Source organism: Rhinolophus hipposideros (genome assembly GCF_964194185.1).
Source record: "Rhinolophus hipposideros genome assembly, chromosome: 4".
Classification (NCBI taxonomy): Eukaryota; Metazoa; Chordata; class Mammalia; order Chiroptera; family Rhinolophidae; genus Rhinolophus; species Rhinolophus hipposideros.
In genome coordinates, this window is record NC_138050.1 from 102,480,187 (window position 1) to 102,599,788 (window position 119,602).

General features: G+C 47.5%; 2 protein-coding genes across 2 annotated transcripts; one reads left to right on the top strand and one right to left on the bottom strand.

Annotated features, from left to right (window-relative positions):
* Window positions 1-225: 225 nt before the first annotated feature.
* Window positions 226-11,636, top strand: CBY2 (chibby family member 2; the record flags this gene model as incomplete). Its single annotated transcript, XM_081046027.1, has 3 exons — window positions 226-300; window positions 603-683; window positions 10,446-11,636. 3 exons carry the CDS (start codon window positions 226-228, stop codon window positions 11,634-11,636), a joined length of 1,347 nt encoding a protein of 448 aa, XP_080902153.1.
* A 37,299-nt stretch (window positions 11,637-48,935) lies between these two features.
* SIAH3 (siah E3 ubiquitin protein ligase family member 3) lies at window positions 48,936-108,083 on the bottom strand. The gene is made up of 2 exons (XM_081045859.1): window positions 107,851-108,083; window positions 48,936-55,035 (listed from the first exon to the last, which is right to left on the bottom strand). Exons 1-2 carry the CDS (start codon window positions 107,983-107,985, stop codon window positions 54,391-54,393), a joined length of 780 nt encoding a protein of 259 aa, XP_080901985.1. The 5' UTR covers window positions 107,986-108,083; the 3' UTR covers window positions 48,936-54,390.
* Window positions 108,084-119,602: the final 11,519 nt, after the last annotated feature.

Below are 119,602 nucleotides of genomic sequence, written 5' to 3' on the forward strand. Positions count from 1 at the left end.
GAAGATAGGGATCTCAGCCCAGCCTGGCAGAGGAGATGTGAATAGCAGCCAAGATGACCAAACAGAAAGCTAGTGTTAGGGCTATTGTGTGTCACACTGACCTGGACCAGCCATGTCACACCGAGGTAAGCTCTTCCTGACCATCAGAGGCCTCATTCCCACCTGAGATGCGGGAGGATCTCAGAGGGAGACGATGAGCCCTGAACACCACCACATTGTTTTGTGATGTCACCTCTGGAATGTTCTGAGTGTTTTGGTGACCAACTTCTGCATAGGACCTATACCTGGCACCTAACATTGGTATGATTTTTTGCTTGAGACAGAAATAAGAATCTTAGAAAAGGTAATAGGTGTAAGTATGTCTGTTCCAAAGGCTTTCGGAAGGCTCTGAAATCTGTTTTAATACCTGTCTTAACTTATGTTCAGACATTGCTACAGCCTCTTGTCAGATACGATCTTCCCATTCTTTGAGACTCAGATTTTCATAATGTACATAACTGAAGAGGGGATAAGTGAGTAGGAAGTCCTCTGTGTTTTAGATGAGCAGTTGCGGCCCAGAGGATGGGCTGGGAAGCAGACATCTTATTTTCTTTTTTCCACAGCTCTCAAGGCCACATTGTAGAAGAAAAAGAGATACCAGATCTGAAAGCCTAGAAATTCCAATCAATGTGGTTCTACCTCAGGTAGGGATAATCACAGAAGAATATAACCTACTCGTTTAAGCCACAATAACCCTCTTCTTTCAAAACGCGAGCAAGATGTTGTTGAACGAGCAGAGTCCTCAGGACCTGCTGCCAACCCGCTCTGTGCCTAGCAGAGGACACTTATAGCCACTCTGGGTCTTGGGTCCCTCATCCCTTGAATGAGAGTGAGTTAGGTGGTCTGGTAAGACCATCCAGCCCTAACACATGAAATTTCTATGACACTCAGAAATAAGCCAATCATCTCGAAATTAGATCTTCTGGTAGTGGTGCAATCACCCTGGATTTCTAGAGGATTTCCAACTGGCCTTGGAATCAAATGCATATGACTGAATCCATGAGGACAAAACCTAATACAGACCAAGGAGTAGAGGGCCATTTGGAGGTGTCAGAGAATTAAGGCCAGCTGTATACCAAATATACAGAGCATAAGGGGGTGGGCACGAGGGATTCAGGATGGAGGCCAATGAGTGGATGCAGTCTTGACAGGTGGAGATTCTCAAGTCTCCTCCACTGAGCAGCCGTTGACTTGGTGGGGTTCTCCTGATTGCATTGTTTCTACTGCTGCTATGTCACAAAAGGGTCAGCCTTGCTTCTCCAGAGTCACCTAAGTCCCAGTTGGAAGATCATGGCGCTGCAACCAAAGAGAGTGAAATGTAGAGTGGAGGAGTCCAGTGCAGAGGTAACTATGTGAAAGCTCTGCCTGGGGACGTGTAGGGACAGGATTGATCACCTAAAGTTCCCTCTTTCTTAAGGATTTTCAGAAGAACACGATTAGAAAGAAAACCTTCAGCATTCTTTTTATAGGTGGAGGTAATTGTAACAATCTAGGCAAATGTGTTCAGCAGGAGGAAAAAATATAGGACAAAAGAGCATTCTGGCTATTTGTTTTCACATATCCTTATGACTCTGCAATGAACAGCCACTTCTCTGTTTCAGCTCCTATAGCTTAGAACATAAGCTCACTTTCTCCTGACCCTTAGGATGGCTTGCCCGCGGGGTTTCTGCAGCTGTAGGAGCCCTGGTTGAGGTCCAATTCTTTCCACATGAAACACGTCTGTAGTTCCATGGTCCACCACTCTCCTGATGGTTGGGTGGTTCTCAGCCCAGAGAAGTCAATCTTTGCTTTGCTAAGAGACAGGGAGAGGGTGTCAACCTGAGGATGGGTGGGGGTTGAGGATGGGGATGGGAAGAGGGTATGAAACAATGGTCATGTGATGGAGGGATCTGAAAGTCTTCCATCTACACCTAGCGCAACTCTCCCTGCCTTCTCCCAGAAGGCCCATGGAGGAAGAGAGAAAGGAGCAGAACTGGGGAGTGGTTTAAGAAGCTTCGAGCTTGTTCTGGTGCCTGTACTGCAGGTCCTGGTGCAGCTGCTGGGGTCTAGGAGGGCATGGGATGAGAGGATACCTGCTGCCTAGGCATGTGTGCCCCACATGGGCAGATGTGGCCTCACGGGTACATCTGCCACGGGGACACAAGTCATGCAGCAGGTTTCAGACACCAGCCAGGATGCTTTGGGCAGGGGCGCTGGGGGAGAGGTGTGGGTGTCTATAAGTTTAGCTTATGTGAACAGCGTCACTACCAGGCCTTGGGGAAAAGGACTGATGTGGTTAATGAGGGAAGAAGGACTATTGGCTGAACACTGATTTCATCATGTGTCGGGCCATGCAAGTGTGAGGTAGACACTGTGTAAGTACGGGAACTAGGAACCCCAGGAACCCCACTTGTAATGGCAGAGCTGGAGTTGGGGGCTTGAACCCAGGTCAACACCCACTCTCTCTGTTATGTCAGAAGCTGGGCATACGCCACCTGGCTGGGCCAGGTCGTGTTTTAGTCTTCTGCTTCTCTTGCTTTTAGGAGACAGGGCTTCCTCTCCCTGCATCTTAACTGCGTGCCCCTGAGCTCCCTGCATGTGTCTGCCACATACTGCTTTATTCTGGGACAAGTCCCTCCATTTCTGAAGGGAATTGCATCAGCAGCTCTGTGACTTCAGAAAGTGCCGCTGGCCTCCTAGCTCCCAATCAGGCCAGGCATTGGGACTTCTCAATTACATCGCGAATGCCTGTGATTCACTGTTCGTTATCGCCCTTAGGTCTTTCCAGGTCTTATTGATTTCCAGTTTTTCTTCCTCACATTAAATATTTGTGTCTTCTGATCTATTTCCCTCCAGCGCATTAACTTGCAAGCCATTGATATTATTTCCTGTCCCAGCTAGCTGCCCTCTTGGTTCCTTTTGTACATAATGATTGAGTTCTCACAGGTATTTGCATTTCCCTGGTGAGCGCTATGTGTGAATTGCAGGTGTTGTTTTACGGCTAGATCACTAATAAAGAATCACACCAGATCAGAATGAGCTCTGGAGGCCCCCTCCAGGCTCCCCCATGCCCCCAGTTGCCTTTCCTCAATCCCCTTTGTTTGGGCTTATTCTTCAGAAGCTATGGAACCCGCTGACAACACCCGTATCTGCAAATTTGAATGAACTGTTAGGAGGAAGATTTCATGAAATTCTGTGTTCAACAATTAGCTGAAACTACCACACGTGATGGCATCTTTATAATTCTATTAAAATCAGTCACATTGACTTGTGAATTATTTATGAAACCAGCACTGACTTTATCATGGTACTAGGGAGCCGAGTTGATTTGAAACTATGAAAATGAGCCTCAGCCTTGTCACGCTGTCTGGATATTAGTAACACATCGACCTCTTGTCACGCTGTCTGGATATTAGTAACACATCGACCTCTCCTTCCAGCATGCTGGGCCTCTCAGCTGGCTGAATGTTCTCTGATTGTAACCCTCAGTACTGTTGGCAAAGTAGGTGTTTAAAAGACTTGGTCGGCAGGCTCGGAGTCTACCGTGCATTGGACTACTTTTCTGGTCTGTGGTGGCCACACTTCTCCAGGAGTGGAGAGACCGTCAGAGCATCAGCTAAGCCTGGCTAGTCCTGTTCAGTCCTGTTCCAAGACACATTAGATGGGAGGCCACCAGCCCTTCCTAACAAGGCCTGATGGGAAAGCATGATGACTCCCATAGCCAATTGTATTTCCCTCCTTCACCCATCTTCATATCCCATTCTTCCATGAAGAAGCCAACCTTTTCCTCTCCCACCTGCTGGGTCTGTGTCCATATGTGAGGGCATTTCTCACAGATCAGGGAGGAGACAGTGCTTTTTTCAAGGGCGATTGGACCGTGCTGCCGTCAGCTCTGCCTCCCAGGCTTAGGAGAACTTTCAGGGGTGTTCCAGGGCCTTTTCTTGGCCTATGTCTCTTGTCAGGGCTCAAGGACATCAAGGGAAGATTAGTTTAGCTCATGAAACCAACCCTGTGCTATCACTGGTTGAGGTGACCTACTGAGAAGGAGCTGGCCTCAAACACAAGCTACGGAGACCTGGGATTTTGCACCTCACCTGTCTGCTTAGCTCAGATGCTCGCTTTTTGGAAAGCCCTTTTACAAAGAAATATAGTCAGCATTTGCTATCATACTTTAGGCCAGGAATGTGTTAGCCTCACCAGTAGGACTGGCCATCTGTTTGGTCTTTGTGACAGCTCGCCTACCACCTTCTGGGCCTTTCGCAACAACCACAGGAATTAGGTAGCACAGCTACAATTGGTTCATTTTAGAGGTGACATTCAGAGAAGCTAGATTATGCAAAGATGGGTCTTCTGAGCCCAAAGTTACTGGTAATGTGGGGGACCTCTACCCTCATTCGATTATAGGTTCAAGATTGTGACATGGACAGCCGGCATGCACGGGTCATTTGTATGCGGGGGCAGCTGCCTGTAAGGCTACACAGGTGAACATACAGTTTTGTGGAATTGACATGGGGAACACCCCACTGGTATAGCATTGATATTGTTCAGTCACAGCTCTGCTGTTTAAAAACATGGATTGCAATGAGGACATAGCTTCATCAGACAGACTAAGCTTATTAAGACAAATGAAATCACCACTTTTGTAGGCCCCAAATGGTACCATGTTAACACTTTCACATATGTCAGCCTGGTATCTCCTTACCTGTCAGTGCATTTTTGCTTGTTTGTTCATTGGCAAGGACTCGTTATGCCTCTGCTGAATATGAAATGTGCTGTAGTCGCTTTCAGGATGAGGGATGTTAAAAAGATAAAGGACAGGTCACTGTCCTTAGAGAATTGCAGTTTATTCATCTGGGGAGTGATGGGACAGAACAGGAGAGAACCACTGCAATATAATGATATCAACAGATGCAAAATAAAACATCTAGGCATTGTGAAGAGCTAGAATAAGCATGCAGTTTGGAGTCCGATATCTCGGTTTTAAACCCTGGCTCTGCCCCCTAGCTGGCTTGTGTTCTGAGGTAGAAACATAGTAGATCTTTTTGGTGGGGTATTACCTATGAATATGGAAATCATTTAGCATATTGTCACATAATAGTCATTCAGTAAGTGTTATTTCCTTTTCCTTGTTCTATAAATCTTCCTCTAAGGAAATACTAAGCAACTTCTTTTCCAAACCCACAGTATATCCATGTGTATGTGTATCTCTCTATAAACAAAGAAAATTTCTTCTTCTGTTTTTTGAACTCTACAACAAACTGTCTGAAATGGGATAGATGTTAATAAGCCTTCTGTGGATAGTTGTACAGGTTGTGCACTGCAACAGCAGTTGTAAATGGCACCTGCTAAAGTTCGTCATTGTATAACCTGCATAAACATGTGGGGTGGCTCTGAATCATGTGAACACCCACATATTCTCTATGTGGAAACGTAGGCACAGAAATGAAGCGATCTGAAAAGGTCACTCACTCATATAGTATAGACCCAGGACTTCCTCCAGATTTTATGATGTCTGGTCCCCAGGTCCGTACTTCATTGCCTGCAGTAATGCTTGTGGCACGTTGACCTCTCTCATTTGCACCAAGAAATAACTGGTGCTATTCACTGATATTTCAAGTTGACTGGATGTTCCCTGAGGGCAGGGTCTGAGACCAGGTGCTAAATTAATGCTAGTAGATTCATGAACATAAGCGTGGAGGGAGAATGTTTGCAAGAACATTCAGAGTGGGAATAAATTAGGGTGAGGTGGTTCCACACAGCCAAGAAAGAGCTTTCTTTTGAGGACCAAGTCCAGTTGGTCTGACCGGCACTGGGGAAATACAATGGGAAAGAAAGAATTTGTCTTGGCATCATGTTTCACTGATATTTCAAGTTGACTGGATGTTCCCTGAGGGCAGGGTCTGAGACCAGATGTTCAATCAGGATCCTTGGCATATCTGAGATGCTGGTATATTTAGTAGTTCTCCTCAAATCTTCGCACTTTCAGAAATAGAAAAGGTGCTGCTTTACTTTCACCTCATCTTGGATAATATCAAGGTGTCTTTGTGTTCTGGATAAGAAACTAGGGCATGAGGTGACACTGGACTTCACCTTCTCGGTCCTGCCTGGGGGTAGGAGGAAAGCTAAAGTCATAAGAGGAGGACCTGGCTTCCTGGCTAAGGAAGTAAAACCTATTGGTCCATTAACATTTTCGGGACCAGGTGCTCCTGGCATGGAACAGAGAAGACAACAGAGTCTGCCTGGGCAGTGCTGGCCATTTAGCCTAGATGTCAACTAGGCTGGGAAAAGAGGGCTGCTGGGGCATATGGGTGCCCATTTACAAACCTGGATCCACTGGACCAGAGAAAGTTAGACTAAGAGAGCATTTAGACATAATGCCACTGACCCTTCATTATACAGAAGGGGAAACCAAGGTCAGAAGGTGAGAAGATGTGACCAAGGTCACCTGATGGCATGCATAAGGACAGGGCCCAGAGACACGGATGGTCCATAGCGAGGGACCCACCACTACACGGTAGGGTTTAGTTAGTGCATTTCTGTTGAAGGGACAGTCGAAAGTTCATTGGGTACCCAGTCAGAATGTGGATACAGAATGACGACAGCAGACGAAGGTGATTTCAAGGCCATCACGGGTACAATGAACAGGTATAAAGCACGAGTGGTTTTTCTGTGGATGTTCCGGTGGATCAAGAAGAGTCTCTCTCTGCTTGAAATCAAACAGTCCGAAAAAAAGGAGTGAGACAGTCAGGGAAATTTGAACACTGACTCGGTATTTGCTGATACTAAGAGATCATTGTTAAATTTTAAAAGAATGATAATGGGATTGTGGTTTTGTTTGAAAGATACACATCAATGTATGTGTGAATACAATGATCCGATGTCTACACTTTGCTTTAAAATAACCCAGTGGAAAAATAAATAAAATAAAATAACCTTGTAGTGCCAAGGGGCTGGTACTGGAATTGGGTGATGGTATATATGAAAGAAGTGTGGTCTCGATTTGATAACTGCTGGAACTAGGTGATGGGTATATGGAATAATATACCCATCTAACAATTACTAGACTATTCTCTCTCTCTTTTATATTTGTTTGAAATTTTCCATAATAAAAAGTTAACAAAAAAGTGTCTTGACCCCCAAAGTACTGAGGATCCTTTGATAAATTCATGGCGATACCCCATATGTGTTCTTCACACTTATAAGCTCAGGGAGTCAGAACTGGCTTTGTGACTCAGTATGTGAACTGAGGCTAGTTATTTAACTTCTCTGAGGTTCACTTTCTCAGTCTGTAAAATGGGAATAATAATAGAACCTTATTAAGTCAGTGTTGTGAGGAGTAAATGAATTCGGTAGGTAGATTGCTCAGCTCAGGGCCTAGCACAAAACTGAGGCTCAGTATTTGTTTCCTTCTTTCCTTTCCTTCTCAATGTTGGAACCCGTGCCATTGACTCAAACCGCATTTTCCATAGTAATGTCATCTACAGCAAGATGCTGCTGAGGGGGAACCCTCCTTGTTTCCAGTTTAAGGATGGAGAGGGTCTCTCCAGTTTTACTCCTTTTTAACCTTGGCTAATTGTCCCAGAAATCTGGATCAAGGGACCTTAAATTTACAAGGACACGGTGAGGGCTACCCGCACTGAGGTTCATTCTGATCACAGGTTCAGCCATAAGAGCCAGCGTGCTTTCCTAGTTGAGAAATACAAAAACCGTGGAGGCTGGATTTAAAATAAATAAGGTTCTGGATGCAGAATGCCCTCACACCCTCGCTATCCAGAAGATTAGCATATTCTTACAAGGTTAATGACATATGCTTATTGCAAAGTTAATGGCATAGAACGACGCCTTCTATTTATGTAGCTCTTTGGGTCTTAAAGTATTCTAACCAACTTTACACACTGTGCAAATTATATTCTCTCTCTATATGCATATACGTGATCTATGTATTAGATAGATAGCTAGATAGGTAGGTAGATATAGAGATACATGGCAGATAACCTGACTTGTTTTCTAGCTTCTCTATCTGTAAAATTGTGAAAAATAACCTAAGAAATAAGGAACTGATATTTGGAGAGTCTTATCATGTACTTGGACGATGTGCTTTTGGTGTATTGAGAAGTAGTTATCGTGATCTTATTTTTATTAACATTATTGCTGCAGCTGTTGCCTCTTCTCCAGGATGCATTCCACCTGCTCACCACTTTTTGAATACATCCCAGAATTCTTCCGTTAGTGAAACCTACTTTTCCTGATAACAATACCTTACATTTCTATGGCACTTGGCAGTTTTGAAAACACTTGTACATTCATTATCTGATTCAGTCTTCACAGCGGTGTTGCAAACCAAGCAGGGCACATATGATTTCCACTTGACAGGCACATTTCATTAACTTTCAATGTCGGAAGGTACCGTTCAGATCATGGAGTCTGACTCCCTGATCTGGGTCTTGGAGAGGGTGAGAGAGCTCTTCAGTTTCACACTGCCCATCAGTGACAGAACCAGGATGAGAATCCTTGTGACCCCAGCCTTGACATCTTAGCCTTTAGACCTGGTGTAATTCCCACCTGCATATTCGACCTGGCTTAGTGCTGTCCCAACTACCTGCAGCCAGAATCACCTGAGAGAGCTGGTGAGAAATGCAGATTCTTGGACCAAAGCCCGGACTGAGTGAATCAGTCTTACAAGTAGGAAGCTCCGAAACCTGCACTTAAAACACACTCATATGATTCTTCTGTCCTGGGAAGTGTGCGAGCTACTGGTTTGTTGGATTTAAGCCTTGGAGGCCGATCCCCTTTCCATGCGGTGGTCTTGAGGCGCATGGCTGCCCTGGTGAATTCGTTTATGAACTGCCGGGCATCCTCTGCTGTCTTACTTACCACAAGCTGAACTCTCATTGCACAGTGTATGTCTGTGATGGTGCATTGCCTTTCCAAAGTTATCAGCAGGGGTCTATGAGCCTGTTTAAAAACTTAGGTTCAGGTGTACAAAACAGCATAGTGATTAGACATTTACATACCTTACAAAGTGATCAGCCCAACAAGTCTGTTACCCATCTGACCCATATGTAGTTATTGCAATGTTAGTGACTATATTCCCTGTGCTGTACTTTACATCCCTGTGACTATTTTTTAAGTTATAGCTGACATTTAGTATTATTTTATATTAGTTTCTGCTTTGAGCCCACACTGTTGGTAGGTGTTAAAGGGGCCGCTGGCAGGACAGACTCAGGGGTGATTAAGAGTGGATAATCAGCCCGACTGGGGCAAGAGAGAAGGCAAGGCTGAACAACAGCACTGCCATTTTGGATGTGGCAATTTGGGGCGCTGTGGGGTGATTCATGCTGCTGATCTGCAAAGGCCATTGGCAGCTGGGCTAGCTGGAGAACAGTGTCTGCTCCTGTTCTCTGGTGACAGAAGTGTGCCTGAGCCCACGCGTGGTGCTTTTTTGGATATTACCTCTTTTCATATTAAAACGATCTCAGTGGCAAAGGGTAGCAGATACAATTATCCCAATTTGAAAATGTGAAAACTAAAGCTCTCATAATTTTCCCATCTTCCTGAAACTAATAAAATAGTGGGGCCAGGACTCGAAATATTTGGTTGACTCCAAAATCAGTGCCTCCACAATTTAACCTCCACAATATAGAGTTAATTCTCATTATGAATGGATTCCGTATTTGTGAGTTTGCCTGAATTTTATTTCCGTGAAACTTGTTTGTAACCCCAAAACCAATACTCAGGGCATTTTTGTGGTCACTCATGGACACGCACAGAGTGGTGACACATTTGAGTTACGTGCTTCACGTTTTCAGGTGAGGAGCCTTCTTGTTTCAGCTCTCACACTGTAAAACACTGTCCCGGTCACAGTTTATTTAGTACCCTGTTTTTGTGCTTTTTGTTGGTGATTTTATTGTGTAAAAGGCCTTGCAGGGCAGGGCTGAATGCTGTGTCGTCTTCTATGCAGGGGAGGTTGTGGTGTGCCTTACAGAGAAAACAGGTGTGTTAGGTAAACCTTGTTCAGGCGTGAGTCATAGTGCTTTTGGCAGCGAGTTCCACGTTAACGAACCAACAGTATACATTACACAAGGTGTCTTTCAACAGAAACAGACATCCAAAGGTTATTTGTCGAATGGCTGATGGAAATGTGGCCGGAGGCTGGCAGGACCCTAACCTCACATTTCTCCTAGCAGCAATGGTTCTGCGTTCAGTAATTCAGACTTGCTGGCGATTTTCCAGAAGCAGGATCACAGGGGATAACGAGCACCGCGTGTGTCTCCTTGCGAGGACCCCAAGAGGGCCTCCTGTGGCCAGGCCGGGCCGGGCCAGACCATCAGCCCGGGTTTGCCGCGCGGTCGCCGGGCCTGCCCCCGTCAGCCGCCCCGGGCGTGCGGGCCCTGCACTAACTGCGGCTTCCCTGTTCTCTCCCGCAGAGGGGCGCAGCCGAGCCCTTCCTGAGGCTCCACAGCCTGTACGCCAGCCCGCGCTGCGCCAGGCGGGCCGCGCTGCCCAGGCCGAGCCGCGGCGTGCTCAGCCAGCACTCCTACCCGCTGAACCGCTTCTCCTCGGTGCCCCTGGACCCCATGGAGCGCCCCACCTCCCAGGCGGACCTGGAGCTGGACTACAACCCTCCCCGCGTGCAGCTCAGCGACGAGATGTTCGTCTTCCAGGACGGGCGGTGGGTGAACGAGAGCTGCCGCCTGCAGTCGCCGCACTGCTCTCCGCCCGCCTCCTTCCACCACAAGCTGCACCCCAGGCGGCCGTCCAAGGAGCACGTGCTGCAGGAGGAGAACAAGGCCCTGCGCGACGAGAACAAGGCCCTGCGCAGGGAGAACAAGCTGCTGCAGGTGCTGTGGGAGGAGCGCACGGCGCCGCGCGGCGGCCGGGAGGACGGCAGGCCCGCGGGCCCGGGCCCGGACCCCGCGCACAAGGACGCCGCCCCGCCAGCGCGCCGCGGCGGCCAGGGCAGCTCCCTGCAGCTCCTCCGGGAGGAGAACCGCGCGCTGCAGCAGCTGCTGGAGCACAGGAAGGCCTGCCGGGCGCAGACGGACGCCAAGCCGGGCCCCGCGGAGGGGAGCAGGCCGGCGCCCTCGCCCCACGACGAGCCCCACGGCCCCGGGCTGCTCTCCGACCAGGGCGCGGGGCTCTCCGCGCCCTTCGATGAGCTCAAGGCGCCCACGAGCCCGCAGGAGGACCGCCCGACGCTGCGCGCGCTGCGCGAGATGGTCAGCAGCCTGGCCGCGCCGTCCGGGGCGGAGGAGGACGAGGAGGAGAGGAAGGCGGGCCCGGGCCTGGCGGACGGCGGCCAGACCCTGGAGCTGCTGCGGGAGATGAACCAGGCGCTGCGGGCGCTGCGGGCCGAGAACCAGAGCCTGCAGGTCCTCCGCGACGAGAACCGGCTCCTGCACGAGGAGAACAGGGCGCTGCACGTGCTGCGCGTGGAGCACAGGCTGTTCCAGGAGGAGAACAAGGCGCTGTGGGAGAACAACAAGCTGAAACTGCAGCAGAAGCTGGTCATCGACACGGTGACCGAGGTCACCGCCCGCATGGAGATGCTCATCGAGGAGCTGTACGCCTTCATGCCGGGCAAGAACAAGGACCTGAAGAAGCCCAGCAGGGTGTGAGCCGCAGGGCGCCGGCCGCTCCCAGCCTGGGCCCCACGGCGGCCTTCCTCGCCCCACCCACCGGCTCTTGCCCTGGAAGAGCAGAGTTAGCGGCCTTCCTAAACTCAGAGAAGGAATAAAGCCCTGACGAGCTGGGGCCAGTGACCCAGGGTGCTGCTCTGCTTTCTCCGTTCTTTTTGATTTTTCAGAGCAGTTTTAGGTTCACTGCAAAATGAGCAGAAGGTACAAAGGTTTCCCATACACCCCCTGCCCACCTCCCCATCGGCACAGCCCCCCATTATCCATTTCCCCACCGGAGAGCCATCTGTTACAGCTGATGAACCTACACGGAGAGGGCATCATCACCGAGTCCACAGTTTGCCTTAGAGTTCACTCTGGGTGTTGTGCTTTCCATGGGCTTGCACACATGGATAAATGACATGCTTTCACTTATTGTAGCATAGAGTAGTTTCACTGCCCTCCAGTCCTCCGAGCTCTGCCTACTACTCATCCCTCCCTCTACTCCACCCCCACTCCCCAGCCCCTGGCAACCGCTGAGCTTTACATTGTCTTCATAGCTTTGCCTTTTCTAGACCACCATTAACTTGTATGTGGTCTTTTCAGATGGGCTTCCTTCGCTTAGTCATGTGCATTGAAGGTTCCTCCATGTCGTTTCCTGGCTGATAGCTCATTTCTCTTTAGAGCTGAATGGTACTATTCCCTTGTCTGGATGGACCACAGTTTATGTATCCACTCACTTATTGACATCTAGATGGCTTCTCTGTTCTGGCAATTATGACTCTGGCTTCTTTTTCCTCTCTGTTTCCCCCAGTCTGTTCCTTCATTATATTCTGTTTTTCTTTCATTTCCTCCTTTTTGCTTTCCTCCCCTCCTCTCTCTCTTGCTTTCTCATCATCTTCAATTTTTGAGGCCATGGCATGGGGATGGCCTATGGCAGAAGAGGTCACGCAACACCAGGGCTTTTCAACTACGCTTGTGGACATTTGGGCTGGATAACTCTTTGTTGTGGGGCTCTCCTGTGTGTTGTAGGGTGTTCATCAGCGTCTTTTTCCTTTACCCATTAGACGCCAATAATAGCCACCCAACCTTGGGCTCTGACAACAAAATATGTCTCCAGGAATTGCCAAATGTCCTCCAGCAGACAAATCCCTGTCCCCTACCCCCCAACATTTCTCTAGGCTTCTTAAAGTATATTCCTTAAAGCACTAGTCCTTGAAATGCTCTGAGAAAATGAAGGTTTCTAAGGAGGGAAGTGCTGCTACAATCCTGTCTGACAGATTTATAATCATACTCCAACCTAAAGGGTCTGAAGAAACCTGCTTAGCTTTGGTGGATCCGGAACAGCCCAATTTTATTTGATCTTGAAATCTCTTTGTAGCTCAGCCTGCCTGGGTTATCCAGTGTGGGAAGCGGTGCTCTGTGCTCTCCCTGACCCTAGGCTCACCTCCCTGCCCCTGGGTGCCCTCTGCTTACTCATGGTTCACATTTCCCAGTTGGATGTAAGATGTGGGGTACATGGCTGCCAGGATCACTGGAGGGAGGAGCAGAGGTTCAAGATTTGGTGTCCTAGGCTTCAATCCCCATTTCAAAGTTAGACATACTTTAGAACCAAGAAGTTGAAAGAACCCTCAGGTGCCTACAGAAGGGAGTTGGACAGGTTCCCAAACTTTGCTGTATGGTAGAATCACCTCAGGGTCTTTGAAAAATACTGATGTCTGGGCTCCACCCCCAGACATTCTGACTTAATTGGTATTGGGTACAACTGGACATTGGGAGGGTTAAAAGTTCTCCAGGTGAGTGAAACGTGCAGCGAAACGTGCAGCAAGTTGAGGAATCACTGTGGTGGGGTGAGTTAAGCCACCTGATTCTCAACATAATGCTCCATTCACTAGAAATGGGTATAAGTGAGTAGTCATCTGTGAGGGAAAGGGGTATACCCCTTTGGCTGATGGAAAAACTGATCACTGTGACAGCATGAGTTTGAGACTGGCATGTACTCACTCCTAATCCATTGTTCATGCTAGCTAGAATGCTGAACCAAGGAAAGCTCCAGAAGCAGGGCCAAAGGCAACAGCCCACACCTGTGGAGCTCTTTGCCAGTGGCTTTCCCACTTGATGTGACCCCCGAACTCCAGTACCTGTGAGGTGGGCATTATCGTTGTTTCTACAGCTCTGAAAACTGGAGCGCCAAGGCTTTACCAGAAATTGTTTATAAGCCAGCTAGGAAGAGCCAAAATGGGACTTCAACTCAGACTTACTGACGACAGATAGCAAATTCTTTCTATTAGATCACATTGCCAAGTAAACCTGGTCTCTAAAAATTGAGTTTAAAAATAGTTTTGATGCCTGTTTTCCAGATTTAGGAAGTTGTTGAGTCTTGTCCAAAATAGCATCATAAATTCCAAATGAGGGAGATCAATGATAGGGGTATTTACTCTCTCCAGCAGGCGACTACACATCTAATCCATACACAAGGGCGGAAGGAGCCTGATGTGCCCCAGAGGCTGAGTAATTTATCCCCCTGTTGCCACCCAAAGCTGATTAATAGGAAGTTGTTGCTAATGGGTCTTTGGCCCTTGGCAGCTTTATTCTCCTGAATTTGGTAAATGCATCACGCAGGGCATCATGAAATATCATACTTTAAGTCAATGTAATAACCCCAGAGTGCAGGGTTTTTTTTTTCATTTTTGTTTTTTGATGAAATCAAATTGGTTTCTGTGAGTCTAGACAACTGGAAGACAAAAGGCACACTCTTCCCCACGTTTATGTTACAAATGTTTAACTTGGATTAATCTACGTAATAGCAGTGCCTTACTTGCAAGCTGCAGGAGCTCAGAGGATTTAATACTATTTAACAATGTCAGCTTTCTCTGTCAGACTCTAATTGGGTGAAAAATTAGCAAAACGAGCCATAAAATGTCATTTTTATGGAGAAGGGGAGATTTACTTCAAAACAATGTTTCATTGTACAATGCAATCCATCATAGATCAGGTAACACTCAGTGGGCGCAAACCCACTAAATGAAATGAATGAAACGTCATTCTTTAAGCATATCTGCTCCTTTTTCAACTCTTGCAGTGTGTTTCCTGGGCCAATCTGAAGTTCCAGGCTGTTTTCTCTTTGTGGGGCAGGTTTTCTCTCCAAGCCTTTAAGATTTGCCTTTAGAGAGCTAAGCCCTCTGCCTTTCTTAGTCTCTCCCGGTGGCCCTGGGCTTGGCGGGCTGGCATTCTCGGTTGCTGGAATCAACTAGGACCCTCCTAGCAAACTGCCTGAATCCTATCTCTATGTCTGTTTACTGCCCATAAGCTGAGGGTCAGGTTGAATAGAGAAGAACACTCACAACCTAAATCAACTGGCTAGTTAACGGGAACCAAAGCTCCCTGAAACTAGTTCAGGGAAGGGATTCCAAGAGGAAAACCATCTATGTGAGGACAGTCGTCCTGAGTTTAGTGGAGTGCCAACAACAGGAACCAGAAACAAAACAATCCTGAAGGAAATCTTGTATGCTTTCATATGCCAGATTCTATTCTTGAACTTTCCCGTTTTCTAAGGACTTTTCATAAGACTGAGTGACCTCCATCTGCACGGATGCTTGCTGGAATCCAGTGTTCAGTTGGGCAGCAGGGCCAGCAGCTGGGAGCAAGGTACCTTGGGACAATGTGTCTGATGGAGGAAGTCAGGGACCCCTCAGCCCTCAATAACCACCAGTTTGTTGTCCCCGGAGGTGAATTTCTGATGCATTAGATGGGAAATGTCTTTTACTGAGAAGCTAGGTCATCTTCAGAATATTCTGGATATACCAAGAACAGCTGCTGAGAACCGTATTCTTTCCATTATAATTTTGAACCCCTGAGTATTTGCAGCAGACAGTGCTTGGTTGCCCCTCCCTCTCTCTTTCACATGCAAGTTTTCTCCAGCCACAGCTCTTACCAGTTTCTCTGGATAAACAGTTCTTTCCAGATTCCTTACTCTCTTTGTTCACGCAAACAATGGCCTTTGTAACCAAGAACAAAGTTAGGAGCTGGTGACAGATGATTTTTCATGCTGTCAAGACAAGTGGCTGTTTAATGTATGACATTTTCTCTCTCTAAGCCTGCCTTTATTCTTTGGGTGATTCAGAGACCTCCATCAGAAATGGCTCCTTGGGTACAGTAAGTCCAAACCTTTTCAGAAACGGGTCGGTTGTTACTCAGAGCACTGTGTGGGATGGAACAGAATTTCTTGGCTGTCAGTTACTTTTTTGGGAACCTGTGGTTGGGCCGTCCTCCCGGCTTCCCACTCCTTCACTCGTTCAATCAATCACTGGGTCCTGTCAATTCTATCTCCTGAATAGCTCACGAACCCCCTGGCTTCTCTTTCTTCCCGTGAGTGTAAATCCAGTCCTGACCACTGCCGTCTTCCTCGTGGACGCCCCAACTCTGAATTGATCTCCTTATCTCCAAGGTTCCTTCTAGCCCATTCTCCATGTTGCAGCCAGACAGATTTTTCTTAAATGTGTATGGCATCATGTTATTTCCTTTTTTAAAATGTATCACTAACTTTCCATTGTCTTTAGGAGAAAATAAAACTCTCTTATGGGTCTCTGGCTTAAATGTGCATGCTCCTTTATGTTCTTCTGGCCTTCTGAATTTAGTTGACACAGTGCTGCTTCTCAGGGTCCCCACTGGGCTCCTTTAGAATTCAGCATAATTTAACCAAATGCCCGCCTTATCCCTTGGAGGTCACATCCAGAGAGGAGAGATTCCACTGCCTGGGAAGGGCAGGCAGAGCTCTAGGGAAGATATCCCTAGACAGGGACATCTATGTGGCCAGGGGGTTTTAATGAATCTTCCCTGGTCATGATTGTTGTGGGTGACGAAGCCCAATCACCTCCCACTCGCTTTGTCCCGAGTGACCATCATCTCTGCATAGCCGTACACCAGCTGTGCAGACTTCAATCAGACTGGGTATGTATCTCGGCTCCCTACTTACTGTGCGACTTTGGGGATGCCACTTAACCTTTCTCTGTCATGGTTTCTTCTAGAAGAAACAATGGCACCTGCTTCTGTCAGTTGGCTATTGTTGAATAATAACCCCATCCCAAAATGTACTACAACCATTTACTATTTAGGCTCAACTGAGCAGTTCTGGTCTCAGCTGGGCTTGCCGATGTACCTGTGGTCACCTGGCAGGTGGCTAGGTGGCTTTCCTTCCGGTGGTGGGCTGACTTATCATTTAGGGCCCTTTGGATCTTCTCCATGTGTTGTCTCATCCTCCGGCAAGTTACCCCAAACTTAGTCTCATGGCAGAGGCTAAGATCCAAGAGAAAGAAAGCAATGTGCAAGGCCTCTTGGAATCTAGGCTGGGAACTGGTCTGTCCTCACCTCAACTGACCATGTTTTGTAGACAAAAACCAGGCATATATACGAATGGGCTTGCATTTATTCACTTGCTGAATGATGTACCAAATATTTTCTAAACACCTAACTATGTTCCAGGCTGTTATAGGTACTGGGGGTTCACTGAGGAGTAGGGCAGATATGGAATTTACATTCTATTGTTTGAGGAGACAAACAATAAACAAGTAATCATATAAGCAGGATGATCTTAGCTAGTGCTAACTGCTATGAAGAAAAATAGAAAATGAGCTGCTAGACTAGAGGAGTGCATGGTGGTTTTAGATAGGATTGTCAGGAGAGGCCTCTTGGAGACTTCGTAAATGAAGGGTGAGATGTGCAGTGCCTTAGTTTTATCCCCCTGTACAGAATCCCTATTGACGTGATGGAAGTGTGGGGGAGGGGGTCCTTCTATAGTCCTATGGTATCAGCCTGTGGGCGATCCTGGGCTGTGCGTGACCTCACAAGTGTTGCTCAGTTTTCCCTCTCTTTAGGTGGGACAGGAGGGCTAGATGGGGTTGGAGTTGGGTATTTCCCTTCTCCAAGGTAGGTTAGGCTCTGACCAAAGCCCAGCTGGTAAAATCATTTCCCTTGAGGGCAAGCTTTGTTAAAGAGAATAGATGTTCTGGTGTCTTTCAGAATGGCGACTTCCCCTCCCCCTGCTAGAAGCATGAGTGGGTTTTCCTCTCATCTCCACCGTGAGAAACTCCACTGTGAAGAGTGTGAGGGTCCCCCTGACTGGGTCCCTCTCAGAGGTGCCCACGCTGGGCCTCCAGCAATTCATCAATTGCAGTTCAGATGTTCCTGCCCCAGCTCTGCTTCTCGTGGAAGCTTCTGCTCTAGTCAGTTGTTCTTCTCTGTATCCTCCTTTCTGTTTCTCCAATTTGGGGGCGGTGGCTATTCCTGTGACTTCAGTTCTCTGCTGGATCTAAGAATCTAAGAAGGATCTAAGGATCTAAGAAGAGTTGTGGATTTTCATTTGTAAAGATTTTTTCTTGTGAGAAGAGATGGGAATGAAACTTCCGAGGATTTACATCCTGGACTGGAAACCAGACATCAGAAAGCCTTTCTGAGATATCTGAGCTTTGATCTGAATGAAGAGAGGGCTCTGCCTGTGAGGAATCAGGGAGACTTCTCCAGGCGGGGACTGACACGTTCAAAGGCCCCGAGGCAGGACCAGCCTGGCGTGGAGGCCAGTGCGGCTGAGCTGAGTGCTGACGGCTTCAAGGGGGAGGCAGGGGCCGGGTCATGGAGGACCTGAGAGGCCGTGGTGGGAAGGCTGGAGGTCTTCCATGTTAGAGGCAAACATGGATCTTGGAGACATAAAGAAAAAAGATTAAATGGCATGCTCCTGACTACTTCTGCACATCCATAGAGATAGAAAATTGACAGTAGGAATTCTCTATGTCATTTCCTTTTTATATATGTCTCCTAGTAGACTAACATGGGATCCAAACAAGCAGAATGGAATGGGACCCTTACTTGCTGATGGGGATCCCTCATCCCAGGAAAGGAGCTTGTGCCAAACCTGGGTAAAATCTGATTTGCGACCCTGGCTAGGCCTTATCTGTGAGGGTGACTGGAACTGAGTCCTGGGAGGACAGAGGGCACCCCATGGAATATTCTTCCTCCTCCAGATGGCCTCAGGAAGTTGGTTAGGTGGCCTCCCCAGGAATGGGCTCATTCAAGTAACCACATCGTGGCCCTCAGAGTAGGTGTGGGTGAGAGGAAGCTTCAGCTCGGAATAGTGGCCCTGGGCCCGCCCACAGACTCCACCTGCACTCCACCTGCTGGATTCCCTAGAGACCTCAGGTCTCCAGAAGTCAGCCATTGTAGGCTGCTGAGATGGTCTCGATGGTAATGTGATTGTCCTGCTGGCAGAGGGTGTTTTCCTCATCTTGACCAGGTGCTTCTAGGAAAATTGAATGCATTTAAAAATCTGGGTTAGACAAGCAATTCCCAGGTAAATTCGATCTACACAAAGATCGAATGCAGGTTCTGCAGGTGAGAGAATTGTTTTACTCCCAAAGAGCAGTTTTCTTTTTCTTTCTGAATGATTTAAATAATGTCCCCTTTCTGGGGCATGGCAGTGTTTCATCTCATTTTTCCTATCTGTATCCTGTACACTGATTTAGCTTTAAGTGTTTTGAATGACAAGTCTTCCATCATTTACTTATAGAAATCATTTTGCAGACTCATTTTAGTTCTTGCAGTTGCTTATTCATTCATCTAAGTATTTCTTTTCTCATTTTAATTCCATTATTTCTTCATTCCATCGCTCCCCTTTGTTATGTTAAACCTTTCTCCAATATTCAAGGAAATTCTGACATTCTCTCTTAAGCACGTCTTGGCACTGTAGGTTTTATTCCTTTGAATTCTCTGCACGTCCCACCTTCCCAATCTCTGCTCTCAAGAATGTTGGGGTTTGCTCCCCACCTTCTTCCCAGTGTGGGTGTGTGAGGCTGGGGGGAGGTATGCCGCTGCAACTGGGGGACACAGTCTGCTCTCCAAGAGTACAACCAAACTCTCAGGGGAAGACTCCTTCCTGCCTCTTCTAGCTTCTGGGGGCTCCAGGCGTTTCTTGGTTTGTAGCCACATGACTCCAATCTCTGCCTCCATCTGGAGGAGGAGGAGACTGGAGTTCTTGGGTCTATGTCTCCTCTTCTGTTTCTTATAAGGACTTGTCATTAGATTTAGGGCATGAGTAATCCAGGATCCTATCTTAATTATTTTCATAAAGACCCTTTTTCCAAATGAGATCACCTTTATAGATTCTGGGGGTTAGAATGTAGACATATTTGGAGGGGCAACATTGAACCCACTGGAGTGGTCATTTCTCTCTCCACTTGCTGTCTTGGGCTGAAATTGCCACTATTTAGAGACACAACTGAAATTTAAGCACTATACCTCTAGAGGGCTCCTATTAAAAGGGAAAATATCCCTGAGAAAGGTCCCCCGAATATTTAGTGCCTATTAATAGAGGGTAGAGAGCAGGATCCTGGGGAAGGGACAGATGACGCCAATTTTAGTAAAGCAACAAGAGACAGGAATGGTCTGGTAGATGGGCATACGGGGTTCAGGACTGCATTGTGTGTAGGGGAGGACCTTGGGCCCCCAGAAGACTGGATCTCCAAAAGGGCACTCTGCAATTAGGGCAGGGGTGTCCAAACTTTTTTCAACGTTTTTCACCAAGGGCCATATACGGTAAAATACACAAACAGCCGGGCCACTCACTCGAGGTGAAGTACGTGTTGCCTCACTTGGTTTATTTAAGTAAACTAAATATATTTTTGGAATTTTCTGCGGGCCAATTAACAATGGATTGCGGACCGCAGTTGGCCTGTGGCCACAGTTTTGACACCCCTGAGTTAGGGAGTCGAATGTAGAGTCTGACGTTCCTATTTTCATATTTTCGTATTTTGTATTCCTATTTTCGTATTTATGCTGGGCTCCTCTTCCGGGACTGCACAGGGAAACTGACCACCTTTTTGCTCTGATCTGTTTATTCCTGGATCACCCCATAGCAAGTGTGGAGTCTGCAGTGGAATTGAGTCGGGCTTTTACGCATGAACAGGATGTCGCTAGCCATTTGCCGCATCATGAAACATGAATCCACAAGCCAAAGGTCACATGCCTAATAAGTGGAAAGGTCTACAGACCTCTGACTCCCAGGTAAATATTTCCCCTGCTACATTTAGTTGTCTCTGAAGATTTCAGTGGAGTTTAGGAATATGTTTCACGTATACAGATCTTTCTGTTAGAATTGGAGTTTATTTAGACAACCAGCTGACATCACAAAATCCAAAATCTGTAGCGATCCCAGTGGTGTACAGTGCTTGCTCCCCAGGGGCTATGGCTTTGACTTCCCTATTATATCTTAACTATCACTTACATGAATGAATGGATGGATAAGTAATTTAAATCAACCTTCCCTTTAAGGATTTTACGTCTTTGCTCAATGGAAGAACCAAGGTTAGAAATACAGCCTGAAGGAGTGAAAGTCTCATTTTAAGCTGCTTGTTTTTACGGATAAATGGGAACCTCAGGTCTAACAGGACTGTCCATGCAGTTTGCTCCACTTCGTATCCTGGAGCCAGACAGAATGAGTTCAAATTTGGATTATTCCATTAAATTCGCTGGGGGTTAGAGGCTAATTACTTACCTCTGGATGACTCAGTTTTCTCCGCTGCCAAAGGTGGTGGGGGCAATAATCGTTGCCATCTCTTAAGGTTGTCAGTAGGACTAAAGAAAGCAAACTTAAAGGGCTTGAGCTTTCAGGAGGAGTTCATTGTCATGACTTCTTTCAGGAGCGATGCTAGTCACTGGGGAGTTAGGTGGTCAAGATCAGATGGGTTGGAAGGACAGGGAGTGTCACGTGGGGTGTCATGCGGGGTCTCAGCTCCCGCTCCCCTCACAAGAACACAGGATATGGTGAGGCCAAAAAGGAACACCCGCGGAGCCATAGATAGGGGGTTCATACCACTATATTCTCGCTGGCAGCTGGGTTGGAGACATAGGAAGCAGGAGCCACACTATCTGCAGCCTGCCATCTGCTTCTCTGCCAACCAACCAACCCCTTGCTAACTGCAACCTGTGCTTGCTAGCTTAGCCATGGCTGTTATGTCAGTGGCTAATGGCTAACTGGTAACAGCTGATGGCCATCTGATTGCAGCTGACGGCCATCTACTACCCGAGCCAGCACCTTTCCACGTGAGGCCGAGAGCCTGGAAACTGCTCTCTGGGACTCTGTCCCCACAGGGAGTATTTGGTTAATACACTGCTCTCCGGGCTGGGGTTGGGATAAGGAGGTAACAGTTCTTTATTAAGGCTCAGTTTGCCAACCTGGCTCTCCTTGAGCATCTTCTCCCTTCCCGTCCTCCTCCAGGCTCTGCACCTGTCTCACCCACCATATGCTCTCCCTGGAGACCAGCTTCACGTGCACAGTTATTACAATGAAATCTATCATTAGAAAGATTCCCTCCAGGCTCCCCAAGCTCATGGTGGGGCACATTGGTAATTTCTGTGTGTTGTGTGGAGTGTGAGGCATTATACAAATAAAAATGGCGTAAATTTTATAGGAGTGAGGGTAAGCATGGCGATTACCCCTGACTGTAATGGCTTCCAAATGCAAATTGAACATCTTTCTTTTGATCCTGAACTATGGCCACAAGCTAACATGGATCTTTGATCCTTTTCCAGCATCTAGAGAAAGGATGAGGTCTCCAGGATGGGATAACAGGTCCTCATCAAGACTTCTAGCTTTAGGAAATTGTTTAATCTCCCTTCTCAGTGGCTGCAGCTTTGAGGCAGCTGTGACTGAAAGGTCCCAAGTGCTATTGAAAACAGCTCATCAGTTCAGAACAAAGCCGATTATGTAAATCGTGCATTAAGATGCAGCTCCAATTTAATTTTACTCTGTAAATAAATATCCCATTAACATCCATCTGTTGAAAGTCAGGTAAGACTATAAGGCTAGGGCCCCGGTGAACACCACATAAATGCCGACGGGGGAGGGATTAGGGCATCCAAGTTCACTACAGAGAACTTTGTTTTTTCTTTAAATGGCAAATCAGCTATGAAATAATTTTAGAGCAAGAAGAAGCCCAGATTGACCGAGAAAGACACTGCCTCTATTTCTGGTCCTGCTCTTTTGAGGGCACAGGAAAGCTTTCTCCGATCGCTATCACAGAGATCAATGATAATTATGGCTCGCTGATTTCCTCCCCAAATAAAAACATTTCAGCTGATGAAAAGTGAACACTAAATTAGCACCAGCTCTCTTTGCTGCAGGGCAATTTACCCAGCCAGTAATGCCACATGTGAGAACTGCCTTCCCCGAATGGGTGCATCTCAGAGTCGGCTGGGTGGAAAAATCCCACCTTGCCTCCAGAACCGGGACCGGAACCGGCAGCAGGATTGCAGGGATCGAGACAGGCCACCTCCAGAGAGCTGCCTTCTCTCAGTTTCAGCTCCATAACTACCCATAGGCCTTGAGCTCTAGGAAGCGCTTCTGATACTTCCATGGTAGCCTATTAATATCAGGTGCTCCTAGGGGCGTGATGCTCAGCTGTTATCTGCTACCATTTAAGGGGGAATGAATTGTCAGTTAGCTGCCCTGAGGATAGGTAAGAAGCTGTTGTATTTCTGGATGGTGGTGTACTTCTGTGCTGCTGCTGGTGGTGATAGCACGGGAAAGAGAGGAGGACGGCTTAGCATAGGGCTGGGAGGACCCATAGTGGGCTACACACACTCACCCCCAAAGCCCTGTTTTCTAAACTGTTGGTCACTTTTCCTGTAAAAGTGACCATAGAGCTGGCTGGGGGCATCCCTGGAGGGTGTGAGGCAGAGACCCTTCAACCAAGACTACTAGGCCCAAGGTCCCCAATATAAAAGGTGCTTTTGTGCATATTGCAAAAAGAAAACCCCTCTGAATTGAAGATAAAGATTAAAGGTACCCCTTCTTCCCTGCTGATGAAGCCCTGAGTCTAGGCCCATGGATTCAGGAGAAGCAGGTACGTCTCTCCCATACTTCTCTCTCTAAAGTATGCCCCTTCCTCAGGTGTGAGGCCTGGACCTCTGCCCCACCCGTTGTACCACAGGGAATGGGACTGAAGCTAATTCTTCCTCTTTTCTTCTTCCTGTCTTGAAGGTGGACACGATGTTGGAGCTAAAGCGGCCAGTTTATCTTTTCTTTGTTTATTTGTTTTTATATTTAAGGAGGGTGTCGTGCGGGGCGGCCAGCGGGGTCTCTGCTCCCGCTCCCCACATAAGAACACAGGACATGGTGAGGCCAAAAAGGAACACCCACGGAACCATAGGTAGGGAAGTCATACCACTATCGTCTCACTGGAGGCTGGGTTTACACGACGTGCAACCTGCTGTCCGCTTTGCTGCCAACAGACCTACTCTCCTTGACTCTCCTTGACTCTCCTTACTCTCCTTCACTCTCCTCGGCTCCCCTCCGTAGCCACAGCAGTTATATCAGTGGCCAATGGCTCAACGGTTACAGCTGACGGCCAACCAGCCACAGCTGACAGCCATTTACTACCCTAGCCAGCACCTCTCCACATGAGGCCGAGAGCCTGGAAACTGCTCTCTGGGGCTCTGTCCCCATAGAGGGCGTAATTCATAGTGGCCCAGGCAGGGATCGAACCAGCAACCTTAAAAGCAGCCATTTTAGAACCATGAGGCAACATGCCAACTTGCTTAGGAAGGCAGAAGCTAAGATGGGTGGAGTCTGGGTCCTTAGCGACATTGTTGAACTGCTCCACTAGCCCTGGACTGACTAACCCTGAACTCCTTGTTATATGAGAAAGGGAAATCTCTATTTTAAACCACAGCTAGTTAAATATTCCGTTATAGCCAAAACAGCAGTAATGGAAGCAGGGAATGAGGGAGGTGGTAGATAGGTGAATGGTAGAAGAGTCTGGATTTCTGATTCTTGGCAGGCTCATCTGCAGAAACAGCACTCATACCTCTTTTCAACAGGATGTTATGACTCCCGTCAATGTTCACTGAACACCAAATGGCTAAGTCTATCCTTATCTTATACCCTTTTACAGAATTCCCTTCAGGTGTTCATGCCAGGATTGTTTTTTTCTGCACTGTCCCTATGGGTCCTGAATGAATCAAGTATGCAGGTTGAACGAGGCATTATGGTAACTGTCAGCCCTGGACGTAAAATATCAGAAGGGGTTCAATGGGCAGGAATGAGGTAAAAACATCTCAGCATGTGTGGCTGTTACACAGCCAAACGAAAACCCCAGCACCAGCTGTGCCTGGAAGCCAAGTGCTTTATAAGACCTGTTCAGCCTCATTTTTGACCCCGGTGTCTGAAGTGTCATTGGGCAAAAAGAGCATTTCATGTCCTGCCTTCTCTCCCATAGGAGGTAAATAGGTGTGTATTTGCAGGAATGATTACAAGCAAGATCAGGACATAAGGAGTATCTCTTCCTCTGTCTCCCTTTCCTACTGCGTATCTTGCCATACCTCTACCCACACTGGCTTCTACTGTCTTCATCCTTCTTGTGTCAATTAGAATAGACCGAGTCATCCTGTGGTAATGAACAAACCCAATCTCAGTCACTTAGACTAATAAAAGGTTTATTTCTCGCTTATGCTGCTGTCCTTTGAGGATAGCAGGAGGGTTCTCTCCACATTATTGTCATTCCCACTCCAGGATCCTGGCCACCAGAAGTAATCTTATCTGGCACATTCCTAATCTTTATAGCAGAGGGAAGTAAAGCTCTAGGGCAGCACTGTCCAATAGACACCCATAATATAAGCTACATATGCAAGTTCATGTTTTCTAGTAGCTAGATTAAGAAGGCAACATGAAAGTAAGGTGGAATTAATTTTAATAATGTATTATATGTAACCCAATATAATTTTCACATATAATCAATATAAAACACATTTGGACATTCTTACATATACTTTTCTTGGGACACTTACTCTTTGTAATCCAGTGTGCATATTTTATACTTATGGTACATCAAGGTTTGGACCATATGTGGCTGTTGGCTGCCATGTTGGTTGGCACAGCTCTGGAGTCTCCCTTCAACAATTGTGTGCTTGGTTTAGATGTGACTGACATGTATCTTTTCTGCTTACAACTCATTGGATAAAACTTGTCACAGGGAACCAGCAAGGACATCCTTCCTTGTGCCTTAACACAGAGAGGTGGACATTTAATAAACAGCAGTTATGTCCAGCAAGCCCTGCTCGGCCAGTATTGCCCTTCCCAGGGACGTCTTCCTGGGCGGTGCCTCCTCTGGTATAGAAGCCTTTTGGGCCAGCAATCTGTTTTAGCTTGACACTATTCCTTGTGTGGCCAAGGAGTGGGAGGCAGATATGCCAAATCTTGTAGGCTATGACCCAGAAGACAGCCACATTCTTTTTGGGAGAAAAAAAAAAAGAAATCTTGGAAGTGTAAGGTAAATACTAACATACTGAAGCAAATGCTGGGGGTTCAGGAAACAAGGGAAGGTAGTCATGGAGCGGAAGGATTTTGTTTATCCTTTACCTTTGCTAATACTTTTAGCTTCCTTTCTGGCTGCCTTGTTGCTGGCCTCCCTGAATTCCCCGCCATTCATAACACAAGGGCTAGGAGGCTGAGACTAGTGACTGTCCTCTCCACTCTACAGGATATAAGGTGATACGAGGTCTGATAATTACATTTGTGAACTTGTTGCAACGATGTTGCTAACTTTTGTTTGATATCAGAGGGATTATTCATTATGAATTTGTACCAACTGGACAATCGTTTAACTTTTACTATTTGGAAGTGCTGAAAAGGCTACATGAAAAAGTTAGACGACCTGAACTTATCACCAACAATTCATGGCTCTTGCATCACGACAATGCACCAGCTCACACAGCACTGTCTGTGAGGGAGTTTTTGGCCAGTAAACAAATAACTGTATTGGAACACCCTCCCTACTCAACTTGGTCTGGCCCCCAGTGACTTACTTCTTTACCCGAAGATAAAGGAAATATCAAAAGGAAGACATTTTGATGACATTCAAGACATCAAGGTTAATACAATGACAGCTCTGATGGCCGTTCCAGAAAAAGAGTTCCAAAACTGCTTTGAAGGGTAGACTAGGTGCTGGCATCAGGGCATAGTTTCCCAGGGGGAGGACTTCGAAGGTGACCATAGTGATATTCAGCAACGAGGTGTGTAGCACTTTTTCTAGGGTGAGTTCTTGAACTTAATTGTCAGATCTCTTTTATGGGTACTATTTTTTTATACTAGGAGTTCTTGGAAGTCTGGACTACAAGTTACTCTTTCTTGAATCTCTGATACATAATAGATGCTGAATAAGTATGTGAATTAATGAATTTTATGTTAACTGTCACAAACCATTTCCTACCCAAGCTGTTTGTGTTTTTAATGGCACTGTGACTGAGAGTGTGAATTGGCCCATGTGACAGCATCTGGCATCGAAGAGCATGCTTCTTGCGGAGAGCTCTTCAAGTAAACAGTTGGACATGTACTTTGTCCTACATGTGGATGTATGTTTTAACATGTAGATTTTATTATGGTGAAGCCAACAGATCAGGCGCTGATTACCATTGAAAAGACAGCGTATCACTAACAGTTCCCAAGAGAAAAGGGGCATGCCACATCATGCGGGGCCACACAGGACAGCACCAGGGTGGTCAGGAGCAGAGGGAATGGGGGAGAAATGCAGACAAGAGCCTTTATTGTGGTTTCTGCAGGAAATGCAAGACAAGGCAGGGGAAGCAGGTTTAGGATGAGCTCGTCTCAATAATTTCAGAGGGTTCTGGGGTACAGGTGCTGTCCCTAATTGTCTGATACCTGGCCCTGGGGGATTAGGCTCTGTGTAAAAGCCTGATAAAGGAAGTGGTGGGGGTGTGGCCGTCGGATTGGTTAGTTTTGTGAAAATTAATAAACAGAGACTTCATTTAAAATGGATTTGGGAGGCTGAAAGAGAACTCTCACCCGTGTGTCACTTAACACACACTACTGACCCCAACAGGAAGAAACACACTCTGCCTCTTGGACTTTACTACCTCAGCAGGAGGTGAAAAAGGTCCCTCCTCGTTAGTAACAGCTCAGCCGATGGGAGATGGCCATAACTCAGCCAATGAAAAGTCACTACACTTCAAACTTTCAGTTTCCTCCAATGGACTCTTCCTTTACAATAGCTTCTCCCGAGTCGGTAAAAGGGGGGTTCTTTCCTTTGTTTCTTGGACATGCGAGTGGTTCACCATCAGACTGTGTGTCCCAAGTTGCAATTCTTTGTTTTTCCTGAATTAAACCCATTTTGATGGAGGAATATCTGGCTTTCTGTTTAAGGTCAACAGTTTGCATATAAAAGGCATATTTACAGGCAGGTCATTTACCTCTAGGGACTGGCTAGCTCTGCAGCAGGGGCAGTCTCTTCAGGGTTAGTAAGGTCCCAGATGGCAAAGTACGGGTATCAAATACAGAAAATAAAAAGGCATTATTAATACATATATAAATGACTCTGCTGAGTTGAAAGATGCCATTTCAGTTTCTCAGGGCTTCATAGAAACCTGAAGCTTATATACCCTTTGCTTGTGAATAGTCAAAAGTGGTTTTTATCACTTGGAGATGAAGGGCAAGAATGGAAGCACAGAAGTCTGAGGACCGAGCTGTATTTGTGTATCTGAGCTATTGAAGTGAATTCCAGGAGGACCCCTGGAGAAGTTTCTGAACTTGTGTATATCTAAAATGGGTACATGTTATTGCATATAAGTTTTACCTCAAGCAATCTGACTTAAAAAAATAAATCAATAAGTAAACAGAGCTGTCCTAAACATCCCAGGGGTGAAATAAGGGTTCATGCATTTTCTTTCTTTTTCACCGTATCCCATAGAGCAGACCCACATTTGCATGATAGACCAAAACTAGAGGAGTTGAGTGGGATCGAGGACGCAGAGATGACTATCTGCCGAAACTTCCTGGCATGGATGGGGCCGCCAGTGCTCCCCATTCTGAGAGCCTAGCACCTTGCAGACAGCTGGAGGGCTAGCACGCTGACAGCTCTGGGAGTTCCTCCAAAGTGTATTAGATATTTTAGTGACAGATACGCAGAAAGTCAAGGGGAGCTGAATAGTACCTGAAAAATGTCGATGCACCATTTGGTTGTCCCTTAAGCTTCTCTACAACTCAAATACATGGTCGTTCAACCACATGGAGCACTTTCAACCAGAAGTTAAAAATTAAGTCTCCATCTCAAAAGATCTGAACATTTCAATATGTCCTGTAGAATTGGGAACCTGTGAATACCAAGCTGCAAGGAGAACTCTTACAATGATGGCGTCTAGAGCCAAGGATAATAGCTATTTATCTCCGATAGCGAACATTGGCTTTGAGAGTGATGGAGTGCCTGGGCCGACGCTTGTGTACCTGCGGTGGCAGTGCGGTGCTTTACTGTGAGTTCTGGCAAGGCAGTGTCATCTGAACGGTCAGCAGAATGGCTGGCAAATTCTTTGGGACTGAAAAATACATATTGAAAATCTGTATTTTCACTTAAAAAATATATTTTTTTACAGCCACACACACAAAAAACCCTTTATATGTTTATTCAGCTTTACCTGTCTAATTAAAAAAAGATATTCACTGATGGCTGGAAAAAAATGGACTAATGATAATATTAACAATACACTGATAATATTAATAACTGGTACTTATAGTACTTACTATGTTCCAGGCATTGTTCCGAGCCCTTTACTTATACTGATTTGTTAATTTCTTACAACAACCCTATAAGGTAGGTGAAAACAACTGAGATTACGCAATTTGCCCAGTGGTCATGCAGCTAGTAAATGATGGAGTCGGGATTTGAACCCAAGCAGTCTAGCCCAACACTATGTTAAGTGGGAAGGACAGATGGAAAGGCAGAACTGCCTTTGCTTCAGCTGGTTACTTCCTTTCCAGTCTGTATTGATGTCTGTTGAGTATCCTTTAGGGGTCACGGCATACTTGTGTATCAAGTACCTAAAGTCATATCTCTAGAATCATGAGATGGTCCATAAACCCAAACAGGCCTCCAAAAGGTTTGGGATTTTCATACTGCTGCTTTCCAGAAATAGAGCTCCCCTTAGAACCAAAAATCTTAGGGATCCATAATTTTCACAATTCTGGCAAAGGCTTCCTGTGATCTCAAGGCTCCCAGTTTTCTTACTTGTTCCTGGTTCAAAAGCTTGGATATATTGTAGTAACAAAAACTTGCAAATCCCAGTGGCTTAAAATAAAGGTTTATTTTTCATGCATGACACATGCCCATAAGTCATGGGTATGTGGACAGATACTTGCATGTTAGAGGCCTATCCCAGGTTGCTGAGAGGTCTCTGTTCATAGTAATCACTCAAGGAAGGACCCAGGATATCAGAATAGCCACCATGTTGAAGTTGGTACCTGCTATCCAGAGGAAAAGAATGCCCTGGTAGTTCTTGTGCCTACAATTAAAGGTTCTTCTGGGAAATAACAAGTAATACATAGGCCAGAACTGGTCTCATGGCCCCACCCAACTGGAGGAGACCAGGAAGTGCCACCCCCACATGTGCCCAAAGTGGGGGAGAACAAGCAATATTGGCAAACAGCATTAGTGACCTCCACTGGGCTCGGTGTGAATGACTATGAGGAAGAGGATTTCAGAAAGAGCCCCACGTACCCGTCAGAGTCTGCTGAGATCCCCGTAGCACAGTGAACTGGGATCAGTGCCAAACTCTACTGAGTCTGACGTAAATGTGTTACATTAGAATGCACTTACTTCGGCTGGTGGTTTTCCAGATTTCAGTGGCTGTGCCACCCATTTTCCTCTGCTTTCCTCCTTCCTTCATCCCCCATTTACCTGCCAGGTGCCAAGATTGTAATAGTGATGTTGTGTAGTTGGCACAAGGCAAGGTTCCAGGGCCGCTTTCATTCCTAGTCATTTAGGGGATTGAATGGAACCACAAAGGGGGAAGAATGAGAATAGATTTGTAAACATGTTCTGTACCATCCATTGATTATATGTTCACCAGAGGGGGCTCTGTGGGACTCCTTCCTACCCCTCATTCAATAGAATCATTTAATTTTGTCTGTGCTGTTTTTGGTGTGTGTAGGACGCCGCTCGTCACCCCCACATTGACCTAGAGCAGAGGAGGTAAGAGACCTGTCACTATGTCCCAGTTTGACTGATTGTGGGAAAAGGCTGAACTGCAAACGTGATTATCTCGGTGTGTTCTTCTCAAGGGAAAAGACAGAAAGGGAATTGATTTTGGAGACGTGGGTTCAAATTTTAGCGACATCTCCTCTGGCCTGTGTATTGGGCAGGTTTGTTTCTTCACCCTTCATAAATGAAAAACACTGTCAACAGCTGCTCAAAAAGTTTGTGTTTTTAAGCAGACATAAAATACGGAAAGCACTAGGCTGCTGTGAACTTATCTTTGATTCCGACGTGCTAGGAGCTGTGGTAGGAGTATGATGCAATGGACCCGCAAGGGTTGTCGTTAGGGTCAATACACGGGGCGCAGTAGCCACACATTTGCATGTCCTTGTCACTCCCATGTCTTCAAAGAGCCATAATTAAAATATTTCGACGTGTGGTTCATATTTAGGAGGGCCAATAAATAAACAGAGATCACTAGTAAAAAGACTTTCAAGGAGAGAGATGTCAAAATAGCCCGGGGTGGGGTGGGGGCTGATATTGAGTGTAAACAGCCTGATTTTCAGAATAAGACACCCAAATGCATCCAAAGCAGGGAGGGAAGAGAGTCTAATCAAAGTGGTTACTTTTAGTCCTTCATTATTGAAGAGAAACATATAGCAGTACTGGGTGAGTATACTCCATTGCATTTTCCAGAAACTCATTTATTTAAATAAAATTAAACCATATTTCTTGTTTTCTTTTTCATTAGAGTGGAAAGTATGGCAGTGATAGGGGGTCAAAAGAGAGCCTGGAGAGTTCTGACTAAATCAGTAAATCACCAAAGCAAAGGCCCCTGAAATCCTGTTGACTGCCCCCTCCCCAAATCTAATCCTGGGGGACCTGGCAGCTTTCCTGCTCGTTCCCGCTGTGGCTGCACTGGTGGGTTATTAAAATCAGGACCACTTGCCTGCAAAGCACGTAATCAGAACCCCGGAGAAGTGATGTCGGACTGTGCATCTTACACGTCCCCCAAACACTGATGCTTGAAAACCAGGGACTTAGTGTCCCTGTAGGAGATTCCTAAACTCCATCATCAGCACAGACGAGCCTCACACCCCGAAGCCTTACAAAAACCAGAGGTGGAACGTTTTAGAGCCTGCCTGTGGGCAGAGAGCCTCCGGAAACCGAAGCAGTTACCCCTTCCCCCAATTGAATTCTCAAACTCCCAATAAGCATCCTGAAGAAGAGGTGATTTGCTTGTGGCAACACTCCTTCTTGGAGCCCTGACCCACCATGTGGAGTCTGACTATGCTGAGACTTCTGCATGCGGGGGAAACCACCAGGAGGAGCTTCGAATGGCAGTCCCAGTTGAAGCCTTCCTCAGCCAGGCACAGACCTGTGAGTGAAGGAGCCCCTGGAAGTGGGTCCTCTGGGCACGGTGGAGCCCTTTCCGAGTTCCTGACGTACAGAGCCCTTCAGCATAACCACATGGGTGCTGTTTCGTGCCACTAGGTTTTGGGGTGGTTTGGCAGCAACACATAACTGAACAGTGACACATGGGAAAAGAGCAGCTTTGGAGTCAGTTATAGGTCAGTTCACATGCCAGCTCCCACTTGGCTGGTCCTGTGACCTTGGACAGGGTCTGATACAGCTTTAAAGTGGGGAACGTATCACCTCTATGTCAGCTTGATGTGAGGGTTAAATGAGGTGATATATGTACAAGGCTTATCATGCGTTAGGCATTTGCAAAACGCCTTCCTTCCCCATTCCTTTCCTTGTCTTCCACCTTAGGAAGAAGAAAGCAATCGCCTAGCTATGTCTGTGTTGGAAACGTGAGTATAGTTGATGCAAATTGTGACCCCGGGATGCGTCACTCTGCATCAGAGCTGTCAGGTCACTTGTCCCAGTGCGCTGCCTGCCTCCCCCAGTTCCTTAAGGTGGGGCCTGCGCTCTACAAACTTAGAGCTTAGCCCGGGGCCTGGCTCAAAATAGTTGCTCAGTAAATGTTGTCAAGTAAACGTGTGGAAGAAATGTCCACAAGCAGAAACCTGAACCTATATGTCTGACTTCATAGTGGTTTAGGGGGTACAAGCATTATATCTCTAAGAATTAAGCTTGCTTTTTAAATGTCAGCTATTAAAGAGACCCAGGCTTTGACACTCGACTGCCAGGGGTCAAATTCTGGCTCTATTCTCCATTGGCTGTGTGACCTTAGGCAAGTTAAATAACCTCCCTGTGCCGACATTTCTCCATCTCCACCAGAAGGGAGAACACCAATGCTACTTACCTGAGAGGTTAGTCGTGATGAGTAAACACTGTGCGTAAAACACCTGTAACAGTGCCTGGCTCACGGTAACCTGTGGCCTGTAAAGTTGCTCCTCAAAGTATGGTCCATGGGACCAGGAGTCTCTACGTCACCCATGAACTTGGTAGAAATGAAGGAATCTCAGCCGGTGGCCAGACCCCAGACCCAGATAATTAGAACTTGAGAAAATTTGTTCTAATAAGCCTTAGCTATTATTATGATGAGGAAGAGAAGTAGCATATATTTGGGAAAAACGGCTTCCTAAAAATTTTGTACAGCCCCAACCTGCAGGGTTTTACAAAGTGGGATGACTTGTGTCTAGGTCAAATGAAGGACAGTGCCAGGGACTGCCTTCCACTGGTCCAGCGGCATCTTCTCCTTCCCCTCCCACCATACTCAGTCGTTCAGCCTTTCCTCTCGTGTCGCTTGCAGACCCATGCAAGCCTTGCCAGGGGACTCCTGTTCATTCCTGGGCCTGATCGCTCTCTGCAGTTCAAGTGAAGTTTACTGGCCGGTGCTTACGCCGGGTAAAGGGAAGTATTTCAGTACCATCTGCAGGATCTCGTCCACAGAGAGTTGCTTTCCTTTGTCGGAGACAACCTTCTTTGTTGCACCTGTAAGTGTACTTGTAATCTTATGTAAAACTAGGAACCCATAAACATGTATTCCTTCGTGTAAAACCTCAGACAGCTCCACAGTTAACACCTCTGGCACTCATGCAAAACTAACCATCTGGTCTACGTGTGGAGTGGTTCTTTCAGTCACATATACCCTCTGATGGTGGGTATCATTGGGGAGAGTTATTCAGATGGTTTGGGACTGAAGATAATCAGTACTTCTAAAGTTACTGCAAGCTGAATTCTCATTTACATTTTGTTAACGCTATTCCTGGTGTGTTAATCAGATACTTTTCAAAGCATTTTACTCTATTACGTTTCCATTAGTATCGTCCACTATTTTAGTAGTGCCAGATTGTTTGGATAGCTTGGTATTTCATTCGTTTGTGTTTTGTATTAATACCTTTGTGCAAGAAAAGCAGTGTAGAATGACTGACCAGAGTAAACATCCTGATGCGGACTTTTGCACACCCGGCTGTTCCCACACGTCACTAACACCCCAGAGCTCAGCAATAAAAGCAGGAGGGCCTTGGCGACAATTCTGGGAAAGTACCAATTAGGAAATCAGCAGATTCTCCATTCGGGGTCCTGGGGCCCCTGTGTTGTCACTTGACTGATAAGGGCCACCCGGGGCTGGCAGAGCTGTTTCTTCCCCGGCCTGGTGTTGGTGGCTGGGGCTTCCCGAGAAGGGACAGGCAGGCTGTGCCCACCGCTCGCATGGCTTTTTGGACCCAGCGATCAGGTGGGGAGCCTGGGGGGCTTGTCCATCGCTGCGTGGAGGTGCTCCAACCTCTCCCTGCCCACGGAACCCCGTGCACCTCCTCTGCCTCGCACAGCCCTGGGCTCCTGAGATGCTAGGACACCAGATGTGAGATGGTTTGGAACAGCAAGGGAGGAAGGAGTGCCGCCTGACCAGAGACACCTGTGTTTGTGCTGCCTCCCCCTCCCACTGTGGTTTTCTTGATTCCGTTGTGGCAAAGAAAGCTGCATGCCTTTATGTCCCCAAAGGGAGTCCTTTAAATTTGCAAAGCCTCCCTCCCAGCCCGCAGGCGTCTGAAGGTTTTCTGGACCAAGTGACCGTCCCAGTACAGATGTGATTGTTACAGATGCAGGGCTCACAGTCGCCCCCATCGTTCAGCCTTTCACGCGGGGCAAGTTTATTTAGTAAACAAATAGAGTGATCAGGGAGCACAGGGCAGCCTGCTCCATTATTCAGGTTATTATGGAATCAGAACTGGCAATATTTACTTTCTTATTATAGTTTTCCAATTAGGGGGAGGGGTCTCCAGGGAGATGCCTGAAATTTTATATGCAGCTTGAAGGGATAGTAGGAGTTCACCAGGGCGGCGACTTGTGTGAAACTTCCCTTGTCACTAAGGGATTAGGGGAAGCATTGTGGATTTGCAGTCTTAATCAGAGGAGCTGCTGGAACTTTCATCATGACTCCTTCCTTCTCTGATGGAGCAGGTCACCGGATCCTTTGTGCACAGGATCTAGGATCTCAGGGCTTCCCAGTGGCTGGGAATGGGCAGCCCAGTGGCCAGCTGTTTCCCGTGCTGAGACCAACGAAACTTGCCTGTCCTCGGCCACCAGTGTGGTTGAGGACAGTGTACTTAGCAGGGCACCTCCTGTGCTCCAGCCAGCCTGGCTGCACCCTCTCCCCGACCTGTGCTCACTGCCACCCCTGGAATGTTCTCCTTTCCTCCCTCTTTGGCCACCATACTTGGCTGTCTCTTCTACCTCTAAGGACACTATCCAACATGCTCTCAAGGCTTATAAGTCTGTAAACAAGCCCTTTCTTTAAAAAAAAAACAACAAAAAACAAAAACAAAACAAAAAACAATGCCAAGATCTAATCATAAGAACAATTAATTTGCTCAAATGTTGATAATACAGAATGTAACATAACCCCACTGCCCCCGAAGGTATTTGTTTTTTGCTCTTTAGGAATAGTTTTCATAATATATACTCAGCTCCTTTGGCCACTTGGCAGGGCTGTGAGCTTTTTCTCATGCCGTTACCAATCTTTCTACAGAATCATTTTTAATGGCAGAATAGTATGTTATTATCTGGGTATCTTTTATTGTTTGGAAACCAATTCCTTATTTTGGACCATTTAAGTGGTTTTTCAGATTCACATAAACTGCTCAGTAATGAATGTGATCGTACACATCTGTTATGGTCGCCTTAAGATACATTCCTAGACATGGATTTGCTGAGTTCAAGTCTCCGCCGATGCTGAAGAGTTTGGACCAACACTGGCATTTTATGTTCCGTAAATATTGCTCCAGCTGCCTTTGCCCAGCAGGCAATTGGGTTGCACCTGCAGTTCCTGACAGGCAGGCAGCAACACGCCTCCTCTTCGTGTCCTTACACCAAGTATCGGGACTGGGTCTCTTGTTTGTGCCCGGCCCACCCAGGCCGGGCCAGGTGAGGGACTCACTCTCAGGGTCAGATCTGGTCTGTTTACAATTCTGACATTTTTTTCATCATGGATTTTTTTTTGGCATCAGTTTTGATTCTTTGAAAATATTGCACTAAACTATTATTTATCTTGATTACTGACATTCTGGCATCCTCTTAGATTTCACCTGAAGGGAATGCCTCACCCTCCTTCCTCTTTTCCTGGCCCTGTGCCAGCTTGCAAGGCCTTCTCTAATCCACTGTCACGTGCCACGCAGGGCCTTGTTGCGTTGTCCTGCATGAGGTGGGCAGCGGCCGAGCCGTCAGTGTGTCTGGCCGGTCCTGTCTCTGCTGTAGTGAGTGTGTCTCATCTCTTGTAGGTGCATGTGATGACAATGACAGCTCTGAGGTTGACACCAGCTTTGGCCCCACTTGCCACTTGTCTGCGGGGTGTCTGATGCTTCAGGAGGGTGCAATGAATGGTTCAGGACAAGAGAACGGGGGCCATGCTTCTTGGCTCAGGGCTTTCCAGGAGCAGAGGTTTCATTCTGGCCAGGAGGTTCAGGGGCACCCCAGGGGTCCTCCCTTCCTCCTCCCGCTTTCTAAATCCCTGGGGTATCCACCTCATTGTCTCCATAATTTATTGCTAATACTTATGATGATAATAATAGACACTGTTCTCAAGCTCTTGCCATATGCTCCGGAGAATACAGCCAGGAGGAGATGGAGTCCTTATTTAAACTCCTGGCCATGGCCAAGTCATTACAAACCACAGCTCTGGGTTTAGCCCTACTGCGTTCAAAATCTAATTGGGCCACTTTCAAGATGGGTGATGTGGGGCAAATTACTTAAGCCTCCCTAAGTGAGCCTTAGTTTCCTCAGCTATAAAATGGGAGTAATAAGTGTGTTCGTTTTATAGGTGGTGCTTTGCCAATAAAGTACCAAGCCCAGTGCTTCACACACAGTGGGTGATGATTCAGTGTCAGTGTGTCAGAGGCCGCAGTGATCCTCCCAAAGTGGTTGTCTCCTTCTTATATAGTTCTAGAACCTTCCTTTGTTCTGGCATATGGTTGTACTGAATAGCAACTCCTCTTCCCAGCACCCACAAGCCAGTGTGGTCACCCTAATTCCAGCCCCTCCGAGACTCCTAGGTTTAATTACAGTGCAGAAGGGGCCTTAGAAATCATCTCGCTCTTCATTACAGAATGTGTGGTCTGAAGCCCAGCAGCACAGCTGTCACCAGGGACTTGCCAGAAATGCAGAATCTGAGACGCGACCCAGCCCTGTGGACTCCGAACCTGCAGTTTTACAAGATCCCCAGGTGATTCTTGGGGACCCTAAAGTCTGCGGAGCACTAATCCCGTCTAATTCTCAACTCTGTCTCTCCTTCCCAGGCCACCACCTCTCTTGCCTCTACTACCCCCTTGGGGTTCACAGCCGGCACTCTCTTCCTCTCCTTTCTCTCTGATGCCCTGTTCGCCCGTGGGACAGAGGAAGAGGACAATTTGATGCGTATCCTTGAAAAGTCGCAGCCTCTAATCTAGGCTCTCAAGATGCTCCTGACTTGCCTCACATTCCACACGTCCCCAGGTGGCCAGGCGTGGCTCTGACGTATATAAGAATGGTGACAGCTTGTGTGGCACCATGGTCACTAGCTTCTGCAGTGACTGCAGTGTTCCCAAACCTGTGTGAGTGGGGCACGTGTTCCTGGTGGGCCTCAGAGGAGATTATCATCAACATAGGTGATGGGTCTGGGCTTAGGCATGGAGAGGGAGCACAGTTGAACAAAGAGCTAGGATAGTTGAATAATAACAGAATTGCACCAATGTCACATGTCCTCAAATCTGCCAACAGAGACCCAAGGTACTGTTAGAAAGGCTAAGCAAGAGGTGAATCATGTGGAATGACCTTTTCAGGGTTTGCAGAAGTCAAGTTGCTATTTGCCCTGTTTCTTTGTACTCAACCTTTGGCACACTAGCCTTCAAATGCAGCTTGATCAACAGTAGCAGGGGTTAACTGAGCTCCCACTATGTGCTGGGCGATGTGCAGGGTTGAAGAAGTGATGGTCCTTGTCTTTCTGTTCACAAACAGAGATGGGGGCATCTGGGAATAACTGGGATCAAAGATGACCTGAGGTGGAGCTGTGATATGGACACGGAAATGACAGGAGAGACGAGTCCAGCACAGGGGAAGGTGGCACACACCCTGGCTGTGGACCCAAAGGCAGTTGGTTTTGCTTCTTCCCGGCTACTATCACCCTAATTTTGTTCACGTAGTGGGTGACCATGGGCTTCAAGGGAATTGAATCCTACCTATGTAACTTTAACAACCTAAATAGGATGATGAAGAAAAAGAAGGATTGTACCTTTTCAAAACCATCACTTTTGGAAGTAATAATATTTCTTTTTAATCTGTTTGTGTCTTTTTAAAATCTCCTTCCATCGTAGCACAACACACGGACAACAGAGCTTCCGCCCGCCTTGTTCAGGCCTGTTCCCTAACAGTTTGGGGACGATGTCTGGCATGTGGTCAATATTCACAGGAAACATGCGGACCCCCTCAGTTGGGCAGCTCATTTCAATTCCACAAATAGTGATTGATTTTCTGTGCTGTGCCAGACCCTGTGTTAGGCCCCAGGGACAGACACGGATGCAGGAAGACAGACACCAAACTCAGTACTACAAGTGTGAGGAGTGTTACTGAGCATCAGGAGGCAAGGAGCTCAGAGCAGCGGGAGCCGTGTGTTACATGGCAGGAGGCAGGAAGGTAGCAGGAGGAGTGGGAGGTATCCAGAGAAATGAGGTGGGTGGGCAGGAGGGAGAGCATCCCCGACAGAGCACCAGCATGAAGACCCTGAAGAGAGAGGGCTCTGCACAGTCCCCAGGAACTGAACGTTGCAGAACAGAGAGTGAGGGGAAGATGGGTGAAATAAGGATGATGGAGAGAGCAGGATCATAGAGGGCCAGGGGGACAGAGGTGACAGAGGCGGAAGGGAGAGCAGGAGGCGTCGCACTGGGAGGCGGTTAGACCAGGGTCAGGAGACTCTGGAACCCCATACAGGGGTGAATGGCAGTGCTGCGTGCTGGGTACTGAGAGGCTCGTGTGTCATCGTTGCTCAGAGCTAACCAACTGCAGGGAGCGTCCCCCATGGGGACCCCCGGCCCAAAGCCCGCCACTGAATGAGTAGTGGGGATTTTACTCTTAGCCAGAAGACGATTGGCAGTAGAGTCAACCCCAGCTGCCACAGTCCCATTGGGAAGGACCTCCGGGGCAGAAATGGTGATGGTGGTGGGCTTGCTCTGGAGCAGAGTTCCGGAAGTCAAGCTGACTTTACGCTATGGTCTTTTAAGGAGATGGGGCATTTATTCCTCATTGTTTTATTGAGGTGTGCTTTTTCTTTTCTATTGGGGAAGGGGAACAGGACTTTATTGGGGAACAGTGTCTACTTCTGGGACTTTTCCAAGTAAAGTTGTTGTCCTTTCAATCTTAGTTGTGGAGGGCGCAGCTCAGCTCCAGGTCCAGTTGCCGTTGTTAGTTGCAGGGGGCGCAGCCCACCATCCCTTGCGAGAGATGAGTAATTGAACTAGCAACCTTATGGTTGAGAGCCCGTGCTCCAACCAACTGAGCCATCCGGCCACTCGGGAGCTGAGTGGCAGCTCATTTACTTCATTCTAGTTGCTGAGGGCACAGCTCGCTGGCCCATGTGGGAATCGAACCAGCAGCCCTGTTGCCCAGAGCTTGCGCTGTAAGCAACTGAGCCACCCGTCCGCCGAGGAGTGCTTTTAATCTCAATTAAAATAACGCAATGGAAATATCAGAGGCCTTTCCTAGGGGAACCCTAAGCTCTTAATTTAGTTTCATTAATAGGACTATGGGAACTTCCCTTCCCTCAGCCTCACCCAGCTGGTCTTTCTCCAGAAATATTTTGAGTTCTACCAGGGTTTCCTATTTCAACTCAACTCAATAAGCATTTCTTTTCTTTCTTTCTTTCTTTCTTTCTTTCTTTCTTTCTTTCTTTCTTTCTTTCTTTCTTTCTTTCTTTCTTTCTTTCTTTCTCTCTCTCTCTCTCTCTCTCTCTCTCTCTCTCTCTCTCTCTCTCTCTCTCTCTCTCCCTCCCTCCCTCCCTCCCTCCCTCCCTCCCTCCCTCCCTCCCTCCCTTCCTTCCTTTCCTTTCTCTCTCTCTCTCTCTCTCTCTCTCTCTCTCTCTCTCTCTCTCTCTCTCTTTTCTTTCTTTTTTAAATTACAGTTGACATACAATATTATATTAGTTTCAGGTGTACAACTAGTGGGGAGACATTTATATAACTTACGAAGTGATCCCCCTAGTAAGTCTAGTTCCCATATGACACTATCAGCAAGCATTTCTTGAGCACACGCTCTGTCAAAGTGGCAGGTACTGAGGGGGATGCAAAGATGGGGCACTCCTGCCTCGGGGGACACACACACTGGGGGAGAGGCATGTAAACAACTACACTATGGCTCACGGAGGGGTGAACTGGCCACCCTGATGGGGCTTATTCAGGAAGAGTGGGGGACCTGGGAGCAGGGAAGGCTGAAGTTTGGGGGGCTGGTAGGAGGGAAAGGGGATTCAGGTGAAGGGAGCAGCATAAGCAAGTGTCTAGAGGAGTAAACACCCCAGTTACTGAAGCGTGTGATGTGTGGGGAACTCGGAAGGACACGGCCTGAAGGGGACTTCATCGCAATGGCTTTACCTGGCACACTCCAGAGGAGGAATTGTCTCTCAAGACAGTGGGGAGAGGAGGCTGACGTGGTCTGGAGTATGCTGTCTAATGGTTCTCTTCCTGGCAGTGCGAAGGGGGAACTGGAGAGATAAGAAGGTGGAGATACAGGGACCGGGGGATGGGGTGGATGCTAAGTTTAGGATCTAGGAAAGAATTTAAAAGGAAGCAGTGGGCCTGGAAAGGAAAGCTCCGAGAGAGAGCAGCATTAATCAACCCCATCTGAAATGAAGTTCCTAAATAATATAAGTAACTTACTCGCATAACTTCAGAAATTATAATGCGCTAAGTGTAATATAAAGGGGAAACGTTGAGAAAGTCATTTACAATCAAGTAACATTCATTTCATTATGAAGCACTCAGATATTTTTACCCAGATCTGTTACTAGGATCATTGTGAAGGTGGCAACTGAAATGGGACATAATATCACAGGGAGCATTTTATACGGTAATTTGAATACCTTGAGTGATACTCCCAGTTGTGATGGGATTTTCTGAAATCTGGGACAAGTCTTAGACGGCCAGTGGCTTAGAGGAACAATCAAGAGGGTGCCAGGTGGACTGGGAAAGCTAGTGAGGAAAAGGGAAGGGCTTAAGATGCCTCTGGGATTTCCGTTTCCGGATGACGGAGAGGAGGCAGGGAACTCCAGAAGAATGGATGGTTTGGTGGGGACGTCCCCATACAGGTAGAGAATGCAGGCCAATGATGACTTTGGGTAAACTGAGTTTGAGGGGCCCAGTGGACCTCTCTATAGAGTGCTCAGGAATTTCCCAGAAATCCATGAGCATCCATAGCATCAAATGTGGCAGAATTTGAGTAAAACGAAGATGATAAGAAGCCACTGAATTTGGTGATATGTGACTTGAGAGAGCCGAGGCAGCCAAGCTGTGCCGGATGATGTGGAACACAGAAAGGGAAGACACTGGAAGTTTCTGAAGTAGAAGGAGCAGGCTGTAAGAGTCTGGATTGTTGCAAGGAGTGGGGAGTGGGGAGCGAGTGTGGATACAGAATGTGTGTGTGTGCACGTGCACGTATCCCGTGCATAGAGGTAGATGGGGAAATACAGGTAGGATAGGGAATTACAATTCATTTGGCATGAGGTTCCATTTAGAACTTAGAGAATTATGCTCTAGCCAACATTTTACAGAATTTGTTGAATTAACAAAAACAATATGAAGATTTGTGTTTCTCTTCAGGAATTTAAAAGGCACCTGGCCCAGTGTTCCTGGTATAATCATTGCCACTTTGTTGTCAGTTGGCTCTAGGCATTGATGGGCCTTCCAGGAAAACAAAGGTCACTTGTTAAAAGATGCTTTGGCAATTTGTTGTTTTCCAATGAGGAGGCCAAAGGGCCCCCTGGAGTCAGCAGAGGCTTCCGTAGGGCTAGGCCTCCTTGAGGAGGCAGAGGGCAGATCGCACACAGATTATCACCTCTCCATTTGGACATGGACAAAGAAAAATGTGTTTTGTTTTGTTTTTTTAAAAAAGGTCACCCGCATGGCACCAGGGCACATGGCACCAGGACGGAACCCCATGTAGGCTTGAGTGGTGAGATTAAAATACTTAGGGTTAGTCCTTAGAACTCATTCCAAGGCACTGCAGACCCTGGGCCCTTCCCTCTGAGCCTGTTGCTGAAAAATTCATTTGATTCCAGTTTCCGTCTCTGACCTGCTGGGCTTATTACCTTCCTTTTCTGCCATTCACCCAATTGTTTAGTACAACTGAATCAAGCTGGCGTTTTGATAATCAACTCCAGGATAGGGCGAGTTTTCAAATTTGGTGTCTTTTTCCCTAATCTGGTTTTCATTGATTCTGAGAGTTGTTGGAACAGCGGTGGCTCGTTTACAATTCCCGGCAGGGACTGAGAACACTCTCTCTTTGTACAAAGATGGCTTAGATTTCTTCACAGCTTCCTCTCCTGCAACAGCTCAGGAGGCATAAATGGGCTGGGGGATGGGCAATGTGTCGAATGGAAACGTTTTGTAATTTCAAAGCAACCACACAAAATAGATCCTTTAGAATGGTTTTCTTTTCTGTGGCGATGTGGTCCGGGCATACACTCTCCTCTTCCTTACCCTGCATCTGTAGCCTTTCGCATTACTTCATCACTAGCAGAAAATAGGATTTCTCACCTGCAGATGGTGAAGAGAGAAGAGGCTAGCGTGACCATTAGGTAGAAATTACTTGTCAAGTTTGATCAATTCAGAGAAAATCCAAGCCCTTTTTGCAAAGGCACAGTTGATATTTGAAAATTTGTGGGGATTCCTTATAGAGCTATTGTTTGGCTAAATTGTCTGCATATGCAGCGTGTGTGCTAAATGAACGATACATTTGCATCTAAATGGCCCATAAATAATTGGATTCTGCTCCAGACAGGGTAATAAACAAGCCCCCTCCCTTTGGTTGGACTAGTGAGATGCCTGCGAGTGTGGACTCCTCTCTGATTGCTTTGACTGTGCCATTATTTGACAAGGCACTGGGGGAAAAGTGTGTGAATCTATTAACGAGAACCAATCTCCACTATGAGCTGAGATTGGAAGGAGCTGGAAGAGAGAGCTTTCACAATGTGCGGCTTTTGGCCTCTGGCTCTCCGGGCAAACATTTAAAACAAGAAGTCAGAAGTCAGAGTTGCTGTCACCTTAGCAAGTCTGCTTCAGATGTGGGGACAGTGTGAGGCGTTAATGACCATCCGCGTGCTGCGCTGTATGAGACCATTAAGTACCTAGCCTCGTGTCCAGCGCCTTGGCGAGGATTTATAGGGTACGCGTGGCCGCGGGCCCGTGACCTGCATTGGCGCTGGTCCTCAGAGCACGGCCGCGATTAAGCAGACACGTGCCTCCGAGGGCCACGCACATCGTTCCCACCGCGTCCGAGCAGAGGAGTTCCAGCTCTTACTTTGGAAGGCAGGGAGTTCAATGATGGCAGTGACGGCTGCCAGTTTTACATTTGCAGTCATGTCATGCCTGTTATGTCAACACTGTGACTTTTTATGGCCTCCTTTCATAAAATTTGTGATGTTCCGCTCTTTTAAAGGCTCCAAGGAGACGGTATACCTGGATTCGTGAAAGCTCAATGTATTAAATCCAGCTTCATGTGAAAGACATATAGAAGGGCGATTATTCACTTTGCCCAGGGATTCGCGCTGGGGTGCTTAAAGTAATAAATACTGTATGGGGCACTTAGCATGTGATTTAGTTCCGTTTTTCAGGAATAAGGTCTATTGGCAAAATGCAGTCTACTTAAAGCATTTTGGTGCTTTTTCAGATTACTCATCCCTTGTTTCGTAGCTCACACCAACACAGGGACAATCCAGAGCTCAGATGACAATCCCAGTGGCACCTGGTTCTAATCCTCAGTTTTGGTCTCGAAACTCTAAACCTCTCGTTCTTTACTCTGTCAGGTAATGTGACTTGGCTTGCTTCGCTCACACTCCAATTCCCTTTCACTTTTCCTTCCTGAGCAAAGAGCCCCAAAGCTAAGACCTAGATTTCGGTTCCCTGGCATTGAGGACTGTTCACGTGACTTAGGGATTTGATCTTTGGCAAGCACAGTGACAGGGGAGGAAAAATACTGTTGCTTCTACCCTTCTGAGTTCTTAGCTGAGACTCCCGCAATAAAAGACAGACTAACAAGAGAAAAACAAACAGAAGCTTATTAACGTGTACCATATGCATACATGGGAGAGGCCCAGGAAAAATGAGTAACTCCCGGGGTGGCTTAGAACTCAGCATTCAGTACCCTCTTAATAGGGAAAAGGGAGGGGGACAGAAGTCTCTTGGGGGAGTGGAAATGATTTTAAGGGAAGACTGACAGGCCTGTTCCTTAGGAGAATAGATGAGAGGTAGGACTGTTTGTGACAAAGTTTGTCTGAGTGTGGAGTCCACTTGTAGTCTCTCCCGTGACTTCTCTGGTTGATGAAATTGTTAGGGAGGGGACCTATGACAGCCGAGTTCCTTCTGGAGGATCTGTCTATAGGCAGATAAGGACAGTTCAGAAACAGCCTCTCCCTGCATTTGTTGATTTTTAAGTGCCTACAGCTCAGCACAATCAAAATAGCAAAGGGGCATATTTTGGGGTAGCATGTCCTGAACTTCCACAGTGATGTTTTGGGTGGCATGTGCTGCTACCCTTCCCTCTTCTGGGGAAGCTGGGGCTGAGTTTCTGCCCCTAGTGTCTGGTTGCTACCATCAAGGTGTTGCGAGCAGAGGGCGACAGCAGTGTGCTTCTGCTCAGAGAGTTCTGTGCTGTAGCCGGGCGTTCTTGCCTCTCTGTCCCTCCTGTGAACTTCCTAATTGATTTTCTGCTTACACTAGACTAGATGTCCTTGTCTGCAACTAAAAACCTTGACTGTAGGGGGCGGCCGGATGGCTCAGTTGGTTAGAGTGTGAGCGCTGAACAACAGGGTTGATGGTTTGATTCCCACATGTGCCACTGTGAGCTGCGCCCTCCACAACTAGATTGAAGGAGCGGATGGGCCCTGGAGAAACACACTGTTCCCCAATATTCCCCAATTAAAAAACAAACAAAAACCTTGACTGTCCATGTCCACTTCGCTGTGTGTCCTGGGTGGTTCCCACTCAGAGCTCCTGGGTACAGCTGTGCAGATTGTGCACTGCACAACTACACAGGGCACCGTGCACAGGGCTGAGGCTGAACAACGTTTCCTTACGAATTGCTGTCGTCTCGAAAGGCTGTTTTCTGTCTCCCAGCCCCACTTTAAGCCCACATGACCTTCTCCAAGACATTCAACCGCGTTCAGGCTGTAATTTCTTCTGTCTAGACACTTAGAGAACAACTTCCAGGAGCTAGGTCTTTTCATCATGTGTTCCGTTTTCTATATTTTCTGATGCCTTGACATCTTGGGGCCTTGAGGAACCAGGAGGGGACTGGCCCTTCCAAAGTCAGCTGGCTAATTCCTAGAGATAGCAAAGGACTTGCTGTGAGTGTGTCTATGACATGTAAACCAGCCAGTCCTGAATCCACACCCCAGGGCTCCTCCTTTTATCAGGCTCCCTCCTGAAGTCCAGAACACTTCTGCCCCTGCCCTAAATCACCCCAAGGCCAAGTAGGGGACAAACTGGAGAGCATCCTGTAACCTGGAACCCACTGAAATGACTCAAATAGCCAACCCAAACCTCTCAGCGCCTTACTCTGCCTCACCCATTCCTTCCCATGAGAAAACTACGGTACAAGCTTTTGCCACTGGTGCTTTCCTGCCTCCTGGTCAAGGCTGCTTCCTTGTGTGAGGCCCAGCGTGGCATGGTGTACCCTTCCTCCTCTTGGGGATTGTAAGTCATAACCTTTTCTTTCAAAGGTCGTCACCTCTGTGCCAGTCATCTTACCACACCTGATTCAATCAAATCTGGGTACATCTGAAAACACTGGGAAAGAAGATATTTGAACACTATTACATCAGGTCTGTCATCGGCCAAAGTCTTCTCTTATGATGAACTGGATTTCCCAAGACAGACTCTTGTATTCTGACTGTCTTCTGCCTCAAGGATGTTACTTGTAGAATTATCCATCAGTGCACTGCCCCCGGCCTGCATTGTTATAATGAAGCTATAATCCTGATTTTATAGAAAGGTCAAAGTCCCTTTCATCATTTAGAGAGCATAGGAGCTCTCACGAGTAAGGCTCACTGTGGCCTTCTAGAATATCTAGTTCTTCTAGAATCTTGGAGGTGAATACATAAATGAAGATTCTAATGGGACTGTAACTTCATTCTTATATTAGGGAGAAAGCTCAAAATACCTGTATAGTTTGTAGTTACTCTATCAAGTCCCTAAACAATTATGAAAATTCAAAGTGCTAAAGTACGTGCGGAATTCTGTAGTATAGATGTTTCCTCTTTCACTTTTTTCATCATTTGCTGCTGTTTCATCCAACTCTCTTCCCCTTGAAAGAATCCCTTCCAGCATTGCCAACATTTGATCATCCCATTGCATCTGTGTGAATGCGAATTGTTGCACAGGAGTTGATAAACTAGCCTGCAGGACCAGTTGGCTGCCTGCTTTTGTAAATAATTTCAATAAAACTTTACTTGCATTCCACACTCATTCATTTAGGTGTTGTCTATGGCTGCTTTCACACCACAATGGCAGAATTGAATAGTTGCAATAGCAGGCATATGGTCTGCAAAACCTAAAATATTTATTATCTGGTCCTTTATGGAAAGAGTTTGGCAATCCCTATTTTAGCAGATAAAATGTGCTGTTAGTCTCGAATATTACAAGTTCTCCAGGGACAATCTCACGTTATTCCTCTTTATGTCAGCTTCCATCAAGCTCTTGGGTTCCAAGTTGAATTGGAACCCAAGAAGCGGCAGAAAGATTGGAAAATTCGATGAGCTCCTAGAGGGGTGGTAATCCAGGCCCCAGCTTTGATCCTTAGCAGGTGCTTGACCCCCCACCCCCGCCCCTTTGGAGAAGGTGTGCAGAGCATATCTTGTTTACCCCCAGGCTGCTCAGAAACTAGTCCAGTGATTTCCTTTGCTCTCACCCCAGAGGCAAGGCTTCTGTGGGGTTTAGCTCTGAGCTGCTGGGGAAAGTGGCCTGATAATTCACATTCCCCACTGATGGCGCTGAAATGGTGACCCCTGCTCAGGCATTCCAGAGAGATTTGCAGAAAAAATAAAATGCATCGCTGGTGATTTGGTCGGTAAGTCCCTGTCAGGGCCAGGGGCAGAGATTTACATATGAATTATCATCCTGACCTGGTGGGGATTTACAGGATGAGCCCCTTCTGTGCTCCCAGGGAAGATTTACACAGTCCGAAGTCTGTTCATTGTCACCAGGCTGCAGGGATTGTCACTGTGTGACATGTAGCACGGGGACGTTCCACACTGGCATCCATCAGCCTGCCCCAGTCCTGGGTCATGGCTGATGTTCTCTGGCATCCTGCCTGCACAGCCACTTCTCTGGCTCCTGTCCCCACCGCCCTCCACCTCCATCCCCCAAATGACAGAAGAATAGAGCTCTCTCTCCCCCTTGGTCATAGGGAACCTCCGCTCAGCTGCCCTCTACTCCCCTCCATTTCCTGTTTCTCCATCACAGTGTAACCATGGCCACTTCCCTCACCTTCTCCCCTGCCTTCCTCCCTCTTGCAGGGCCACCCGCTCTCTTCAGGTGACTTTATCTGCTCCTTTGTTTTCTGTGGCCCCTTTTCTCATCAGTGTGCTCAGCTCTGGATTTGAGAATCTAATGGTCAGCCAAACACTTCTAGCAGAATCCCGTGGGGAGAGTGTTAAGAATCAGAACCCCGGTTCCCTCGTGGACCTCCTGAATCAGAATCTCTGGTTCCGGGGCCCAGAAATCAAGTTTTCTGGATAATTCTTAAGTACACTGAAGTTTGGGCACTAAAACTGTAGGTCTCAGAGTGGAGCCTGGACTGGGCCTCCCTCCCCTGCTGAATTTCAGGCAGTCAGTTTCTCTCTTCTTTCAGCAGAGTCTCTCTCTAGTATGTCTTTGAGGACATGTGGGGGGGGGGGGGTCAAATATCTGGGACCCCATAGGTACAGAACTGTCCCAAGAGGGAGGAAAGGGCCTGAGAACACACGTGGCTCATGAATATTCATGCTGGCCCTGTGGTCAGGGTTGATCACTCAGATCAGTTCAAGGCATTCTCTATAAGCCTCTGTGAGAGCAGGAAACAGGTTCTGGGAATAAGAAGGTAGGGAAGAAGATAGAGGTTAAAATGAATTGACAGGCAATAGGATTAGAACTCGTGCTCAATCCTGATCTTGCGAGTAAGTAACAGTAGCCTGAGATTAAAGAATTAAACCATGAAGCTCTCCCTTGACAACTGATCTGATAAGCCCAGAAGTAAATTTCAGGATCACTGTCATCTGGGAGAGGCAGGGAAGAACTGAGATAAGGGGCACTGGGAGGGAGGGGTGCTGGGGGTTGATGGCCTGTTTCTTTCTCTGCAATCCAGTGCGGAAGGCTTGGTCCCTCTTCTTGGGGCAGCACTATGTTGGGGGCAAACTAGTTGCTTTGCTTCAACTCCACTGGCACTTTCTTCCTTACATCCAATTATAACTTTAAAATGGCAGCAAAAATGAAAAGGGGAGAAAGATAATGAAACATAAGTCAAAAGTGGCAGCTGGCGAATTTCTGATAATTGTGTTTTCCCTTGTAGCGTTTCATTTCTGTTCCCTCATGTTGCACAGTAGCCCGTGGGAAGAAAGAACACCCAACAACAACAAAAACAACTCCAAAGAGTTCAAGGAAACAATATCAAATGCAATTTAATGACAGTTTTCATGGAAGAAAGGGTAGAGATCGAGTAGCATTCTCAGTCTGCTTCCTCTTGTTCTCTTTAACACCATCACAAAGCCTAGAAAATTGTACATACATCAATTTACGTTAAGTAAAATGATTCTCAATTACCTTTCTCTTTCTTATCTCTATACCTCTAAAAAAAGGTTTAAAAAATGGAGGAAAGTCTTTACAGTATAGCACTCAAGGTAAAATATTTTCATACATTATTGGAAAAGACAGTCGCTAACTCATGGGGGTAACCCATGTGATAACCTGATTTGGAGGGAAAAAAATCAATGCTTATCTACAGCAGTCCTCTTGCATCTCTATTCAGTGACGTTTTTCTTGGCTGGCCCTTCTCCAGGTTAACATAACGGACAACTTACCAGTTCTTGGAGGAAATTTTCTGAACAAATCATCTCAAGGTCTAACCATCTACTAGAAGACTCTGCTCTTCCTCTTGATGCTATTTGTAGCTGAACTTTAATCAGAGCGTAATTCTTGGATGTCCAGGCCACAGTCCTTTCCCCTCCCACCAGAAATTGGACCCAAGTAGAAGCTGCAGCAAGCCTCACCTCTTCCATGCCTTCCATTGAAACAATTGGGATGAGCGTAACTGATTCACTGTTGACCTGGGAGTTTCTGCCTGCTTCAAGGCACTCACCCTGCAGTTTCCTATGTCTTTTATCCTAGTGGGAACCATAGCCTTGATTTAGAAAGAGTATTGCTCTGGGCAGGCTATGGAGAAAGAACAGGGTCCTTGCTGGGTTGCAATGAACTAACTGTAATAGCCAGAGTAGGAAGGTAAGGCATTGAGCTCCATTTTTTATGTGACTCATCTCTTGACTCATTCCCTTTCCTGTCCCTCAGCTTTGAGCTATGGAAGAATCACACTTTTGGGGTCACACATTTTATGTGATGTTTGAAACCACTGCTCACTGTGCCCTTCTCAGATGTTGCATATTTCCAATCTCTAATTTCAAAGTAAAATACTTCTTTAGGCTGGGTTTTGGTCTACACGTAGAGATAAGAAAGATGGCCTGTAAGAATAAGTAGCAGGAGATTCTAGTTTGGGAGAGCTTGGTTTTATTTTTTGGATTGGGATGACCAATAGTCTGGTTTTGTGGAGCCGTGCTTTTTCTATGAACGTCATCAGCTAGCGTTTCTCACACTAACAACCATAGAGAAGGGGCTGGAGTAGGGCAGGGAATGCTCTTGAAGCAGCTTCGAAGCCTCAGAGTTTCTTCTCTAGAACAGTTTGTATTTTCCCAACAACTTGCTGTGTCACTGGCTTGGCGGTCATCTGTACCCCATCAGTACCCTCACCAGGGTCTTGTTTCTCCTTCTAAAGTTTCCACCCCGCTGTGTGCCCCTGAGATGTCTAGGTAGTGGTGTGCTGGGAACCCTTTAACAACTAGCTCTCTGAGGAGAAAACCCCTAGTTTACAGCACTTGCCAATTTCCATGGTGTAAATACTACCATCCTGGTCAATTTCAAGCTATATCACTACACGTGGACTTGGGAGATGGGCTGTACACACCATCATATAGTATGTTCACCATGCAGTTATGGTAGATGGAAACAACCGCTAGAGCACAGAAATAATTAGGAAGTGATGGGTTTTGAGTATTACCTTTGCTTTTTAATATAAATAATTGTAAATTTATATAATTTAATTCTTAATAAGGGCTGTGCTTAACAACTGGCTCGCAAAATTCCTAAAAAAAATGTAACAACTGATATGCAAGCCACCTTAGCACAGCCTTTGTCTTGGGGTAGGAAAAGAGGGAGAAAAAGGAGAAATGAAGGGCACATTTAGTTCTAAAGTACTAACAGGCCTCTGTGCCATACAGCCTTTATGACTGGCCCTTCTAAGCCTCGGGTCCAGGAATTCATTGAAATAACACAGTTGATGTTGGCCAGAGCCTGGACTTTGGAGCTAGACATGCTGGGTTTGAGGCCCAGCTCTCCCATGTGCTAGCTGTGTGGCCTGAAACGTGTCTAACGTCTCCTAGGTTAAGAGTCTCATGGGTACAATGATGCAGTTGCTTTGCCAGTTTGCTATGGGAATTAAAGGAGATACTGGACACGAAGTCGTCAGCGCACTGGGTCACATAGTGAACCCTCCGTGAATGGTAGCTGTGAGTACTACTGTCATTATGAACCTGATCTATGTCTAAAATGTCTGCGGAAACCGCAGGCAGTGATGGGCTCTATCTCAGATGTAAAATCATGCCGCGTCAGATAGTTGGAGACAAACTTCTTTGTATGGTCTGATCTTTCCTTCCGCGTTGCCCATGTTTGTAGAGTCAGCCTGAGGGGCAGAAATGTCCTCTCCACACCTCCTGAAAAAAATCGTTTTTACAGATGCCTGAAGTTCAAATACTGGTTACTCACTTATTGCTATTAAGTGCTGCTGTCTCCCTAGGCCTGCTTTTTAAATGCAGATACTTAGAGAGTGTCATTGAGCCAGCACCCGGGTGGGAACGAGGCAACCAGGTCCCGGGCTCTGCACCGGATGACTCCTGAGAATGCAAGCCCGAGCCTGGAGTGGGAGATGACCCAGAAAAGGGCCTGAGGGCTCCACATGCCCCCTGCTGCAGGGTTGACCATTTCGTCAAGCTGAGATGCCTCTCAAAGCAGGTCTCTCCCCCTGTTCCCCCAAGTATCCTGGGACAAAGACCCAGCTGACCCTCAGGCCCACAGTCCACTAATGAGGTGGGGACCTTGCTGAGGATTTGGGGTCGGTCTTCCTATTGCAAGAACACCAAGTTTGCAGTCAGTTTACTGGGTTCTAGTTGTGGTCCCAACCGCTTGCTGTGTGACTTCGAGAAGGTCATTTCATGTCTTGGAACCTCTATTTTTATTTTATTTTATTTTTTATTTTTTTTTAGGAAATTGAGGATTCTGATGAAGATTAACCTGAGACTCAAATGAAGGGGCCCTTTGTGATTATGAAGGTCATGTGACTATAAAGGATGGCGCCAACATGCTTTGTTGGTACCATTCTCTATCCTTATTCATTGCTTTCAGTTGGCTCCTTTTTCTTTAGTTCTTCACATGTGAATGTGGAGAGAAAGGCCTTCTTGGTAGCACCGTAGATGGACAAAAATAACGCATTTCTACCCTTTGTTCTAAATTTGCTTTCTAGGAACCAAACATAGATCCTATGTGGGCTCACATATTCATACTACAATGTGCAATAACAACCTTAGTTATTCCCGGTTTGGCTCAGGGCACTTGGCACAACAAGAAGGCCAGGTGATGTTTGCCGGAGCCCTAAGGCCCTGTGAACACTAATTATATTCCTGCTGAGGTTTGGTTTGTTACCCTGGGGCACCTGTGAGGCTACACAAATGTTAGCACGTGGCTGAGTACCAGAGACCAGGGGAGGAACTGTGGTTCGCAGAGGTGACAGACTCGCAGCCAAGAAGGTCTTAGGTGCCAGGGAAGGGCCTGGGGACAAAGGAAGGAGCCAAGGGAGCCAACCTGCCTCAGCTCGTTCCTCACCGTGCATGTGGTTTGGGGGGGCAGCTGGTGCCTGGTAGGATGTTCTGACAGTGCTCAGGGAAAGGAGCTGACAACCTTTTCCTTGGGACTGCGGACCTGACTTTTGCCTCCTTCAGTGACACAATATTCATTGGCCCCCTTAGAACTCTAACAGAAGGAAACCTCAGCCCCAGGGTCCCAGCCATTACTGTGTGACCAGAGGGAGCTTTGTTATTCAATCTCCTATGAGCGGCACCACCCTTCTGGTGGTTGGGGTGTGGGTTGGCAGCACGGGTGGCTAGAGGATTACCTGGCCATTAAGGGAAGGCTGTTATGTTTTAGGATCGATTATTTTTGGTGGGGGAAAGATTGCTGATGGGCAGCCAGGCCAAACTGCCTGAAACTAAGTACTCAGTTGGAGGCCTGCCAGTATCCAGCAGAGGTGGACGAGGTGAAGAAACAAGGCAGAGGGAAACATTAGGTTGGCGAAGGGCCCACTCGGTTCTAATGCGCGTCGCGTGGGATTTGGGCGCCTTGCGTCTGCAGCGACTGGAGATTAGCCAAGGAGGAAAACAAAAATGACAAGGAGGGAGAAGAGGGCCTGCTGGGAAGGCTTACAGGTGTTCGACCTTGGACAGAGGAGACGAAGTTGACTAAACATGCCTGTGTTCTTTAAATACACGGTAGGCTCCCACAAATTGTTCTAAAAAGCAAAGACAAAGCCATCTGCACAGAGGCAATGTGGGTTTTCATTCACCCTCCGACAGGGTGCCGAATACATATTTGACCAGCAAGAATGTCTGTGTGCTGAATGGGGCCCTCAGAGCATTTTAGAAAGTACGGAAAGGAAAGGGGACCCTCCCAGGTGTACGAGGGATTGGGCCAGCTCGCCAGGTCCCTTGTGTTTGATGCTGAGCTGTGGTTCTGGTTTAATGAGGTATCAAGAGCACAGTGGGTTCTTTGCATGACACAAAAGTGCTCAACACTAGTGAAAGGACTGATGGATGTATAACATGATAATGAGCCTCTCTGAGGTGAGAATGCCCTCCCAGAGGTGGGCAATTCATTGCATCCTTTGTTTTTTCAGCTGCTTCTCTTTCCCCACCTCTTGCCCATCCTTTTTTACTCCCTGCTCAAGGGAGGGCCAAGACATTTATAAGAAAGCACCAAAAACTTGAGGACTTTGATTGCAGAGCTGGAAAAGATAGCACAGGCTGAGAACAAGCCCACGGCAGGCCGCCAAAAGAGGAGTCAACACCTGCCCACTCCTGAGCCCTGGGGTCGACCCACAGGACTCAACACAGTGGTGCCTCCAGCCCGGTGCCCGGGCCTTCAGAAGAGGCGCCATCTCCTCACATCCGGCAGCTCAGCTCTGACCCTGAGGTTCCTGGAAAGGTGCCAGAGCTGTGTGTGTTTGGTCTGAAATCTACCTCTGAGCCGGCCAGGTTCCCCTTCCCAACCTGCCTCCTCACATCCTTCGGCGTTAGCGTGCCCTGAAATAGGCTGAGAAGAGAAGGGAGAAATGGTGTGGATACTAAATCTCCTCTCAACCCCAACAGTCTGCTTCGTGGTCTCAGTGACTTTTGCTCATTTTGGAAGCCGTGGAGAAGGGAATTGGGGGTGGCGGGAAATAACCATTCTGATTGAATCGGATCCAAACATTTCTGTAAAACTATACCACTAATTAGAACAAAGAACACACCAAGGTCTTGAGTCACAGGACGCTTACATAATATAATGCCCACGGCAGACAAACACTAAATACCTCTAAGTACCTGAGACGAAAAAAGAAAGGAAGGAAGGAGGAGGGAGGGAGGGAAGGAGGAAGAAGAATAAAGAGGAGTCTGGAGTCCCGGCAGCTGGAGGTTCGAGGGGCCCAGGCAGAGTGTCTGGGTGGACGGGTGGCTGTGTGTGAGGCTCCGGTGACCTCTTGCTTCACATCTCAGCCTCTGTGGAGCACACCTCTGTCGCTGTGATAGCGATTCCGATGGCAAGGCTGCCATTGTCGGAGAAGAGCTGGGCCAGCGAGGTGTTGAGGACGAGGCAGTCCCCGTCGGTGATCACCGAGTCCACACACTCCAGGACGGACCGGGGCGTGGCCTCCCATTTGAGACGCCGGTGGTTTCTGTTAAGCTCCAGGCGATAGGTGAAGCAGTCGGCCTGGGTGGGGGTCCCAACCAGCATCATGGTGGCAAAGAACTGGGGGTGCCCTTCATGCCTTTCCTGTTTCCTAAGCACCAGCAGAAAATGGTGGCCAAGGCAGGAGTGCATGATGATCCAGTCAGCCGGGGCGGGGAGGTGCATGTCTGTGGCCAGGAAGACTATCTCGGCCCCCTGGAGGATGTCCACCCTGTGCATCTGGCGCAGGTGAGGCACCACCACCTCCAGGTGGCCTTCCCACGGGCAGGAGAACAAGGGGCACAGGCAGGTGGTCACCTGGGCAGTGTGCAGCTCCGCCTCGTGCTGGTGCAGGTGGTGCTGGGGGCGGTGTTGTTGACGGTGGTGGTGGCCGAGGTGGTGATGGGGGCGGCTGCCTTGCTCTGGTGCACTCTGAGTGACGGCCCGGCGGCTGGCCACGCACTGCAGGAGACAGAGAAGAATGTTAGGGGGCACGAGGCCAGTCTCTCCGCCCGGCTGAGACTCCCCTGGTGCTCAAAGGAGACTCTCCAGCACAGGTGGAGAAAACTTTATTTCTTAAAAAATGAGGAGAACCGCCATACTGTTTTCCAAAGTGGCAGCACCGTTTGACTTTCCTGTTAGCCATGTAAAGGGGTTCCAATTTCTCCGCATCCTCGCCAACAATGGTTAGTACCTGTTTTGACAGACATTTTGTAGACAAAATTGTTTCAGATGTTTTGCCAAATTTATATGCTGAAAAGCTGTAAGTCTTCTCTACATCAATTCATTTTGGTATAGGACCTAAATTTACGCAATTAAAAACAAAAGCCCCTTCAAAGATTCCTCCTGCAAGAATAATAGATTTTCCAAATCTAATGGAACTTTTTTTTTTTTAATCCAAAAGAAAAATGAAGGACATGGTGGATGCCTTGGGTGGTTGAAATTCTGAAATCTCAGTGCAAGACAATGCAATATTTATGCCTTTCTGATTCCTTAATAAGATAAACAAAGAAGCAATTTCCCTCTCAAATAACATACATTACAGTGGTCATTAGTATTAAGAACAAAAAAAAATTATTTTTGCCTTTTTGATACTGTCGATATTTATGTGCTGGCACTGAATGCCAATGGGTTATTCCCCCCAACTTTATCATTGCTTTTATTTTTAAAACAAAATTTCAGTAAATGCCCGTTTGTCCTCCAGTGTTATCAGGACTGTGCTGTGTTGGGTGCCCCTCTCTTGGGTCCTAAGGCAACTGGTGGGACACAGGGCTGGTTATGTGCAGTTGGGCTATGGTTCCCAGGGAGGGAGCCTCAGCTGTGAGGCCTGGGACTTTGTCTCCAGGCACACTTCTGCCCTTCCAGGCTCACTGTTCCCAGGCAGCCTCCACCCCAAGACTCTCCTGACCTTTTGTTCCTCGTGGCAGTGTGCCCACAACGCCCTCCAAAACACCAGGAGCTGTGATGGCACCTATTGAGCAGGTATCAGTAAACATTTATTGACCACTTGCTATGGCCAGACCCTACAGGAGCTAGGGGTACAGCCTTGTGCAAAGTAAACACCACGTTTCTTGGTGTGGATGGCAGACATTAGTATGCACATCATTAATTGTGGTTTTCACAAGGTTCCTCCCTGTGACATGAGAACTGTGATTCATATTTTTCAGATGAAGAAACAGGCTTCCTGTAGTAATGTACCTGAGGTTACGAAACTCTTGTTAAGTTCGTAATGAAAGTTTGGGATTCGTTTTCATACCTCCTGACTCTGCGCACAGCAGCATTTCCTCCTCCCCCAGTTATCCCCGCCTCTGGTATGCCCCGCTCCCCCCACACACCATTCCTTGAGCTCCTGTTTTCTGCAGGATTAGGCTGTTCTGTGGAGGTGGCAGCTCTATGGGTGCTCCTGGCGTGAGGCCCTCACATGGCAGCCTTCTCTGGTCTGCCCTCAGGTAGAGACTGTCTCTTCTGCCCTAGCTCTACAAGCCCTTTGGGCGCTTGCCTCCACACCTGGCTTCGGCATACAGAGTACAAGGACATAGGTCTGTCTTTACACTCACCACCACTGCTGCCAGACTTTCTACCTCCCCAGACTCAGTGTGTGGCCAGCGGCTGAGGCCTGGCTAGTCTCTTTCTTTAGGGCACACGGCGGTCACACACACACACACACACATGCTGAGATTATCACCCTGGTGGTGGAGGTGACCTGCAGGCAAGTGTGGTCCAGACTAGCTCTATTCTTGAGTTCACCCCAGCTCCCAGTTTCTGCATCTCCCCGCAAGCTCGGGAATGCCACAGTTTGAGCTACAGGGGCCCTTCCGGTAGTTCCTGCCCTGTTCCTGGATGGCAGCTCCTGGGCAGTCTGCTGTCACCCACCCATACTGCACACCCACAAGGCCCATGAAGGGCCCGGCGGGGTTCCGGAATGCTGCTAGCAGTGCATCTGACTTACCTTGTGGTATTAAATTCAGGGAAGGGAACTACTGTGTAGAGTCACCTAAGTGTTTGGCATTGTGGAAAGTAGGTGTTTTTTGCATAATTGTTTAATTTTTCACAGAAAAGATCATATATTTTAACAAAAAATAAAATCTGGCTTAATTCCCACTTGCCTGCTGGTGCCACGTACCATTTAGTCAGTGGGTGAGGGCGGGCGTGGCGTCTCTTCCCATCCATTGGGCTTGTACAAGCCCAGGGCTCACACACTCCAACAGCCAGCTGTGAGGGCCCCTCCCGGGGCCTTCTGTCAGTCTCATGCGCTGCAGAAGGTCAGCCTCTTCTGCTGAACTCAAGCCCATCTGGTCTTGGCTTCTCATGGAAAGCCCCAAACACTGTCCCCTCTCCCAGCCTTTGAGAAGCCCCCACTTCTCTCTCACTTAGCTTTTACAACAATTATGAGGGAAACATATTATGTTGTATAGATGAAGAAACTGACACACAGAGAGGTTGAGTCACTCACCCAAGGTCACACAGCTCCTAAGGGGTACAGCTGGGAATGGAACCCAGATCAGTTAAAGGTGACATAGATTATAGACTGGGAAGATCACAGGTTGGATCCAGCAGACTCTGGTCTGATTCAAGGTTTACTCATCCAGAAGTGTTAGTTTCCCCATCAGCAAATATTTATCTCAAAGGGTTGTTAGGGGATCAAATGAAATAATGCCTGACAAACAGCTTTAAAAACACATTAAGTATTACATCAAGATGGCATTTCCAGGGGCTGGCCCGGCGCTCAGGCGGTTGGAGCTCCTGCTCCTAATGCTGAAGGCTGCGGGTTCGATTCCCACATGGGCCAGTGGGCTCTCAATCACAAGGTTGCCGGTTCGACTCCTCGAGTCCTGCAAGGGATGGTGGGCTCCACCCCCAGTAACTAAGATTGAACACAGCACCTTGAGCTGAGCTGCCGCTGAGCTCCCGGATGGCTCAGTTGTTTGGAGCATGTCCTTTCAACCACAAGGTTGCCGGTTCGACTCCTGCAAGGGATGGTGGGCTGTGCCCCCTGCAACGAACAATGGCAACTGGACCTGGAGCTGAACTGTGCCCTCCACAACTAAGACTGAAAGGACAACAACTTGACTTGGAAAAAATCCTGGAAGTACACTGTAGGGACAGAGCCCCAGAGAGCAGTTTCCAAGCTCTCGGCCTCACGTGGAAAGGTGCTGGCTCAGGTAGTAAATGGCCATCAACTGTGATTGGATGGCCATGAGCTGTGGCTAGTTGGCCGTCAGCTGTAACCAGTGAGCCATTGGCCACAAATATAACTGCTGTGGCTACGCTAGCAGGAGGAATGGGGGCTAGCAAGTGGATGGTGGCTGAGATAGCAAGAGCGGATTGCAGTTAGCACTGCGGATTGCAGCTAGCGAGGAGAGTCGAGGGAAGTCAGAGAGTGGGTCGGTTGGCAGAAAAGCGGACAGCAGGTCACACGTTGTGTGAATAACAGTGTGGCTCCTGCTTCCTGTTTCTCCAACCCAGCTGCCAGATTGTAGTATAACTCCCCTACCTATGGCTCCGTGGGTGTTCCTTTTTAGACTCACCATGTCCTGGGTTCTTATGTGGGGAGCGGGACCAGAGACCCTGCAGGCCACCCCGTCTGATGACTCCCCGCATGACATACACACTGTTCCCCAATAAAGTCATGTTCCCCTTTCCCTTTAAAGACAAAAAATCTTTAACAACAACAAAAAAAGATGGCGTTTCTATTTGGATGTGCTTTGGTTTGGATGTGCTTTGGGGTAAAGACTCGGCGGCCTCCTGCCCCAGTCCCTGCCTACCTATGCCTACCCTGGTCAGCTGGCCTTTGTGCCTGGGCAGCACTCCGGGCTGAGTACAGGCCACCATGAGCCCAATATCACACTTGCCCTGGGGCCTCCTGTCTCTGTGCTGACCCGTGACGACAAACATCCCGAAATTCCCATCTCAGAAGCAGTCTCTCGGCTAGTTATTTTCCACATGCCTTTCTCCAGATCAATTTTCCATCTTCTCCATTGTCAGGCACGAACTCTGCTCCCCCCCGCCCCCCCCCCCCCCCCCCGCACAAAAACGCAGGACATGGTGAGGCCCCAAAAAAACAACAATGGAGCCATGGATAGGGGAGTCATACCACTATATTCTCGCTGGCGGCTGGGTTGGAGACACGGGAAGCAAATATCCACCAGTACCCCAACAAGGGGTCTTCCTGCACCCCCGTCTCGCTGGCAGCCAGGCGAGACACAGGAAGTTGGAGCGACTCGATGCTCAATCCGCCAGCCGGTTCTCTGCCTGCCAACCAACCAAGCAACCAACCACACAGCCACGGCAGTTACATCAGAGGCCAACTGGCTAACTGGTTACAGCTGATGGCCATCTACTACCAAGCCAGCACCTTTCCACATGAGGCCGAGAGCCTGGAAACTGCTCTCTGGGGCTCTGTCCCCACATCCATCCTATTCTGTGCAGCGAACATTGCAGATATGAAATCAAAGCAGAGAGGGGGTTGGAAGAAATGCCTTGATCTCCCTTTCTTCCCTTCCTCCACACCCTGCCAGGGCCTCCCACTGGTTAAATTCAGAAGGAAGCCCAGAGATGCACTCAGCAAGGGTCTGCTCCCTTTGGAGATGGTGCTGGGTGAGAGGACAGGTGAAGAAGGAATGCCCACCTGTATGCAAATGTCTCCATTTCCTCCTCTGTGATGTTCCCTGATCCGACCAGGCTGGGCCTCCTGGGCTGAGATTTGATGAGGCTGAACGAGGTGTTGGGGGGTAGGCCTATGCCAACAATTAATTAAGCCATTCCACAAAAATGCACACACCACCCACCGTGTGCAAGGGGCTGCAAATACTGAGCAGAGGAAGACCCTCCTTCCTGCCCCAGTAGCTCACTATGATTATGAATAATATTATACTAGAAAGCACAAAGGCAGGATGCCGTGGGGGCCCTGTCGGTACCAGCGGAGGAGGTAGCCGTTCTGGTCAGTGTGAAGTGACATTTAACGAGACGGGTGAAGGCTCTAACAAAATAGGCAAAAGATGTGCTCACAGGGTGAAGGGCAGGTGTGACGGAGCCGGGGACAAAAGAACACGGGATGGTTAAGACATGCCAAGTTCCAAGTGGCTGGTAGGCGGAGGACCTGGTGGACACGACGAGCCCGTCTTGGAAGCTGAGCTGAGGTACCAACGTGGCACCCAGTTCCGCAATGGGATTCCGTAGGGGGTCCAAGAGACACAGCGTCGTGCTTTAGGGAGCCTGCGGGAGCACCAGCAAAGCCTGTTCTAAGGGCGCGCCAGGAGGAGCCAGCTGTCAAGAGGCCGTGCAGTAGTAGTCCAGTTATCGGACCCTCACAGTGGCCACTGCATCTAGACTCTCCCATTGCTACCTTTGGGCCTCATCCTCCACTAGCCTCTTCATGTTTTAAATTGCTGCAGGGTAACAAAGCAGCTGCAGGTCTAATCCATCCGGATGGAAGTGAATGACTATGCTGACAGAAAGAGACATGTAAACTCATGGAGAACCGGGAGTTTGCTGGGCCCCAAGAAAGCACGACGAATACTCACGGCCTTAATTCTTTCCCTTCTGCTCCATCTTTTGACGCAAAATATGTTTCGTTTAAATGATCTTGGAGTGAGCAAGGTCACAGGGCTGCCGGCAGGGAGAAGGAATTCTTTTAATTGGCAAAACGCTAATCGTTTTGGAAAATGAATTCTAATCTTTCCATCCAATACAGTGGATGTGTGAGTAATTACTTTCCTTCACTAAACTGTTAGTGCAACATTAGTGATTATGCTAATTAAAACTGATGAACTCTTACAGACTGATAAACCCCAGCCAATCCAGATGCCTTCTTTCAATTGGCTGTATTTAACTTCCCATTTGGAAGAGAGGTCTTGAATTAACCTTTAGAATATTGTCCAGAATTGAGTTTTAAAATGTAGGGCTTTATGGACTGGGTATAATTCTTTCTCGAAGCATTAGTGAGACCATTTCCACTGAGGGTGTAATTGAATTTAAAAACACTTCCTTAATCTGATCAGCCACACTCCCATGGTTGGTAATGGCGATACCTCCAAATCCTGGCGTCCAAAGGGGAAACCTGCCCCTGGAAAAATCACGTGACCTTTCCTCCAGTGTCTGTTTCCTTTACTTAGAGGATGGCTTTGCTTTTGCAGTTGTTTCCAGGAACATGGCTATGCTAATGCGTTTCAGCTGAAGGAGAATTTTGCACCCCATTTCAGATGAAGGGAGTTTGCTCAAGCCATAGTATTTGTGAGAGTTAATTACCTAGGGTTTTCAGTGCTGGGTGAAGGGGGAAAGCAGTGATGCTATGGACGCATTTCTGAGAGGCAGAGCTGGTGTGTGGGGTGACATTTCAGGGCAGGTATCAGAGTAGTGGGGTAAAGTGAAGGCCTGAACCAAGCTGGGAATCAGGTCGGCTAAGGAGAGAGAACTGTGACTACTTTTTCACTCCACATGAAAACTTGTTGCTGTTTCCAGGGAGGACAGTCAAGACTGAATGCTTAGTGCTGCCCACTCCATTTTCCTGGGGTGCCCTGGCTCCCCACTTCTCCTCCTCAAAATCTAGCATGATTGTACACGAGCCCACAAAATCCAGGAGGACTCTGGGACGCTTCCAAACAGTTAAGAAATAAATTAAATGGAGACAAAACAACAACGGGGCTTTTATCAACGAGAATAGAACATCTTAATTAGAAAGCATGTCTTACGCTCCTTTCCCCCAGTCATAGTTGGTACACAGATGGATGAGGTCTTCTGTAGACAGCATGATAATATCTATAATTTTCTTTAAAAGGCTTCAGTGGAGAGAATGTGATATAAATGTGTACATGTTTAGCCTACACTCTAGGGGCTGTCAATTCCCTAATCAGGAATTCACACTTTGAGGTGATCACCTAACATTTTACTGGAAAGGCCACATCCAGAGATAACAGTTACAATTGCCTCAATTAGCATCCATATTTCTGATCCCCACCAGATGCTGCTAATTAACATTTCCGCAGAGGTTTTCATTGGTGAAGTCAGTAGTTTGTTAGACAGCATAATAGAAGCGAGAAAAGTACTCTGATGAAATTCGTAGTTTTCAAGCTATGAACATAGGTTAAAACATTTCAGAGAAATACATTACTATCGGGGTGGATCCGGAAGCTTATTCCCTAAGTATTCCTACATCCAGTGTGGGGACAGAGCCCCAGAGAGCAGTTTCCAGGCTCTCGGCCTCATGTGGGAAGGTGCTGGCTCGGGTAGTAGATGGCCATCAGCTGTGACTAGTTGGCCGTCAGCTGTAAATAGTTAGCCATTAGCCACTGATATAACTGCCATGACTGAGCTAGCAAGCGCGGATTGCAGTTAGTAAGTGAGGTTGGTTGGTTGGTTGGTTGGTTGGTTGGTTGGTTGGTTGGTTGGTTGGCAGAGAAGCGGCGGCAGATTGCGAATCGTGTGGCTCCTGCTTCCCGTGTCTCCAACCCAGCCACCAGCGAGACTATAGTGGTGTGACTCCCCTACCTATGGCTCTGTGGGTGTTCCTTTTTGGCCTCACCATATCCTGTGTTTTTGTGCGGGGAGCAGGAGCTGAGACCCTGCATTACATCCGGCCACTGAATCAAGGACTTATGGTGGTCTGATGTCTGATATGTGACTACATACACAATTTCTTTACTGGTGATCGAAATTATGTAAATGGAGCAGGGAGACATTGGTGAGCAAACACACGGAAGCCTTGAGTCTTGGGCTATAAATGCATTAACTAATTAGAAAAGAGAGAAATGAGTATTATTGGTAAAAGAGGAAAATGAAAATTGTGGTGGACAAAACTTTTAAAAACCAAGGTCCATGGCTGAAAAACTGTAAAAAGGAGTCAATACAGACGTGTAGACTGGTCCTATCATCTCAAAAGCCTGCCGACCAAGCTGGTCATCTTATAAATACAGTCCCTGGCTATGATGGGGGCAGGGAAGGAATTTGTGGGTGACATTGTGAAAACAAAAACTATGACTCAGTCTTCGAGCTCCCAAGCCCTCCTCTAGTTCCTAGCTGCCCAGAGTTGGTTGACTTCCACATGCGTACTTTCCTACTTGTTGAGTGCCTGTAGAATGGGGACTCCTTGTTTCCATGTCCTCACTGCTAGCACAGGGCCCCGCACACCATAGATGCTTGACACATATGTGTAGTGCTCATCAATGCATTAGTGGCAGCTTCATACATGAGGACACGTTGGTCCTATTCAGGTCCGGCAGTCATGGTCCCAGCTGACGTCTGTTTGAGACCATTGGCCCCTATAAGACAGGGACGCTGCCTGCCTCCCTCCCTGCCCTGTGGGTCAGGCACCAGTTAAAATCTGTCCATATAAGTCACTACTTATTTCAACTCAGACTGAAAATCACTTGTTCATGGCCTTCTCTTCTCAACTAGAATGGAAGTCATTGAGAGCAGGGGCTGTGTTTCGTCTGCCCAGTGCCTACTCTAGTGACGGGCAAATTTAGCACTTTAGCAGTGTCCGGCGTCTAGGGGACTCTTGGTAAGTATTTGTTGTTTGAATGAATGAGTGATTTATCGATGGAACCCTGTTCTGGATCTGGACCATATCTATGATGGCAGGCTGTTTGTCTTCAGCTGGAGGCTCTGTTGTCTACCTTTCCTTCTTGGTTGTCACAGAAATGTGTGAGTGTGTGTGTGTGTGTGTGTGTGTCCATCTGTGTGAGTCCACAGCTGTGGGCTCAGCAGGAAGGTGTCCTGGCAGCTCCTTACCCCGAACCCAACAGTGATGAGACACAGAATATGCTTTGGGCTTTGACCAGGAGAAGGGCGTAGATGCATGCTCAGCTGCCATCACAGGAAGTCAAATAAAAGCTTTGAAGAAGAAATTTCTCATGTCAGAGAGGTACTTTCTTTGCTTTTACTTTTTAGAGAGATTACTCTAAGCCTCAGGTGTTCCCTTTCTCAATAGCACTGTTTTTTATAAGTTGTTTGGGAAACTCAGTCTTCTGGGTTACCCCAGAGAATCTGTCCACCTCCTAGAGTGACCTCGGACCACTTTTCCTTCCCACCCCTGGCAGGACCATTGACCTAACTAAAGCTGGGTGCACCCTTACTTCCTTATTCATTGTTAACAGCCACCAGGAAGTAAGTTCAATCCAACCAAAGATTACTGCCCTCTTCCAGCTATACCCCTCCCCATGAGATGAGGTGCCGATGGGCCATGCCCACCCACAGCCACGAACTGGCCCGTTTAGACCACACTCCAGATATCTGGGATCCTGGGATTCTCTACACAAGGCCTCCGAGTCAGTTTCCTGCAGCCTGTGAATTTCTGGTATCCAGTTTACAGAAAGTGGACAATTAGACATGAGGTGTGGCCAATGGGTGATTATTTGGGGGTGGCTATGAGCAGAGCTTGGATGTGTGACCTGCTGTGTCCGCTTGCCTTTGCGTGAGATTCATCACAGTGTAGGATTATGTCTCACTTGGAAGAAAGGAAGACGTGTCATGGGCTGAGGGCTGTAGCCATCCAGATCGCTGTGAAGGGACAATCACTAAGGTAGGAGGGAGAACATATTTGAAGAGCCTCTTGCCTTGATTTTCACTTTTAAGCTTTTAGACATCCAGTATCTAGGCCTCCATTTGCACCTTGGTTGTGAGCCCTGCAAACGACAGCCTGGGCCCGCTGTCAAACCACACAGTCAGAGGAATGCTGCTCCATCTTATTTACTCTTTGGCTCTGCCTTTCATCTGCCATGAGTTTTATCAATCTTGCTAAATCTATGCTAATGAGTTTTATCAATCTTGTAGATGAAAGACTTTTTCTTCAAAGCAAATTTTTGTGTAGTCAGATTTTCATATCTGCAATTGGCAAGTGAAACCCGGTGACTGCATGAGCAGTTGAAAGGCTCTAAATTAATTAATGAAGCCCCATTAACGGTGACATCTCCAGAAGATGACTTCAGGACCGCAGGGGTGACTGAGGGAGGTGTGCCTAGCACGCTGGGAGCACTATTGCCACGGACACACACACACACACACACACACACACACACACACAGGGTGTGGGCAGTAGTGTTGCTCATGTAACGGGTCACTATTCTAGGAGTGAGTGCTGTAACCTTAGAGAAGATGTGGGTTGCTAAACATGGCTACATATGCAAACGCAAATTTCAGAAGCAGATGTGTTAGCAGACGATGTGCGGGCAGAGATGGTCTGAGACCTTCTGCCCTAGGCCCCACGCCATCTTTGTTTGTCTGGTTCCTTAAAGACCTCATGACCAGGAACTCCATAAATTCAGCTCTCTCTGCCAGAACCCTCCACCCTCCGCATCCCATACCCACAGAGCACCCTAACCCTAACTGTCCTTTAAATGGATACGTTATGGTATCTTCTTACAATGAAGTGCTACACAGCCATGGCAGAGAATGAACTACTGTGCACTGCCACACGGGTACATTTCAAAACCATGCTGAATAAAGAAAAGGGGGACACAGGAAAGCAAGTACTTAATAATTCTATTCGCATGCAGTTCTAAAACATGCAAAACTTAATCTATGGTGACAGAGGCGCAACCAGTGGTTATCTTTGGGTGGGGGCATACAGACTGGGAACGGACAAGAGACAGCTTCTGGGGAGCCAGAAATATGTTAACTTTGATCTAGGTGGTTGTTATATGGGTATACTTATAGATAGATAGATAGATAGATGATAGATAGATAGATAGATAGATAGATATGTTATAGATAGATAGATGATGGATAATATAGATGATAGACAGATATAGATATATGTACATATACAATATTTATATATGTATATCCACTGAGAAATACACTAAAGATTTGCATACTTTCCTGAATGCTATACTTTAAGAAAACAAAACAAAAACAAAAACCAGGAGGCGTGGGTCTGTGTGGCTATTGTCTCCGGGTCACTATTAAATGGGCATATTGTCCGGGGCTTAAGGAAGAACCCTAGAAAGCCTTTTCTTTCATTTTTCGCATGTGCTCATTTGACCACGTATTGTTCTGGCTGCTGAGACGCTAACCATTAGGGAGACTGGAGGTCTCGGAGGGGAGTCACTGCCAGGACAGACAGCTCCTGGGTGTCCAGAGAGAGGAAGAGTCACATGAGCTTGGAAGGGGGGGTCGTGGCTGCCACTTCCGGGGAGACTCAGGGCCTGGAAGCCGGAAGAACGGCAGTGAGGGCGTTCCCAGCCATGCCTGGAGTGATGCCGGCCTAGCCCTTAGGTTCTAGGGGCAGAAAGCTTCTCCCTGAGACTCGATTAGGGGCAAAGGACCAAAACCAGTACCACAGCACACCAAGCGGGGAGAGGAGGGTACCCCTGACATGGCACATGGCTGGCTGCTTTCTCTCCGGCACCGCCATGAGTGAAAGCTGCTGACAGCTCCGAGGAAAGCCCCATGAGTGAGGCGGGGGCAGGTGTTTTATTGGCTCGAAAGCTTTCCCAGTCACTGGGTATATATTTAATGAAAAAATCTTAGGCTTTGGGGGAAGACATGGGAAAGCCGCAGCCGGAATTGCTGCTTCTGGGCTTGGGAGGTCAGTGGTCCAGCCAGTCCCTAATGACTCATCCCTCCAATATTCATCTTTGAGTTATTACGGTCACTGTGTGTCTCTAAGGAACGCATTTATTAGTGTCTGCGAAGATAATTAGCCCGATGTACTTCAAGGCAATTGAAATTGTGTCCATATATGTATTTCCTTCCAGAATTCACCCTGGCTACTCAACATTTGTCCGGTTTTGTTCACATTTCCCCCACTGGAGGATGCTCACTTCCTACAAGTGTCTAAACTCTTCCCCTGGCGCAGGGGAAGGAGCGCTTACTCCCCAGGCTCAGCCAGCTGCAGGCGAGGATGGGTGCTGCAGGCGAGGATGGGTGCTGCAGGCAAGGATGGGTGCAGCCCCCACCACACCTGCGGCTTAGGCCACCTCTGGGATGACGCCAGGGGCTGGCTTTGCTTCCTCTCTCTGCTGCTCCCCATGCTCTAGGCGGGCATTGTAGAAGGGAAGGCACATGCAAAGCTTCGACTGATGTAAAGCACCTGATTTCATGCCTGGCATGTGTATCAATCAATCTCCCAGCGGCCCTTGGAATTCCAGCAGCAAAACTCTCCTTTCACCTCCCCACTGAGAGTGGGCTAGACCTGCTAGCCTCCAACGATGCAGTATGCACGAATTACCCGGGCATCTTGTGAAAATGCAGACCGATTCAACAGGTCTGGGCTGGGGTTGCGATTCTGTGCTCCTAACCAGCTCCCCAGACAGACGGACGCCCAAGCTGCTGGGTCATAGACTGCACTTTGAGAGGCTCGCCCACCGACCTTCGCGGTCCTCGCATATCCTGCTGGATTCCCTTGTGGGATCAGAGATACAGTTCTGGTGACCTCGGGCATTCCTCTTACCTCTCCAATTCTTTTACAACCTCCTACCCTTACAGGTTCCCAAGTACCTTCCTAAGGAAGGGCTGCTCGTTCTGCAAGGTATTGACTTGACTTGTCAGTCAGATGGAGTCCCCATGCCCAGGCAGAGCTTGGAATACCGACTGGCTTCCCAGAAGGCGCAAGGGGGAAGCATAGCTGTGAGGGAATTTTTAAGTACAGAATGGGAAGTTGGTTTATCTTCTTTCTTTTCACAGTATCTAAATTCGTTTCTTAAGAGCAAGCTCGGCTTTAATTTATAAATTCCCCGTTTTTTAAATGGCTGTTGGTAATTCCTACTATTTAGTTTAATTGGGTTTTCATGCTCAGAATTTAGAAGCAGCTTCGTCCTCTTATTTTTAAGCAGTAGTAATACATAAAATATCAATCTCTTCAGCAGCATCCATTGATTTCCATACCATTCTGCTGTTCCAGAGTAGATTCATTCATTCATTCCCTCACTCATTTATTTGACAAATATATATTGAGCAGTTACTATGTGCCATGGGAGGTGCTGGGGATTAAATGGTGAGCAAGGCAAACATCGTCCCTATGGCAACAGAGCGTGCTTTCTGGGGTCAGGAGGGGGTTTGTAGGAGAATGATCACGGTGGTTTCCTGTCCAGGGACTTGCAGAGGTCTGAGTGCAAACTGCCCAGTCCTTCCTTTCCTTTCTTGATGTCAAACCCAACAGGAGGGGGGAGGGAGGACAGCGTGCCTCGGTGGGAGGTGAGGAAGAGCTGGAATCCACTTAAGAGGCTAACTTCTGTATGAATTACCTGTAAAGGAAGGAGTTTGGAAGCACTTTATCCTCTGCCTCATCCCTTCCCCCATTCCACAGCTGCCAAACATTCTTACATGAATCTAACTGCAGAGACTATTTTGGAAGGAAGAGAAGTTGCAAATGGCACTAAAGCCTTCCTCCATAAAACACAGAAATGACAGGTCCTCGGTCCCAGTGCTGCTAATGTACCAGCCTCGTGACAAGGACTCAGAATGAACGGTGTTTCTTCAATTTCTCCCCACTACTACAACTTGGCATTTTCACAGCATTTGAACTCGGCCGAGCACTTAACAGTAACTGCCTGGCTAATCTCCACAAGTCTGTATAGATGGGCCTCGGGTTGAAACTTACATTTCCTTGTGTTGGCGGGGGAAGGGGACTAAGGCACAGATCGTCAACTCAGCCGGGTGGGAGGGGAGGGAGCAGGGCACAGGGGCAACTGAGAGGGGGCCACAGCCCTGCCACACCTTGCAAGACCAGGAGCAACTCTTCACTTTTCCAGGCCTTAGTTTCCACGACTGTACAATGAGAAGGATGGTACCTGCCCCACTCCTAGGGGATATGAGGAAGAGGTTTCAAATCATTTGGAAGGAAGTATTATGTGAATACAAATCATGGAAGGCCATGCGCCAAACAGAAGTGTCCTGTCTGACACCTGCTGAGGGCCTATGCTAAGCCTGTGACTGCCGGTGTCATGGCATTTAGTTCTCCTGGGGCCCCGGCAGGGGGAGGTCATTGTCACTAGCAGCTTGCATACAGGGAAATGAAGGTGCAGAAAGGATGAGGGTCTTTTCTGAGACCTCAGGGTTAGCAGTCATGGAGCTGGATTTTGATCCTTGGGAGTCTGGCTGTAGAGTGGGGGACCTGTGCCCCCCAGAGCTTCCTGCCCCTCTGCGTGTGCAGCCAGAGCTCAGTTACCCGCCTGTGGGTTATCTGCAGCTCACATTTCATTTCACTCCAAGCTGATTTTTTCCTGCCATCCAATTCAGCTCATTATTGGCAAGGGAGCTCAGGGACTTAGAACTAATCCTAATATTAAGTAAAGAGCAAAGCATAATTAGGAAGATAAATCTTCTGGGGAAGAAATGTATGGAACATATTCCAAAGTCAAGCACGGGTGATTTTTCCCATCTTCTAGATGATCTACGCTGCTGTTCTCTTTTTCTAGCACAGAGAACTACAGGCTGATGGGGGATATTTTAAAAAAAATTTTTTTTTCCTCTGATTAGAAGGAAATATATTCTCATCACAAAATTTTTAGAAAATTCTGCATAGCACAAAGAAGAGAATGAAAAACTCCGAATGCCACTATCCTGACAGTACTACTGTTAACATTTCAGTGTGTACTTTTCCCAATGCCTTTTGCACATAAATACCTTAGTACTACTATATGCAGTCTTTTCTTCCCTACTTAATAGCTTATGGGAAAACTACACGTCAAAAAAGCACAGATTGACACCATTGGTTTTACTGGTTCCATTGGCCTTGGTGAACTCATGGAGACCTCACATGGGTGTGACATAATTGGTTTCCTTCACATCTGGCTAAGAGAGACACAATTGCTGTATGCATCCAATCATTTACCAGCTAATTTATTCAGTAAACCTGACAGATAGTGGGACTAAAAAGAAAAATAACATTCAGTTAAGATCCTCAAAGAGTTCACTGTCTTGTCTAAGGTCTCTGCCTCACTTTCTTTTGTGGCCCAATCTCGTGCGTTATCCTCTGTTGCCCCCTCTTTGGACGGTGTTGCCACACCTTCTGAGAAGCAGCTTTGTCCCTGGAAGCAGTCAGACCTTATTCGCAGACCTCCCCCACTTCCAATCCCTTTCCCCACCCCCACCTTTTTTTTTTTTTTTTTTTGCCTCTGGGTTTAACAGTAGCATAAAACTAATTTATAGCTCTTGCCAGGAAGAGGACAAATTTTCATCTCAGCCCGTCATGCGTAAAGCACTAGCACAAATGAATAATTGTTGACCCATGCTACCTATTAGAGATTGTGCTGGGATCACCTCGTTTGTTGTTTTAACACCAGAAATTAAGGGCCCTGGCAGGGGTTTGCACAGTGACTGAACTGGTCATGAGAGAACATCGTCTTTGTGGGTGAGCTCTCCTCGCACCCTGTTCATAGCGGGGAGGGGGATGGGACCTCACTTTCATGACTATCCCATGAGAAGGGCAGGTTCTGCCTGTGTTCACTTTGGATGGTAGGCTCAGGGCCATTTCCTCTCAGGGTCCTTATCAATCAGTATATGCCTGGAGGGGAACCAGAATGTGCTGGACACTGTGTGACCTGTTGAAGGAACATGGCCATCAACATGGCTGTTTTGTCCACCAGGGAGCTCACCAGCCCCTGCCGAATGTGGAGCTATATGTTTCTGCAATATGAATGCATGGCGTGAAACAGGCTGCCTTCCGTTCAATGTCAAATGGCTAGAGTAGTATTAACAGAAAAAGACCTGTGCAGGGGGTGACCCTTGCAATGGGCCAGAAACAATGGAGAGAGCTGGGGAGTGGAGGGATGAGAGGAGGGCCCCCCTTAGGATGGGGCCCAGCCTGGCTGGCAAGCTCATGGACTGCTGAGGCCTCAGCAGAGTCACGAGAAATAAGGCTGGGTAGGAGCGGTGTCACCAGGTTACCAAGGGCTGGGAAAGCAAGACCGGGGTCCGGGGCGGGAAGGGATTTCACACCACTTTTGATTGGTTCTGTATCCTGGATATATGACCATGATACATAAGCTCCATTGAAGATGACGTGCTTTCCAACAGGAATGACTAAAAATTGCCATGGAAATGTGTGTACATAGAACCTTTCACACAGGGGCTCAACAGGCATTTAATACCACGTTACACTATTCATTCTTATGCTATCTCTCCAGTCAAGAGCTATTACCCTGAACCATCACTAGCATTTCAGGAAGTGTGTTCATACCTAGTGTCTCATGTAATTTTAAACATAGGTAAGGTCACGTGCCCGTGTCTCCCAGTCGATAGCATTTGCTGACTGACACTCCCCACTTCCAGACATTGGTCTAGGCCACTGGACGAAGATGCTAAGGGGCAGTCAGGGTGAGTTTTGATGGAGACGCTGCCAGCCTGTCCATGCTGACTCTGGAAGATGCAGGTACCAGGAGGGAAAACTGCTTTTCAAAGAGACTGAGATGTTATGCAAGAGAACCAACCAGGAAATTAGTACAAAGAGTAAAAAAAAAATCAATAAAGTGGCAGGGTAACAAGAGTCCAGTTTTTTCCAGCCACAGAACCCTGATCTGACAATGGTCAGATTATAGAGTGAGGAAGGGTGTGGCAGAGAAGGAACTACTGAGTGAATCCTTCTTTTGGCTCTTGGACTATGGTCCCCGGACAGAAAGGAGAGTGGGAACACCTTCTGGATTATTAGGCTCATTCTCGGCAAAGGTGCCCAAACACTCGATAGGGGAGCCACATTTGCTGTTGCAAGGAGCCACAGTTAACATCATGTGACAGGCAGTGGGCATGCTCTGGGATAATGCAGTGCTTTGAAACATGAGGCCTTGGGGAGCCTCACGAAAGCACCCAGCTAGCTCCAGTTTTGTATTCAGCATGTTGTCATCCTAAATTCATAGGCATTAGGCAAGCAAAGAAGGTGGAACTAGAGTTCCGGGTCGAAGCAGCCACGGAGCCTAGTGCTGCTAAGCAGGGTGTGGGCAGGAGTGATTTAATCTCCTAAGGAGTTTGAAAGTGAGGGCTGCACTTTATACACCTCTCTAGCTCAGGTCACTGGTGGGTATGGAGGAGGTGATCAGGTCGTGTCTGTTGATATGCCTAAAGCTGGAGTGTGTGGATTTAGTTTCATTCTTTCATTCATTCACCAAATTTTATCAACCATTTTCCATGTGCCAGAAATTGTTTTGTTCTGATGATAAAATAATAAATAAGACCTAGGGTTTGCCATTCCATTCCTAGTGTTTGACATTCCATAAATTTAATAGGATCATGATAAACACGCCAATAGTTTTTTTTAAAAAAACAAACAAACAATTAAACAAGTTAATTAAAAAATTATCTGAAAAAATAAAAATACAAGTATAGTGAGGATGTTATAGAAAAATGAGTAGTAGTGAAAAAGACTGGCTGACCACATGGCAAAACACAGACGAAAGTTACAGTATTTAAAACAGTGTGATTCTGGTGCACAAAACAACAAGCAGACCTGTGAATTACCACAGAGTCCAAATATGATTTATTGGCCTAGATCTCGTAGAGTAGAAAGTTAGCATTGCATATCACTAGAGAAAAGAATCTCTCAGCCCTTCTAATGAATTTTAAAACCCGCGCCCCATTCATTCAGAAGCACAGAGGTGAGCTGAGGGAAAGATCGAGGACCGTAAGAAGATATCCTGTGTGAAGTCCGGGCACAGTCGTTACCTGCTCGGACCAATGAGCAGAGACCCCATGGCAGCAAGAACTGCAGTGGGTGTCGGGAAGGATCAATGACAATCGCTAGAAAGAATGCCCACCAAATCCAACCGCCGACAGCACAGGCTCAGCGCATATCAGCTCACAAAAGCTACTTGGTAATGTTTCAGGAGTTTTGTGAGCTGACTGTTAAACACGGACATTATTAAAATTAAATTATGTAAACTGACAATTAGATAATTTATATTAAAAACAAGGTAATAAATACTCCAAACTCATCACTTCCTGTTTTACGTGTTATATGTGTTCTTGAGGTTATTTACATATCCATAAATCTGTATTTGTGTCTTTATGTATGGTGGAAATACTAGATAATGATAATGTCATGCAGGGCGTCCGGCGGGGTCTCTGCTCCCGCTCCCCATATAAGAACGCAGGACATGGTGAGGCTAAAAAGGAACACCCACGGAGCCATAGATGAGGGAGTCATACTACTATATTCTCGATGGCAACCCGCCGTCCTAACTGCAATCCACGCTTGCCAGCCACCATCTTCTTGCTAGCCCCCATTTTTCTGCTAGCGTAGCCACAGCAGTTATATTAGTGGCCAATGGCTCACGGGTTACAGCTGACGGCCAACTAGCCACAGCTGATGGCCATCCAATCACAATTGATGGCCATTTATTACCTGAGCCAGCACCCTTCCACGTGAGGCCGAGAGCCTAGAAACTGCTCTCTGGGGCTCTGTCCCCACAGATAAGCATCTCTTTGCCAACTTCATGTACAATGTCACATTGGTAGCTTGACATTAGCCATGGTGAAAGTATTTACACCATGGACATTAGTAAATGCTGGAAATCAGGGATTAATTTCCTGTTTTTTTTTTTTTATTGTCTAAAGTAGACTGAAGAAAGTGATGGAGAAATGTTAAGAAGGCAAATTAAACTTAAAAGTGTGTCATGTATGTAGCCGTTACTTTGTGTTAAATAGCATTAACAATTGAGGAGGCATTATTTTAGTATTCTAAAATTATCTGAGTCAGCCAAGAAGTCAGTCATTCAGGTCATTGATGAGTGATATTCAGACATTTACCTGTACTGTTTCACTTTTATCTTGTTAACACAAAAGGAAATATCAACCAACATTCATATGGAAATCACACACATTCATCAATGATGCAGTAATTTCTCATTGTAATCTATTTTGTCAAATGATGGTTGAATTGCAATGTAGGTTGACTATGGGTACAAGAGTTCAGCAAAACCAATGAAGGCATTCTGTGTGGCTATAGGAAATTTAAAATTAAGAATATTGTATATATTTATTATTCTTTAAAAGTTGTGTCACACATCCTTTATATTAGTAAAATTTATAATAAATTATGTACATATGTACATGCATATTTCCCCAGCCCCCCACCCCACTCCCACAGAGCTGATTGTTAAATATCTACTAGAACATCACTTTATAGATCCCTGGAAACTCGGACACAACTCTGGACAAAGGTGGGGACTCTTCAACATGGCTAAGATTAAATTTCCACTCTTGATGGAACAGGAACCCAAAATATATATTAAATTCAGTTATGGAGAAAAGAATGTTGCATTTACTACACACCTCAAATTATGAATATGTTTAGGATTTGTACCCATTTCTCATCTGAAATTGCTTAGCTGAGCAAGGAGCCTCTGAAGCCAGAGTGCCCTCTGTTTGTGGCATGGCCCACCGGTGAATGAGTGGGCTTCCAACCCTGTTGTAACAATATTGATGGCCCCTTCCTGGTCCTGACTCATAAAAGAAGTCGATGAGGGTCAATGAGTCCTGAAGTGGACATAAATTCCAAGGCTTCTCTGCACAACCTCTGACCTCTTAGTGGCTGATAACTTAAGGTAATTGGCTGAACTGGGAGTTAGGGTAGGGGGGATAGGGGTGTTGGGGGCTCCATAGACCTGAGACCTTCAAATGGACTCCATAATTTCCATTATACACTGGAAATTTATAGACTGCGGTTTGGAAATCATTACAAGTTCTAGACACGTTTTTTTGTGCCTGCAGATCTGAGAAATGAGAAGCTCTGGACATTGTAACAAATGCCCGCTGAAGATTGAGAGCTGTGCCTCGTGGAGAAATTGCCAGACATGATTCCGGCTCATTGGCAGAACCAGCTGCTTCGTGACTGCAAGGAGAGTTTCAGGCAAGAGTATCAGTAATTGGGACCATCTCCCTCTGGTCTGGCCAGGACGTAAATCAGGGGATACAGAGCTGAAAAGTGCCCCGAGTGCTTCCCCAAGAAGGTCCTATCTTCATACTGACCTAGAAAAATGCTTGTAATATAGTGATTTTTTTTTTAAAGCACGGTAAAACTGTATATGCATGATGCCATTTAATGCTCTTCTTATAAAGAATACAATCAAACATTGCATTAAAAATTTACTGGAAGCACAAGCAGCAGAATATTAATTGTGATGATCTTTGGGTGGGAGTATAGGCAATTGTTTTCCTAGTGGTTTCCTGTATTTTATAAGCGTCCTTATAAAATAAAGAAAATGTATTGATTTTGTAATTTTAAAAAATGTTATTTTAAAAATTGTGTGTGTGTGTGTGTGTTTTAGAGAGAGAGAGAGAGAGAAAGAGAGAGAGAGAGAGAGAGAGAGAGAGAAAGAGAGAGAGAGAGACAGAGAGAGAGAGAGAGAGAGAGAGAGAGAAAGAGAGAGAGAGAGAGAGAGAGAGAGAGAGAGAGAGAGAGAGAGAAAGAGAGAGACCAAAAACAACAAAAACCATTTCCGTTTAGAACTTGCCCTACCAGCAGCCCAAGCCCAGGGTTGTCACTCGGCCATGGGCTCCTCATTTGTGCTAATCCTGACCCACAGCACCCAAGGTTCCTAAACCATTGCAGACAAGCTGAATGCACAGTTCAGCAAGGGTTGCTGTGAAGCTTTCCGCTTGGATCATCGTGGCCCACAGCCAACATCTGGATCCTCCCAGGAAACAGAGCTTGGCATCCTCCCCCAGGACAGGCCAGCGTCCTCTGGTTGCTGAGCCCCTCCTCCATCTTCCATGGCAGTGAGGCCAGCAGGCCTGTGCTGCACACGTGGAGATGCTCCATAATTGCTAGTTGGCTGAATGGATGGGCGAACTTCTGCTTCGCCTGGGAGTCAGCCCGGGTGAGGAATGGGTTGCACCAAGAGCTCACATATATCTCGACTCTGGCGTGTGATGTTGGGCTGATGTCATGCTGCCACAAACCACTCTGGATATTTAAAATCCACAAGGAATTTTTCAAACCCTGCTACCCAGCTGGTGTTTGGTGGCTTAGACATGGGGTATTGATGTGTCCTGGATTTGGAGCAAATCGCCCCCTGGAAATAAAAAAATGCTGCAACAGGGACCAATGTATCATGGAATTTTAGCCCAGCATTTGCCTAGAGCTCACTGATTTCTCTACTTCTAGGCTAGGAGTCGAGGCAAACCCTTAGAGAAACAACGTGCTGCTATATTCGGGCAACTGATGAGAGTCCAGAATTGGTTGAGTGACTACTTTGAACAAATTCTATTGCTAAAATCTGGCTGTGCATTGTCACTACCAATTCAATTACAACCAGTTCTGGAGAGATGAGGCAACACCGCCTCCCCCCAGCCCTCTGCTTCGTCACCTCCATGGACCCTTAGAGCAAGGGTCTGCACATACAGTACCTAAAAGGGCCTGGGACAGAATTTCCAGAAGTCAGTCACAGAGTCAGAAAGAAAAAGAATGCACAGCTTGCATGCCCAGATCCTTCTGGTTGGCTTCCATGGGAATACGGTTGAGGAAGTATTCTGTTACACCCAAGAGCGGTAAAATAGGGAAGAAGTTAAGAGCATGAATTTTGGAGATTTGGTGTTGAGTTCCAGTGCAGCTGCTCATTCGCTGTGCAACCTGGGAATCATTACTCCATCTCACTGAGCTTCATCTGCAAAATTAGGTTGATAATAAAACTTCTGTCATAGGGTAATTTCAAAAATTAAAAGATTCATGTACCTTAGCACATGGCCTGGGACAGAGTAGTTATGATCAGTGTTGGTGGTTGTTAATGATGGTGATGATGATGATGATGGTGATTCTGTGAACCTAAAGAGGCAGGACTAGTCGGAGGGGATGAAGGGTAGTAGTAGTGAGTACATTTTGTAAGAGAAATGAATGCTTTTAGCCTCACTGGATTTAGAAAATTCCATAATTAGCCTTTGTGGATAGAACAAATGGAAGATCAGGCAAAGCGCTTTTAATACCCTCTGAATGAAACCGTACGGATGACATTTTCTGTGCATCTCAGGAAACCAGACTCTCAGGCTACGAGGTTATGGTGTGACAGTAAGTAACTGCTTTCGCTGTCACACAAGGACCCCAGGCCCATCCTCTCCTGGAGTTTGCTGCTCTTGGGTTTAAATTTCCACTCCTCATGTAGAGCAACGTCCGTTGACTTAGGGCTCAGAGGCCACTTTGGAGAAAGAGTTTCTAAAAGGAAGGTGATTCTGTCTCTAGGGGGCCAGAGAACTGTTGACCTGATTGTGACAAGGGTTCAGGGCCCGAGTGTGACTGCACTGGACTTCTACGGGAAGGCTCCACCCAAACTTCCAGAGATTTCTCAGCTACTGATGGGGAGGGGTGTGTCATCTGGGCCTGGGTGCTGGGGTACATTCAGAGAACAGGAACCAGACTCTCCCCTGTATTCCTTTTAGCCCAAAGCCACTCATCCGACAGACACCGCCAGAACCGGTAGAGATGGAAAAGAAACAAGTCGGTCATGTCCAAGCAGATGTGGGACGAGCTGAGGAAGAGCTGCCAGTGGATCCCCGAGCAGCTTGAAGCAGAAACTTGGCCGCAGAATTGATAATGCAGGGCCAGGCTTGGGACGTAGCCCTGAGGCATTCACAGGCATTCTGGCCTAAGGCCTCACAGCTAGGACATGGCAGGGCGGTGGCCAGGATGTAGTCCCATTCCTGGTTTATGCTTCTCTAAAAGAAATTCACCTGAAAGTGGTTAAAAACTGGCTGCTGAAGAGCTTTCCCCAAGGGCTCATGGGACCCTGTGAAACCTCACAGTTAGTCTGGAGCAGCAGAGGCTCATGTTATAATGGTTAGGACGATCAGTATGACAGAGACTCACTAGGAGCCTGGGGACCGCTTCCTCACGCTGTGCCTTTTTGTGACACGTGTGGGTGTGTGCATTTACGCCCCCACGCCAAAGAGCAGCCAGGGGAGGCAGCTTTCTCTGAATGCTGAGGACAAGGCCTGAGGCCCCAGCACGAGTACGCAGGGCTCGCCTAGGATTTTCTGACACTCTAGTGGCACAAAAGCCTTGGCAAAGGACACGCAGAGGGAGTTAACACTGAGAAAATTTGGGGAGTCTTCACAAGCTCAAGTACAGGCAGCAAATAAAGGTACTGAGCCCCTCCCGGGCTGGAAACGTGAGGCCACAGTCAGTCCTAGGGAGCGGAAGGCAGCTAGCCAACTGACGCCCACCCAGGCCTCCTGGGCTCCCGTGGGGCTGCTGGGAAGTGGAGGGTACCTGGCTCTGGCTGTCAGCACTGCCCACACTCAGAAGCAAATTGGCCAGATCCGGCGGGGGTGTGGTGAGCCTGCCCCAGGACTGGGGCCTGGTATAACCGGCCTCCCGTCTTTACTGGGACACTCTCATGCCACTGAGAAGGGGAGAAGCCAAGGGCGGGAAGGAGGCCGTGTGGCTTCCACAGTGTAGGGAGCGAGAGGAAAAGCCCTGGATACATGGTCTGAATGGTTGTGTCCCCCAAATTCACAGGTTGAAATCGTAATGCCCAGTGCAATGGTATTACTACTAGGTGTGGCCTTTGAGAGGTGCTAGAATCATTAGGATGGACCCGTCCTGCTGCGGACAGCTGCCTTGCCCCTCTGCCGTGTGGAGATACACGACCCAGAAAACGGCCCTCATGCCGACACTCTGATTCTGGGCTTCCAGCTTCTAACACTGTGAGCAATAAACTACTGTTTGTAAGACGCTCCGTCTGTGGTACTTTGTTTTAGCAGCTGAACAGACTAAGGCGCTGGAGAACACCTCCTGGGGTATGTCGTCCGAGGCCCCTTTGGCCAGCTTTGTGACGACAGCCCTCTCCCTTCCCTTAGAGGTCTTCATTCTTTCATTCACTCATCTGTTTTAGTTCAGGCTGTTACAGCAGAATACCACAGAGCAGAGGCTTAAACAACAATTTAGTTCTCACAGTTCTCACAGAGTGGGAAGTCCAAGATCACGGTGCCAGCACAGGTGGCATCTAGTGAGAGCCCTCTTCCTGGTTTGCAGATGGCCATCATCTTGTGCCCGCACATGGCTGCGAGAACTCCAGTCTCTCTCTTCTTCTCAAGACACTGATCCCATCATGGGGGCTCTACCCTCATATTCTAAGGAAGCTCCACCTCCTAATGTCATCCCACTGGAGGATAGGGTTTCAATATATGAATTTTGGGAGGACACACACCAGCAGTCCATAATACTCATCCATCCACTCAAGAAGTGTAGTCCCCGAGATGCTGAGCATCCAGTGGGAGAAACAGACAAGTTATTAAACAATTACATTACATGGGGGAAGTGCCATGGCATGACGGGGGGTGGGGTTGCTGAGTGCCAGAGGATATTCAACAGGAAAACCACCACCACCTCGGGGTTCTGGGGAGGGCATCCCAGAAGAAGTGAGCTCTCAGAGAATGAGCAAGTACTCGGCAAGCAAAGAGAAACAGAGGGGTAGACTTGCTGGCCCAGAGGACAGCACACGCAAGGAAGACGCTACCATCTGTATGCTTCGTTCTCGCTCACTGACCCAGAGCTCAGCTACTTCTCACAACTGTGGAATCCTCCTGCTCAGATCCTTCTAGGCTCCTGGAGGAAGTCATGAGTTTATTTGCCCACAAAGATCCTGCAGAAATAAACATCCATCACTGTGGGTGTTTGCTGCGGAGAGGCTGTGCTGAGTGAGGCAGTTCATCTTCTGGATGTGATGCTTAACTTTATGTGTCAACTTGGTTAGGCCAAAATATTCAGACAGTTGGTCAAACACCAATCCAGATGTTTCTGTGAAAGTAGTTTTTGGATGAGATTGATGTTTAAATCAGTAAACTTTGAGTAGAGCAGATTGCCCTGCATAACGTGGGCAGGCCTCCTCCAATCAACTGAAGGCCAAAAGAGAAAACAGACTGACCTCCCCTGAGGAAGAGGGGATTCTGTCAGCAGACTGCCTTCAGACTTGACTGGAAACATCTACTCTTCCCTGGACCCACAGCCTACTCTGCAGATTTTGGACTTGCCAGCTCCCATAATCACATGAGCCAAATCCTTAAAATCTCTCTCTCTCTCTCTCTCTCTCTCTCTTTCTCTCTCTCTCTTTCTCTCTCGATAGATTATTCTCCCTTTTCTATAGATAGGTAGGTAGGTAGATCCTATTGGTTCTGTTTTCCAGAGAACCCTGACTAGGATAAGCCCTGGGACCTTTAAGGTACCTGATTTATTTGAAAGTATTATATCTTATCCATGAGGAAAGATGACGCTTTCTGGATTTTCCTGCTGATTACTTGCACACGTGTTCACACTATGACCTCAGAGGGCTTGGTAGGAAAAAAAACAACCCCGAATTCCATTCTTGCCCCTGCCTGTACCGTGTTTCCCTGAAAATAAGACCTAGCTGGACAATCAGCTCTAATGCATATTTTGGAGCAAAAATTGATATAAGACCAGGTATTATATTATATTACAGACCCAGTCTTATATTATAGTAAAATAAGACCAGGTCTTACATTAATTTTTGCTCCAAAAGATGCATTAGTGCTGATTGTCTGGCTAAGTTTTATTTTCGGGGAAACACAGTAATGAGACTCTAGAGTCTAGATAAGTCTATTAACTTCCTGGGAGTTGTTTTTTTCATCTGTCACACAGCTGGCAGAGGTTGCTAAAGTGACATGGCAGTATGGGGGATCCTTATAATAAAAATGACAACAGACACTATTTATGTAACATTTTCCAGGAGCCAGACCTCCCAGTAAGCACATTGCATGAACCATCTCAATTAATTTTCACAGCAAAGCCATGCATTAGGAATCATCAACTCTGCTCTAGAGATGAGGAAATTGAGGCACAGAGACACTCAGTTGCATTGCCCAGGTTCGCACAGGTAGAGGCAGGACAGACACCCAGGCAGCTAGGCTGGGCCCTTACTGCTTTACCACTCTGCTGGGCCTGGACTGGGACCAGGAGCTGAGGGCGAAGCTACTTCTAATTTGTGTTTCTGTTCTCTGCCATCACATTGTGCAACTCCAGAGATCCCCTCCCCCTTTCACAAAGGCACAAGGCCTGGTGCCCTCCAGCCAGGCTGCCTGGTGGTCCTGTTTCTGCTGGCCTCTTCACCTTAAGATGCTGATGACTAGACTGGAATAAAAAGAATGAAGTGCAGTTTATCCAGTAAAACCTGTTCACGTCCCTGCCAAAGAAGAGAGGTGTTTACAGCCACCTATTTCCACTAACAAGTGGACTGGAAAATTATGCGTAGAAATCTATTTTTAAAGGTCTTCTTATAAACTAGGGCAGCTGAGTTAGGAAACACTGGAGGAATGGCATTTGTCCAAATGTGAGTGTCAGCACAGCCCCAGGACAGCAGAACTCCTGGTCACACCTGTAATTAGGTTTTCTCCACACTGCCCACCTCCACTTTTGCCAGAGGGTGAAGGCCTGGGGCTGCCCTCTGAACCATGTGCATTCAACAAGGTGCCCTCTTCTCTTTGGGCGACATTTACTGCTTCTCACCTGCTCTGAGACAGCCAATCAGTGTGGCTGGAGAAGATGGGTCGGGGAACAAGGACCGTGGGGAAGGAGTGTGTGCTCTGCAAGACACGTGCTCAAAGGTCGCAGTGATGAGTGACAATGACAACAACAACAACAACAATAACAATACACTGAGCGCTTCTTACCAACCAGGTCATTATTTCACTGAATCAGGTAATATTATCCATTGCACAGAGGCAATGCTTTGGCATGATTAGGAATTTTCCCGAGGCCACCAAACCCCATGCCTGCTGCCGACTAGCTAGTGCCTTAATTTCCTTATAGGCAAAATAGGAATAGTAATATGGGCCCTTTGCCATTACTAAGGATTAAAGGAGCTATTTACATAATGCACTTAAAATAGTGCCTGGATCATTGTGAGCACTTTAACATGTATAATACCTATGAATACTTAATATACACATCATTTCTTATTTATAAACATATCTACTCCTAACTACCCCATTAGTCAGGCAGCATTGCTTTTCCCATTTGAGAGATGAGAATATGGTCTGAGGTCTGTCAGAGCCCCAAGCCCCTACTCTCAGCCTCTGTATGCCTGTTGGGGTCCCGTCTCCCGCATGCATGTGGGAGATGGCGTGCTGCACCTGCCTCATCCCCAGGCAATCACCATTCCCAGACACGCCACAGCACGTGCCCGTGACTCTGCTGCAGGGGCAGCTTTGACACAGGATGAGAAGAAATTGGGGGAAAGCTGCCCGGATTCTTCCTTCTTCAGGGGACATCTGTGAGGTGTGTTCCACATTGTCTCCCATGGGTTCCCCAGGGTAACTGTGCCCCAGTCGCCCACGGCTAAATTGCTTATGCATGCACCTCGCATGGCTGCCTTCCTGAGGATGGCAATTCCTGAGTACACCTGAGCAGCAGCTCTTCCCTGCTCCCTGTAGCTGCCTCCCTTCTCCACCAACACCCTAACCAGCTTTCTGCAGAAAACGCGCCCTGCCTGGGCCACCTCTTCTGTTTCTCTGGTTCCCTGGGGCTTCTTTCCCCTGCCCCCAGGTTCCAGGGTCCTCTGAGTGAGGGTCTCACCAGGGAACAGCTCAGCTGTGGGACTTGTTTCTGTCGTGTTGCTGCGGGCCTGGTTTTCTAGGAGGCTGATCCAGGTTCCCGGGCCTGCTCATGATATTCTCTGTTCCTGCATGGTCCTCTTCTCCCCAAACTCTCCCAGCAGGTCCTGTTATTTCTTGCTCTGTGCTTTGTACATGTATATGGGAACCTTTATGGGAAGAACTGTGCTCCCAAAAAAGCTATTGAAGTCCTAGCTTCTAGTGCTGGTGAATGGGACCTAATTTGGAAATAGGGTCTTTGCAGATGAGCAAGTCAAAAAGAGACTGTTATGATGGGCCCTAAGCCAGCATCATTGTCAAAAGGGGAATTCTGGACACAGAAACCAACATAAACAGAGGAAAGAGGAGATGAAGATGCCGGGAGAATGCCATCAACAAGCCAAAGAACTCCTGAGGCCACCAGAAGCTGGGAGAGGACAGACCCTCCCTCACAGTTCACAGGAGGAACCAACCCTCCTCAACTTGATTTGGGACTTGTAGCCTCCAGGATGGTGAGATAATGTTTTCCGGGCTTAAGGCCCTTGTTTATGGTACTTTGCTAGTGTGGCCCTAGGAAATGAATACAGGTGCAAACAGCCCAATCACAGTGCGTTAGATTTATTTGGAGTCTTGTCTCCCCAACTAAATCATCAGCTCCTCGAGAGCCAGGACCATATTGCCCCAGGACCTAGGACAGTGCCTGACACATAGTAGGTGGGCAAAAAATGTTAGTGCCATAAGAATAGTTAGACTTTGAAGTGGGAAAGCACCAGATTGAGTTTTAGCTGTTTCCAAAAAACTAAAACGAGTTCTTAAACGCGTGCAGTTTCCGGGCAAGCGTTATGTTGTGGCTCTGTGGCCCTCTTAGTTACATCATCACCTAAATGTGGCCCCAGGAAGTCCCTGTTCTAGACTGGGCTGATAACCAATGAAGTGGGGCTGAACGGCAGTGAAAGGGGAATTTGCTGCTCAGCAAACTGGGTAGGGAGAGAGAACAAGAACAAATGTTCACTGAAACACCTGGGGGTTCTTTTTCCCGAGCCAGATTGATTCCTGGTTCTTATCTTCCGTCACCATCCTCCCTGAAGCCTAGCGAGGGCCTGGGGAAGAGCTGGCAGTGATTTACGAGGGCCACCAGCAGCCGTTACAGGGAATGCATCACACCTGTGCGCTCCGAGCTCGGACGACATGCCTCTGCGTTACAAAGCTGGTTTTAAAGCTGCCTCTGTGGTCTCCAGCCCCCACCTTAGAAATTACCTCTGGTGGTTCTATGTCCTTGATTAAAGAACAGATGAGGACCGGAGGTCACATGGTCTCCCATGGAAGTCTACGCTTAGTCACCCGAGAGAGAGGCCAACACCAGGGCGTCTGGTAAAAGCCCTCTAGACAGGCAGACCATCCTGAGGTGTAACGGGGCGCTTCTGCTGCAGAGCACAGCTATTAGCTCTTATCTGAAACTTCGTAGAAGGCGGGCACCCCGTTCCCTCACAGTCCGGGGTCTACTTCCAAATGGCTGTCTCTCAGCTTTAACCGTACATTTTAAATTGCCTGGGGAGCTTTTACTGCTGGGCCCCACCCCCAGCGTGCCAACCTGCGTATGGTGCCCTCTTCTCCCTACCTTTCCCCCACTTCGGAGCCCTGTGATAGCTCCCCCAGTAGATTCTAATATGCAGCCAAGCACTGAGAACCCCTGTGTCCCCAAGAGTTTCAAAGCACTTTCTGCACTATTTCAGCTGAACCGCTAGAGGCAAGGTGAGCCTGCCCCAGTTTCCCAGGCAAGTCTTTTTATAGCCCCTACTTCAGAAACCTTAAGTCTCATTCTACCCCTGGAGTTTTTCCAATTTCCTTTTCTTTCATGGAACCTACAATTGATATGCCTTCCAGCTTTAAAATTCTCCAATTATCTGAATGTACCCTCTGGGCCCTAGAGAGTTCAGTCTGTTCCGTGATTCCCCAAACATTTTGGCCCCAAACCTTCACTCTCTAAAGACACGAGGAAGTCTTTCCAGCTTCCCTCTGCCAAGCTCAACCCTACCCTCCATCTAAGGCGGAGATCCAAAGACCCAAATGCCTTTGGGGCAAGCAGGTATGTGAAAGTCTTCCTCTGGCGGGAAGGCCCCACCTTATGGAGGGTGGTGCTGATTTCTATTCAAAGGACGGTGTCTGTCCCTTGGAAGTCCTGGGCTGTGATCTGTGACCTCAGGCAAATTGCATATTGGGTCTGCGCCTCAGTTTTCTCCTCTGTCATATCAATGGGACAGTGTTTTTATGGCTCACATAACAAACCCTAGGAAGTTCAAAGATACGCTTTCTTCCACTTTTACTCAGGGCCAATTTTTACATCCCATTTTACAAACTAGGCACATTTGCCTGAAAGAGGTTTAAGTGACTTGTTGAAAATCACACAAACAGAAAGTGGCAGGACTTGGTTTGGAAGTCAGTTTGTATTAGTTCCCCACCCTTTATTTGTTTCACTATTGCACAGTAAGTTCCCGAAAAGCAAAGCGTCAATAATAGCCTCTGCCTTAAAGTGTTTTAGTAGCATTGAATGTGATAGGCTGGGCAGCAGGCTGTCAACAAAGCACTGCTATTGGTACAAATCGTAACAGAATAACGATCAGATTCCGACCATTTTCTTCCTTCTGTCTCCCATCTTTATAAGCTGGAAAGTCTGGGCCTGCTCTGATCTAATGAAAGCACAATCTCTGGGGCTGGGGTCCAGGTTTTGGCATTTTTTGTTTCTTGTTTGAAAGCTTCCTAGCTGCATCTAGCATGCAGGCGGACTTGGGAGCCACGGGCAGAAAACATCATGTGCTAAATTTCTCTGGACCTCCAGACTGCATCACATTGAGCCGGGCACATAAAGAACATGGTGTGATATAAAACCAGGGTACTGGAATTGGAAAATCCAGCCTTATTATTTATGTATTTATGTATTTATTTAAGTTTATTGTGACATTTTTGCAATAATAAATGAAGCTGGAAAACCCAGCTTTAAATCCAGCTCTACCACCTATTAGGGGAAGGGACTCATTCTGTCTACACCTGAAATTCCTCATTTATTAAAAAAAACACCAGGATAACAGGCTGTTTTCTGCTGTCTCCAGAGCTGGGCTGAGAAGTGAGTCAGAGACCTAATGTGTGCTCACGTGTTCACATTCGTGAGTGCTGCATGTTAGGCAAAGGTAAGGTGGTATGACAGTATTAGAAGTGCTTAATAAATATTTATTGGTGTTCACACGAGCTAACCTCCCCATCTTTTCTTCACCCTTAAATATGAAGCCGGAGGAGATAAATAAGAAATATAATTGCACCTCACACTTCAGGACTCCCCAGGCATCTCACATTAATAGGTCTCTTCAGCTGTCCTCTGAGTGCTAATAATTCCAGAGCGTTTTGATGCTAGCACTTTCTCCCTGCGATGAATTGACCCCAGCTAAGAGCCCGGCTCCTTCCCAAATCTCATTATAATCAGCCTGATGGCAGACAGGCTTCAGAATGTAACAACATTGGAGCTTTTAAATCATTATCCTGACTCTGGGAGCATCACATTAGTAAATGGGGCTGAAGATGAGAAAGAAAAGGCAGGGAAGGGAGAGCGGTCTCCATGCCAGAGCTAACCCACCACACTCCTCACCGTACGTAACCCACCGGATAATTTTGCCAAAGCCCGCAGCTCAGCTCCGGGCCGGTCAAGTGGCAGGATGTGTTTGGCGTCACCTCACCCCTCCTCCCACGGTGGAGGGTGGGGTGACATCTGCATTGACCCTTTCACACCTTTGCAACTAGTGCTCTAGATTATCCACTTCTCTCAGCTCACCTTCCTGCCAAGGTAAAGGTCGTCAGTGTCTTTATGAAACGTCTTGGTGAGAAAGAAGGGACTTAGGAGGCATTACTTTCTGTCACTGCAAACGATTTTCCCTCTTGCTGCTTTCCTGAGCTTCTGAGCTTACTCATCATCTGTTCATTTGTTCCACAAACGTCAGTGCACACCTGTCATAGGTAAGGTACCAGGTAGGCCCTGTGGAGCATCCAAAGATGAAAGCCCAGCCATGCTTCTACTTCCTGCTTATCTCCCAGATGACTGTTTCCTACCACCAGCCCCCTCCACAGTGTGGGTTCTTGTCATGTCTCTTCTGGATATCGGGATGCTTCCAATGGGTCAGCTGTGGCCTGCAGTGCCCCACCCCAGTGGTCCTCACTGCCAACGCCCTAGAGACACCTCTCCCCGCTCACTGGGAGTTCCCAGGGAGTTCCCAAGGGCCGAGGGCAGAGACCCTTCTCAAAGACCCTTTCTGCCTATGTGGACCCTCCCTTCCCTGTGTCACACCTGCTCCAGTCCCATACTCAGCCACTAGGACTTTGTCACCTTCCCGCTTTGTCCACAGGAGGCCCCTCCTCTAGCTCCGTTCTTGCTACCTGGACTCATCCTCTAAGACCTCACTTTCCTTCAGAGGCTCCCACATGTGGGACAAAGACCAGAACCCATCACTCAGGGGTCTTTGCTTTCCTGCCTCTGGCCCCCAACACCCTAGATCAGTTGCTTTGTTTCCTGGTGTCTCCTTAGCTTCTGCCCTGGAGGCCTTTCCCCTGAGCCTTGCAGGGCGTGTTCTAGAAGCGTTCTTTGCATTTAGATTCTACCTCATGTGCCACTTCTTTAGAGAAGGCTTTCCTGGATGACCCAGTCCTCAGATGCTTGTTTTAATTCTCTGTAAAGAACTGACCATTACCTGATATATTTATACATTTTTTTCTTCCTCCCTAGACTAGATTATAAACCCCATGAGATCAGGGACCAGTTTATCTTATTCATTAATACATCCCCAGAGCCTAGGACACTGCTTGGTATACAGTAGGTGCTAAATAAATACCTGAATGGGTGGGCGAGTGTGGATGGATGAATCAGTAGCCTTCTCTGAAAGCGCTCCTTGACTCTCCAAGCTGTTATGACAGGCGCACTATGCTTTCTCTTATCCCTCTGCTCAGGTTTGTGTTGTAGCCTTTATTACTCATTAATGGATTGTAGCACAACCACAGCTCCTAACTCAGTTGACGTCATTAAATACATTTTCAAATCGAACACGGATTTGCCGTCTGGGAGTTCGCAGTCCCACAGGAGAGGTAGGGCATGCTCAGAAAGACCTAAACCCTCCATGTCAGTTGTAAGTACAGTCCTCCGCTAAGGATTGGTTCCAGGACTCTCTGTGGATACCAAAATCTGAGGGTACTCAAGCCCTGAGCACACCCTCTATACCCGTGGGTACCGAATCTGTGGATTCAACCAACTTATTTTCCATCTGTCGTTGTTTGAATCCTCAGAGGTGAAACCCAGGGACATGGCGGGCGGGCTGTACCCTAAAGGGAAGAGATGAAGTGACATGGAGCAGCAGGCTATGAGCTGCAGAGGCTGCCAGCTCCCCACACTCCTGGGGTAACAGGCACCCCCAGATTGATACCCAGGCTAACCCGGACTTGGGTGTTTCCCTGCCCTTCTTGGCAATTCTGGGTGTCTGTGTGACCCAGCTCCGGTCAGTAAAACTTAAGGGCCACCCTTTGGAGGCGGGGATTCTGAGACAGCTGCTGCTTTCCCTTTTGGGCATCGCGTCACCCTTTCCCTTTCTCTTTGTCTTGAATGCAGTGAAGATGGTTAAAGCTGCCGCAAGCATACTGCACCCATGAGGTGACACCCTGACGGGAAGGAAGAGAGAATCCCAGAGAGGCCAATACCAACACTTTGAGAACCTGAACTAATGCTAAAAAAACATCTACTCTTAGACTTGTTTGTGGGAAAAACAAACCTTATTTGTCCAAGCCACTGATGCTCGATTGTTCTGTTCTTTCCGCCCGATCTTACTACTCACGGATAAAGAACAATGCAGACAGGTCCCATCCAGGCCTGGAGCTGGTCCAGAAGGCCACAGAATTCTCAGAGGAATTGGGAAAGTGACAGATAGCACAGAACAGAACCAAGAAGTGGCAGCTTGCTCCCAGGACAGACTCCTAAGTGCCACAAGCTTCAGGGGACCCCTAAGCTCCTGGCTCTGTCTGGCTATGGTTACAAAGCATTGGCATAGTAGTCATGTATGTGACTATAGGAAACCAAAGTGACATTCCCCTTCCGGTTCACCGCCACCTGTACCAGTAAAGCTCTTCATTTTCTCAGTCGTTCCAACCAAGGTTAGTCTCCCTCCTTCCTCCTTCCTCCTTCCATAATTCTTCGTAGCTCCTCCACTCAAGGCTGGCTTCATGGGCCACCCACCTGAGCAGCTACACATGGTCCCAGGCTTAGAAGGTCCCCATGCTTGATTTGAGGCACCGCTGTCACTGCCCTGCTAATTTTTTAGCACAGGGCCCGATAGTTTTACTTTGCACTGTGCCCTACAAATTATGGAGCCAGTTCTGGCTCCACTTACAAACTCTGTGACGTTGGGCCAGGTCTTAGCTTCTCTGAGCCTCAGTTTCCTCACTTGTAAAATAAGCATAAAATAACTGCTTTGCCAGGTTGCTGACAGCACTTGCTGAGATACAAAGCAGCCCTCGTGCCTGGTGTCCGGGAGCGCTCTGTTCAGCTCTCTGTCCTGCCCTTCTCTTCTTGAGTATTTGTCCCAGCCTGACTCGTACTGTGGTTAGCTGGACACACTTCCAAAGCCATGGCGGAAGTTCTCATTCCCGATGCCTTTCTAGGGGATTGGCAGGGGAGCTCTCTGAGGGCTGAGAGCTCCCTCATTTCCTCTCACTGGGCCTGGGATGGTCCCCTGTCCTTGGAGGGCGTCAGATAAAGGTTAGAATGTATGAATGCTACTCTCGAAGCTTCTAGGACTCTGCGTCAAAGCCTACTTCTCCTTTTGAAGTTGAATTTAGAGAACAGCGTAATTTAACAGAAGTACAATCAGGAAGGCACAATCAATATTTTGTGAGACTCAAAAACTGCTCTCCCAGCTCACTTAACTGAAGAACGGTCAGAATGTCTTCGCCACCCCTGCTGAGCGTTCGTGTGGTGTGAGGTCAGAGCCAGGGTTTTACCAGACAGAGTCACAGGCAGACAGGACCTGGCTTCTTTCAGGGCCCGAGGTGAAGTCCACCCCGGGAACAACAAATGTCCTTCGCAATAAGCCAGTTTCAACAGGGCGCTCCAGTTCCCCTCGGACTGAATTCCAGGGACATTGTGCGGCCGGACGGTGAAGGTTGACCCGTCTGCCACACAGAAAAGTGGACGCCTAGACTGAGTGTGGTTTCAAAGAAGCCAGGCAGCGACTGCAGGTGGTGTTGACAGAATAGTCAGAAGGCAAGAGAGTTTTGGACAGAGCTAACTCATTTTGTTGCATTTAGAAAAACTGTAACTTCAAAAAAATCTATACATTTCAAAGTTTTGTAAACAATAATGTAAATGGAGCCACTTAAAATGGGGCCAGAATTGCCATCCTAGAGGAACTGCCTGACTCGTGGTATGCCTCTAACCTTGGAATGTTCAAACAGGACAAAGTAACCTTCAGACTGGGCCCAAGCCACCTTGTTTCCCAAAGAACTGTTTGCAAAGATAACAAGAAAGCAGTTATTATGACTACCGGACTGCAAATTAAAAACAGTGTTTAGAATTAACATCACTGTGTTATGTTATCTGCACCAATAGAAACACCTTCCTTCTGTGGACGTAACTGTTCTCCTTCCCTTTCTCATAAATTCCCTTTGCCTGTGTTTCCTAATCAGAACACTATTTGAGCTTCTACCTGAATGAATGATATCCAAATAGCTATCTATTCTTACTAATGTCAAAGAAAGTCTTGTTTGCTTCTCTCTGTGAAAGGCCTTTTCATGTTTAGGTTAGCAGTTTCAAGCATTTTAATAAGCAACAGCTAATTGAATAGTAGTTGATGTGGCCCATAGGACAAAGGACCGCCGCTGACTGGGCACCAGCTCCTCCCCTTTTCCCCATCGCTGTGGGTCAAATGTTCATCGCACCCACCAAGCGTTTAGTAAATCGAGCTTTAAGAGGCTAAGTACCTTGCTCGAGGGCATAGAGCTGGCAAGCCCAAGCTGACGGACTCCAAACACCACTTGTGTGTAAAGTGCATTAATCTTAAGTGTGCAGCTTGGTGAATTTTAACAGGTGCATAACCCAGGAACCGCTGCTCACATCATGCTACTTCCAGCATCCTGGAAGCTTCTTGCATGTCCCTTTCCGGTCAGTCCCCCTGCACCCCCTTCTCTAGGTATCCCCTCTTCTGACATCAGTTAGTTTGAGGCAAAATTATCTTGCTCATTTCCCTGTCTGCATTTCTGTCTCCAGAGAAGACTAAGGGGTGCTCGTCTCTCCCAGGTCTGCTCACAAATCGTGTATCGTCCTGAACTAGAGTAGCAATTGTCTTGAATTTTTATAGGCTTTTGTGTTCAGAACACAAGAACCATCTGCCACGATCTGCCTCTTCTGGAGGGGAGGACTTCCTTTCTGTCTGGCTGAGGTGCAGGCCATCCCCTAATGTGAGGGAGACCCAGGGCAAAGGTCAAGTAGAGGCCCACAGACTGTCTAGTGTTTCAGAGTCACACACCAAGCCAGCAGACTGTTAAGTAAAGCACATTTTCCCTCCCTGTCTCGATACACAAACCTCTTCATAATACATTAGAAGGCCAGTCTTGAATTGAGACAGCTCAGAGTTCTGGAACACGGAGTGGAGAAAGTCAGCTATGGCTCCAGGCTGGGCAGCCCACCTGCTTCTCTTCCTGTCTGTGGCTCCATCCACTACCTGACGTATGGATATGGCCACCCCAGCCTGTCCATCTAAGTTCTGTCCACAGTGAACACAAAAACGAAGCCAGACTACCTGCCAGGCCTAAGGGCAGGCATGCTGGCAGCAGGTACGTCCTCTGGTGGACTGGTCTGTAGAAGACCAGCTCCCGATACCCAGAGAGGGGCCTAGAAAGGGAGGTGCAAGCTGCAGGTAGCAACGCTTACTTGGGGCTGCAGATTCCTCCCCCACGGGGTGGGGCACACCTGGAGGAGGACAGGGGACCTGCAGAGCTTGGGGCTTAGGATCCCCTCTTGTCTGGTCTGAGGGTGGCGTCCCAGAATCCAGAATCCAGGTCACCTGTCTCAATCAAGAGACAATTCTCTTCATGCTCAAATTCACTTCATCCAGCACCGATCGATTTCCCGAGGGCTTACTACGAGCAACGGCGCTGAAATGGAGAGATCAAACAGACACTGAGCCTGTTTTCACAGTGGGTATGTCTCCTGGGGCGGGGGTCATTCAACTATCCCACCACCGGTTCCGCTTTGAAGAGAAGGAGAGTGGATCTTTGAGAGCATATAACCAGGAACCGGGCGTCGTCTGGGACGTCTGAAAAGGTTTACTTTGGGTGGGCGAAGGAACATTGCAAAGGTCCAGTGGGGGGCGGGAGCCAGGGGAACAGTCTGCACCAACCTCAGGTGGTTGGCGAGAGAGAGAGAAAGAGAGAGAGAGAGAGAGAGAGAGAGAGAGAGAGAGAGAGAGAGAGAGAGAGGTGGAGTGAAGTCACCCTGCAAACAAGGGCCCTGTCGCATATGCCCACATTTGTTCGGGGACTTTGCCTTCACTTAGAAAACTGAAGCTTTTCTTTTTTTCAATATATGGTAAAATATATGTAAACAAAATTTACTATTTTTAGCATCCTTAAGTGTACAATTCAGTGGCATTAAGTACATTCCCAATGTTGTACAACCACCACCCCTATCTATTTTGAGAACTTTTTTTTATCACCCCAAACACAAACGGCCATTAAGCAATAACTCCCCATTTCCCGTTCCCCTTAGCTCCTGCTGACCTCTAAATAGTTTTTGTCTCTCTGAGCTGGCCTTTTTCAGATCTTTCACATAAGTGGAATACACAATATGTGTCCTTTTTGTGTCTGGCTTAGTTCACCTAGCACCACATTTTCAAGGTTCAGCCAAGCGTGTATCAGACTTGCATTTCTTTCTATGGCTGAGTAATATTCCACTGTATGTACAGACTACATTTTGCTTCTCCATTCATCTGTTGGTAGACACTTGGGTTGTTTCCACCTTTTGTTTTCTGGGAATAATGCTGCTAGGAACATTGGTGTTCAAATACCTGCTTGAGCCCCTTGCCAAATCTTTGTGGTACCTACTCAGAAGTGGAATTGCTGGTCGTATGGTAATGCTACATTACATTTTTTGAGGAAACTCCACGCCGTTTTTCCCAGCAGGGGCACCCTGTTATATCCTCACCAACAGTGCACAAGTTCTCCGATTTCTCCACACCCTCGGCCAACACTGTGACAGTCCATTGACTTTGTATCCTAAGAGTGTCAGGTGTAAATCCATTCTTAGAACCTACACTGACCACTCAAATCTGGGAGGCAAGCTGGGGAGTCCTCCTATCTGGGGGGACTTCGAGGAGTGTGCCTTCCAGTCAGTTGAAAGAATTCAGGGAGATTGTGTTCAGCATCCTCATTACTCAACATCAGTTAGAAAGCAGGGGCAGAGATGGGAGGAAACTGGATACGAATGGGAAAACTGGTGAAGAATGTGGGGCCTCTCCCAGGAGGTACCTGTTATGTGGGTGTCGTTTGAGAGTTCTTAAAATCTCTCCATTCTAGTGTCACTCTCCATAGAAGGCCCTTGCTAACTAAATAGATGCTCAATAAATGGACACATGAACGAATGGGTTACCCCATCTTCTTTCCCCCCTCGACCACTATCCATAGTGCATTCCACACTCTGAAGACCTGGCAATGGTTCTATTCCCTCTGGGGCCCTCTCAGCAAACCATCCTGTGTCCTTTTTGATACTGAACCACTGCCTGCCACAACAGTTTTTCTGCAGGGTGCTCATAGCTCTGCAAGAAATGAGAAAAAAAATAGGTAGGTGGCCTTGAGTCCTTTTTAGAACAAGGCAGGGCTGAGAAAAAAAAAAAGGAATGAGAAATAATACTTCCCACCCATATTGTGACTTTGGGAGCACTTTGTCAGGTATTGTCTCCTTTGATCCTCACGATAAGCCATTGAGGCTGGCGGGGTAAGTGCTGCTATCTGTCTGGTTACCAGGAGGGGCCAGATTCAGACAGGGGAGATGGCGTGCTCCCAGCTCCCTCTCCCTCACCCCTGCCTTGCTGCGGCAGACCTGCTCAGGGCCCCTGGGGATGGCTCAGCCAGGTCTTCAATTATCAATCAGAAGTTTCCCGAGGCATCTGCACAGACTTTTAGGCTAGTCTCCTCAAAAGCTGTTCTTGCAAAATGCTTCCTTATTTTTCACCCAATCAGTACTAAGCTTAAAACTGAAAAAAAAAAACAACAACACGAAAAACCCTTCCATTCTCTTTTCTCTGCACCAGCCAGCCTGGTAAAGCCTACTTCATTCCTGAAATTCAAATTGGAAACTGCCTTCTGTTCTCATTAGTTTGGGTTGTAGCAGTCATTATATTCTAAACAATTAATCCCCGAATGCCAGTTTCTTACTAGAATTACCCTGGACTCCACAACTGGTTTTCTTAGCAGCAAGGCTGGAGCAATTATTCCTGGTTTTTGTAACTGAACATGCTGTGCTTGGCACTTTACAATGTTTTCATCATCATTGAGTTATCAACATTTATCTCTATCAGGGGAAAGAAAAGGCTGTCTGCTTGTGACGGCCCGGCAATCACACAGACCTGTTTAGGACATCCACGGGCTCCCTGGGGCTTCCTCCCTCCGCTTGGATCAAAGGAAGAAGACCCCCGGCCCCAAGCCCTCCCTGTTCTATCTGGGAAACAGTGGAAAACCCAAGGGAAGAGGAGGGAGGTAGAGGGCCCTGAGGCCACAGGGCCCCTGGGGAGCTCAGGGCCCATGGCTGACACTGGCCTTGTGCTCACCCTCATGGGGGCCGTCTTCTGGGGTTCTCTGCTCAGTGTCTGTAGGAAACAAAACCTCCCTTCCGAAGCTGGGCCAACTGGGGTGAGCCCTAGGAATCTGGTGGGGTCTGTGGGGTCCCCTTTCCTTCCAGTACGGGAGGTAGAGCTGTTCTGGGTGGGGGACTCTGGGATAGGCAGCTCAACCCACCGGGGGCTGGAGCGGCCTCCTTCCCTTCTTGTGGATTTACCTCCTACTTAGGCCTTTGGACAGGAGGCAGAAGAGGAAGCACAGGAGAGGCTCTGGGCCAGGCTCCTGAGTGCACGCACCATCCGGCTCCAGCTCTCACTGCTGTGTGGCTGTGAGCACACTGCTTACCCTCTCTGTGCCTCATGTCTCATCTGAGATGTAGTAGTAATAATCATTATTTCACAAGGGCATTTTGAGGACTAAGTGAATTAATATTTGTAGTTAGAACGGTGTATCTGGCACATAGCAAGTGCTTTATACGTGTGTGTTTAAAAACAAATAAATAGGAACTTTCGTCTAACAACTAACAGGGCTTTGTAATGTTCTTCTGTCCCCCTTAGGTCTGAGAGCCCACAAGACAGACTATAATGACAGATGGAGAAAGGCTGATCCCTCCATCACCTAAGGCACAAAGCCTCCTGATTCATTTGAATGTTCCAGCAAAGCAATTCCAAACCCATGGTTTTTTTTTGTTTGTTTGTTTGTTTTTGGCACCATTGTGGGAGTGACTCTTCCCCAGGCTCTCAAAAAAATAGAACTTAAAACATTTCTCGACAGCATGTGGAGAACTAATTTTCAGAAGACCAATTCCTAACCAGTTGAAGGTAGAACAGCTATGACACAGCACATGAAATCCCGGAGTTACTAGATTCCTCATTCTCCTTCTGCCTCACCGTCAGGACCTGTGGGCTAAGTGTGCCTTCCTCACGCCTGGTAATGATAACGACGACAGCAGCAGCAGCAGCAATAATAATGGCTATCACCCACTTAGAATTTCCTCTGTGCTAAGCACTATTCCAAGCACTTTACCATATTAACTCGTTTCGTCCTCACGACAACCCTAGGAGGGAGGCACTATTATTATCCCCACTTTACAGGTGGGAGAACTGAGGCATGATAATGCTAAGTCTAACACTTAGTATCACACTACGGTTTCTTGTATCCCTGACCCCATCCGTGAGCCCAGGTCCAGTCGAAGCTCAGAAAACCGACACTGTTTTCAGGCAGGCGGGATCTGGGGGCTTGGGGCCAAGTCGCACCGCTTGTCTAGGTCTGGCCTTGTAACTTCGCTGTGCTCCTCACACAGGGCTCCTAGCTTGGGGCAGCTTCGGAGACAGGCTCTGTCTCTTTCCGTCTTCTTGAGCCTCTGTCTTGATAACAGGCTCAGTTCTCCCACTTCCTTGCCTTGTTCACACAGTCCTGAGCCTTCCGTTCATTAATTAGACTCACATTTACTAAGCACCTACTATGTGCCAGGCCTGGATTGCAGGCCTGGGGACACAGAGCCCTTGGGGGACTCACCGTCCAACAGAGACACAGATGTGCCAATGCCTGCATAGAGGAAGAGTCTGAGGGATCAGTGAGGCAGAACGCAGAGGGCCTGACTCTCCCCGGGGAGAGGTTATCAGGGAAGGCTTCAGAGGAGGCAACTGGGCTGCTTTCTGTGCCTCCCTTGCCTTAGGCCAACCAGCAGCCTGGAATTCCTGCTGGTGGTCACTGCAGACACCACGCCTGCCTGCCTGGATGCATCCATGCGATCTCAGAGAGTTACAGGGCAATGCATTGGTCATCCTTATTTTCTGATGGGTAGCGGGAAATGTGCAGACACTCGCTGTCCCAGAACGGCCGGTCCTGGCACCCCATACTGCTGAGCCACTCTGCTGTGGGGAAGCCACACCTGTCTGGTGTCGTGCCCTGGCCTCCATGACGGCAGCCCTGTATTCCCGGCTTCGTGTAATGAGAACACCTCCCAGCGTTCCACTTTCTCCTCCCAGATCCCTTTGGGAGATGTGAGGTATATGAAGGAATCCATCTGAGTAATTCCACACCCAGATAACAAATATAAGATGCAGAGACTTTAAAAGACTCATCCGATGACTTTGGATAAGTTAATTGTCATTCCGCATCTTGAAAATTTGTCCCTTTCCAGCCCGACAGGACTCTCTTCCTTCTCATTCTCAGAGATTCCTCTCTAACCCACTAATCAAATAATGTTGGACATGTTTCCTGGAGACTTCTTCATTTAACACGGAAAACATAGGAAAAGGAAAAGGAAAAAGAAGGAAGGAAGGAAGAAAGGAAGGAAGAGGAGAAGGAGGGAAGCAAAGAGAAATCAGTGTTTACGAGGGCCTTGTTGTGTGCCTGGCACTGGTCTACGTGCCTTTGTGTACATTTGTCACGTTTACTCCTTACCATCACGTTGTACGAGTATGTCTTATTACAGACAAGGACAATGAAGCCCAGAATGGTTAAGTACCTTGCCATGGGTCACACAGTTATAAATATTGGAATAAATTTGAAGCCACATTGAGAACAAAAGGCCACGATATTTCTAGTACATTGAGAGGTGCTTAAAATACACCTATGGAATTTCACTTTTCTACTAAATTTCTGTCACGCGTGACAAATGGGTTAGGCCCATACAATTAACCCACTAGCATTCTCCGTCTTACTTCCACTTTATTTACCTGGTCACTCCACCATTTGGTGTAAATTGCTTCAAACCCCTTTTGAAAAGCATGTGGATAAGACCACTGATAAGACCCACAACTGCACACCAAGCTCACCTCAGAAAGAGGCACAGAGTGAGGGTCACCCTCTCACCTGACAGCTGGAGAAGCCAAGGTTAAGCGACTTGTTCAATACCCCTCGGGAGGGAGCCAGACTGTGGGTAAAACTTGGACTCTTGGTTCTGAGGAAACTTCCTCGGCCAAGAATGTTCAAGGTGGGGGTGGAAAGTGCCTGGGAGCTCTCCTTTCTGCCTGTAATTTCTCTCAGATTCTTGGACAGCCTTGGGTATCTGGCACTTGCTTCAGTAAGCACGCTGAGAAGGGTCCAACTGGCATTTATTTAATTACCATAAACAGATGTATTGCTTTGGCTTCCATGAGGCAGCTACTTAACGTGCTTATCAGCCCGCCCGCTTGTGGGGAGGCCGGCCAGGGCAGGGGAGTGGCAGAGGGTCCCTCTGCCAGCCCTGTTGGCCTTCATGTCCCCCCCCCCCCCACCATCAGGGCTGTGATGAGCAGGTGTCACGGGGGACGGCATGATGGTGATGGACATCACCCACGTCTGAGGCACTTTCCTCACAGAATTCCCTGAATTCTTTCCACTTCAGTGTCCCTCTGCGGCCCTCTGCGACTTTCCCCAGATGTCAGGGCTGCTGCATGAGGTGACTCTGGGCTTTCCTTTGGTGACGTCCCTCCACAGCTCCTGGCTGTGTCTTGACGCCCTCTGAGGCAGTCTGAACCCTGACCCGAACTTCTCCAGCCTGCACACTGGAAACGAACCTCACAAGCATCATGGCACTGTCCTGCGATAAGCTCACGTCTTGCCTTGCCGCCTGCCTCACTCAGGACTTCCCACAGCAGTTTTGGGAAGAGAAGATGTTTGAAGAGCATTAGAGGAAGGGCGTACTAGAAACCAAGGTACAGGCTGAGTTAAATTACGTAGAAAATGGTCATTAAAATTTTGTTCCTCTTTGCTTTGAGAAAAGTAAATTTGGTGATGAAATATGGCTGCTAATGAGAAGGGAAATTTCAAAGGCCTGCAATCCGTCAGCGGAGAGGTGTGGCATGGTAAGAGCCACAGTTCTCGTAAAGGACATTTTTGCTTCAGTAGGAAATGATTTCTTTCTTTTCTTCTTTCCTCAGAGAAAAGGCGGCCTGTTTGATGCTATCCCAATGCTTGGAGAGCGTCTGCATTTCTGAGGAAACTTCCTGGGCCAAGTGTTTTCAAGCCGCCATTGTCACTGAGAAGACAGGTACTGATAAGACGATCCTATGTTCCCGATTTGGGGGTCACTGGTTCATGTGTTCTGTCCACCTGTCAAAACCTGTAACCTATTTTTTAAAAAATGGCTATAGAGCACAAGTTGCCTTTCCCACGGGATCATTTTGAGTTGGGGATTTCGGTCAAGTTGTTGCCAAGGTTGCCCTCAAGTATTTTATGCAAAGCGTAATTTTTATGGAGCCTGAAGGTGGATGGTTGGGCTCTTTGCAGAAGCGTCCAGACAACCAGTTCTGTGATCAAGAGGGAGAGACAGCTTAACAGAGAGGTTAAGGCACCCGCTAAACTCTACCCCTCGTAGGACGCACCTTGCGTGACTGACTTAATGTCTCTATATCTCTCAGCTTCCTCCCGTGTGATGTGGGCCTAAACCGACGGCATGGTTCTGCGGACTTACAATTAATTCATGTAAGTCACTTAGCACAGCACGTGGCACTTAGTAAATGCTCAACGAACATTAGCTATCAGAAAATCATATACATATACCAGTCCTCACTGGTTTTCCCCAAACAGAGCCTGAGATAAAGACTTGGTGCAGGAGTTTATTTGGGAGGCAATTCCGGAAGCAGGAGGAAGAGAACGAAGTCACTGCTGTAAACCACAGGCTTGTGTCCATGGGCAGCACAGAGAAGCCTGGGGCATGCCTCCCACGGTCGTCCAGCAGCAGCGGGGCATCTAGTGTGTGCTTGATGTATACACCAGGGTGAATGACAGGATCCCACGTCATTATTTTTAAATGAAATGTCATACAGTCAGTATCAGTCCTATGGCCCAGCACTTGGCTCACTTGTTTGTTGTGAAAAAAGAACACTAAGGGATGACCTATCAGGAAGTGCTTAAAAGCGCAGGATTTCAATTCTAAAAGGTTTTGCCACAAAGAGCGGTGTGACATTGAGCAAAGTCTTTCACCTGTTTCTGCTTTGATATTCTGTACGAAGGAGAATGACAACAATATACCACTTCCTAGTGAGAATCAAATGCACAACATTTAACACTGTTCCTGGACATAGCATGCCTTCGATAAATGGTCGTCATGCTGCGGTTGTTTATTATAATTATCATTATTAGTAGTAGTACATGCATAACTGAGATAGTGGAAAACTATTGTCTGACGTGGGTTTCAGGACGTGTAGTCAGCTAAGCTTAGTATAAGCCCCAATGTACCCTGTTTACAGAAAGGGAGCCTGAGGTTCCGAGTGGCTACTTGCCTCAGACTTCCTGACATGTCCTTGTCAAGGTCACAGGAGTCAGATCTGAGGGGCCGTGGCATTTAGCTACAAAGCTGGGCAGATGGCTAGACTTGCTGGCCAGCCTTTCGGAAAATGTGTTATTGATCTGGGTTTGGTTCTATCTCCGTGGGGCTTTCCTGATGCCAAGTTAAGCCTGTCTTCTTTCTCCAAACGTGGTCTGCAATGGCCTTTCTCCTCCATGGAGGACACTCTCTGGTTTTGTCCTGGGGACCTGTCTCTGTCCTGTCCACAGCCCACTGTCTCCTGGCCAGAGTTCCTAGTGCCGTGGCTAGAGACAGCCCTGCAGCACACATCTCCTAATCATGCATTCATGGTTAAAAATACATTAAAGGACCAAGAAATGATTAAGAGATCCAGCATCTTGCAAGGAAAGCTGACATTTCCCGTTAGACCACAATTCTAAATTATCCATGAGGACCCTGTTCTTTAGCTAGAAACATCAGGCTGGTTTCAAATCTGTTTTCTGATGGCTCTTTCATCCTGGGCCCACGGTCAAGATGAAAATGTAGTGTTTTGTAGCAGAACATGGTCCATCCTAGTATCTGAAAGTCTGGGGCTCTGGCCTTGTGGCTTCGATGACTTCCTTGGAGCCCCATCCTGTCCTCGCTATATGCCATCAACCCCCTCAAAACACTCCCCTCCCTTCAAACACACTTATCCCACCATTCTCGCCACTGTCTGAGGCAGTTCTGGAAGGCCTCTTTCGTGTCTTTAGTTGCACTGTCATGGCTGCCTCCATGTCCTGAATCATTTTGACTTTGGGGAAGAGCCAGAAGTTGCACGGTGCCAGGTCTGGAGAATAAGGTGGGTGAGGCCACACTGTAATGTTTTTATTTGATAGAAATTGCCATATGCCAAAGGCAATGTGTGACATGGAGCATTGTCATGATGGAGGGTGAGTTACGGCACACTTTAAAACACACCTTCTCTCAACCGTAGCTCACGCCTGACTGACTGCACCAAACAAGCTGAAACTTGTCACACACTGTGACTAAGGTTCGATGCACTGCTTCCCATACTGAAGATCCCTGCCTTTCCGTTGGATGGCACTTGGCAGCAGCATTCACTGTGTTTTATGATCACAACGGAAAGGCTTCAGGAGAAGAGGACTGATCTGCTGGGCTCCTAGCTGTAAGAACAACGGGGGACCCAACTCTTCAGCCCCTGTCCCAACATGGAAACCCTGTCTTCCCAAGGCCCTGACTCTCTCCCACTGGACTTCTGGGCTCAGAACCCAAGCAGGGTTCAGTGCTTTCTTTGAAGTTAAGCATCAAGGACAAAGCTGACTTTTATGTAAGGCAAGAAATTGTTCTATTCCAAATTCTCTTCTTGGCCAAGGGCAATTTACATACCAAGGACCAGCCAGCACAGAGGCTTGCAGAGAGGGAGGAAAGGCAGCGAAAGATGGCCAGGTGGGGTTGCTTTCATCCTAAGGACGGTGTTGACAGTCACTGCTGCGATTCCTGACTCTCTCTTTGGTGGCAGACAGGGTCCCTCTGTGAGCTGGTGTAACCCTCATAGCCACCATAGAAATGGCATTGTTTTCTCCTTTTTATAGTTGAGGCCAAGTCATTTGTTCAAAGTCGCACATGGGCAAGTAAGTGACATAGTCTGGATTAGAATTCAGGGCTGTCTCTCCCAGAGCCGGGGTTTTCCTTACACCTGCTGCTTCTCTCCATGTTGATCGGGTGGGTTTATAAAATATGCACCAAGGGCAAAATGTGAAGCTCCATCCATGCTTTTGACTCTGTATCTTATTATCATTTGAATTTTAAGACACGATGTGCATGCATCCATGTAAATTGTATTATTTTTTAAAGAATTTGAAAAACGAAAGGAAAGATTTAAGGGGATGATTGATGATGGAGAGGGCTCTAATTTGTTGTGGAAATATGGGACTGGTGAAGGGGAGATGGCAGGCTCTGGGGTACAGTCCCTGGGGCCATATTGCTGGCCCAGGGCAGAGTGGTGGGGTGTCGGAAGGGTCGCTGCGATTTTCTGCTCTCACAGCATGTACCCACAAAGGACCACAGTTTGGGACAATCTGAAGGCAGTGTAGGTATGTAGGTCTGTCATTAGGACACCTAAGTTCTGGTTCTAATTCTGTCAGGAAATAGGTTGACTTTGCAAAAGTCCTGCAGTGGGTTCAATGGTGGCCCCCCCGCAAAACATATGTTCACATCCTAATGCCTGGAACCTGTGAGAATTACCTCCTGTGGGAAAATGGGGGCTATTTTACGACTAAAGGTGTGTTTCCATTCATGCTTTCGAGAGGAGATGTTTGTCTCGGATTATCCGGGTAGGCCCTAAATGCAATCACATCTATTCTTACAAGACAGACACACAGAGGAGAGGACACACAGAGAAGGGAGGATGGCCATGTGACCACAGAGGCAGGCATTGGAGTGATACGGCCACAAGTCAGGGAACACATGGAGCCACCGGAAGCTGGCTGACGCACGGAACAGACCGTCCCCTGGAGCCTCGGAGAGAGCGTGGCCCTGCGGACACCTTGACTCTGGATTTCTAGCTTCCTGGACTGGGGAGAATACGTTTCTCTGTTTTTAAGCTGCCCAGTTTGTGGTCATTTGTTACCACAGCCCGAGGAAACATACAAGTCACCTCCCCTCTCTGGCCTCAGTTTCCTCGACTGTCAAATAACCTTCCAGTTCTGACATTCTTCCCATCATTCCTGGGTCGCTGGCCTCTGTGGGAGGGCAGGTTTCCTTTCTCCAGGTTGACCCCTTCCACGCAACATTTAATGTCTAAACAGGTCAACTTTTCCCTTTGGGGAACAGAGCTGGTTGAGTCAAGATGACTTTGCTAAGGGTAAAATACCTTCACAGACAGTTAATTTTTTTTCTTACTGTTAATTGCTAGAAAAATTCTGCCTTACCCCAGGGAAGCCATCCAAATCACTCTGACCTCTCTGGGTCTTTCAAAGTAAGCTCTCGGTACCTGTTTTCTAATTTCTTCCAAACAGCCTCTGCAGCTTGAGAGACCCTGGTGAAAGGAGTTCCATAAGATTTGCTTTGGGGCTGCTGGCTAAATGTGGTTCAGAGGTAATCAGCTCGCCTCATCTCAGAACCAGCCCCCAGCCCCACTCCCACCCCCACCCCCACTCTGCAACTCCATCACTAGCCCGCAGTTCACCAAATGACTGCTCCTCAGGGCTCAGGGAGTCCAGTTATGTGACTCGGGAGTCTCATTTGCAATCACCATGAACCAGAAAAGCCCCATGACTGCTCTGTGCCCACAGAGAGGAGAGTCATACAATATTCACAGAAACCAAAAGGTTGGAAGAGGGGGCGGAGGAAAGCATGGAGAATAAAGCTCCTAGCGTGAGCAGCAGCGTGCGCTCCGGCCCCTCCCTTTCTTATCCTTTCCAGCCCCTGGAAGCTGCTAATGAGCTGTGAAGAGGCTCAAGTCCTGGCTGCACAAGGAAGATGGTGACATTTCCAGAGGACTGGGGGTGGGCCCCTCGAGGTGGCTGTGTCAATAAGAACTGAGTAACCCACACGCTCGCTATTAAACGGTCTTGTTGGAGCCTTTGACTGCTTTACTGTTGAAATTCAGACCGAACACTCCAAAAGCCACCACTAAGTCTCTAGAAACAATGCTAAGGTTTTCAGCTGTCACTGGGCTGCCTGCTGCACAGTGTCAGGAAGAGTTAGTGAAAGCCCCAGGATGCCTGAGCTGCCACAGATTGTCTCCTCACCCGCAGGGGCACCGTTGCTGTTTGGCTTTGCCACCCTTCTTCCCTGGGCTCCCTCCTTTGATGAGGCCCAGCCTCCTCCAAGCACCCCCACCCATCCCTCCCATCACTCAGCACACTCCATCCACACAGGTGGTCTCAGGAGGAAAGGCACCTGGATGGGTCCAGTAATGGTACTAAAACGTCCTCATCTTAGATTTGGTACCTATCAAGTACATAAAACCATTATTGTCCCATATGCCACTCCCACCACTGCGTGCCTGTGTGTAAACCCAAGGTTAACTGGTTACCATAGAGAAGAGCTCTGGGAAGCCTGGGTAGAGCATGAAGAGCCTCCCAGGAAAGGTGGGGAGGTTGCGCCATCAGGCCTGGACGCTGGGGAGGGCACTGTTTGTCTCAGCAACGATGCTGGCACTAGCAAGGGCCTTTCGGAAGTTTGCCAGAAGCGCTTTGCTGGTCTTCTTTCAGAAAGTGGTTTATCAAGGGCTGTGGGTAAGGGGAGGAAGTTACCCAGCCAGCCTTAGCTCAGCTACTGTCTGCTTGGGAAGCTCTGAGGACTGACCCAGAGGGGCTCTGGCTGCCACTACAGACCCTTTCCTGAAGAGGCCTGGGTGCAAGAACTGGCAGAAGAAGGGAGGGCGGCCGAGGGCAGGGCATTATAGAAACGGCTAGTGTGGAGTTAGGAGAGAGGCTTCTTGGGTTTGGAAACAAGCAAAGGAGAAAAGGGGAAGGGAGTGCTGAATCCAGACCAGGAGCCCTCCTCACCTCACTTCACCTCACCAGGCCAGCCTGATGCCTCCCAGGCCACATTTTAGTAACCTCTGTGACTGAAGAAGCAGAGGGCAGCCAGCCAGGAACACTGGCTCCTTGGTGGTCACTTTCATGGCTTGGGATGGGGTAGTGGGGGGCAGCATCCGTACAAGGAGTCATCCCCACAGGCAGAGACAGACAGACAGACAGAGGGAAACGGGGTGTCATTTGCACTCCAGAGACACTCTGCTAGGGATCCTTCTCTGCCTAGGGCCTGTTTAAAGCAAAGGTTCCTCACATTCCAGGCCATCTACAATAAACAGCCCTTTTAATTAGGGTGGGATTGACGGGTGTAATGGCTTTAACTGGGGTGTCTGCATTCCTGGGAAGGCTTGTGCATTGAGAAGGAAAGGCATCAGCTTTGCAGGAACCCCAGGTCACTGAGTAATGGCCATAATAAGACTGAGAATGAAGGTGACCTATAGAAGCATAGTAAATACATGATTTTCTCTGCTCAGTCAGTGAATTTTGATTATACCTCACCACTTGCCTCGGGCCCTAAAATATTGTCAGCATTCTCAGGAAAGCCCAGGAAAGGGCGAAGTGCAAAAATGCTCCCACAAGGAAAAAACGCAGGCTGCCCAGCTCTCTTTGTAGCTACACGCCACCCAGAAAATTGAAAGCGAGGTTGCAAGCTCTCTGTCCTTGGTCATCCCTTCGTGTACCAGCTTGTCACACAAAGTGTGGGAAGCACCACAAATCAATAGCTATTCTGGGTTAACACTGCCGCAGCGTTTTATTTTTCTTTAAAGGAAGAATTTTCCCCACGTGGATCACAGCTTATTCTATCCAAGGTCTATCTATGGAAATTAATGCCTAGAAGGAGGTTTTACGCACTTTTTGGTATAAGTGATGGGAGTAGCAGTGCTCCTACAGGCTCTGCAAGCGACTGTTAGCTGCCAGGTTGGAGAAGCAGGTGAAGCTTCCCTGATGGGCCACTTGGACCGTGGGTGAGCACGTGGAGTGACGGGGACGGGACCTCGATGGAGGCAGCCCCTGAGTCCTGTGCGGCCTGCCACACCCCCTGCTCACATTAGCAGCCTTCAGTTTGCTTTGTTTACCTGCAGTGATCCTTATCTGAGCAAAATCTCTTAAGCATTTTTTGTTTTTTTTTAAAATGGGAAATGAAAAGCCAAATGAGAATGCATTTGAAAAAGTGAGCCATGGAAAATAGCCTCTCAAAAGATATGTCACCTATTTTTATGTTACTGCTTATGTGGTTTCTAAGTTGGCCAAAGGCTGTAAGTGACAACTTTTGAAGGTCCTCATGGGCCCCTACGCATTATGTGCAATAACATAATGGTTTTTGGAGGAGAGAGTTATAAAGCACGTCCACTTCCAGTATCTCTTTTCAGCCTCACAGAGCCATGGAGGAGGCAGGATAGGTATTCATAGGTTCATTTTGAAGGTGAGGTAGGAAAGGCTCAGAGAGGTCGAGTCTTTTGAGGTCACACAGCTGGTCAGCCATGATCCAGGGCCTCCAACCCTGACTCTGGACCCCTGGGTTCAAGCAGCAGGACTACTTGTCAATATGAAGGCGTACATCACTGAAGTATGTTCACAGATCCGTTTCCCCACACTCCACACCAAGATCTTAGCACCCCTCTCTTTCTCCATCATCATCAGCTGCAGCCAATGAACCATATAAATTCAAACCCTGGAAATGCTAAATCTCATACACAATTTTTAAATGCATTGAAATGCAAAACAGGAGTAAACAAAATTTCTTGCCATAGGGAACTAACTAATGTGAAGTGACAAAATAATGGGAGTTTGAATGTGGTCTCAAAAGTGGCCATGAAATGAAATTCAGAATCATTTTTTAGTATGTACACCATACACTTGCTTTGCCAAGGATGACGGGTGGTGAATTCTCATTTATAAAACTAAGCCATGAATGAAAAAAGAAATAGCAAGAGGAGGGGACAGAGACCACGAGGAGGAGAGAGAGACAGCGACCGCCTGAGACGGTATCAGTCACAGCCTGGGCACCACGCTCTGGGTGGGTGCACAGAGCACTTCCACGGCGTCCATCACACCTTCCACCCAGCACTGGCCTTGGCACGTGGCCCCGGGGGCTCCAGGCAGCCGTCCCTGCTGGGGACTTCCAGGAATTGGGGGGCGAGGGGAGGCTGGAGGCGCTGACCTCAGTGCTCCGGCTGACGAGGGTCGGACGGTTCATGGGGGTTTATAAAGTGAGGCGCAACAAGCAGCACTTGCCGGCGAGAGCAGCGACGCACAGGACAGAGCTATCCTGAGGCTGTCCCAGCACTCCCCCCGCAGACGTGCCCTTCCCCGTCAGCGACTCTGGGAAGCGCGAGGACAGGACAGCACCTCCCAGCGAGTCCGTCCATCGTTTGTGGCAGTACAGGGCCACGGTGGCTCAGAGCTGCACATGTGGGGGGAGGCCGGCCGAGTCCTCCCCTCCGCGCCCACCACCCCTGGCCCGCGGCTCTTCGTTGCCCCGTCAGTTGGCGGGGAGGAGATGCGGTCCTCCCGCATCCCGCGTTTTGGCTGCGCTTTTACAGGGCATTGACCTAAAGGCAGGAGAGCAGAGGCGGCGGCGCCAGACACGCAGCCGGGAGGTGGCGGGCCACCAGGCACCGCAGCCGGGCAGCGCGGAGCCGGGCTCGTTGTCACACAGTCGGAGCGAGCAGCCTCCCCCGTGCTCAGTGCGAGGGCACACGCGCACACACACAGACACACACACACACGCACACACACACGCGCACACACACACACGCGCACACACGCGCACACACGCGCACACACACAGACACACACAGACACACGCGCGCGCACACACACACGCGCACACACGCACACACACGCACACACACACACACGCACACACACGCGCACACACGCACACACACACACGCACACACACAGACACACACGCGCGCACACACACGCGCACACACACGCGCGCACACACGCACACACACACGCGCGTGCGCACACACGCGCACACACGCACACACACGCGCACACGCACACGCACACACACGCGCACACACACAGACACACACACGCACACACACACGCGCACACACACACACACGCGCGCACACACACACGCACACACACGCACACACGCGCGCGCACACACACACAGACACACACACACACACACAGACACACACACACACGCACTCCGGGCGCCAGGACAAGCAGTTTGCAGGCGGAGCCCCCTTGCCGGCTCCAGGTCCCGTCTGGGGGGTGCCGGCCCCCGTTCCCTCCGCAGTACCCAGAGGGGCCTCCAACATCCATGGGCTCCGCTGCCCTTTCAACACGGGTCGCAGGTGGCAGTTTGCGTAACTTTTCAGACCCTGCCTGCAGGGCACTTGCCCACAAGTATTTGGGAGACACAGGGGGACGCCCCCCTGCTCCGTCCACCACCTCCGCGTCTGGCCGCCACCTCCCTCTTAGGCTGACAGCTTGGGAGACAGAAACTAGACCGTGACTTCAGCTGTTGCTGCCGGTCCGGGGCACAGCGCGCGGTCACGGTCACGGAGGGCGCCGAGCCACCCGGACCGCGGGACGAGCCGCGGCGACCTCCCGGGCACCCACCCCCCCCACGGCCCCAGCGCCCGCGAGCCGGCGTTTGCAGGCGCGCGCGGGACGAAGGCCGTGGACCCGCGCGGCGGGAACCGCAAACCACGCAGAGCAGCTCACCTTCAGGTTGTGCGTGGGGTGGACCACGCAGACAAGTTGCCCCGCGGCGGAGAACACCCGTTTGGCCTTGTAGTGCTGAAAGCGCAGGTGAATGAGATCCAACACGGCCCCAAAGCACTGGGTGAAGAAAAGCATCACAACTTTTGGGGGGTCGTTGGCACGGGAGGGCCGGGGCGGCGGGGGGAGCGCGGCCTCGCGGACACTGGGCTCGGCCGGCTTAGCCTCCACGTTCCTCATCCAAACAGGACGGTGAGCACCTTGCGGCAGCGAGCGGGCCAATGGAAAGGGCCCGAGTGCTGTCCTGGAGGTGCAGGGGCAGCCAATCACACGCGCCTCCCGACTGAAGCTCCCCGCGGGATTGCGCCTGGCGGAGGACGCGGTATTGGACACCACCACCATGGAGGGGCACGGAGCATGCATCTTGTGATTACAGCCAGCCGTACATAACGCCGGGGAGACAGGCTGACAACACTGATTGCTTAAGGTGCCTCCATTTATTAATTGACTTAATTTAACACGCGAGCCTTTCTTAATGCGCTGGCAAAAACGGAAACCGTTTACACCGCCAAACAGTAAAACAGCCCGCTCCAAAGTAGGCAGATGGATAACGCAGATCGCGGCGCGACTCCGCAGAGCTGCTTGGGAGAAAATCAAATATTACAAGACTCTTCTGATTCCAGATAAGGACTTGGCAGGGGGAGAAACGTGCCTCTTTCAAGCTTGTGCTCTGATTCTCTGCAATTTGGATTTTAGCCCCCTGATAAATCTTACTCTCTCTCTCTGTCTATATATATATATATATATATATATATATATATATATATATATGTAATCCCGGCAAGGAAAAAAATATATGCTCCATACTACTGTAATTACTGAAGCCTGAAAATATTAAAGCATAAAAAGCCCTGAGTATGCGTCTGAAAATAATGAAATCCCAGATGCATGAATACACACAGAAAAAACCTACACAGAGAGGAAAGTGGCTTGTAAATCTGAGAAATAATTACAGATGCCGAGGGCCTTTGCTGTCATTCATTTGCATACTGGTGGGCAGCAAATTGCTAATTAACCACTAGATTGTTGGAGACATTAAAATAGAGAGTAAGCACACACATGCCGCATCACAAGCTCGTCTCTGTGAATGCCAGCAGCACCTTTTTGTGCTGGAGCAGGCAGAGGGCACTCCAGTCCTCAGACTGTACCCCCTGCCCCTCCTGAGCAGCCCTCCTGGAGTCTTAGGGTTTGTGGGGCTAGTCAGCCTTTGTGAGTAAAGCAGGAGGATTGAGTGTGTTGTTGTGTGTCTCTCTTCTTTGGTTGTTTCTCTACTGAGAAGGCAGCCCAGACCCTGGGCGTTTGGGTGAGGGTGGGCCTTGTGCATGAATTGTGCCCAGAGTTGTTAGCCCATTGCTCCTTCTGGAATGGCTTTCACTCTGCTCTGGCTGCAGTGCCAGACTTGTGATGGATGTCATTGTACACACACTTGGGACACCTACTCTGTGACCTGATCAGGCAATTAAACCAACAACTGATTAAATTAGAGGGGGAAAAAACGATGAATGGGTTTAACTGAAACCAAGACAAAGCCCAGGTGGTCATTTTCATTTGAATTTAAAACCAAACGAATGTTTTAAGAGACAAATAAACCAAACTCCAATTAAAATGGAAGCTTTGTACTTTCCAAAATAATTGCACTGGCACAAACCTAGAAGATGACAACACTGGAAGGGATTAGGACCTCATCAGTATGCTACTTTTCCAGGACGTGAATCCCTGCATGAGGTCATTAAATGGTTTGTAAAGAAGGTTGCTAACCCACAATAGCAGAACTTGCTCTCTAAAGTTTTTATCTTCAAGAAAACAATTTCAGCATTCAGTAGGAAATCATTCAGTGTTCTTTTATTGCTTTACATTTTTATAAAATAAAAGTGAGCATGCAATCCCAGAGATTTCTTAAAAACACGTAATTCCCAAAGGTCCAAATTTCTCCTTTCTCTATTGTTTGTTAGAGTGGAACTATTGTGTTGTTTGGTTCTCCCTTTGTGGGACCTCAGGCCGGGTTCTAGCCTCACTGAGGCTCAGTTCCCACACCTGTCACCTGGGGAAAATATAAATTGTTCTCTCTGAAGATCGTTGTGAAGACAAAGACGACGTATCTGGAAAGACCCAACACAGCACCTGTTTCAAAGCAGCCTCTCAACACAGTCTACCTAGTCTACCGAGGATGTTTGGTGGAAGGGTGATGATTTGGCAGCATGAGTTCATTTCTGTCCCGTGAAATAGTTCACCCACCGATATCCATGCTACCATCTAGGGACATGCAAACGACGGGGTGTGGTAAGAGGGAACTTGGCTCCTGCTAAGTTCTTCCGGGACAGCGCTCCTGATGTTACCTATAGCCGGGCTGGATGTGAGGGCTGATGGGCTAAGGAGGACACATCACCTCAGTGAGGAGAGCGGTGCCACAGACCTGCTATTATGGTTTCTTTTCCTTGGTCTCAGACTTGACCCCTTGTGCTACCTCTGTAGACCAAAACTGGTCAATGTTATTCTGTTTTAGACAATTAAGTGCACCCACCTGTTCTCAGAATCAGTCCTCAAAATAGTCATCTGCTGGGAAATGTCTGAAGCTCACCTGAACAACAGATGTTCATGTTCAATGTCCGCCAAATAGGGCGGCACAAACTATCCTTCAGGTAGAGATGTAGAGCTATGACCACCTCTTACCACTAAGTTGCCCCCTCCACAGTAGCCACACCAATCCCTTCAGGCTCCATGACGATGCCTGGGCTCCCCTTTGCCGCGCTGACAACCAGACTTACATTTTATCCAGACTAGAAAGTCTCTGTGATTGGTAATCACACATCTGGATTCAAACCCTCCATGGCTATTTACTGTTACTTTGGACAAGTGAATTTCACTGACACTTAGTTGTGTTGCCTGTAAAATGAAGCTAAAAGCTCCCTTGAAAAATAGCTGAAAGACTGAATCAGATAATACAGGTCAAATGACCAACCCAATGTCTACTTTTCATAATAACTTTAATGAGAAGCTGTTATCATTATTATCGTCTCCTCATCAAAAACACTGTTGTCCCAGTCAATCCAAAGTGCTGGTGAGGATGAGGAACAACCTGAATTCTCACACAGTGCGGGACCCACTTCGGAAAACCGTCTGGGCGCATCTACTAAAGCTCAACATGCACACACCCTATGAGCCAGAAATCCACTCCACGGACCCAATGGAGGTGTGAGCACGTGCTCACCAAGGGGCCTGTCCTAGGATTTGCATCACAACACATCCCTAATATAGTCTCAAGCAACTATATTCACTGTAGTTAAACACTGGAAACCTCCTGAGTTTACCAACAATAAAATGGATAAATTACATTAGCTTTTCCTCCTTTTGTTAAATACTACGTAAACGTGACAAAGGATGAACTAGTGCCACACGCAACAATGTAATACATGGATACATCTCACAGACATAATTTTGAGGTAGAAAAACCAGACAGAAAAGAGGTCATCTTACGTGATTCCATTTATGTGAATGAAGTTCAAGAACATAGAAAAGGTAATCCATGGTGTAGGAGATCAGGAGAGTGGTAACCTTGGCAAGGGGTGATGGCTGACTGGGACATACGTCTTGGAAGGCTAGATATGTTCTATGTTTTTGTTCTTAGGAAAGGGGGGAATTTGAATATAAAGACAGACACACAGGGAAAAATGCCATGAGACCATGAAGACAGAAATTGAAAAACATCCAAAATATTGGGGGATATATATTTGCAGCAATTACGACAACAAAAGATTTGTATTCCTACTCAACAACTCTTGCATATGCATTTTAAAGAACTAAAATTATACAGAACAAATAGACAAAGGTTATAAATGGAATACACCAAAGAAGAAATTAAAAGATTAATGAATACATGAAAAAAGGAAAATCAAACTAGAAGGGAAAGAAATGCAAATTAAAACAAGATACCATTTTTTACTTGTCAAGCTGGCACTTCTTATGTTTAAACAATAATATCCAGGGCTGAAGGCTCTTCTGTGAGGCTCATATTCTCATCAGCTGGTGATAAGAGTAATAACAACAGACATGGAAATGCCCGTCGTGCTGTATGCCAGGTGCTATGCCATGTGCTCAGCAAAATTAACTTGTCCAGGGTCACTCAACCAGTAAATAGTAAAGGTAGAATTTGAACCCAGATTTCTCCACTGCCAGATACTGAGATTTACTGCCTCTGAGAGTGTAACTTGCCAGGCGTTTTCCTTGGAAACAATTTGACAATATGCACCAACTGCCCAAAAAGGTACAGAAACTTTGACCTACTAGGTAAATTTCTAGGAATCTGTTCTTATGATATAAACAGAATAGTCAACAAAGATTTAAGTACAAGGATATTCATTGTTGTATCACTTATACTACTGGGAAGAAAAATAGAACCTACATGTCCACAGTAGAAGTACACTGAAGTCACTTAAAGTACATCTATCTAAAACATGGAATAAGTTACAGCTATAAAAGATGCTACTGGAAAAAACAATTAGAAAGACATATGGATAAAGCTATTCATTGCAGCACTATTTGTAATAGTAAAAGACTAGAAACTTCCACATTATCTCTCTGTAGGGGACTGGTTGAATGAACTATAAATACCTATATAATGGTGACTATTAGCCATTAAAAACCCCTACAGTTATATTGCTCTGAATGAATTCAGGTTATATTTGTAGATTTAAAAAATTGTGAAGAATCGTGTGCATAACATGCAAATATTTATTTAGAATGGGAGATATATATTTATTTGTTTTAAAAAATGGAAGAATAAATCAAAAACTAAAAACAAAGTTACTGATAGGGGAGAGAAGGGAAGAGGGTGGGGAGGGCAGAAATAAAGCTAGACTTCTCTGAATGTACCTTGTTCCATGGTTTGACTTTGAAACCTCCTTGAAACTATCTTATAAAATTATAAAATAAAAATGAAAAAGAAATCTCCAAAAGCCAAAAGCAAAATAAAGCAAATCAACTGTTTTTCAAGTCGGTGGCATATGCACACAGAAAGGACAATTTTAAGTGACTTTGGAACATAGTAATATGACTATAAATTCTTAATAAAATAGACATACTCTAAGGACAAAAAGAAGTTCAAGAAATGTAACTACTTTTAGTATTTACATTGTTAGTGGTAGTGTTTTAAAAATACATCACCACCTTCAAAAGGTGGAGCCTCCTCCCTGCCCTTTGAAATGTGAACCAGACTTACTGACTTGCTTCTAATGGAAAGTGTGGAAATGGTGATATATGACTTCTAAAGCTAGGTCATCAAAGGAATTGCGGTTTCCCCATTGTTCTCTTGCTCTGGGGCCAGGCTCCATGCCATGCGGACATTCCATTATGGAGAGGTCCATATGGAAAGAGCCTAATGTCTCCAGCCAACAGCCAGTACCGACCGACCAGCCATATGAATGAGACACCTTGGAAGAAGATCCCTCAGTCTTGGTCGAGTCTTCAGACAATTTCAGCCCTGGCTGAACTCTTTACTGTAACTTAATGAGAAACTCCCCACCAGAACTGCCTAGCTGAGCTGCTCTCAAATTCCTACCCTACAGAAACTGTGACATAATAAATGTCTGTGTTGTTTTAAGCCACTCAGTTTTAGGATAACGTGTCACATAGCAATAGGTAACTAACACAGAATCTGTACACGGAATAGTGTGCTGCCATGATAAAACCCTAAAATGTAGACGTGGCTTTGGAAGTGGGCAGTGAATGGGAGCTGAGGGTATTAATGAAAGCCCAAAGGACCTCGAAAAGACTTCAGTAGAAGGCCAAGGTGAAAAAGTATTTATTTTGAGTTTGTGAATGTGGTTTTGTCTGAGTGAGCTGCAACAAGAATCATAGGAGGTCCAGGATGTTTTTAAGAGAAGTACATTGGAAGAAATACCACAAGTTTGGATTGGAAGGGGCAGAGTCAATATAAAATGATAAGAGGCCTTTGGATCCTGAAGCTTCTACAGGCAGGAAGCAAGCTCAGGAAGCTCTTCAGCAGAAAACAAGGGCTTCTTTTCATGAAAAAGAAGGATGACCTAGACAGTGGAACCAAGAGCTCAGAGGCTGGAGCGGAGAGCTATGAGACTCATTTTTAGGCCTTGCGTTCTAGTCAAGGAACTCCCAACATTTATCCTGATGAATTTTGCTGTGAGGCTCCTGTTTTCCTCCATTTTGAATGGGGGGAGGGTTTCATAGTAGTTACCCTATGTTTGCCCACCATTGTATGTTGTGTGTTTTGTGTGTGTGTGCATTTTGTGTGTGTGATTTGTATGTTCTGTGTATTGTGTTGTGTGCATGCATGTGTGTTTTGTGTGTTGTGTGTATGTGTTGTGTGTGGGGATGGGTGTGGGTGTAGACCACAGGTGTCCAGTTGTGATAAACTGTACTCAAGGAGCTGTACTCTAGGACACCTTCACGCCTGGACCTGATTTAGATAACAAGATCCTGGATTTAAGGTGATGCTGCAAAAGAATGAGACTTTTGGGGAGTCTTTGGAAGGCATGAGTATATTCATGCCTTACATACAATGTAAGTAAAATTGCAGCCAGAGAGTGAAGAGAAATATGCCTGAGAATTCTTTGACATTCCGCTTCCAGTGGGTGGAGATTAATTCTCCTTCTGAATATGAGCCAGATGAAGTGAGTCGCTTATAACAACAGAATGTGACAGACATAACAATGTGTGATTTTTGAGGCTAGAACAAAAACACTGCCATTTACTGCATGCTCTCTGGAACTACTCACTTTGGGAGAAGCCAGAAATCACGCCCTGAGCACCCTCTAGCAGCCCTCTGAGAGCAACTGATGCCTTCTGTCCACATCCAGCATCAACCTGGTGGCCTGGAAGTAGGCCCCTGGGGAGCCCATCTCCCAGGCCCCGTACACCTTCAGAGGACTGCTGCCCTGGTTTACATACTGTGCAATTTCATGAGAGACTCAGACCCGGAGCCAAGCCGCTAAAAGCTGCTTCTGACTTGCTGATCCGGAGAAACTGATATAATTAGTGTTTATTATTGCTCTGAACCATTCACTTTTGGGGTAATTTGATGTGTGTGTGTGTTGTTGATGAAGCAAATGAGTAATTATGTTGGTGTCACTGACGTGAGAAAAAGGAGCCACAAGTTTTGATTGATGAGGTTAAAGAAACACTCATTTTGAATGCAAATGGCAGTAATTGCAATGGCGCATTTTATGTTAGGGAGCAGGCAGAAGAGGAAGATAAAAGTGATGGGGGGAGAGCAAAAATAAAGTTTCTTAATTCTGTTCACAGAAAAGACCTTGAAAAATAAGTACCTTAAAACCCAGATTGTGGTTTCTATATATATATTCCCATTTTAAAACAAACTAGATCTTGAAGAAATAGCTAGTTTTAGATCTGGAGCAGAAAATATTTAAGATGAGCCTGGAACATCCATCACACCAGAAAGTGAGGGTGCAATAAAAAAAAAATACTAGAAAGCAATCTCAGGTCTTCCTAAGGATTCAGAAAGCCATGGGGAGAGGCTCCCACTGGCTAAAGACAGGACAATTGGAGCATGATGAAGAATAACAACTGCAAAGATTAAAACACAGCAAATCTGTTTAAATCCCTGCCTTCATAATGATACTAGGAAAACTAATTAGTTTCCTTTGGATCATGCTTGGCACTTAATTCATTTCTTTGATAACTGGCAAATATATTAGGCACGTATCCTGCCTTTCTTCTATGCTGTACTCAGCACAGCTAGTCAATGAGAAGTTTCTCCTTGTAGAAGTACTCCCATGAACAAATGATGAAATAATGGTTAAATGAGAACATCCCTTTTGGAAATTCCTGATGAAATAATGGATCTGGGCAGTGGTCGTGAGGTCGCTGGTATCACAGGAGACAGCCCGGGGTTGTGTGCCTCCTGGGAAATGTACAAAGCATTCTGGCCAAAGTCACAAACGTGAAATCTGATCAAATTTCGAGATTTAGCCACCAAGGTTTAGGAAACATAGGGGACAGAGGACCATGGTAAATGACAACAGGAAAAATGACTGGGTTCTTTAACAAGTAAATACATTGGAAAAAGAAATTGAGGGATGGAGGAGAAGAGAGAGAGAAAAATCATGTATCAAATAATTTTGATAACATGCAAAAATGTCCAATGTATATTCAATTAGGAAAATTAGGATATAAAATTGTATTTATAAAACAAATCCATCTCATTTTTTAAAGAAATACATAGCACATAAGAAAAACATACAAAAATTGTAATAATGTCTATCTATGGGTAGCAGGATTATTCATAATGCTTAAATATTGTTTTTGTGTTTTCCAAATTTGTTTTAAGATGCAAATGTTTTTTTTTTATAATCATGTTATATCCCTTTTGGAATAAGGATACACAGATAAATTAGTGAAAACATGTCTATAGTCAGAAAAACATGGCGGCCCTGTGCTTCTGTCCATTGGGATTCTGTTTTCTACAAGAACACTGACTGATCCCACTGGATTGTCATGTGTGGGTGGGTCCTGTCTCCCTAGTAACAGGCATCTATTTTACAAAGGGTCCTGTGGGAAAGACCTGAATCCTAAGGAATGACTCAGCCCTTCCAACTCTGAGATGGGGAGAGGAGTTCTGTTAGCCCTCATGTAACTTCAGGCAGGCCAGTACCTGAAGGAAGTCTGACTTTTGGGAGATGACAAACAGGAAAAGGAAACCAACAGCCTCAACAAAGCCCGGGCTGGGTGCAGATAGTCCAAGAGCAACAAGTTTATTCTGTAATGTTGCCAAGGCAACAGCAGCTGCTTCTGGCATCACAGAGGGTGTGGGGAGGGGGAACCAGTAGAAATAAAGAGGCAGAATGACTCCGTAAATCTTTCCTAGGAAGAGGGGAAAGAATATTGTAAAACATCAGATGTTTTCTGGGCAAAAACACTTCCATAACCCTTGAAGTGTCATCCGTGAAAGGCAAATAGTAGTTTTCATATTATAAACCACCCGGAACCAAACAGGAGCCCACTGCCTGTTGTCATACTGTTTTTCCCTCCCATGGCTCCAAATAGCAGTGGGTAAGGCTTTCTCACAGATTTAATCCCTTGAGTGTTAAAACACATGGATGTTTTCTTGTGACAGTTCCTGCAGCATCTAGTCACATGGCTGAAAGGTGCTTATTATGATTTTACTGTGTGTGGACTTGAGAGGGAACATGAGAAGAAAGGGATAGTAGGATTGGTCTCCCACCTCCTCCTGTCTTCCCCTTGGCTCCTGTCTCCAGACCTTTTTATCTGCAAAGAAAGGTAATGAAGGAAGGGATGTGGCAGTGAGGAAGGACAGAGAACTGCAGGTCTGGGGAGGGTGCTGGAGAGAGGTGTGCCTAAGAGCCAGAAGGCAGCCCCTGTGGGACCTCATGGAGCCTGGCAAGAGCTGAGTCAGGGGCTGTTTCAGCAGCACTGGAGCCCAGCTCTGCGAAAGGGATGGGAGCTGGGGATGAAGACAGAGTGGGAATAACTGGTGGGAGATGTTATGCATCTAAGTCAGTCTCTATTGGAAAGACTGACAGAGCCCTGAGTGCTGGCTCAGGGGAGGATCCTCTCCCCACCGAACCCCTTCTGTGTTCAGCAGCTGGAACAGTCACTGGGTAAGTCTTCACCAGCTCGGGAGTAAAGAGAATTTAGAGCCCTGCTTGTCCCTAATTGTGCCTGAATATCTCTTGCAAACGCCAAACCACTTTTCCAACAAGGCTGGATGGCACAGAGGTCAAAGTCCTGAAGTGGGGAGTCCGGTGAAGCTGGATCTGAACCCCAGGCTTGCTGCTTAGTGCATCTCATACTTTTTAGCTGGAGTCACCTTTACAAGGCTAGAGGCAGATAGCCCAGCCCTCCCAGGCCTTAGCTTCCTCTTCTGTCACTGGGGGCACTAAAGCCAACCTTTTAGTGCCGGGTTGTGAATTTGGCACAGCACTTGGACCCTTCCTGTTATCTGAACATGTCTTTGAAAGGTGGGGAGGAATGGGCTTCACCCATGCTTGCTTCTTAGATTTGAAAGTGATGCTAGATAAGGTAGAAATGCATGCGTATTATAGGGGGGAGAGAAAAAGGAGGGCAGAGAGAGGACTTATTTTAAGGAATTAGCTCACCCAATTATGGAGGTCGGCAAGTTCAAGTTCAAACTCCACAGGGCAGGCCAGCAGGCTGGGGGCCTCTGGGAAGAGTGGGTGCTGCAGGCCAAGTCCATGGGCAGTCTGGAAGCAGAATTTCCTATTAAGTCTTTTTCTACTAAGGCCTTCAGCTGATTGGATGAGGCCCACTCCCATGATGGAGGGTACTTTGCATCACTCAAAGTCTGGTGATTTAAATGTTAAGCTCATTGGGGGAAAAGTACTCTCATGGAAATGTCTAGAATAGCGTTTGACCAAACGCCTGAGTACCGTGGTGCAGCCAAGTCGAAAGATACAATTAACCATCACAGGGAAGTCAGTAACCATGACCTCACAGAGTCACATAAATCGGGTTCCCTGAATGCAGTTACTGGCACGGCACCTGTGGAGTAGCTGGGACCAGTTCTGGTTTTGTCTTCTTTGTGCTGCAACCTTCTTCAGGAGAAGATAAGACAAAGTGCAACCTAGGCTGACACCAGGAGTTACGTCAAAGAAGCGATTTCTACCACAGATCCTGGGCTAGTAAGTCTTTATTTCAAGGGCCTCAATAGTAAGTGGAAGAGGAAAATATTTAAAGGGAGCACTAGACTGGCGACCAGAGTTTCGACATGCTACCCTGCCTTTTAGGCAAGTGTCCTCACCTGCAGAGAAGCACGAGCTGCCGAAGAAGGTCATGGGGACCATGTACCACGACAATCTATGTGGAAGCACACAGGTGTCAGTTATACCCACGTCTGGAAAGGATGGAAAGCCGAAACCTCATTGGGGTGATCTGCTCTGAGGAGCAGAACTGTATAAACAGAAAGTGTCACTGCTTTCCAAACAGAAAGGAAGGAAGGAGAAAACCAAGCTGCGTGTCCCTGAGGCTGACATCTTCCTCTTTTCTCTCTTTCTTTCTCTTGAGCAAAATTTCACTGTATCCTGACAGCCCCTCTCAGGGATTTCTCCAGTTTGTGGCTGCCTGCCCATCTTCCTTTGGTTGGTGCACACGTGTGGCACAGAGCTCTTGCTGTACCCTGCAGTCGGGAGGGGGCGTGTCCTGGTTGGGAGTCCAGGGTAAAGATGATACACGGTGTAATGACGAGCGGGGAAAAGAGAGGGGAGGAGCACATGCTAGAGTGGGGCTAAGGAATTTATTTAGCAGTATCTAATCAATTTAGTTAGCAATATGCAATAGCAAAAGACAAAGGCAATTAATAGAATGTGCTAATGACAGAAAGATGGTTAAGATTAACAGTGTCATGTCAGAGGAGTACACATACATATAAGTTTAAGAGATCCCAACATATGTTTACTATTGATCAAAAACCACTTGGCTAAATACACAAATAACATCACTAAGGAGTATCCAGAAACAGTAATAAGCTCTATAGGGCAGTAACTATTACAGTAGATGCCAAAAGCTCACCAAACCTGGGGAGAACAGCACTGGAAAAGTCATAAAAGAACACCTTGCCAGGTCTGTAGCTGAGAGAAATTCAGGCGTCTCCCACACCGCTGCTTGCTAGGTCCCAAGAATGCTGCTGCTGTTGGCGTTGTCATTGCAGTTGTCGGAAGTTAGGAAGTCT

Bases quoted from the DNA above. Each gene is read 5' to 3' on its own strand.
- SIAH3 (XM_081045859.1), bottom strand. From the start codon at position 107,985: ATGCTTTTCTTCACCCAGTGCTTTGGGGCCGTGTTGGATCTCATTCAC. The intron at 55,036-107,850 runs GTGAGCTGCTCT...TGTCTCCTGCAG, and splicing joins ACCCCACGCACAACCTGAAG to TGCGTGGCCAGCCGCCGGGC.